A 144,179-nucleotide genomic window follows, 5' to 3' on the forward strand; every position below is an offset into this window, starting at 1 on the left:
TTATTCTCAATAGCAGAAGGTGTGAAATAATCCACTAAACTATTGTTAGATATTGAATTCTCAGAACATTGGTATAAAGTAGCAAATACTGTGGGAAAATTTGATAATTGCCCTAAAGAAAATTAATATACATATTCACATGTAATATATATGTTGTTATATATACGTTTTTATGATGTCTATTATGTTTGTTGTTCAGATTCAAGTTTTTGTAGAAAATCAGTTACCTCATCTGGACTCTCCATGGAGTAAACCTTTTATTTTTCTTTAATTGGCATCTTAGTAGTTAAAACAATCAAAGCTTAAATAACATCAGTTACAATCATCTGTTAATTTTAATTTGCTCATTAGTGAACAATGCCCAACAAATTCGCTTTATCTTTTGGGAAATTCTTGATAGCATTGACAGAGTTTTTATACTGAAACATGAGTTTAAGATTGCAAGAAATAAATGCCATTCCCTCCAAACTGCTATTCGTAGAGAAAACTGATGTGAGAAGGACCTTTGCCAGTGAAACCCTTGTTCCTGCAGGTTAAGTGTCTTCATGAAGATATGTCTTGAGCTATCTATGCCTATGCACATTTCCATAATAATGTGCAAAAAATATTTTATTTTACTGTAATTTTAAACATTTGGTCATTTCTATAACAACAGTTTCTCATAGTCTATATGAGAATATAAAAACATATATGTAAATTTATATGAAAATATCTAGGAGCAGTTCTTCCCAGAGAGATCCTTCCTCTGGCGAAGGACGGCTATGCAATCGGAGGCCCACATTGGATGACCGGATTGAGCCCCCCGAGGTCCGGAGGGGGAGCGGAAGGAGGAGGAACATGAAAAACGAAATCAGTACTGCGAGGGATGCTATCACCCACTGATACAAGGGAACGGATCTGATGAGAGTTTACCAGGGCCAGCCGGACTGGGACTGAACGAGGACGTGATCTAGACAGATTCTCGGAATTTGGCCGGATTCTCTGACTGTGGCTGGCCCGGGGTCTTTCTGAAAAGCCATTGACTATGACACTGGGACCTGTTTCCTCTGCATATGCTGGATTTTGGGGATCCAGTCTGTTTGGATGCTAGCCTTCCTGGACCTGGAGGGAGGGGGAGGGAGCTGGAGCTTCCCACAGGGCAGGAAACCCTGACTGCCCTGGGGGACGGAGGGGAAGGAGGGGGGGAGTGGGGGGAGTGGGAGGGTGTTGGGAGGGGGGGGCGGAATTGGAAACTTTTATAATTTAATAAAATTTACTATAAAAAAAAAAAAAAAAAAAAAAAAAAAAAAAAAAAGAAAATATCTATTAGGGTACTTATTTGACAAATGAGACATAAAGCCTTTTTCAAAATCTAATTGAAATATTTTGTATACATTTGCTAAATTTCTATGCTCTCACAACTATGTGCTAATGGTCTGAAGATTTGAGATCAGTTATGTAAATTTGTAAGCGTTCATATGGTTAACCTCTATGCTATGATTCTCATTAATAACAACAAAGAAGCATATTGGGGGAATACACCTTAGAAACCCATCACACTTTATAAGCCCTCAAAACAAGGCTCCTGAACTCATTTGTGCAAAATACTAGTTCTGATGGAAATAAGGCTGGAAGAGTCTGAAACTTTGGATACAAATTCAGATAGTGTTATAAAATTGAACTGTTGAATATTTTATTATATAAAACATCCTTTCTGAAAGGATGTGTCTTCCAGAATCAAGAACACTTTCCACAACTGAGGGTTATAGAAGTATGTGAATTCTTTTTTTCCCATTTTGCTTTTGAGACAGAGTTTCTCTGTGTATCTTTGGAAACTGTACTAGAACTCACTCTGTAGATTAGTCTGGCCTTTAACTCATAGAGATTCACCTGCTTCTGCATCCCGAGTGCTGGGATTAAAGACATACACCAACCACTGCCTGGCATATGTGACTTGTTAGGATGTTTGCACCTGCTTCTTCAGCTGGTTCTAGGTTTATGTAGTATTCCATAATATGAAGTAAGGAAGTTTGCCATATCCACTGTGTTGACTTTATCAGATATTTTTCAAATTTTATCTAAAATTTTCACTTGTATAATTTGATTATGTTTTTTCCCTTTTCTTAACTCATCCTAAATTCTCTCCATCTCCCTACCTTTTGAGTTTATGGTCTTTATTCCTATCTCTTAAAAAATAGGCACAGAGGAAAGTCTGCAAGGACCCACTCTACACAAAGAACTATAGGCTACCAAGGAAAGCTGGAAGTAGGAGAGGTGGTCCTCCCCATGACAGCACAGCAAGCAGTTTTCCAGTCCCAAATGGTGAGACCTGAAAAGTACATACAAGTAACACCCAGATTGAACTGTGCTGAAGGAACTCCTTCAGCCGGTAGCCTTTAAGAAACCAGCCAACTTGGACATGGTGTCTTATATTTTAAATGCCAACATAATGCATGTGCTTGCTCTCTCTTTCTCTCTCCTTGTTTTGGGATTTGGTTTCTGTTTTCCGTTCATGCAGAGGACTGTGATCTGTGAGTTTACCCCTAAATAAGTAACCCCTTATTATATGTAATTCTGAGCTAGTGTGAGATTATTTTGTTACTTTCATCTTCAGAATAAGTTGTATTTAGGAAAGTATGTGTATATTTGTATACACATATGCTTGGGCTAAAAATTTTTGAAAAGAGAGGCCCTGAATTTGAAAAATTGTAGAGAGGGCTATATGAGCAAGTTTGGAGGGAGCAAATGGAAGGGAGAAATCTTGAGAGCAAATTATAATATCAAAATATTAATAAAAGTCTTAATAAAGAAACATACAGAGGAGAAGATGCCAAGAACTCTGAAGTAAAGTTTAAAGTAAAGAATAAAGAATGAAAACAGCCACTAGAGGCATCTGACTTACAGTGTTGAGTGTCAGCCAGTGATGCTGATGTTAGACTCCTGACATCCAGAGAGGTAAAATAATACATTTAGGTTGTTTTAAATTGCATTTTGCTGTACCAGCCACAGGGATCCAAAACTAATACTTTTATTTCTCAGTGAATGTATTCATACAATCAATTTTAATGATGTAAGTAGTTCCAGGCTTTTGGAAGAGCCCTGGAGAGGACTATGCCATGAGCTGAGTTCTGAGGGTTCCACATTTAGAGGATCTAATGAATAAAAATTATATTTTCTGAAATAATGGATGAAGAAAAACAGAATTGAACCCCACAGGCTATTTTAGAGTAATAAACTACATAGGGTTTTTGAATGACTGAGACCTTTTAAGAATATCAGAGATATAAACATTATTTTAACTCTCTTTCCATATAAGAATATTTCTACAGAAATACAAACACAAAAATCAATAAAAACAAATAGAAGCGCAGTAAGACAAGTCAGTACTATCTGAAAGAAATGCAATACTGATATTTTTTACACAAATATTACACAGACATCAGTTTCTCTGCTAATGTGTTTTGATGATTAATAAAACTTCATACAATTATTTTTTTCTTATTCCCAATAAATATTTAGGAGAACACACCTCATGAAAAGTTTTGTTATTTAAGTGGAACAAAAATATCACACATCTTTCAGTGAAATATTTCAGGGCTTTGAATTTAAATAATCTGAAATTATATTTTGTGTACATACTTTCCTCCATAACCTCTATATTAAATTTGACATTATTTTTATTTTTACTATTTTATTTTTTTTTTTTTCATTTTTTCAAGGTAGGGTTTTTCTGCATCTATGAAACCTGTCTTGGAATTAGCTCTTATAGACCAGGCTGGCCATGAACTGACAGGCCTTTGTCTGTTTTGTTTCCTGCCTTTGTTTCGTCTGCCTTTGTTTCCCAAGTGCTGCCATTAAAGATGTGTGCCACCACCACTTGGCTTATTTCCATTTCTAAAAGCAAAGAAAATGTTCTGAGAAAATTAGTAGTTTCGAATCACATATTTGGGCATAAGGATATTAGTTAATTGTATAAAGACTTGGCAACTATGATAAATCTAAAAGTTTAACTTTGTAGACAAGCCATCTAATAGATCAAGATCTCTCAAAAGAATCTGACTAGTCATATTAATAAAATTCTTAGTCACTGAAGCTGTCCCTTTCTAGTTCCCAACTCCTATTTTAAATCAGAAGTAAGGGATGTCAAGGTATAAATCAAGATAAGTCTATAATATGCATATTTTATCATGGTAGAAATGTACTATGGTGTTGATTAGAATTTCCTCCTTTGTATTTTTCTACATCATCTATCCTAACTTCCTTTATTTGTTACATTTGTAGGTACCAATTGAGCCTGAAATTTTTCTCTCTTCTCCATTATATCTATAGTCATTAATGATCAATTTGTTTCATTGTCACTCATTTGTTTTTCTATACAAAAATTATAACTTAACTTTTAAGTTGAATTCAGATATTTAAAATCCTAACCATTATATCTATACTTTATTATGTTTGGAGTTCCATCTCATCTGTTCTTTGGTAATCTCTCTCATATATTTCATTGTCTTGTTTAATCTGTGATTGTTTTTATGAATATGTATCAGATAACACAATAGCAAGTGAAAGAAAATAACATTTTTATCATTATCTTGTTAATTGACAATGTCTTTGGATGACAGAATAATGCACATAATAACAAAGATAACTTTCAGTTTTACATAAAATATTTGAAAGTTATATATGAAATTAAAGTAGAAATGGCATATTTTAGGACGAATATTAAATTAGAAGAAGGGTGAAGAAAAATGGTAGAGCCTTTTGAGAAATGAGTACATTCAGTGGGCATTTTACACTACAGTGAAAATGTCATTAGGTAAAACACTATATTGTATGTCTCATTAAAATACAAAACATTTCATAAGGAATTGAAGAAGAGACTTTTCACATTCAATTAGTCTTTAAAATGTTTCAGTATAAAGTGTACTACACAATTTTCCCTGTAAATTATGTATACAACTAATCTGTCACGTGTATGTACATCGTTTACAGTAATTGAGACTAATACGCATAAAGTCAAATCAAAAATCGGTTTCAAAGACCTACTCTTTTAATTTTCAGATAACTGCATGATAAAACTTTATCAAAGTTAGAAATCAAAGTTAGAAAATACTTTGTGTTTTCAGTATGCTCTTAAGTGCAGATATATTACACTTTTCTATTTTGTGGTCACAGAACAAAAGCAGCACATGCAGCACATGCAGCACAGGTCCATGAGACTGGAATGTGATGGATGCCATTCTCAGCAGTTTTATTCAAATTTTATGTCCCTTCCTTCTTTGCAGTGAGAGTCCTGAGTGGGTGTGATGGAAGAAAATAGTACGCAGTTGACTGAGTTTGTTCTCAGAGGACTAACAGATCGTCCAGAGCTGCAAGTTCCCCTGTTCCTGGTGTTCTTCTCCATCTATGTCATCACCATGGTGGGCAACCTTGGCTTAATCTTTCTCATCTGGAAGGACTCCCATCTTCACACTCCCATGTACCTTTTCCTTAGAAATTTAGCTTTTACTGATGCTTTTATTTCATCCTCTGTGACTCCAAAGATGCTTATGAAATTTTTAAATAGGAATGACATGATATCTCTAGGTGAATGCTTTGCTCAATTTTATTTTTTTTGTTACAGTGTAACTAGTGAAATTTTCCTCCTGGTAGCAATGGCCTATGACCGCTATGTGGCCATATGTAACCCTTTGCTCTATCTCGTGGTGATGTCCAAAAGACTCTGCACTGTGTTAATAAGCATGTCTTATGTAATTGGTTTTGTAAACGCTGGACTTAATGTAGGGTTATTATTTAGATTGTCTTTCTGTAAGTCCAACATAATTGACCATTTCTACTGTGAAATCCTTCCACTGTATACACTCTCTTGCACTGATCCATCACTTAATACACTGATCATTTTTATTTGTGCTTCTTCCATACAAATCAGCACCTCTGTGACCATTGTAGTCTCTTATGCCCGTGTCTTATTTGCTGTCCTGAACATGAAGTCTAAGAAGGGCAGAAAGAAAGCCTTCTTCACCTGCAGTGCGCACCTGCTCTCTGTCTCTTTGTTCTATGGCACTCTCCTCTTTATGTATGTGAGCCATGGGTCTGGACCAGGTAACACCCAGGATAAAATGTATTCACTCTTCTACACAGTTGTGATTCCTCTGCTAAACCCCTTTATTTACAGCTTAAGAAACAAGGAAGTTTTGGGTGCTCTTAAAAAAGTCATAAAATTATAATCATTTTCAGAAAATTATTCCATAGTCAGTTCTACTACCTTTTCAGTGTTTTGTAATGTATCATAATATTTGATCCTGTGTTATGCACATAATTGAAATTTTATGTATTGTTAATTAAAAAATAAAAATCTAGACTGTGAATGGCTGTCTTAGTAATATGATTATATTACAGTTAACAAGAACTTTAAAGCTAATCTCTCTTATTTGTTGTTTTGAAATTAATACTCACTGAGAAAAGTTGCTTCATGAATTTCTTCATTAGAGTAACAAACTTTAATTTTGAAGATCTATATTAATAATATTTGAATTTATTTTTATCAAAAAGCAAACTTAGATTGTGAAATGATATGTTTGAAACCCATTTTCCCTTTTAAACAATTCTAGAAGAAAGTACATTTAAATCCTAAATAATCCATTATTATACTATCATGTATAGGTAAATAATAATTTTTTAAAATGTTTCAAGGAATATCTCTCAAACACATAATGGTGGTAATTTCTTGAGATTTAAGAGTAATCTGAAAGAGATAAATATTTATGTCGTATTCATTGAAAGTTCTCAAAGCTAAAGTATTGAAAATGAAAATGAGCGTTTTTTAATGTAGCATAAGCAGAAAATTTTAAAATATACAAAACTTCTATCTTTTTGCCATTGCCTGTCTTTCATTTTTACTTATTTCTTTGACTCTGAATCAGATATCTGTGTGCATCTTCTAGCAAAGATTTCCAATGTATCTCAGTAGGAGTAAGGGGAAGAGATGCACTGTACTTCACGTCTTGAGCCACATGAAGTCAACAGCATCATTCAGATATATTCTTGCTATGACTGTTTATAATTTCTCTGGCTTTTGAAATAATATGAAAAAGAGGGAAACACATTGACCAGTATCAGCTACAAACATTATAATGTAGAATACATGAAAACATGACTATACTGTTTACAGGTTTTAAAAGGAAAAGAAACAATTCTGTTACAGAGAACGTGAATAGGCCCCAGAGGCTCTCATGTTGGGCACTTAGTTCTGATCTGGTGTTACTGTTTGGAAGAACTATTTAACTTTTAGTGGTGCAGCCCTACTGGAGGAGGTGGATCAGCACAAGCAGGACTGAATCTCTATAACCCCATCCACTTCTTTTTGTTCTTCCTGAGTGTGTATACAATTTGCCCACTGTTTAACATCAGTCACACGAACTGTATTCTCCAGGAACCACAAAGCTAATTCATGCTTTACATTTTACATATTGCAGCTCAGGCAGAAGATTGGCAGCAGGCAGTGTTGGTACTGTGATTGTACCTGACTTTGTGGTTCTTAGGTCTCTGGAATTCCTTGACAGCAGGAACATGGCATAGTTTGAGACATTGAGCAAGAGAAACCTTCACTTGATACAAGCAGAAGTTAATAAGCCACTCTAACAGGCATTTGGGATGTCAGGAGTTAGAGAAAATATACTGCCCCTTTAACCCTGCCTCATGATGTTACAGAGGTGAGTAAGGATCACCTAACGGTCTCTAAACATATACTGTGGTAAAGAATCCCATGGTGCCTCTAAACTCTGAATGAGACTGAATTGAAAATATTAGCCTAATATGTTTCATACTAGAAATTTTAAGTGAGGACAGCATTGTGGTTGTGTTTTGGTTATTTATTACTGTGTGTGTGTGTGTGTGTGTGTGTTTGAGAGAGAGAGAGAGAGAGAGAGAGAGAGAGAGAGAGAGAGAGAGAGAGATAAGTAAAATAGATACAAATATGTGACTATGGTAAGGAATGTGTGTGAGTAAGACTGAAGTTTTCTACATAGACTGTGTAGAACCTGTAAATGATAAAGGAATTACTTCCATTAAACTGAAATCTGGTCCTCTTTTACTGGAATAATAAGAAAGAATCTTTGAGGAGAGTAAAAGTCCATCCATGAAAGATTATAACTTGGGGAAATATAAATGTATTTGAAACCAGAGAACCTAAGAATGAAGAAGTACTGTAAAAATCCTATAAAGCAACTGTATAGCAGAGTGTTTCCTAAAATCTAAGAAGCTAAAGCAGTTGTGATGCCAGGGTCAAAGTCTACATCTAAAGCTTGCAGCAGAACTTGCCAACACTGGCCATGGTACTACCTTTGAAGGAATTAAAGTTCCAAGATTGAGGGAGACTCATGGCAAGTATCTCTGTTCAGACAATATGGCAAGCATTTCTGTCCAGACAATGTGTGGAAGGTTCAGAATCCATGTAAGGAAGTTCTGAGTGCACTCTGTGTGAAGTTATGAAGGTAAAGCAATGGAGACCTGAGAGAGTTGGAAGTACAGAACCATGGGACTTCTGCTGAGGACAGCTGCACACATGAAGACGAGTTGGCACAGCACAGTGGTTTTATGTGCCACAGGCAGCAGAGTTGCAGAGATGAGGCCCCCGAGCCCTTTTCATCTGAGTTGATTTCTTTTCAAGTTTTATGGGCTGGACATGGAGCTGCAGGATGTGGTGTTTGTGCTACCGGATATTGGCTTTGCTTTGGCCAACATTTCCTTACTATGTGCTTATACTCTTTTGTAATGGGAATGATTACTTTCTATCACTGTATGATATAAGTATATATTTTTATTTTATTTTACTTGGGTTACAGTTAAGAACTTACCTTGCATATGTTATTAGTGGAGAATCTGTCTTGAGATTTTGGACTTTTTGCTAGTACTGTGACTTATTAAAACACTGGGGCCACTAAAGTTATACTGAATCCCCTTCTCATCATGAATTGGCCATGAGTGGACCAGCAGTGGAATGCTTTGGTTTGGTGGGAAATGTTCAATATGGGGTCATGGATTTGAATCATTCTTCCCAGCTGGTGCTGCTATTGGAATGATCATGAAACTTTTAGGATATGCAGACTTTGCTCGAAGAAATTGGTCACTGATAATATGCCTTTGAGGTTCTCTAACCTGGCCCAACTCTCTGTTATTGCTGTTTCCCGACTGGGTGCAATGTGCCAGCTGCTTCAAACTCTGGTTTGACCTTCCTGCCATGAAGGAATGTAACACCATGAAATCATGACCCGCAAACTATCTTTTTATCTCTGAAGTTGATAGTGTATTCTATTATAATAACTAGAATGAAGCTAAGGTAATGCTCATAAAAAAAGAGAGTTTTTAAAAAGAAAAGACTCAGATGAATCTTGGAAATGAAAATTTGTGAACACCATAGAAGATGACATAGTGGTGATCAGGCTTAAAAGTTGTATTATAGTTAGGAAGAAAATGTCTGTAGCTTAATGTTGTAGTCTGATCGACTCCGTTGTGAAATGTTATAATTATCATTGAAAATGGAAGTGATCTCTTCTAAATGGACTACCCCTGATGTATTTTTTCTTTCCTTTACTCCATCTAAATGACTTTTTGTTCTCGATGTCAACTTAAAGAAGTAATGAAGTATGTGTAAATGTTGCAAGGTGGTTATAGTGGCATGAACCTTTAATCTCAAGACAGTAGAGACAGAGGCAGGCAGATCTTTGTGAGTTGGAGGCCAGCCTGGTCTATACAGTGAGTTCTAGGAAAAACAAGGTTTTTACACAAGCAGTCTCTATCTTGAACTACCTGTTTCCCCAAACACAAAAGTTGCTCTTTGTACAAAGTTAAATTAAACTTCCTGTAAAAATCAAACATCTCAATTCAGTTTTGCTCTCTCCAAACTCTACTTTCTTGCAATAGAGATGGGCATGTTCATTTATTAGCAAGTAAAACAGCGACCAATACAATTCATGTCACCATTACATGTGTCTTTATCTTCTTTCACCAGTGACAAGAGTAAGAGTTTCTCTTTCTTTTTTCTTTTTAAAAAATTTATTAGATCTTTTTTTAAAAAAATACCAATCCAAATTCTCACTATGTTCTCTCCTCCCATTCCCCTTATAGACTCTCCCACTCCATTCCCATCTAATTCTTAGAGAGGCACATTGCTTTGTGGAAGGTCCAAGGCCCTCCCTATTATATCTAGGCTGTGCAAGGTATACATCCAAAGAGAATGGGATCCCAAAAAACCAGTACATGCATTAGAGATAAATTCCTGTGCAACTGCCAGTAGCCCCTCAGTCTGTCCCAGCTATGCAACTGTGGACCACATTCAGAGGGACTAGTTTGGAACTATGTTTGTTCCTTCAAAGTCCAGCTGGAGTTGGTGAGCTCTCTTTAGCTCAGATAAACTGTTTCAGTGGATGAACCCATCATGGTCTTGACCTCTTTGCTCATATTCTCCTTCCTTTCACTCTGCAACTGGACTTTGGGATCTCAAAGTGGGTCTCTGACTCTGTTTTTATCTGTTATTGAACAAAGGTTCTATAGTGATATTTAAGGTAATCATCAATCTGACTATAGGGCAAGTCAAGATTGGGCCCCTTGTCTTCTATTTCTTAGGGTCTTAAATGGGGTCATTTTTGTGGATTCCTGGAAAATTCTCTAGATCCAGGTTTGTTGCAAAAGTGTAAGACAACATTTTTAATAATATAAACATATTTGGATGCTATGCTTTTCAATTTTAAAACTTTAAGATTAGAGATAGTCATAAAACATTTTTTTGAGACTACAATTTAATTACAATATTTTTCTATTTCTTTTCCTCCCTCTAAATACTCCCATATAGCTCTCTTTACTCTCTTTTAAATTCATGATCTCTTTTTCAAATTTACTATTGCATTCATATATTCATATATATATTCATATACATACAGACATACAAAACATATTAAAATTGTTATAGCAAATGAACCTGTTCATCCCATATAATGCTGTATGTACATTTTCAGGGCTGATCATTTGACACTAGACAATCAATTGGTGTGCTCTTCCCTGGGGAAGATCATACTCCTGTTCTCTCTCCTAAATAGACTATAGTTCTTCTTGTAGGGTTGCGTTCTCATGGGATTTTCTGCATCTTGTTTAGCAAGCTCATTGGTGTAGTTCTTTCTTATGCTGCATTTGACTGACAATGTTCGTTAGACTTTATAAATATTGCTTCTGGTATTACTAGAAGACATAACCTCACAGCAAACTCCCAGATATTGCACTTTTACAAACTACATGTCCATTCTCCTACAGTATTCCCTGAGTGTGGACGTTTTGACAAAAGTTTTTTTTTTTATGAGAAAGTAATTTTATTAAATTATAAAAGTTTCTATTTCCACCCCTCCTCCCAACACCCACTCCCTCTCCTCCTCCCTCTCCATCCCTGAGAGCAGTCAGGGTTTCCTGCCCTGTGGAAAGTTCAAGTTCCTCCCCCCTCCCTCCAGATCCAGGAAGGTGAGTATCCAAACAGACTAGATCCCAAAAATCCAATGTATGCAGAGGAAACAAGTCCCAGTGTCATTGTCAATGGCTTTTCAGAAAGACTCCATGCCAGCCACATTCAGAGAATCTGGTTGGATGGCGTCCTCGTTCAGTCCCAGTCCAAGTGGTCTTGGTGAACTCTCATTAGATCAGTCCCTTTGTATCAGTGGGTGATCGCATCCCTCGCAGTCCTGATTTCCTTTCTCATTTTCTTCCTCCTTCTGCTCCTCATTTGGACCTTGGGGGGCTCAGTCCGGTGCTCCAATGTGGGTCTCCTTCTGTATCGACATCCATCATCGGATGAAGTTTCCCTCTGGTCTTGCCTTCTTTGCCCACGTTCTCTTTCCTTCTGCAACTCCTTTGGACCTAGGGAGTTAAGTCCAGTGTTCCAATGTGGGTCTCTGTCTCTATCTACATCCATCACCAGATGAAGGATCTATGAGGATAAGCAAAATATTCATCAGTATGGTTATGGACCAAGGCCGGTTCGGGAACCCTCTGCTCTGTCCAGAGAACAATCTGGGGATCTCTCCTTGGACCTGGGATCCCATATATAATCAAGTCTCCTGTAAACCCTAAAATGACTCCCTTAGTTAAAATATATTCTTCCCTGATCCCATATTCATCCTTCTTCCCTCCCCCCCATCCCAGTCCACCGATCTATCCCCATTCCTCCCCTACTCCCTTGTCTCTAACCCTCTCCCCTTCCAACGACCCTCCCACACCCCACCATGCACCCGAGGTTACCTGGGACTCTTGTCTATTTCCAATCTCCAGGAGGATAAATACATGATTTTCTTCAGGTTCACCTTCTTATTTAGCTTCTCTAGGATCACGAATAATAGGCTCAAAGACCTTTAATTATGGTTAGAATCCACTTATGAGTGAATACATACCGTGTTCCTCTTTTGGGGTCTGGCTTACCTCACTTAGTAAAGCGTTTTCTATTTCCATCCATTTGCATGCAAAATTCAAGATGTCATTGTTTTTTACTGCTGAGTAAAACTCTAATGTGTATATGTTCCACACCTTTCTTAACCATTCTTCTATTGAGAGGCACCAAGGTTGTTTCCAGGTTCTGGCTATTACAAATAGTGCTGCTATGAACATAGTTGAACAAATGCTTTTGTAGTATGTTAGGGAATCTCTTGGGTATATTCCCAAGAGTGGAATTGCTGGGTCCTGAGGGAGGTTGACTCCCAGTTTCCTGAGAAACCGCCACACTGATTTCCACAGTGGCTGCACAAGTTTGCATTCCCACCAACAATGGATGAGTGTTTCCCTCATTCCACATCCTCTCCAGCATAGGCTATCATTGGTGTTTTTGAGTTTGGCTATTCTGACAGGTGTAAAATGATATCTCAAAGTTGTTTTTATTTGCATTTCCCTGATCGCTAAGGAGGTTGAGCATGACCTTAAGTGCCTTTTGGCCATTTGGAGTTCATCTGTTGTGAATTCTCTGTTCAGATCAGTACCCCATTTTTTAATTGGGTTAATTAGAGTTTTAGTGTCTAGTTTCTTGAGTTCTTTGTATATTTTGGAGATCAGACCTTTGTCTGATGAGGGGTTTGTGAAGATCTTCTCCCAGTCAGAAGGTAGCCTTTTTGTCTTACTGACAGTGTCCTTTTCTTTGCAGAAGCTTCTCAGTTTCAGTAGGTCCCATTTATTCATTGTTTCTCTTATTGTCTGCACACCTGGGGTTCTGCTTAGGAAGTGGTATCCTGTGCCTATATCTTGTAGACTACTTGCCACTTTCTCTTCTATCAGGTTAAAAGTGGTTGGATTAATGTTGATGTCTTTAATCCATTTGGACCTGAGTTTTGCGCATGGTGATAGATATGGATCTATTTTCATTCTTCTACAGGTTGACATCCAGTTATGCCAGCACCATTTGTTAAAGATGCTATCCTTCTTCCATTGTATACCTTTAGCTCCCGTGTCAAAAATCAGGTGTTAATAAGTTTGTGGGTTAATACCCAGGTCTTCTATTCGATTCCATAGGTCGATCCTCTGTTGTTATGCCAATACCAAGGTGTTTTCAACACTGTTGCTCTGTAATAGAGTTTGAAGTCAGGGATGGTAATGCCTCCAGAAGTTCCTTTATTGTATAAGATTGTTTTGGCTATCCTGGGTTTTTTGCTTTTCCATATAAACTTGAATATTGCTCTCCCAAGGTCTGTGAAGAAGTTTGATGGGATTTTGATGGGGATTGCATTGAATCTATAGATTGCTTTTGGTAGAATTGCCATTTTTACTATGTTGATTCTCCCAATCCAAGAGCAAGGGAATTGTTTGCACTTTCTGGTATCCTCCTCAATTTCTTTCTTCAAGGACTTAAAGTTCTTGTCAAATAGGTCTTTCACTTCCTTGGTTAGAGTTACCCCAAGATATTTTATGCTATTTGTGGCAATCATGAAAGGTGATTTTTCTCTGATTTCCCTCTCTGCTTCTTTGTCTTTTGTGTATAGGAGGGCAACAGTTTTTTTGGAGTTGATCTTGTATCCTGCCACATTACTAAATGTGTTTATCAACTGTAGGAGTTCTTTGGTAGAGTTTTTGGGGTCACTTATGTACACTATCATATCGTCAGCAAATAAGGAAAGTTTCACTTCATCCTTTCCAATTCGAATCCCCTTGATCTCCTTATGTTGTCTTATTGCTATTGCTAGAACTTCAAGCACTATTTGAAGAGGTATGGAGAGAGTGGACAGCCTTGTCGTGTTCCTGATTTTAGTGGAATGGCTTTGAGTTTCTCTGCGTTTAATTTGATGTTAGCTGTCAGCTTGCTATATATTGCTTTTATTATATTTCAGTATGATCCTCGTAAACCCAATCTCTCCAACACCTTTATCATAAAGGAGTGTTGAATTTTGTCAAATGCTTTTTCAGCATCCAATGAAATAATCATATGGCTTTTTTCTTTCAGTTTATTTATATGATGGATTACGTTGAGAGATTTGTGTATGTTGAACCAGCCCTTCACCTCTGGGATGAAGCCCACTTGATCATAATGGATAATTTTTCTATTGTATTCTTGGATTCGGTTTGCCAGTATTTTATTGAGTATTTTTGCGTCAATGTTCATCAGTGAGATTGGTCTGTAATTCTCTTTCTTGGTTGTGTCTTTGTGTGGTTTTGGTATCAGGGTAACTGTAGCTTAATAAAAAGAGTTTGGCAATGATTCTTCTGTTTCTATATTGTGAAATACATTAAGGAGTATAGGTATTAGCTCTTCCTGAAAGTTCTGGTAGAATTCTGAACTGAAACCATCTGGTCCTGGACTTTTTTTGGTAGGGAGATTTATGATAACAGCTTCTAATTCTTCACGAATGACAGGTCTACTTAGATTGTTCACCTGGTCTTGGTTCAACTTTGGTATATTGTACTTATCTAAAAAAATGTCCATTTCTTTAAATTTTCCAACTTTGTGACATATAAACTTTCGTAGTAAGATCTAATGATTCTCTGAATTTCCTCTGTGTCTGTGATTATGTCCCCCTTTTCATTTCTGATCTTATTAATTTGCGTGTTCTCTCTCTGCCATTTGATTAATTTGGATAGTGGTTGGTCAATCTTGTTGATTTTCTCCACGAATCAGCTTTTTGATTCATTATTTCTATGGATTGTTTTCTGTGTTTCTATTTCGTTGATTTCAGCCCTCAGTTTGATTATTTCCAATCTTCTAGACCTCCTGGGTGATTCAGCTTCTTTTTTTCTAGAGCTTTCAAGTGTGCTGTTAAGTCTCCAATGTGTGCTTTCTCCGTTTTCTTTAATTGGGTACTTAGTGCTATCAACTTTCCTCTTAGCACTGCTTTCATAGTGTCCCATAGGTTTGAGTATGTTGTGTCTTTATATTCATTAAATTCAAGGAAGACTTTAATTTCTTTCTTTATTTCTTCCTTGACCCAGGAGTGATTCAGTAGTTGACTGTTCAACTTCCATGAATTTGTTGGCTTCCTGTGGGTAGCACTGTTGTTGAATTCTAACTTTAATCCATGGTGGTCTGACAAGACACAGGTGGTTACTAATATTTTTTTTGTATCTGTGGAAGTTTGCTTTGTTACCCAGTATGTGGTCAATTTTCGAGAAGTTTCCATGAGTTGCAGAGAAGAAGGTATATTCTTTCCTATTTGGGTGGAATGTTCTATAGATGTCTGTTAAGTCCATTTGATTCAATACCTCCAATAAATCTCTTAATTCTCTGTTTGGTTTCTGTCTGATTGACCTGTCCATTGGTGAGAGAGGAGTGTTGAAGTCTCCTACTATTAGTGTGTGTGGTTTGATGACTGCCTTGAGTTCTAGAAGTGTTTCTTTTACATAAGTAGGAGGCTTTATATTAGGGGCATAGATATTCAGGATTAAGACCTCCTCCTGATGAATTCTTCCTATTATGAGTATAAAATGTCCGTCTCCATCTCTTCTGATTGATTTTAGTTTGAAGTCAATTTTGTTAGCTATTAGAATGACCACACCCACTTGTTTCTTGGGTCCGTTTGCTTGGAAAACCTTTCCCCAGCCCTTTACTCTGAGTAGATGTCTGTCTTTCTGGTTGAGGTGTGTTTCTTGTAAACAGCAGAATGTTGGATCCTGTTTTCGTATCCAGTCTCTTAGTCTGTGCCTTTTTATAGGTGAATTGAGTCCATTAATATTCAGTGATATTAATGACCAGTGGTTGTTGACTCCGGTTATTATTATTTTTTGTTTGTTTGTTTAATAGAGTTTGTATGTGTCCCTTCTTTGAGTTAAGCTCATGAAGGGTCGCTAGATGTCTGAGTTATTGTAGGCAGTGTTGGCAATGTTGGATTCCTTGGGTTGCGATTTTCCTTCTATTACTTTCTGTAAGGCTGGGTTTGTGGCTACGAATTGTTTAAATTTGTTCTTATCCTGGAGTATTTTGTTTTCTCCATTGATAGTGAATGATACCTTGTCTGGGTATAGTAGTCTGGGTTTGCATCCATGGTCTCTTAGTTTCTGCAGTATCTCTATCCAGACCCTCCAGCTTTCATGGTTTCCGTAGAGAAGTCCGGTGTAAGTCTGATAGGTTTACCTTTATAAGTTACTTGACCTTTTTCCTTTGCAGCTCTTAATATTCTTTCTTTAATCTGTATGTTTTGTGTTTTGATTGTAATATGGCGAGGGGATATTTTTTTTTGATCAAGTCTATTCGGTGTTCTGTATGCTTCTTGAACCTTCATAGGAATATCATTCTTTACGTTGGGAAAGTTTTCTTCTATAATTTTGTTAAATATATTTTCTGGGCCTTTGATCTGCAGCTCTTCTCCTTCTTCAATCCCTATTATTCTTAGATTTGGTTTTTTTTATTGTGTCCCAGATTTCTTGAATGTTTTGTGATGAGAATTTGTTGGATTTGCTGTTTTCTTTGATCAGAGCATTTATTTTCTCTATGGTATCTTCAGACTCTGGGATTCATTCTTCCATCTCTTGTATTCTATTGGTTATGCTTGATTCTGTAGTCTCTGTTTGTTTACCTAGATTTTCCATATCCAGCCGGCCCTCGTTTTGTGTTTTCTTCATTGCCTCCATTTCAGTTTTCAATTCTTGAACTGTTTCCTTTACCTGTTTGATTGTTTTTTCTTGGGTTCCCAGTGTATCATTCACAGATTTACTCATTTCTTCGAACATTTTGTTATACATCTCATCCATTTCTTTACTCATTTCTTCAATTTTTTTGTTGTACTTCTCATCCAATTCTTTAAGGGAATTATTCATATCCTGTTTAAGGGACTCTATTGCTTTCATAATGGTACTTTTTTCCACTTCTTCTGAATTAAGAGGTTCAAGTCCTTCTATTGTAGGTCGTTTGGATCTGGTGATTTCATGTTGTTTTTTAGATTGTTGGAGGAGTTCTTGCCTTGGTGTCTGCCCCATCTCTTCCTTCAACTGCTGTATATTGTATCTTCTGTTATCAGGTTAGGTTCTCTTGTTGGGCAGGGACTTCACTGACAGAAGGTCTACCTTTCCTCAGGCAGTCTATTGAAACACAGGCCCTCCCTCCTGCCGGGTTGCACTCACAGCCCAGGCCCAGCGCGCAAGGGTGCTGCCCTGGGGAGATCTTGTGGCCTCAGGGTGCAGGGGCGAAGAGAGGAAGATGTACCTGGATGAAGGCTGGGATGGGATTTGGGAGAGCTCCGCAGGGTGGAACCACCACTGCAGGGTGACCAGAAAGTCGAGGGGGGGGGGCGGGAAAAGTCTGAATTCCTCCTAGCCGAAGCCCTCGGGCCAGGAGCAAACTCACCCCTCCTCCAATGGATGTCTACTAGAAGTTCACTGTCTCTTGCCTGCCAGGAATGTGTCTGAGCTGATTCAGGGCCTGCCTGTCCTCAGGCAGGCTCTCAAAGCACAGGAACTGCCTCTGCCCGACTGAGCCCACAGCTCAATTTCAGCATGTAAGGGAGCAGCTCTGGGGAGATATTGTGGCCCCAGGGGGAAGGGGGAAAGAGAGGACGTTGTACCTGGATGAAGGCTGGGATGGGATTCGGGAGAGCTCCGCCTTGACAACAGTTTTATATCCCATAAAAGTAAGTCCATATTTTTTTTAAAAAAATTAATTAATTAATTAGTTAATTCCAGTATGATCAGTTTCTCTTTCCTCCATCCTCTTCTCCCAGTCCCTCCCCACAACCCCCCCATTCTTTCTTTTCTTAATTCACTTTTTTTTTTCCTTCAGAAAATGCAGGCCTCTCATGATATCATCTAACCATGGTATATCAAATTGCGGTAATACAAGGTACCTCCTTTCCTGTTGAGGCTGAATAAGGTAACGTAGCAGGAAAGAAGGGTTCTAGAAGCAGGTATTGAGTCAGAAACAGCTCCTGCTCTCACTGTTAGGAGTCCCACATGAACATCAAGTTATACAACTGAAACTTATATGCAGAGGACCTAGGTCAGTCCCATGCAGGTCCTTGGTTGGTGGTTCAGTCTCTGTGAGCCCCTATGAGCCCAGACTAGGTGATTCTATGATTTTTATTTTTAATTTTATTTTTTATAAACTATTTTTTTACTTTACATACCAATCCCAGTTTTCTCTACCTCCCCTTTTTCTGCTACCCCTCACCTTCCTACCAACACACCCCTATCCAGTCCTCAGAGAGGAGTGTCACATTAACTTGATACAGGGCAAGGCCCACGCCTCCCTCTGTAGCTAGACTGAGTAAGGTATCCCTCCATAGGCAAAGGACTCAAAAAAGTCAGTTCATGCACTGTGGGTAAATACTGGCCCCACTGTCAGTGGCTCCACAAACTGACCAAGCAGCACAAATGTCACTGACATTCAGAGAGTCTATAATGGTCTTATGCAGGTTTTGTAGATGTCAGTCCAGGGTCAGTGAGCTCTCACCAGCTCAGGTCACTGTTTCTGTGGGTTTTCCCATCATGGTCTGACCACTTTGCTCAGATTATCATTCCCAGCTCTCTTCAACTGGACTCCAGGAGCTTGGCCCCATGCTTAGTTGTGGATCTCTGTATCTGCTTCCATCTGTTCATTGTTAGTGGATGAAGGATCTATGTTGCCAATTAAGGTAGCCACCAATTTGATTAAAGGGGAAGAGCAGTTAAGGCACCCTCTCCAGTACTGCTTAGATTCCCAGCCAGGGTCATCTTTGTGGATTCCTGGGAATTTTCCTAGGTTTGTTTTTGTGGGTTTTTTTTTGCTAACCTCATAATGGCTCTGATGTCCAGATATTTTGCTCTCCCTCTTTGTTCTTCTCCCAACTTGACTAACCAATTCCCTCATGTTCTCCTACCCTCCCATTCTCTCTCCTCCTCTTCTCTTCCATTGTCAACCTTCAAGTTCCCAATTTACAGGATAGAAATCCTGTCTATTTTTTCTTTCTAGAGGAGAATCCATGTCTATCTCTCTTAGCATCCTCATTGTTTCCTGACTTCTCTGGGGTTGAGGACAGCAGATTGGTTATCCTTTGCTTTAGGTCTAATATTTACATATGACTGAGTACATACTATGCTTGACTTTCTGTGTCTGGGTTACTTCTCTCAGGATGTTCTTTTTCTAGTACCATTAATTTACCTGCAAATTTCAGAATGTTAATTTTTCTTACCAGTGAGTACTACTCCTTTGTGTAAATGTACCACAGTTTTTTTTTATCCATTCTTTGGTTGAGGGGCATCTAGGTTGTTTCCAGGTTCTGGTTGATGTGAATAATGTTGTTATAAACATACCTGAGCAAATGTCATTGTTGCATGGTTTGAGCATCCTTGGGCATATGCCCAAGAGTGGTATTACTGGGTCTTGAGATAGGTTGATTTCCAATTATTTGAGAAACTGTAATAGTCATTTCCAAAGCAACTGTAAAAGTTTACACTTCACTAGAAATGGAGGAGTGTTTCCCTTACTCCTCCATAGACTGTCATTAGTGTTTTGATCATAGTTATTCTGGCGATTGTAAGATAGTATCTCAGAGTTGTTTTAATTTGCATTCCCCTGATGGCTAAAGATGTTGACCAATTTCTTAAGTCTTTCAACCTTTTGAGATTCTTTTGTTGTGAATTCTCTGTTTAGATCTGTAATCCATTTTTAAATTAGATTATTTAGTATTTTGATGTTTTGTTTCTTGTGTTCATATATATATTGGAGATCAACCTTCTGTCAGATGTGAAGTTAGTGAAGATACTTTTTTCCATTCAGTAGGTTGCCATTTTGTCTTGTTGACCATGTCCTTTGCCTTAGAGAAGTTTCTTAGTTCCAAGGGGTCTTATTTATTAATTGTTGCTGTCAGTGTCTGTGATACTGCTGTGATATTCAGAAAATGGTCTCCTGTGCCAATGTGTTCAAGGCTACTTTCAACTTTTTCTTCTATGAGGTTCAGTGTGGCTGGATTTCTGTTGAGGTCTTCTATTCATTTGTTTTTTGAAACAACAAACACACACACACACACACACACGCACACACACACACACACATATATATATATATATATATATGTTTCTGATTCGGTGTGTGCAAGCATTTATAGTGGTATTAACAATAATAATAAAAGAAAAAGAGTCCATGAATCTGAGAGAAAATAAGGGTTTAAACATAGAAGTAGTTGGAGCAAAAGGATATTGAAACACTGAAGGGAAGAAAGAGAAGGAAGAAATGATATAATTATATTTTAATTGAAATTTTAAAAAATTTAAAAGACAGAAAACTGTCCTGGTTCATATTTGTTGCATGAAGAAAGTCTCCAATGCAGAAGCATATAGAATGACAGTAAGATTTAGCTAGATTCCATCTACTGCTTAAGACCTCTTGTTTACATTATGAAATACTCTGTCAACTCAAAACTCTAATCTAATAGAGACTCTACTTTTGTATATTATAATAGAAAATAATTTTAGAATTTATCATTTCAGTTTTTATTATATTCAGTATACAATCATATAATCAAGAGGTTAACATATTACTCTTTAGTCTAAAACTATAAAAAAATTGTAGATACTACCAAAAGTCCAATCTACAGTCAGCAGATATCAAGCAAACAACTCAGTTCTTATAGTTCAGTTTCTCTTCCTTTCTGATCTTTCTTTACTCATAAATACATGGTTATCCTTGCTAAAAACACCTCCCACAAGTTTGCAAATCTTCTCCTCAAGGTCTATTTTTTGTATCTTAACCTATGGCATCTAAATTATAATATTTCATAAGTTGATTACTTATAGCTTTACTTAATTATCATAAAAGATAAATTAGATATAAAATCTTAGACTCACAAAGACAGATGATAGAGTATTTTCTTTAACTTTGCCTAATACAAATAGACTAAATGTTGTAATTCTTTAAAAATTTTTATTATTTTTATTTTTTATTTTATTTTTATTACTTAAAAAATAATACCAACCAAATTCCCACTTTCTCCCCTTCTCCCACTTCCCTCCCACTCCCCTGACCCCTTCCCCAACTCCTCCAGTCCCTCTAAGAGAGGGCAAGGCACCCTGCCCTGTGGGAAGTCCAAGGCCCTCCCCACTACCTAGGCCAAGCAAGGTATGCATCCAAAGAGAATAGAATCCCCAAAACCAGTACATACAGCAGAGACAAATCCCAGTGCCACTGTCATTGGCCGCTCAGTATGTCCCAATTGTGAACCACATTCAGAGGGACCAATTTGATACCATGCTCATTCATTCCTAGTCCCGCTGGAGTTGGTGAGCTCCCTTAGCTCAGGCATATTATCTCAGTGGGTGAACCTCTCTTGGTCTTGACTTCCTTGCTCATATTCTCCCTCCTTCTGCTCTTCAACTGGACCTTGGGAGATCAGTCCAGTGCTCTGATGTGGGTCTCTGTCACTGTCCCCATTCATCACTAGACGAAGGTTCTATGGTGATATTCAAGATAGTCATCAGTCTGACTACAGGACAAAGCAGGCTATTTTCTATTTTCTCTTCTATCAGGTCCAGTGTGGTCATATTTCTATTGAGGTCTTTAATCCATTTGGACTTGAGTTTTGTGCATGGTGATAGATATGGATCTATTTTCATTCTTCTACAGGTTGATATCCAGTTATGCAAGCATTATTTGTTAAATATGCTTTCTTTCTTCCATTGTATAATTTTAGCTTCTTTGTAAAGAATCAGGTGTTTATAGGTACATGGATTAATATCCAAGTCTTCAATTCAATTCCATTGGTCAACATCTCTGTTTTTAAGCCAAAACCAAGCTATTTTCATCACTGTAGCTCTGTAATAGAGTTTGAAGTTAGGGATTGTAATGCCTCCAGAAGTTCCTTTATTGTACGCAATTATTTTTGTTATACTAGGTTTTTTTTTGTTTTTCCATACAAAGTTGATTATTGTTCTCTCAAAGTCTGTGAATAATTTTGTTATGATTTTGATGGGGATTGCATTGACTCTATAGATTGCCTTTGGTAGGATTGTTATTTTGACTATGTTGATTCTACCTATCCAAGAGCATGGGAGGTCTTTTCATTTTTTAGTATTCTCTTCAAATTCTTTCTTCAAAGACTTAAAGTTCTTGTCAAATAGGTCTTTCACTTCCTTGGTTAGTGTTATTCCAAGATATTTTATGCTATTTGTGGCTATTGTGAAAGGTGATGTTTCTCTGATTTTCCTCTCAGCTTCTTTATCCTTTGTGTATAAGAGGGCAACTGATTTGTTTGAGTTGATCTTGCATCCTGCCACATCACTGAAGGTGTTTATCAACTGTAGGAGTTCTCTGGTAGAGTTTTTTGGGTCATTTATGTACACTACCATATCATCTGCAAATAATGAAAGTTTGACTCCTTCCTTTCCAATTCAAATTCCCTTGATCTCCTTATGCTGTCTTATTGCCATTGCTAGAACTTCAAGCACTATGTTGAAGAGATATGGTGAGAGTGGACAGCCTTGTCTTGGTCCTGATTTTAGTGGAATGACTTTGAGTTTCTCTCCATTTAATTTTATATTAGCTGTTTGTTTGCTATCTATTGTTTTTTATTATATTTAGATATGATTCTTGTATACCTAATCTCTCCAAGACCTTTATCAATAAGGGGTGCTGAATTTTTCAAATGATTTTTTGGCATCTAATGGAATGATCATATGGTATTTTTCCTTCAGTTTACTTATATAATGGATTACATTGATAGATTTTCATATGTTCAACCAGTCCTGTGTCTTTTGGATGAAGCCTACTTGATCATCACAGATAATTTTTTGATGTGTTCTTGGATTCAGCTTTCCCATGTTTTATTACAAATTTTTGCATCGATGTTCATGAGTGAGATTGATCTGTAACTCTTTTCTTGTGGTCTGTAATTCTCTTTCTTGGTTGATTCTTTGTGTAGTTTTGGTATCAGGGTAACTGTCGCTTCATAAAAAGAGTTTGGCTGTTGTCTCCCGCACTTTTCTGTGAATACCCACACCCGATTCAGGCGCGCACTTTCCCGAACCGAGTCCACGAGAATGGATTAATATCCTAAGGGTTGAAGCACAAGACAGCAAGAGACCTGCTCATTCACCAAAGAGTAAATGGCTACTCTATTAAACTCAAGTAGGGTATATATACTAGTGGGCAAGGGGGAGAAAGGGCAAAGTCCCCTCCCATCAGGAGCAGTGGAAGAGGATGACAGGTGCCTGGCACCCAAGGCCAGAATCAGTTGCAGGGTGGCAGGCGTGGCAGGCTTATAGGTCCCAAGGCTGGAATCTTGTTTACAGGTGGAATTACCATAACAAAAGAGGGCCAAGTTCTTTCTAAGCTAAACCCTCAGGCCAGTGCAATAACAGAAAAGCCAGGGAGCCAGGGGTCAAAGGGCCCTGCAAATCGCAAAGAACAAAAGGGGGAAAGACCTGTGTACCTACATTTGGCAACAAGCCTTCTTGTGGCTTCTTGTGGAACACATTGAGAAGTATAGATATTAGCTCTTCCTGGAAGTTCTGGTAGATTTCTACACTAAAACCATCTGGCCCTGGGCACTTTTTGGTTGGAAGGTTTTTAATGACAGCTTCTATTTCCTCTCGACTTATGTGTCTATTTAAATTGCTCTCCTGGTCTTGATTTAATTTTGGTATATGGTGTTTCTAAAAAATTGACCATTTCTTTTGTATTTTCAAATTTTGTTGAGTACAGGTTTCTGTAGTAAGATCTAATGATTCTGTGAATTTTCTCAGTGTCTGTTGTTATGACCCACTTTTCATTGCTGATTTTCTTAATGTGGGTGTTCTCTCTCTGCCTTTTGGTTAGTTTTGATAAGGGTTTGTCAATCTTGTTGATTTTCTCCAAGAACCAACTCTTTGTTTCATCGATTCTCTGTATTGTTTTCTGTGTTTCTATATTGTTGATTTCAGCCCTCAGTTTGATTATTTCCAGTCTTCTCTTCATGGGTGAGTCTGCTTCTTGTTTTCTTTAATTGGGCACTTAGTGCTATGAACTTTTCTCTTAGCACTGCTTTCATAGTATCTCATAGGTTTGGGTATACTGTGTCTTCATTTTCATTGAATTCAAGAAAGACTTTAATTTATTTCTTTATTTTTTCCTTGACCCAGGGATAGTTCAGGAGTTGACTGTTATGTTTCCTTGAGTTTTTAGTCATTTTGGGGATAGTATTGTAGTTAAATACTTTACTCCACAGTGATCTGATAAGACACAGGTAGTTACTCCTTTTTTTTTTTTTTGTATCTGTGGAGGTTTGCTTTGTTACTGAATATGAGATCAATTTTTGAGAAGGTTCCATGAGGAACTGAGAAGAAAGGATATTCTTTCCTGTTTGGGTATAATGTTCTATAGTTATCTGTTAAGTCCATTTGATTTATTACATCTGTTAGTTGTCTTATTTCTCTGTTAAGTTTCTTTACAGTTTACCTGTCTATTGGCAAGCGAGGAGTGTTGAAATCTCCTTCTATTAGTGTGTGGTTTGATGTGTCATTTGAGTTTTAATAATCTTTTACATATGTGGGTGCTTTTATATTAGGGCCATAGATATTCTGGATTGAGACTTCATCTAAATGAATTGTTCGTGTTATGAGTATAAAGTGTCCATCTTTATCTCTTCTGATTGATTTTAGTTTGGAATCAATTTTGTTAGTTATTAGGATAGGTACACCCTCTTGTTTCTTAGGTCCATTTGATTGGAAAACCTTTTCCCAACCCTTTATGGTGTGGGAGAATTGTCTGTATTCTGTCAATCATGTTTTAAATAAACGCTGATTGGTGAGGCAGGAGGTGTAGGTGGGAAAACCAGACAGGAAGTGGAAATGATGCAAAGAGAGCAGGAAAGTTATGGGAAGGAGGAAGCTGATTCCTCCCACTCTTGTCCAGATCACCAAAGCAGCAGGATGTGATCTGCCCCACTGGAAAAGGTACTGAGCCACATGGATAACATAGATCAGAATAATGGGTTAATATAAGCTAAAAGAGCTAATAAGTAGCCTGACCTAATGGGCCAATCAGCTTTATAACTTATGGAGAGTTCTGTGTGATTTTCTTTTGGGGCTAAACAGCTGTGGGAACTGGGCAGAACAGAAACCCCAACTAGTAGGCCCCCACAGGTTACACCTTTACCCTGAGGTAGTGTCTGTCTCTGAGGTTGAGGTGTGTTTCTTGCAAACAGTAGAATGCTGGATACTATTTTCATATCCATTCTCTTAATCTGTGCCTTTTTATAGGTGAATTGAATCCATTGATATTAAGTGATATTAATGACCAGTGGTTGTTAGCTCCGGTTATTTTTTTGGTGGTAGTGTTTGTGTGTTTCCCTTCTTTGAGTTGTGTTGGTGGAGGGTTATCAGACATTTGTGTTATTGTGGGTGTTGTTAGCTTCCATAGGTTGAGGATTTCCTTCTAGTACTTTCTGTAAGGCTGAGTTTGTGGATACATATTGTTTAAATCTGTTTTTGTCATGGATATCCTATTTTCTCCATTGATGGTGAATGCAAGCTTTGCTGGATATAGTAGTCTGGGCTTGCATCCATGGACTCTTAATGTCTGTAGCAAATTTATTCAAGATCTTCTGACTTTCATTGTTTCCATTGAGAAGTCAGGAGTAATTCTGATAGGTTTACCTTTATATATTACTTGACCTTTTTCCTTTCCATCTCTAAATATTCCTTCTTAATTCTGTATGTTTTGCGTTTTATTATATGGAGAGAGAATTTTTTTGATCTAATCTATTTAGTGTTCTGTAAGCTTCTTGTATCTTCATAGGGATATCCATCTTTAGGTTGGAAGGGTTTTCTTGTTGTTATTTTGTTGAGTATATTTTCTTTGCCTTTGACTTGGAGTTTTTTTCCTTTTTGTACCCCTATTATTCTTAGGTTTGGTCTTTTCATGGTGTCCCAGATTTCCTGTTCGTTTTGTGTTAAGAATTTGTTGGATTTAATGTTTTCTTTGATCAATGAATCTATATCCTCTATGTATCTTTAGCACCTGAGTTTCTTCTATCTCTTGTATTCTGTTGGTTATGCTTGTCTCTATAGTTCCTGTTCATTTACCCAGATTTTCCATATCCAACTTTCCCTCGGTTTGTGTTTTCCTCATTTACTCCACTTTAGTCTTCAAGTCTTGAACTGTTTCTTTTACCTGTTTGATTGCTTCTTTTTGGTTTTCTTGGTGTCTTTGAGGCTTTTATTAATTTCTTCTAACTTTTCATTTCTCTTTTTTTCCAGTTTTTTAAGGGAGTTTTCCACTTCCTGTTTAAAGGTCTCCATCATTTTTATAAGGTTACTTAAATAGTCATTTTCTTCTACTTCTTCTCCGTTAGGATGTTCACTGAAATCTGCTGTTACCATGTTGCTTTTCAGGATGCTGGAGGAATTCTTGAATTGGTGCCTACCCATCTCTTCCTTCAAATGAGGCCAGTAGAGTCTTGGCATCTTGGTTCAATCTTTGCTGTGGCTGACTGAGTACTTGGGAGTTTTTCTTGGTCTGCCCTGTCTTAGGTCCCCTAAGCACTAGATCAGGCTATGTTGCAGGATTCCAAGGACCTCACAGGTGAAAAGGCAGGCTAGGGGCAGGGTAGGTTGGGGCACTACCAACTGGCTGGCAAGAAAAGCTAGAGAGTTGTAGAGGGGCCCCTAGGTTTTGGTCCACTGGTTAGGTCCTGGGAAGTTGGGCATCTGGCTGTCCAGGCTTGTGGGTGCTGAGTCACGTCTCAGATCCCTTTAGCACTGAAGCAGGCTGTGTTGCAGTGTTCCAAGGACCTCACAAGCTAAAAGGTGGCTTCGGGGCAGGGTGGGAGGGAGTAAGAAAGCCCAGCAGCAGGAACACATCATGCTGGATGGCCAGAAAAGCTTAGGGGATTGGGAGGCCTGAATTCTGTGCCCCTGTGAAGGTTCCAGAGAGTGTCACTTATGGCTGTCTGGCTGTATGGCCACTGACTAACCTCTTTGGTCCCCTCATCACTGGAGCAGGCTCTGTAGCTGGGTTCCAAGGACCTCGCTGATGAAAAGACCATTGACTTCTATTTATTTGGACTTTAGTTTTGTTCATGGCAACAACACAAATAGATATGGATCCATTTGCATTCTTCTACATGTTGACATAGATTTATGTCAGTAACATTTGCTGAAAAAAACGTTCTTTTTTAATATTTAATTTTAGCTTCTTTGTCAAATATTAAGTGTTCATAGGTATGTATATTTATGTTAGAGTGTTCAATTTGATTCCATTGGTCTTCCTATCTGTTTTTGTGTCAATATCAAGCTGTTTTCATTACTATAGCTCTATAGTAGATCTTGATATCAAGGATGGAGATGACTCGAGAAGTCCTTTATTGTAAAGAATTGTTTTGTCATTTTATTATGTTGATCCTACCTATCGAAGAACATGGGAAATCTTTTCATTTTCTGATATCTTCTTCGATTTTATTCTTCAAAGACTGAAATTTCTTGTCATACAGATCTTTCACTTGTTTGGTTAGAGTTACCCCAAGATATTTAATGTTTTTGTGGCATTGTGAAGGATTATATGTCTCTCATTTCTTTCTCATACTGTATATCATCTGTATGTAGGAGGGCTACTGATATTTTTAGTTAATCTTGTATCCTTCTACATCACTAATGGTGCTTGCTTATCAGCTGTAGTAGATCCGTGGAAGAAGTTTTCGAGTCACTTATGAAAATTGCAATCTTACCAAAACTAATATACAGATTCAAAGCAATCATCATCAAAATCTTAGCACAATTCTTCACAGACTTTGAAAGAATAATATTCAACTTCATATGGAAAAACAAAAAACCCAGAGTATTCCAAACAAGACCTGCCTGGGCTTACTTTTTATCAGTTTTGCAGGAAGTATAGGCAAGACCACAAGAATGGGAGAATTCACTCTTCAGCTGTCACCCAGACACAGAGGATACAAATTTAAAATGCTTCATTGATTAAAGGTTCCAAGCCACATGGCTAACACAGACAAGAATTATGGGTTAATGTAAGATCTAGGAGTTAATTAATAAGAAGCCTGAGCTAATAGGCCAGCCAGTTTATAATTAATGTAGACCTCTGTGTGTTTCTTTTGGACTGAAAGGCTGTGGGACCAGGCAGAACAGAAACCTAATTGGTACCACCATGGCCAACTAAATCCAGTTAAAACCTGAGAGAGTTTGGGAAGGAATTTTAGACACACACACACACACACACACAGAGAAAACAGAGTTTTTCACAGCTTCTTGGTAGTTGCATTTTTTGCTTTTAGGGGAGCAGAGATATGGCTCCTTTAAGAGGTTTTCTGACTCTGCTTTAGTAGAAAGAACTGTGTGGTTTCTTTAAGAAAAGGCTTCCTAATTCATGCTGGTTAGACGAACAGTTCTGGTTATTTTTTGGGTCTAAAGCTGGTCACACACTTCAGGTCTGGATGCTTATGTGCCCACTCAGGGTAAGGAGGAAAGTACCTGAGACCATGCTCAACATTGCCTATGTGGGCAGGTGGGAGATTGGGTCTGTTAGGCGTGCACAGACAGGAGAGTGTGGTGGATTCCTGTAGCCATAAACAGAGATATTTCCATGGTGCAGGGCAATTGTCTATTCTACTAATTATATTTTAAATAAACTCTGATTGGCTAGTAGCCATGCAGGAAGTATAGGTGGAACAACAAGAGAGGAAGTAGTGTCGGGTCAATGAGAACAGAATTCTGGGAAGGAGGAAGCTCATTTCTCCCCAGTCCTGTCCATACACCAAAGAAGCAAGATGTGATCTGCCCTGCCGAAAAAGGTACTGATACATGTGTCTCACATATACAAGAATAGAGGGCTAAAATAAGTTATAAGAGTTAACAAGAAGCCTGAACTAATGGGCCAATCGATTTATTTTTTATTTTATTTATTTTTATTTTTTTTTCCATTCAAAAATTTGGACTTCATTCCCTCCTCTCATTCCCTTCCCACTCCCACACTCCTCCTTCTCCCTCCTGCTCCTTAAGAGAGGGCAGAGAACCCAACCCTGTGCGAAGTCCAAGGCCCTCCCTCCTACATAAAGGTATTAGAAGTTTTGCATCCAAATAGACTAGGGTCCCAAAAAGTCAGTACATGCAGTAGTAACAAGTCCCAATGTCTTTATCAATGGCTTCTCAGTCAGTCCCCCTTGTCAACCACAGAGGGTCTGGTTTCATCATATGCTCGTTCAAACCACGTGCAGCTGGATTTGATGAGCTCCCATTGGAACAGGCACACTTTGTCAGTGGGTAGACCAACCCCTTGTGGTCGAGACTTCCTTGCTCATCTTCTCCCTTTTTCTGTTCTTCAACTGGACCTTGGGAGCTCAGTCTCTTGCTCTGATGAGGGTCTCTGTCTCTATTTCCAACTGTCACCGGATGAAGATTCTATGGTGATATTTGAGATAATCCTCAGTGTGATAGTGGAGTAAGGCCAGTTCAGGCACCCTCTCCTCTGCTGCCCAAGGACTTAGCTGGGTGCATCAATGTGGACACCTGGGATCCTGTCTAGAACCAAGTCTCTTGCCAACCCTAAAATGTTACCCTTAATGTAGATATCTTTTTCCCTGCTCCTATATTCATCCTTCCTCCATCTCCACCCTCCCACTCCCCTAAACTCTCCCCAGGCTTTTCTTGCTCCATTCTCTCTCCCCTCTCCCCTTCTACCATCTCCACCCCCACTCCTAACCCTACCCCTATGCTCACAACTTTTGTCTGGCAATCTTGTTTGCTTTCAATTTCCAGGAGGATGTATATATGTTTTTCTTTGGGTTCACCTTGTTATTTGGCTTCTCTAGGCTTACAAACTATAGTCTTAATGACCTTTGCTTATGGCTAAAGTCTACTAATGAGTGAGTACATTCTTACCGACCATATTCATCTTTTTGGGTCTGGGTTATCTCATTCAGGATAGTGTTTTCTATTTCCATCCATTTGCAAGCAAAATTCAAGATTTCATTATTTTTTACCACTGAGTAGTACTCTAAAGAGTATATATTCCACACTTTCTTCATCCATTCTTCCATTGAGGGGCATCTAGGTTGTTTCCAGGTTCTGCTATTACAAATAATGCTGCTATGAACATAGTTGAACAAAATGCTTTTGTAGTATCTTTTGGGTATAGTCCCAAGAGTGGAATTGCTTTATCCTGAGGTAGATTGATTCCCAATTTCCTCAGAAAATGCCACACTGATTTCCAAAGTGTTTGCACAAGTTTGTATTTCCACCAGCAATGGAAGAGTGTTCCCCTTACTCCACATCCTCTCCAGCAAAGGCTATCAAGAGCGTTTTTGATTTTAGCCATTCTGACAGTGTAAGATGGTATCTCAAGGTTGTTTTGATTGTATTTTCCTGATTGCTAAGGAGGCTGAACATCACCTTAAGTGTCTTTTGGACATTTGATCTTCATCTGATGAGAATTCTATTTTCAGTTCAGTACCCCATTTTTTAATTGGGTTAATTAAAATTTTAATATCCAGTTTCTTGAGTTCTTTATATATTTTGGAGATTAGATGTTTGTCTGATCCAGGGTTGGTCGGATAGGATTTACTACTTATTATTGTGCTAAATTATGCTAAATTTACACATGGTCAAACTACTTTCAAAATAGGTGTATTATTAGCCTTAGTGCAGCATTCAGCCGTGTTCAGAGAAACTTCTTATTGTGGAGGACAACTATTAATATAGAGACTCAAAATATAACTTTTGAGTGTGAGAGGATGTAGGTGATGGAATAATTGGTGGTTGGAGAGAGAGGAATGGAAATGCCGCAAATATTGTATCTCTAAAGAAAATTTTCAAAAAACATAGTTTTTTAAAGAATAAATGACAAAAGTGCTGAAAATAAGCAACTCTAGAGTTCTCTGTCCTTAATGGGACAACTATAACACCTGTTCCAAGGCCTAAGGAACATGATGGAAGAGTCGGCAGAAGAAATGTAAAAACCAGAGAAAGGAGAGAAGTCCTGTAAATTCTAGCTACAGTAGCACCTTCTAGTACCCTGAGGGCTAGGGCTACTCAGCAGGGAGAGAGATTTTAGCTTTTCTCCAGTCCGTTGCCTCACGGCTTGAGAACAAGAGTGCATTGTTCCTTGTACAAGCATTCGACACAACTGAATGTTCATAATTGCAATGACTAGACCATGTTGAATACAGAAGAACAAAGACATGAGAGTAGGGAAGGGCTTTACTTGGAAGTGAGAAGAGAATCAACAGATGAGTGTGGTAATCACATCTAGTACATTCTTATATAAAGTAAAAAAATAATAAATAAAAAGTACTCAAATCCTTATACATGGGGATTTTAATTCAATGATATAGAAACACATGAATTAGAAAAAGAAGAATTTATTAAACTGATGAAAAAAATAATTTGCAGATAATTCATGCTCTTTAAGTATGAATTCCAAAACAGTATATGCTATATCTTTTCTTAGAGATCTTACTATTTTATAATAATAATAATAGTGAACACAGACATTTTAGTCACATTTTACTGTGTTACTTAATAGTATGTAAACATCCCTATTCTATAAAAAGTACATGGTCAAATATTATGATGAACTTAAAAAGAGAGAATATGGTGAAAGGAAACACCTTGAAGTTTCATAAAATTGTCATCATTTTGTGAGTTTTCTCAAAGCACCTAAAACTTCTTTGTTTCTTAGGCTGTAAATAAAGGGGTTCAGCAGAGGAATGATGATGGTATAGAATAATGAATACAATTTACCCTGATAATTTTCTGTGTCAGATCCAGAGAGAACGTATATGACAAAGAGGGTGCCATAGAACAAAGAGACAGACACCAGATGGGCACTGCAGGTGGAGAAGGCTTTGCTTCTGCCCTTCTCAGACTTTGTTTTCAGGATGGCAAAAAGCACACGGATATAAGAAACTATGATGCTCATAAAAGTACTCAACTGTATAAAAACAGCAAAAATGAACAGGAGCAATGCATTAATGAATGGATCAGTGCAAGAAATTGTATAGAGTGGTGTGAGATCACAGAAGAAATGATCTATTATATTGGAACGGCAAAACGTTAACCTAAATAACATTCCTACATAAAGTAACGCAAGTAGAAGTCCAATTAGATATGACATACTTATGAACTGAACACAGAGTCTTTTGGACATTACAACTACATAGTGCAGAGGGTTGCATATGGCTACATAGCGGTCATAGGCCATTGCTACCAGGAGATAACATTCAGCAATTGCACTTGAACAAAAAAAATAAAATTGGGAAAAACACTCACCCAGGGATATCATGTCATTCTTATTTATAAATTTCATAAGCATTTTTGGAGTCACAGAGGATGAAGTACAGGAATCAGTAAAGGCTAAATTTCCAAGAAAAATGTACATTGGAGTGTGAAGATGGGGATCTTTCCAGATGAGAAAGATTAAGCCAAGGTTGCCCACCATGGTGATGATGTAGATAAAGAAGAAAACCAGGAACAGGGGCACTTGCAGCTCTGGACGATCTGTTATTCCCCTGAGAACAAACTTAGTCAGCAGGGTCCAGTTTCCTTCCATCACACCGGCTCAGGCTGCTCACTGCAAGGAGGGAGATTTTTTTTTTTAAATGTGACTAAGAGTCAGTAAGAATAGGGTTGTATTAAAACCGTTTTTGTGTGCTTCAGGTGCTCTGCATTGAATAGATAAGAAGGTATCTTATTTCTGCTTTTTAAATAGGCCTGAAGCAAAAATATTTTATGAACAATTTTAAGGTATCAACTTTCCACATCCAGTTATCTGGAAGGTAACTAGAGAAAACAGACACTAATTTACCTGGCTTAATGCACACCTGAATCAATTATAAATTATGTGTGTGTGAGGGGAGGGGAGAGAGAGACAGGAGAGGGGAGAGATTTTATACAGAATTTAGAATAAATATACATAATTATTTTTATACAAAATGTCATTTTTGATTTTTTGTTTATTTTTGTTTATTGGGATAAGTTTTACTTGTGTAGTTCAGGCTCTCCTAGTCTTAGTATTTAGACTAAAGTGAAATCAAGCTCATATCTACCTCTATCTGTCTCTGTCTCGGATTAAAGGTATATCTCATTATTCCAGTTATATAAAAAACTGTTTTGAAGAGACTCTAGCTCAAATTAAAAAGTTTTTTGCATGTTTCCACAAAATTTTATATGTTCTTTTTAATAAATAATTAACATACAAAGTAATATTTTACATAGGTCGTATTTATTTGATTGTATTACAGACTTTGAAAATACTTGAAGAGTATCTGACATTCTTCTCTCTTTTGTAATTTTTCTTTTCTAGATGACATTCTTTCGACTTTCATTTTATATATACTCATATTATCCTTAAAAAGTTTTATGTGGTAAAGCTACTTAACATAGCTTTGATATTATTCATGTGCATAATTCCTTAATCTTAACATATTAATAGTCAAGTGAAAAGATAACAAATAAAAACCTTACTTATGCATTTCCTTTTTATGCTCCTTTCACTATCATAGCTTTCTAGTAGACCTTTTTATATCTTCTCAAGAGAATTATGTTAAAAAAAGCACAGTAAGTTCCTTTCACTTCCTGAGTGAGATTTTCAACATTAAGGCAACATTAAATATTAAAAAAGAAACAACAGTAGAAAGGCTAAAGTTTCCAACATCTGGATTCAAGTCAAGGATTGAAATTTGTGAAGGATATGAAGAAAAACAGTGAGATGGAAAGAAATAGAGGGGGCAGGAAAAAGACTTAGTGGATAAGAGCACTAACTACTTTTCCAAAGGATCTTAGTTCAGTTCCCAGCAAAGACATCCAGTAGGTAAAATACCCCAAACCATGAAACAATAAACAAAATATATGTTTTAAAAACAAAGTCCTGCCTTCTTTAAGTTGCTACTTACCACACACGGACTAGAAAAGTCACTAAGTTTGTGGGCCGTGCTGCACACGCGATGGAGAGCCCATGCTCAGACTACTGCAAGAAGGTGCTTTCATGGGATGCAATATGTGAGTCTTCACAGATGATTGTTGTGAACACCCACACCTCTGATGTCTCCTCTTGTGAGTTGGAAAGTCCACTCTAACAGTTCATTACAAGTAACTTAAAAAATGAAGAAAAGAAAATCATATTACCAAAATTCTGAAACAAATTGATTATTAATGGCTATATACATAATGAACAAAGAAGAAAAAAAAGATCAAAATGAATCCATGAGTGAAATAAGCCAGGAAGTGAAGAGTGATCCAGTAGAAACTGAGGAGGAGAGAAATGAAGACAGTATCACTACATTGCATTTCTGGAATGTCAAAATATGCAGAATTCTGCACATAATGTGATTGTGTACATTAGCATTTCATTGGTAAACTAAAGCAGGAAGAATTCAATTGTAAACAACAGGCATGAATGTCTAAACAACAGACAGTCATGGGCTATTAAAAGACCACACAAATAGTTTTGTACCAATACATACTCTTTATTTTTTACTTTACCATTTCATTATGAAATTAACTAAAGGTGTTATGTTAATGTCTGTGGTCTCCTAAAAGCAATTTAGAATTATCATTAATTACAACATTATTACGAACCAAAAGAAAAATGGACAGCTATTGGAATATAAGGTCAAATAAAATGCATGTTGACTAAGAATAATATTAAGGTTGTAAAATATGGAGAACATGATTATTACATAGAAAGTTATCAAGGGGTGTTATTTCACTTGAATAGAGGCAATATTCTTGAAAGGATTTCTTCTCCATCCTTACTGGAAATAGAGAAAAGAAATTCTGTTTGTAGTTTTATTAGGCTTGTAAATACATTGTAAATAATGGAAGCTGGTATGCTTGATATAAATTCAAACATCTGATCTACAAAAACCATAAAGCTATAATTGTCACTTGTCAAAAATTTACTACTGTAGCTGGTATTTCCAATGTGGTGGACTCTTCTTTTCTTCATGTTTCCAAGAAAGAAATGTGAACCAAGAACCAGACAGATACTGCCTAAATATCACACACTTCTGAGTGATTTAACTTGAATGCTAGGATATTTTAAAATAAAATTCATTTAAAAATAAACTGAAATTTTGAAAACTGGTTTTATTACATTGTCTTAATTAAGGATTCAGAACATAAATTTTCAGAACCCATGAGTCTCAATTCCACCCCTGAGTTACTATTACTCATATACAAATTTATGAAGTTTGTTTAAGGGTTCACCATAGTGTAGTAGGTTTTCTGTGATGCAAAAGTTCTCAGTAGTAAAAAAAATTAAACTTCCCAATGTTCTTAATAAGAATCATAGTGTAAGTTTACCTGCAAGGACTTCACAAAACCTCATGATGAAGGTCAAATCTCTGGTCCACAGATAAGCACCTTTGTGTCCTAGGCATTTAGCTCTTTCAATAGGAACTGCTTTGTATTATTTTTATTAGATAAGTCCAATAGAAAGTTATTGCCACATATGTTGTCAAATATATTTGAGAAAGCCTTTGTATTTGACATGGACATCATTAAACTTTTTTTAAAAAGGAAAATAAAAATTCTCTTACCCTTGGATATAATATCAAAATCTCATGAAGAATATTTGAAGTGAAGAAACAAGGGTATCAAGAATTGTTTTCTGTGTCAATTTTCCTTAAGAAACACAGTTTGGAGGGAATAATATTTATTCCTTCCCATCTTCAATCCTCTTTGTGAGATGAACAACAAAACTCCCCAAATGCTGGCAAAAACTCCCAGTAGGATTAATACAATCTGCTGGGCATTATTAACTAATCAACAGATCAAAACTAATAACGCTATTGTAACTGTCCTCAAAATCTTTCTAAATCTAAAGATATAGGTTAATTATAAGTTAAATAAAATGCTTACTCCATCAATATTCTTTCAGTAATATAATAGATTTGCTCTCCAAATTTACTTCTAAGCAACAACCATGCTGTCCTGCATTGGAAAGTATTTCTTTTTAAAATATTTCTCCCTTTATTTTACATAACAACCACAGTTTTCTATCCATCTTCTGTTCTCATTCCTACCATCACCTCCTGTATTCCCACCATCCAATCCTCCTCTGTTCAGAAAGGAGCAGGCCTCACATGGGATTCAAGAAAGCATAACATATCAAGTTGAGGCAGGATCAAGCTCAGGTTTTTTATTTGGGCACTGAGTGGTATGAACTTTCCTCTTAGCATTGCTGTCATACTGTCACATAAGTTTGGATGTGTTGTGCATTCATTTTTTTGAATCCTAGAAAGTCTTTAATTTCTTTATTCCTTTACTCAAGGGTGATTCAATTGAGTACTGTTTAATTGCCATGAGTTTGTGAACTTTCTACAATTAATGTTGTTGTTGAGTTCTAACTTTAAGTCATGGTAATTCAATAAGATACAATTGGTTATTCCCTTTTTTTGTACTTGTTAAGGTTTGCTTTGCTACTGAGTATGTGGTCAATTTTGGATAAGTTTTCATGAAGTGCTGAGAAGAACATATATATATATATATATATATATATATATATATATAGAGAGAGAGAGAGAGAGAGAGAGAGAGAGAGAGAGAGTTTGTTTGGGTAGAATGTTCTATAGTTGTTTTTTAAGTCCATTTGAGTCATGACATCTGTTAATTCTCTTATTTTTCTGTTAAGATTCTGTCTTGTCAGTACTGTTCAGTGGTGAGAGTGGGGTGAAAATGTGGGTGCCCTTGGAGAATTAAGACTTAATTTTGATGAATTTATAATGTGACAATAATGAAATGTCTTTTTTCATCTCTTTTGATGAATTTTAGTTTGGAGACAATTTTAGGATAGCTATTTCTACTTGTTTCTTAGGTCCATTTGATTGGAAAATCTTTCCCCAACCCTTTACTCTGACATAATGTTTTTCTTTGAAGTTGAGGTGTCTTTCATGAATGTGTATGTTTGGGTAGAATGTTCTATAGTTTTTTTTTAAAGTCCATTTGAGTCATGACATCTATTAATTCTCTTATTTCTCTGTTAAAACTATCTTGTCAGTACTCTCCAATGCTGAGAGTGGGGTGAGAAAACTTGTACTCTTAGTGAATAGGGTTTGAGGTGTGATTTAAACTTTAATATTTGTTTTGCAAATGTAAGTGCCCTTGGAGAATTAAGACTTCATTTTGATGAATTTATCATGTGACAAAAATGAAATGTCTTTCTTCATCTCTTTTGATGAATTTTCGTTTGGAGTCATTTTTTTTTTTTTTTTAGATATTAGATTACCTACTTGCTTCTTATGTCCATTTGATTGGAAAATCTTTCCCTAACCCTTTACTCTGAAATAATGTCTTTCTTTGAAGTTGAGGTGTCTTTTTGAATGCAGCAGAAGGATGGATTGTGTTTTTCTATCCATTCAGTTAGCTTGTATCTTTTTTATAGGTGAATTAAGACCATTGATATTAAGAGATATTAATTACTGGTGATGATTAGTACCTGTTAATTTTGGCTTTAATGTTGATGGTGCTATCGTGTGTGTGTTTTCCTTCTTTGAGTAGTACTGGTGTGAAATTATCTATTTCCTGTGTAGCTAGTTTCCTTGGGGTGGAAACGAGCTTTCCTTCTAGTGCTTTTGGTAGGGCTAGATTTGTGAATAGGTATTGTTTAAATTTGGTTTTGTCATGGAATATCTTGCTTTCTCTATCCAAGGTAGTTGAAAGCTTTGCAGGGTATCCCAGTCTTTATTGGCATCTATGGTCTCTTACTGTCTGCAGAATGTCCTCCTGGACCTTTTGACTTTCAGGGTTTCCATTGAGAAGTCCAGTGTAATTTTGAATGGTCTACTTTACATGTTACTAGATTTTTTTCTCTTTATAGCTTTAATGTTTTTTCTTTACTCTGTATGCTTAATGTCTTGATTATTATGTAGCAAGGGAATGTTGTTTGTCCAGTCTATTTGGTAATCTTTAATCGTCTTTGTTTTTAACAGGCATTGTCCTTCTTTAGGTTGGGAAAGTTATTGTCCATGATTTTGTTGAATATATTTCCTGTGCCTTTGATCTGTAGTTCTCTTCTTTTTTCTCTATTATTCTTAGGTTTGCTCTTTTCATGGTATCCCAGATTGCCTGGATATTTTGTGTCAAAGATTTATTTATTTAACAATTTCTTTGAGTGCTGAATTTATTTTCTATATTATGTTTTCCACACCTGAGTTTCTCTTTTCCATCACATTCATTGTGTTGTTTGTGCTTGCATCTGTAGGTCCTAATTGCTTACCCAGATTTTCCATAAGAATTCCTTACATTTGCCTTTCTTTCAGTTTTCATGATTTGAACTGTTTTATTCACCTGTTTGATTATTTTTCTTGGCTTTCTTTGCTATCTTTAAGGGATTTCTTCCTTTTTTGTTTATCTTTTTCTCTACTTCTATAAGGACAATTTTCAGTTCCTCTTTAAGGGCATCTATCATCTCCTTAAAGTTATTTTTAAGGTTGTTTTCTTCTGATTCATCTGCATTATGATGTTTCAGGTCTTGCTGATTTAGAATCACTAGTTTCTGGAGGGGTCATATTGCTTTTTATGTTGCTGAATGTGCTCTTACACTTTTGTCTGCTCACCTCTCCCTCCAGTTTCTTTAAAGACTTTACCCATTTTTTAGAGCATTACTTTTTTATGACTCTCTATACTTTTTTTCTTTTCCCTTCCAAGTCTATGTACATTCATTCAACACTATGACCCATTTATGGGTTCTTTTTTAACTGGAGTTTTCTTTATTGCATATCTGTAATTATTTTTTGACCAGGAGCACTTTCCTGATTCTACTGCATGTACTGGCTTTGTGGGAGCCTAGTCTGTTTGGATGCTCACCTTCCTAGACCTGGATGAAGAGGGGAAGGACCTCCCCTCCCACCGGACAGAGAACCGTGCCTTCTCTTTGGACTGGAGGGAAATGAGAGTAGTGGAGGAGGTGGAAATTTTTTTTTTAAATTTATAAACAGATTGGCCCATTAGCTCAGGCTTCTTGTTAACTCTTATAACTTATAATAACCCATTGTTATTATCTATGTTAGCCATATGCTCAGTACCTTTTCCAGCAAGGCAGGTCACATCCTGCTTCTTCATTGGTCTGGGTAGGAACCTGGGAAGAATGGGCTTCCTTTTTCTCAGCATTTTCCTTTTCTGATTGCACAGCCTCTACATCCTGTCTGATTGACCCGCCTATACTTCCTGCTTGGCCAATCAGCGTTTATTTAAAATATGATTGACAGAATACAGACAATTCTCCTGCACCACTTCCCCCCTTTATTTATTTGTTTATAAAAATCTCCACTTCCTCCCCTCCTCCCAATACCCTTTCACTCCCCCCATTCCCTCTCTCCCTCCCTTTCCAGTCCTAAGAGCAGTCAGGGTTTCCTGCTCTGTGGGAATTCCAAGTTCCTCCTAAGAGACCCTCACCCCTTATTTTTAAAGGGACAAGAATTTCCTAGCAAAATGTTTTAAAATTAGAAACACAGATTAGCAGCACTTTCCTTTCCCTCCTCCCACCAGGGAGATTCCAAGCACAAGGTCACTTAGCCAGCCAGCCACCTGGTGATAACAAGTAAAACAAAAAGAAAAAGGAGAAAGCTGACTTATCAGGATAGGAGGGAGCAGAAGGCCTTGCACCATGCCAAAAGCCACTTCAAAAAGTCTCTTTGTAGATTGCACCTTTTAAAAAACTAACCCTGCAAAGAAATTTTTCACTTCTCTCTCTACCTTGTTGTTTCGGGGTAATGTAGAGGAAGTTCCTGGCCAGCCAGAAATTGCCTGTACTTGCTTTACTTGCAATAAAAGAGTTAATCTTGCATTTTGCAGTAGGGTCCACTCTTCTTTTTGGTGGTCTTCCTCTGGAGGAGGGGCTTGCCTGCTTTTGGCACAACATTTGGTGCCTTGGTCAGAAAACCCCCACAGGGACTCCACCAGGACATAAGCCTGGAGGTTCAGCTCATTAACATCTGCTGGTAAGAGAGCACTCTTTGTCTCCTGTCTCTTTGTCTCTGTCATTTTGTCTTGTCTCTCTGACTGTGATTGTTTTAGTTTTGTACCTGGTGACCGTTTCGGGATTTTGGTATTGACAGGCGTTCTCTGAAGTGGATGCACTTGTACAGAGACCCTGGAAAAGCACGGGACGCCTCGTCTTCCATTTCTAGACAGGGATGGGAATTCTCCAACTCCTGGGTCATTTCCAGACAGGGGTCAGGTCGTTTCCAGACAGGGATGGGAATTGTCTTACGCCTGGGTCTTTTCCAGACAGGGGCCTTTCTGGCTCCGGGTAATTTTCAGACAGGGGGTTCTGCTCCCAGGTTAGTATATGTGGACCTGGGTCATCTGCAGCCACCTCAGAGGCAGCTTTGGTTTCAGGCACCAAGAAACGATCAAGAGGAGCTGCTCCTGGACATTCAGCAGTCTGTTAGGACTATATTTGGATACATCTATCCACACAGGGAAGAGGAGGAAATGTCACCTAGTACTCCATCCCGGGAATGGGAACGTGTGGAAATTTGTTTGTGTCTTGTTGTGTTAATTGTTGGTTTATTTTTTATCTTTCTTAGCTTTTTTCTTAAATTCTCCTCTTCAGAAATGGGGAATGCCCATTTGACACCTTTAAGCTGAACTCTTACACTTTGGAAAGATATACAGGACACCGCCAACAATCACAATGCAACTGTTAAAAAAAATGAGTCACTGTTTATACAGATGAATGGTCCAGTGGGACCTTCCATGCAGCAACCATCCACCAAGTGGAGGAGATAGTTCTCCGCCCCCATAATGGTTATCCTGACCAAGCCCCTTATATTGTCACCTGGCGAGGGTTAATAGATAAAATAGGAGGCCCCCTCCCTTGGATTGTACCGTTCTTAGTTCCACAGCAGACCCAAGTCTTGGCTGCTAAGACTAGGGCTCCTTCAGCAGGCACAAAGGAGAACAGAACAAAGCCAGTCACTGTATTCCAAGGAGAGACAGAGGAGACAGAGATTTTCCCACCACCTTATTTTCCTTCAGTTGAACATTCCACAGCACTTTGTAGAGGAGGTGTGAACCCCCCAGAAATCAGGAGCGGAAGGAGAAGGGCCACCAGCATTATCTACCTGTAGCAGGAGGGCAGTTACCCCACACCCAGATTCCATGGTGGCCCTTCCCCTCAGACCTGCTCGCCCTCCTGACGATTCAGGGAACCAACCCTTCCATTATTGGCCTTTTGCTACCGGTGACTTATATAATTGTAGGGCTCAGAATGCACCATTCTCCAAGGACCCACAGGACTTGATTAACCTGTTGGAAACTGCTCTTTTTACCCATGCCCCTACGTGGGACAATTGCCACCAGCTGTTGGGAGTTCTCTTCACGACTGAGGAAAGAAACAGGATACTAGAGAACACCAGGAAGCTGGTCCCAGGACCTACCAGTGCCCCCCTAATGGACCCTGTGCTAGCCATGACGGCTTTTCCAGCAACTCGCCCTTACTGTGATTTCAACATGGCAGAAGGTAGGGAGAGTCTCCATATCTACCGCTAGGCTCTATTGGGGGTTTAAAAGCAGCGGTACGCAAGCCCACTAATATGAAAAAAAATTATGATGAAAAGCAGGAAAAGAATGAGAGCCCGGCTACATACCTGGAGAGGTTGATGGAGGCCTTTAAACAATACTCCCCCTTCAACCCAGAGTCCGAGGAATCGCAGCCAGCCGTTGTCTTAGCCTATGTCAATCAAGCAGCACCAGATATTAAGAAAAAATTACAGTCATTAAAAAGACTAGGGAAAAAAAGCATAAGAGATTTAGTAACAGTGGCAGAAAAGATTTACAATAAGAGATAGAGGATAAAAAAGAAAAAAAAACGTCAAAAAAGGGAAAAAAAAGAGACAAAAGGCAAACGAGGACCCTAACCAAGATATTGGATAGACAAGTTCAGATGGAAAAAGCTTTCCTTGGCGCTGAAGCAGGAGAACAGGGAAAAGGCCAACAATTGGAGCCTAAAGTAGGAAAGAATCAATGCAGGTACTACAAGGAAGAAGGACATTGGGCCAAAGACTGCCCCCAAATAAGAAACAAGTGAAAAGCATCCACAGGATCAGGAAGGAAGCCAACCCCCATCGTTGCTGCCTTGGAAGAAGACAATGACTAGGGGCGATGGGGCTCGACTCCCCTCCCCAAGCCTAGGGTAACCCTAAGAGTGGAGGGGAAACCTATCCAATTCATGGTGGATACAGGGTCAGAAAGTTCAGTACTGTTGACACCTGAGGGCTCCCTATCTAGAAGACAGACTTCAGTGCAATGTGCAACGGGCACCAAACCCCATAAATGGACTACTCGAAAAACAGTGGACTTGGGAGTGGGACAGGTAACCCACTCATTCTTAGTCATTCCTGAGTGTCCATACCCATTGCTGGGGCATGACTTGCTCACCAAAATGAACACGCAGATCCATTTTACTGCTGCAGGTGTACACATCAAGCACCCAGATGGAGAGGCCATTGGAGTGTTCTTAACAATGCCTTTGGAGGAGGAGTACTGTCTTCACAAACAAATATCCACCCCTAACCCAGATATGGATACCTGGCTCCGAGAATTTCCAACAGTCTGGGTAGAGACAGGGGGAATGGGGTTGACCAAACACCGGCCTCCAATATATGAAAAATTAAAGGCTAATGCAGATCCTGTAAAAGTTCACCGGTACCCCATGACTCTGAAAGCCAGGAGGGGAATTGCTCCCCACATAAGACAGCTTCTACGAGAGGGGATCTTGTGGCCCATTCAGGCTGCATGGAACACCCCTCTCCTGCCAGTTAAGAAACCACATACCAATGATTATCGACCCGTTCAGGACCTCAGAGAAGTCAACAAAAGGGTAATAGATATCCACCCCACTGTACCCAACCCGTATACTTTGCTGAGTATGCTCCTACCAGATAAGGAATGGTACACAGTACTTGACTTAAAAGATGCTTTCTTTAGTCTCCCACTTGCCCCGAGCAGCCAGAGGTATTTTGCCTTTGAATGGAACGATCCAGACATTGAGGTAAGTGGAGAGTTGACCTGGACAAGACTGCCACAAGGATTCAAGAACTCTCCTACCATATTTGATGAAGCTCTCCATGAGGGTTTGAGTGAGTACCAATCTTGACATCCTCATGTTTACCTTTTACAATATGTAGATGACATATTAATAGCCATCAGGTCAGCAGAAGAATTTCTAAACGGAACCAGAGATCTTCTGATAGTTCTGGAAACAATAGGTCATCGGGTTTCAGCAAAGAAGGCCCAGATCTGCAGGAGGAAGGTAACTTACCTTGGGTATATACTAAAAAAAGGTAAGAGATGACTGTCTAAAGCCAAAAAAGAGACTGTGTTAAAAATACCTGTGCCTAAGACAGTGAGACAAGTCAGAGAGTTCCTAGACTCTGCAGGATTTTGCAGACTTTGGATTCTAGGGTACACTTAAATTGCCTGCCCTCTGTATGAGGCCACAAAGAAAAAAAATTTAACTTGAAACTCAGAGAGACAGATAGCTTTTGATACCATCAAGCAGAGGCTGTTGGAGGCCCCTGCCCTGGGTCTCCTTAATATCAATAAACCCTTCCTCTTTTATTTGGATGAAAACAAAGGAATAGCAAAGGAAGTATTGACTCAGAACATCGGATCGTGGAAAAGGCCGGTTGCCTACTTCTGTAAGAAACTGAACACTGTGGTCTCTGGATGGCCTCCATGCTTACGCATCATTGCGGCTGTGGCACTATTAGTTAAAGATGCTGATAAGCTGACTTTGGGACAAAATCTTGAGGTATGTACCCCACATGCTTTGGAATCTATCTTAAAGCAACCTCCTGACAGGTGGCTAAGCAATGCCAGAGTGACTCATTAGCAAGCTCTTCTCTTAAACCCCATCACAATAACTTTTCAAATACCAACTACACTGAACCCAGCTACTATGCTGCCTGACCCTGACCTAGAGGCTCCCCTCCATGACTGTGCTGAAATTCTAGCTCAGGCATATTGCATTCAATCTGACCTCAGTGATACACCACTGACAGATGCAGAAGAAACTTGGTTCACGGATGGGAGCAGTTTCATGCGAGATGGACACAGGTATACAGGGGCTGCAGTGACAACAGCCCACGCAGTAGTCTGGGCAGAGACTCTGCCCACTGGTACCTAAGCCCAGACAACTGAACTGATAGCATTAACAAGGGCCTTACAGCTAGGAAAAGACAAAAAAATCAACGTTTATACGGATAGCAGATATGCATTTGCCACCTTGCACATCCATGGAGCAATTTACAAGAAAAGGGGGCTGCTCACTGCAGAGGGAAAGACTATCAAAAACAAACAAGAAATATTAAAATTGTTAAGAGCACTCTGGCTTCCAAAGAAGCTAGCAGTAATGCATTGTCCCGTACACCAAAAGAGAACAGATGTTATCTCTAGGGGAAACAATCTAGCAGACCAAAAAGCAAGAGAGGCAGCTTTGGCCACAACTACAGTGACTCTACCCATACTAACTGATCCAGGTCCCCGTAGCTTGCCTCGCCAGCCGAACTATAACTCAGACAAAGAGACCCGGGCTGCCCAAATAGAGGGAGTCTATAAAAAAGATGGATGATGAAGACTTCCAACAGGAAAGGTGCTCCTTCCAAGACTATTAGGGAAGCACCTACTCCAAAGAATTCACCGAACCACCCACCTGGGAATCCGGAAGCTTAGAGAATTAATCTCTGGATCTCCACTAAAGATTCGACAAGCAAACCGTCTTACTGATAAGACTGTAAATGACTACAAAGCATGCAAGTTAGTAAACTCCTATAAAACACAAGGAATAAGAGGTGTACAAATGAGAGGAACTCACCAAGGTATGTACTGAAAGTGGAATTTACAGAAGTCAAGCCAGGTAAATATGGATATAAATATTTGTTGGTCTTTATGAAAGACCCCCAGAGGGTGTCTTTAACACTTGGAGACCCTCGCCCAAGAACCAAGTCCGAGCCACTGGATGCAAGAGCAAGAGGCAATTTTTATTGTTCACACAGGGCCTGTGGGTGCTGCAGTCACATGGAGGATTGAGCACCCCGGGCTGGGTTTTGGGGCAGATTATATGGGGTTGGGATAGGCAGAAGCAGGCGTACAGAAGCAGATGCATAGTTACAGGGGTCTCATTGGTCAATTTTAATGAGGCTATGAGGTCATGCCTGAGACTGGGTGTTTTCTCTCCACTGGGTGCCTGGCAGCTTGGGGACTTTCCGTTCCTCCCCCTTAATCTTTCTCATGTGGGTGACATAACTCCTGGTGTCTAACCGCAGGCATCCTGTTTATACAGACTTGACAATATCATCTGTGACCTTATTATGAGCCCCAAGACATTATTATGAGCCCCTAGTTCTTGGTTCAAGCCTTGCTTATAAAATGGCATTACAGCAGCTAAGCCAGGCGGGGGTCTTTCATTTATAGACACCTTTTTAGGATGGACTGAAGCTTATCCTACCAAACACGAGACTTCCTATGTAGTGGCTGAGAAACTACTTGAAGGGATCCTTCCCAGGTTTGACTTTCCACACATGATAGGGTCAGACAATGGCCCTGCCTTTGTCTCTCAGGTTAGCCAGGGAATAGCTACTGCACTGGGGACTGAATGGAAATTACATTGGACTTACTGCCCTCAGAGTTCAGGACACGTTGAGAAAATAAATCGGACCCTAAAAGAGACCCTTACAAAATTATCTTTGGAGACTGGCGAAGATTGGGTGACTCTCCTTCCCTATGCCCTGTTCAGGGTGAGGAACTCCCCATACCAAATGGGACTAACTCCCTTTGAGATAATATAGGGTCTACCCCCACTCCTCACTCCTAGCTTACAGGACGAGTTGGTTCCACCTCCAGAAGAAGTGGACCTTTTAGGGAGCCTGAGGACATTATCCCAAATGCAGGCAGATATCTGGCCTCAGTTGAGGGCCTTATATTCATCCCACTCTCTTCCCGAGCCCCACAGTTTTCAGCCACGGTGGAAAGGGTCCTACGTTGTCATCCTGACCACCCTGACTGCTCTCAAGGTGGACGGCATCTCCACCTGGATTCACCACTCCCACACCAGATCTGTGGCATCTGCAGCAGAGAATCCTCTGGACGGGACATGGGAGATCTCCAAACACCCCACCGATCCCCTGAAGCTAAAACTGCAACAGAAACCTGAAGATGAAGTTCCCCCTTCTGACATGGTACCTGCCCAGGAAATACTGAAAACCCCCATGCACCTTGGAACTTGACCTGGACCCTGACTAACCTTGAGACTGGGCAAGCCTTAAGGCTGGCCACTGAAGTTCATCCCCTAGATACATGGTACCCTCAGCTAACTTTTGACCTATGTGCATTAGCAAAGGGCTCTTGGGAGAACACTGAATGAACTCTCCGGGACTCTTATCCTGCATGTAGACATACTGACTGGTATATTTGTCTGGGTGGGTGAGCGACCTCAACAATGATTGGGCCCGGAAGTATTTTATTGTGTTGCCTGGGGATGTGAAACCAGTGCCTCCCAGTGGGGGACTATCAAAATAGACTTAGTCTCTTTCACTCTTACCACACCAGAAGAGTTTAAAATCACAATCACCTTTACTGAGGAGGGGAAAAGAGCTAACTGGTTAACAGGCAAGACTTGGGGGTTATGATTGTATGTTCCAGAAGGGGAAGACATAGGGATCCTGTTTTCCCTGTGAGTTCTTACAACACCTCCCATGACCATAGCATTAGGCCCCAATAAGGTAATTAATTCCAGCTCAGATAAGAAGATGACTTCCCCTCCTCCCAAGCTAACCACTAGCAAAACCACCCCGGTAATTACTTTTAGCTCCTCTGTTTTACCAGCACAAAAGACACCCTGGGATGCTGGCCCTACACCTAGTAGATCTTCTGAACTTACAAACCCCCTGTTTACAGTCTTACAACAGTCATTCTTACTTCTAAATAGTTCCAAGCCAGAACTAACTGCCTCCTGCCGGCGTTGCTACAGTGCAAAAATGCCCTGTTATGAAGAAATAGCTGTGGTGACCCTAATCAACTATTCTAATTGGCAGAAACAAAAGGGAGTCTCAGGTTCTTGCCGATGGCAGTCAAATACCTCCTTGACCCTTGAACAAGTCTCAGTCCAGGGACTATGTATAGGGACAGTGCCTGATCACTCTTTACCACTATGCAATCACACTATGCCACTCACAAACCAATCAGGATATTTAGTCCCAGCAAATGATACCTGGTGGGCATGTTCCTCTGGCCTAACACCCTGTGCCCATGTGACTGTGCTGACTCAGATCAAGGGAGTTTGTGTCCTTGTATGTTTGGTTCCCAGGATAACCTACCATGCTGCTGAAAATTTGTTAAGCCTTAATAAAGCTACCCAATATGCTCTTAGACAAAAGAGAGAGCAGGTCACAGCCTTCCCATCCTGACGGGGACTAGCTTAGCAGGATTGGGAATGGGAGTGGCCTCCTTAGTCACCCAACAGCGTTATTATGCAGATCTCTGCAACTCTATAGATGAGGATATTCAGAGAATAAAAACCTCCATCTCCCACCTGCAAGAGTCTCTGTCTTCACTAGCAGAGGTGGTACTACAAAACAGAAGGGGCCTAGATTTACTATTCCTAAAAGAAAAAGGGCTATGCGCAGCTTTAGGAGAAGAATGCTGCTTCTATACAGGACACTCAGGAATAGTAAAAGATCCCATGTCAAAAGTCCATAAAAGCTCAGCAAAAAGAAAATGGGAACATATAGCCAACCAAAGTTGGTTTGAGACCTGGTATTCCAGATCCTCTTGGTTCACCCACCACCCTCATCCTATCCTTGGTAGGATCCCTGCTACTCTTCCTCCTGATACTCACTTTTGGACCCTATATTATTAATAAAGTACTCAAATATGTAAAACAAAGGTTGAAAACTATACAACTTATGGGACAACAAGTGTATACTCCACTCAGGCCTTTTACAACTGGGATATATGATGACATCAATAGGGCTGATGAAGAACTATAGGCACGGGATTGTGCCCCCTTAGAACCAAAGAGGAGAGGGGAATGAGAGACCCTCACCCCTTATTTTTAAAGGGACAAGAATTTCCTAGCAAAATGTTTTAAAATTAGAAACACAGATTAGCAGCACTTTCCTTTCCCCCTCCCACCAGGGAGATTCCAAGCACAAGGTCACTTAGCCAGCCAGCCACCTGGTGATAACAAGTAAAACAAAAAGAAAAAGGAGAAAGCTGACTTATCAGGATAGGAGGGAGCAGAGGGCCTTGCACCATGCCAAAAGCCACTTCAAAAAGTCTCTTTGTAGATTGCACCTTTTAAAAAACTAACCCTGCAAAGAAATTTTTCACTTCTCTCTCTACCTTGTTGTTTCGGGGTAATGTAGAGGAAGTTTCTGGCCAGCTAGAAATTGCCTGTACTTGCTTGTACTTGCAATAAAAGAGAGTTAACTTTACATTTTACAGTCCGGTCCACTCTACTTTCTGGTGGTCTCCCTCTGGGGAGGGACTTGCATGCTCTGGGCACAACACTCCCTGCTCCCTCCAGATCTATGAAGGTGAGCATCCAAACAGACTAGGCTCCTACAAGGCCAGTCCATGCAGTATAATCAAAACTCAGTGCCATTATCCTTGACTTCTCAGTCAGTCCTCATTGTCAGCAACATTCAGAGAGTCCAGTTTGATCACATGCTCCATCAGTCCCAGTCCAACTGGCCGTGGTAAGCTCTCATTAGATCAGTCCCATTGTCTCAGTGGGTAGACGCACCCCTCTTGGACCTGACTTCCTCGCTTATGTTTTCCCTCCTTCTGCTCCTCATTTGGACCTTGGGAGCTAAGTCCAGTGCTCCAATGTGGGTCTCTGTCTCTATCTCCATCCATCGCCAGATGAAGGTTCTATGGTGATAAGCAAGATATTGATCAGTGTGGCTAGGGAACAAGGCCAGTTCAGGCACCCTCACCTCTGCTGCCCAAGGAACAATCTGGGGACCTCTCCTTGGACCTGGGAACCCCTCTAGAGTCAAGTCTCTTGTAAACCCTAAAATGGCTCCCTTAATTAAGATATTTACTTCCGTGCTCCCATATCCACCCTTCCTCCATCCCACCCATCCCATTCTCCCAAGCTCTACCGAATCTTCCTCTTCTCCCTTCTCTCTACCCATCTCCCCTTACATCCACCCCCACCCCCATGCATCTAACTTTTCCTGGCAATCTTGTCTACTTCCAATATCCAGGATGATAACTATATGATTTTCTTTGGTTTTACCTTCTTATTTAGCTTCTCTAGGATCTCGAATTATAGGCTCAATGTCCTTTGTTTATGGCTAGAATCTGCTTATGAATGAGGACATACCATATTCCTCTTTTTGGGTCTGGGTTATCTCACTCAGTAAAGTGTTTTCTATTTTCATCCATTTGAATTGAAAAATTAAAGATGTCATTGTTTTTTACCGCTGAGTAGAACTCTAATGTGTATATGTGCCAAATCTTCTTTAACCATTCTTCTATTGAGGGGCACCTAGGTTGTTTCCTGGTTCTGGCTATTACAAATAGTGTTGCCATGAACATATTCGAACAGATGCTTTTGTAGTATTGTTGGGCAAATCTTGGGTATATTCCAAAGAGTGGAATTGCTGGATCCTGAGGGAGGTTGACTCCCAGTTTCCTGAGAAACCTCCACACTGATTTCCAAAGTAAGTGAACAAGTTTGCATTTCCACCAACAATGAATGAGTGTTTCCTTTTCTTCACAACCTCTCCAGCATAGGCTATCATTGGTGTATTTGAGTTTAGTTATTCTGACAGGTGTAAGATGGTATCTCAAAGTTGTTTTGATTTGCATTTTCCTGATTGCTAAGGAAGTTGAGCGTGACCTTAAGTGTCTTTTGGCCATTTGAATTTCTGTTGAGAATTATCTGTTCAGTTCAGTACCCCATTTTCTAATTGGGTTAATTAGAATTTTAATATCTAGTTTCTTGAGTTCTTTATATATTTTGGAGATCAGACCTTTGTCTGATGCGGGGTTGGTGAAGATTTTTCTCCGATTCAGTAGGTTGCCTTTTTGTGTTGATGACAGTGTCCTTTGCATTACAGAAGCTTCTCACCAAGACCCAAAAAGAGGAATATGAACCTTCGTCTGGCAATGGATGGAGATAGAGACAGAGACCCACATTGGAGGACTGGACTGAGCTCCCAAGGTCCAAATGAGGAGCAGAAGAGGGAAAACATGAGCAAGGAATTAAGGACCGAGAGGGGTACGTCCACCCACTGAGACAATGGGACTGATCTAATGGAAGCTCACCAAGGCCAGCTGAACTGGGACTGATGGAGCATGTGATCAAACTGGACTCTCTGAATGTGGGTGATAATGAGGACGGACTGAGAAGCCAAGAATGATGCCCTGAGTTTTGATTCTGCTGCATGTACTGCCTTGTGGGAGCCTAGTCTGTTTGGATGCTCACCTTTGTAGACCTGGAGGGAGCAGGGAGGACCTTGGACTTCCCACGGGGCAGGGAATCCTGACTGCTCTTAGGACTGGAGAGAGAGGCAGAGAGGGAGTGGGGGGAGTGGAAAGGTATTGGGAGAAGGGGAGGAGGTGGAAATTTTTAATAAATAAATAAAAAATTGATAAAAGAAGAGGAGTGGGCAGAAGTAATGTAAAAGCCAGAGGAAGAAGAGGGGTTCTGTGAAAACTACATTTTGTATTATTCTCTGGTCTCTAAGGGCTAGGGCTACTCATGAGAGAGAGAGAGACAGAGAGAGAGAGAGAGAGAGAGAGAGAGAGAGAGAGAGAGAGAGAGAGAGAGCTACTAGCTTGACTCCAGCCTTTTCCCCCCTGTTTTGGATCAGGAGTGCAATGTTCTTTTGGGCAGCATCCTCCACAGCTGTATGTTCATAATTGCAAAGACCGTGTTAAATACAGCAGGTGTGCAAAAACACGCGATTGGGGAAGGGCTTCCTTTGACAGTTAGAAGATAATCAGCAGGTGTGTGGGAAGAGGGTCAGAGGGGATAGTGGGTGTTAGTTATGATCATTTGCAGTGTTATGTATAAAAGAAAAAATCAATAAATGAAAAAAAGAAGTTGAATGCATACACATGGAGTTTTGTTTCAATAATATAAAGCACATATCTTAGAAAAAGGATGTATTAATCTTATGAAAAAAATAATTTGCAGATAATTCATGTTCTCCTTTGAGTTTGATTCAAAAACAATTATTTATTCTCTATTATCCCTTAAAGACATCACTATTTTAACAGCAGCAACAACAATAATAAGAACAGGCATTTTTGTCTGTTTTATCACTCTACCTAACAATACGTAAAAAAAAAATTCACATTATCTGCAACATACAGTGCCAAATATTATGATGAACTTAAAAGAGAGAATCTAGTGATAGAAAACAATTTAAGGTTTTCAGAAAATAGTGATTATTTTGTGAGTTTTCTCAGTGCACCTAAAACTTCTTTGTTTCTTAGGCTGTAAATAAAGGGGTTCAGTAGAGGAATGATAATGGTGTAGAATAACGAATACAGTTTACCTTGATAATTTTCTGTGTCACATACAGATATCACATATATTACAAAGATGGTGACATACAACAAAGAAACAGACACCAGATGGGCACTGCAGGTGGAGAAGGCTTTGCTTTTGCCCTTCTTAGACTTTGTTTTCCGGATGGCAAAAAGCACATGGATATAAGAAACTATTATGCTCATAAAAGTACTCACTTCTACAGAAACAGCAGAAATGAAAAAGACCACGGTATTGATGAATGGGTCAGTGAAAGAAATTGTATAGAGTGGTATGAGATCACAGAAGAAATGATCTATTATATTGGAACTGCAAAAAGTTAACCTAAATAACAATGCTACATGAACTGAGGTAACTAGAAGTCCAATTAGATATGACACACTTATGAACTGAACACAGAGTCTTTTGGACATTACAACTGCATAGTGCAGAGGGTTACATATGGCTACATAGCGGTCATAGGCCATCGCTACCAGGAGGTAACATTCTGCGGTCGCACTTGAACAAAAATATAAAATTGGGAAAAACACTCACCCAATGATATAATGTCATTCTTATTTAAAAATTTCATAAGCATTTTTGGAGTAACAGAGTTTGAAGAACAGGCATCAGCAAAGGCTAAACTTCCAAGGAAAATGTACATGGGAGTGTGAAGATGGGGATCCTTTAAGACGAGAAAGATTAAGCCATGGTGACGACATAGATGGAAAAGAACACCAGGAACAGGGGTCTTGTAGCACTGGACGATCTGTTATTCCTCTGAGAAAAAAATTCAGCTGGCTGGGTCCAGTTTCCTTCCATCACACCTTCTCAGACTGCTCACTGCAATGAGAGAGGAGAGTTTTTTCAGTGTAAGTAAGACCCAGTAGAATAGGATCGTATTGAGACTACTTTTGTGTGCTTCAGGCACTCCGCAGTCAGTGGATAGGAATGTGTCTTGATTCTGCTTTTTAATCATGCCAGAAACAAAATATTTTCTGAACAATTTTAATGTACAAACTTTCAGACCTACTTATCAGAAAGACAAATAATGAGCCCATGCACACTAATTTACCTTCTCATGCATATCTTAATCAGTTATAAAGTGTGTGACTTTGTGTGTGTGTGAGATAGAGGTGGTATAGAGACATTAGAATGAAAAATATATAATCCTTTTTATACCAAAATGTCATATGTGATTGTTTGTTTGTTTTTTGAGAAAGGGGTTATCTATGTAGCCCAGGCTGTCCTGGTGCTAATATGCAGGCTAGGCTAGCCTCAAACTCAGCTCTACTTGCCTCTGTCTCCAGAGTGTTGGGATTAAAGGCACATGCTATTATTTAAGGCTTATAATATAATGTCTTAAAGAGACATTAGCTTAATTTAAAAAGTCTTTTACAGTTTCCTACAAAGCATTATATTTTCTTATTAATAAATAATTATTATACAAAGTTATAGTTTATAAAATGTCATTTTCACTATTTTGTATTATGTGTTTTGAAAATACAAGTAAGAACATCTCACATTTTCTCCCTCTCCTAATTTTTCCTCTTCCTGATGATATCCTTTCTACTTTCATTTTATATGTACATATTCATCTTTAAAATATTATATGGTAAAGGTATGTAAACATGTGTTTGGTATTACTTATGTGCATAATCCTTTTATATTTACATACTAAAAGTCAAGTAATATCATAGTAATTTGAAATCTTATTTCTGGTTTTTCTGCCTCTCATACCATCATAGCTTTCTAGTAGAGCTTTTTATTTCCTTGCATCAAAATTATGGTAAAAAACACTGTGTTTCTTTCAATTTCATGTGTGAGATTTTGAAAGTGAAGGCAGATTATATAACATTACAAAAGAAGCAACAGTGGTAAGAAAGACTAAGTTTTTCAACAGCTGTATAAAATTTAAGTTCTGAAAGAAATATAGTGAGATAGAAAGAAATGGAGGGGCTGGAAAATTGGCTTAGTGCTTTTGAGCACTAGCCACTATTCCAAAGGATCCTGGCTCAGTTCCCAGCAGCATCATAGTAACTCACACCCACATGTAAGTCTGGATCGAGAGGATCTGTCATTCTCCTCAGGCATTTGAGTTCAAGAGGCACATCATGGGGTTCACAGATACCCAGTGGGCAAAACACTCAAAGGCACAAAGCAGTAAATTAAAGTTATTTTTAAGTAGAGTATCCTTCCTTCCATAAGTCGCTTCTCACCATACATTTGAATACAGAGACTAGAAAAGTCACTAAGTATGTGGGCCGTGCTGCACACAGGATGGAGAGCCCATGGTCAGACTATTGCAGGAAGATGTTCCCAGGCAGTGCAATATGTGACAGATGATCACTGTGAATACCTAAACCTCTGATATCTGCTCTTGGGGGATAGGGTGTCCACCTTCACCGTTTGTTACAGTGTAGTTAAGAAAAAAATGAAAAAAGAAAATCATATGACAAATTTCAGAAACAAGTTGATTAATAAATAGTGACTATATGCAGAACAGACAAAGAAGAAAAAAACCGATAGTCAAAATGAATTTTTTGAGTGCATTAAGCCATGGGTTGAAAACTGATCCAGTATAAACCAAGGAGAAGGGAAATTAAGACACCACCATCACATGGCATTTCTGCACATAATGTGTTTGTGCATATACAACACTGCATTGGTCAACTTAAATAGGAACAGGTCAAATGTCAACAGCAGGCACGAATCCTTAAACAATAGACAGTCATGGGTTGCTAAAAGATCAGACAAATAGGTGTGTTCCAGTACATATTTTTAAAATTTTTACCTTACCATTTCATTATGGATTTAACTATAGATCCCAAGCTCATATTACTCTCAGGGTGGTCTCCTGAAAGTAATTTTTTCCAAGAATCATCACTACAAAGCAAAAGAAAATGGAATAATATTGGCATATAGAGTTAAATAAAAATAAAGGTGACTATGAATAACTTTAAAAAATATGAGTAACTTGATTATTACATAGAAAGTTATCTAGGGACTTTGTTTCACTTAAATAGAAGATAGTATTCTGGTAAGTGTTATCTTCTCTGTTCTTACTGGGAATAGATAAAAGAAATTCTACTTGTAGTATACTTGTTTATAAGGACGTGAAGACATTAATGGAAGCTGGTATGTTTGAAATAAATTAAAATATCTGATCTCCCAAAATTGTAAGGTTATAATTGTTATCTGCTAAAAGTAATGTAACTAATGTTGCAATGTGGTGGAATCTTCCTGCTTCCAGGAGTGCTATGTAAGCCAAGAACCAGGTGAGGAAGCCAGCAGACACTGCCTAGATGTTACCATCCTCTGAGTGATTTAACATAATTTCTAGGATATTTTTAAAACAAAATTCATTATAAAGCTAACTGAAATTTTGACAGGTTTGGTTTTTTTTTTACATTTTCTTTTTCTTTTTTTTATGACAGAGTTTCTATCTAGCTTTGGATTCTGTCTTGTATCTTCACTCTACAGCCAGCCTGGCCTCAAACTCTGAGAGGTCCACCTGCATTTGTCTCACAAGTGCTGGGATTAAAGACATGTGCCATCACTTTCTGGCTATCTTAATTAAGGAAACAGAACACCAATTTTCATAACATATGACTCTCAACTTCACCTTTGACTTATTGTAATTCATTTAAAAGTTTATGAAGTTTGGTTTATGGACTCAACATAGCATACTAGGTTTCTATGATGCAATACCCCTCGAAAGTTTATGAAGCTAAACTTCTTAGTGTTATTAATAAGAAGCACAGTGTAAAGTTTACCTACACGAATTTCACAATACCTCACGATGGCGATCAAATCTTTGGTCCACAAACAAGTACCTGTGAGTCTATAGGGATTTAGCTCCTTCAGTCCAAACTGCTTTGTGTTCTATTTATTAGATAAATACCCTCAAATGATATTTTCATATATATTGTTAAATATACTGAGAAAATCTTCATATTTGTTATGGACCTCATTTAACTTCTTAAAATTGAAAATAAAAAAATTATCTCTCACCCAAGGATGTAAGAAAGAAATCCTCATGTAGAATAATTTAAGTGGGGGAAGAAGGGTATCAAGAATTCTCTTTCTGCATCAGTTTTTCTTAAGAAACACAGTTGTGAGGGAATCATACTTATTTCTTTTTACCTTCAATCCTGTTTTTGAGATGAACACTGAAATTCCCCAAATGCTGGCTAAAACTCCCTGTAGGATATATGCGATCTTCTGGGCATTGTTCACTAATTAGCAGATCAAAACTAGCAGCATTATTGTATATATCCTTACATATGCTCTATTTCTTTCAAAAACTAAAGATATAGGTTAATTAATTATAAGTCAAATGAAAAGTTTGGCTCATTCATATTTTCTAAATAATATAACATAATAGCAATCTAAGTTTACTTTTAAGCTAAAATGATGCTGTATTCAAAAATATTTATCTTAAATATTTTTCTTTTTATTTTACATACAGTTTACCAACCCTACTCTCTTCCTCTTCCTACCCTTACCTCCTTACCCACTCCTCCTTTGTTCAGAAATGGAAGGTCATGCTCAACAAAGCATGACATATGAAGCTGAGTTAGTATCAAGTTCTGCACCCTGCACAGACTGGTCAATACATTTCACTATGGAGAACAGATTTCTAAAAGTCAGCTCATATGCCAGTGACAGGTCCTAATTCCACTGCTAGGGTCCCCCACAAAATACCAAGCTACACAACTGTCATCCATATGCAGAGGGCCTAGAGTGATCCTATAAATTAACCCTAGTTTTCGATCCAGACTCATGAACTTCTTTTACCTTAGCGCAGTTGTCTTTGTGCATTTCCCCATTCTGTTCTTGAACCCCTTTGCCATAAATCACTTGTTACTTCTTTCAACCTCAATCCTGAAGATTAGTCCAGTGCTTAACTGTGGATTTCTGCATTTGCTTCCATCAATTACATCTGGGGTTCTTCTGTTTAGAATTCTCTGATTAGATCTGAACCTAATTTTTTATTTTTTTTTATTTTTTACTATATTTCAACTTTTTTCTTGTTTTTATTGATTATAAATTTTGTCTGCTCCCCTCTCTTCATTTCCTCACCCCTTCTACTCTTTCCAATGACCCTCACAATCTCAATTTACTCAAGAGATGTCATCTTTTTTGGCTTCCTATGTAGTTCCAGTATGTCTCACTTAAGGTACTCTTTGTTGTCTAGGTACTCTGGGGTTGTGAACTATATGGTTTTTCAATGTTTTATGAATAAAAGCTACTTAGAAATGCATACATATTACATGTTAATGGGAGCCTTAGAGGGTTTCCTCTTTAGACTCCTTTATATGGTTCAATTAGGGATCCACGAATGACTAAAGGGGGGCAAAAGATCTGAGGTTAAAAAAGTCTACTCACAACAGGTTCCATCTATCCATAATTCTTTATTGTTCTCTCTTCAATCCATCACTTCTCATTGTTCCTTCTTGTTCTCCCCTGTTCTACACTGTTCTTAGTTTTACAGTGTTCTTTCTTGTCTTCCTTGTTATAAATGTTCCTAGTAATATATACCCTTAAAATCAACATTTTTCCAGCCTTAGCAGGTCTCTGGTCCAGAATTCTTTTGCCCCATAAAAATTCAGATAAGAGTTTTCACACACACAGATCCATGGGAGTGGTTACTACAGGTGTGGTATACTCCTTAATGGAAAAAAAAAACAGTTAAGAAAGGAATCAAATCATCAGAAAATTCTAGAGGGGAAAGTTAGTGTGATATGCTGCATTTCAAGTGGTAGATAAAAGGGAAAAGGCTTTATTTTCAGTAGAATTATGAATAGGGTATGGATTGTTTAAATCAGTACTTAGCGTGTTTTCTCCCAGCAAGTGTAGAATCAGGTAACCAAGCAACTTATGTAAACAGTCAGGGAGAAACTGATGACTCTTGATCAGATAGCACATAAACCAGATCCTGCTGTATCTATGAGTCTAGGTCTCCTCTAAGTGAAGAAGGGACACAGGCCTTGCCTTTTGGTTTAGTCTTTACCAGATCCCTTGGTTCTCATAAGTTGCTCATGAAAGATGGTTGAATAATTACTGTATAATGTTGTGGCTTGGAGCAATATTTGTCTTTCTGGTTCTGGGTTTCCTCACCCAATATATATATATTTTCTAGATCCATCCATTTGCCTGCAAATTTTAAGATGTTATTATTATTATTATCATCATTATTATTATTATTATTATTATTATTATTATTATTTTACCATGGAGCAGTTCTCCATTGTGAAAATGCACTACATTTTCTATATCCATTCTAGGTTATTAGCAAGTTCTAGCTATTATGATATGAATAATGCTGCTATGAACATAGTTACATACATGTCCTTGGGGTGTTATTGAGCATCCTTTGGGTATATGTACAAAAGTGGTATTGTTGGGACTTGATGTAGATTGCTTCCTAATTTTCTAAGAAATAGCCATACTGATTTCCAAAGCAGCTGTATAAGTTTGCACTCCCACCAGCAATGGAGGAGTGTTCCCTTTACCCCACATCCTCTCCAGCATAAGCTATCATCAGTGTTTTTGATCTTACTGACCATAAACTTTGCTTTACAGAAACTTCTCAGCTTCAGGAGTTCCATTTATTAATTGTTGATCTCAGTGTCTGTGCTATTGTGGTTATATTTAGGAAGTGGTCTCCTGAACCAATACATTTAAATGTACTTCCCAGTTTGTCTTCTATGAAGTTCAGTGTGGTTTATTTCATGTTTTTTTGTTTTATATATCAACCACAGTTCCCCCTCCCTCCTCTCCTCCTACTTTACCTACCTCCTGCCTACCCTATACCCATCTTCTCCTCAGAGAGACTAAAGCCAAACTTTTCTTATTTGCAGATGATATGATAATTTACATAAATGGTCCCCAGTACTCTACCAGGTAACTCCTACAGCTGATAAATACCTTCAGGAATGTGGCAGGATGCAAGATCAACTAAAAAAATCAGGAGATATCCTATATTCAAATAATAAAGAAGCTGAGAAAGAAATCAGAGCAACATCACCTTTTACAATAGTCTAAATAACATAAAATATCTTGTGGTAACACTAACCAAAGTAGTGAAAGACCCATTTAACAATAACTTTAAGTCTTAGAAGAAATAAATTGAAGAAACCAACAGAGAATGGGAAGATATCTATGCCATCCACGTAGATAGGTAATATCAACATAATAAAAATGAAAATTCTACCAAAAGCAATCTATAGATTCAATACAATATCTATTAAAATCCCAACACAATTATTCACAGGCCTTGAAAGAACAAAAATCAGCTTCATATGGAAAAAAAAACCCACAGAATAATCAAAGCATTTCTGTACAGTAAAACAACTTCTGGAGGCATCACCGGCCCTGACATCAAGCACTATTACAGAGCTGTAATGAAAACAGCTTGGTATTGACATAAAAACAGAGAGGTTGACAAATGGAATTGATTAAAAGACCCGAATATTAATCCATACACCTATGAACATGTGATTTTTGACAAAAAAGCTAAAGTTATATAAGGTAACAAAAAATCATCTTCAACAAATCGTGTTGGCATAAATGGATGTCAAGATATAGAAGAATGCACATAGAGCCATATCTATGCCAATGTACAAAGCTCAAGTCCAAATGGACTAAAGACCTCAATATAAATCTGACCATACTCAACCTGATAAAAGAGAAAGTAGGAAGTAGCCTTTAATGCATGGGCACAGACCACTTCCTAAATATAACCCCAGTTCACAGACACTGAGAGCAATAATAAATAAATGGGACCTCTTGAAACTGAGAAGCCAAAGGGCACTTAAGGAAATATCCTTAGATATCAGGGAAATGAAAATAAAAAAAACCCTCTGAGATTCTATCTTATACCTGTCAGAATGGTTAAGATCAAAATATCAATGATAGCTTATGCTGGAGAGGATGTAGAGTAAGGGGAACACTCATCCATTGCTGGTAGGAATGCAAACTCGTACAACTACTTTTATTGTATAATCTTGTACAATTAGTATTGCAGTTTCTCATAAAATTCAGAATTGACTTATCTCAGAATTCAGCAATACTAGGCTTGGCCATATACCCAAAAGGTGGTCAATCATACTACAAAGACATTTATTCAACTATGATCATACCAGAATTATTAGTAACAGCCAGAACCTGGAAACAACCTAGATGCCCCTCAACTGAAGGATTGATAAAGAAAATGTGGTATATTTACACATTAGCATACTATTCAGTGGTAAAAATCAATGACATCTTGATTTTTATATGCAAATAGATGGAACTAGAAAGGACTATGCTGAGTAAAGTAACCCAGACCACAAAAGATGAATATGCTATATACTCACTCATAAGTGGATACTAGCTATAAACAAAAGATATTGAGCCTATAGTTTGTTCCTATAGAAGCTAAGTAATAAGGTGAACCACAAGAAAAACATATATAGATCCACCTGGAAGGTCAAAATAGACAAGATAACTTGACAAAATTGGGAGTACGTCCATAGGGACAAAAGGGAGGATTGTAGGGGAAGAACGGAGTAGAAGGGGAAGGGGGAGGAGAAGTTGAGGGAATGGGATAGTCGATATGGAGAAACCACAAAGATTAGAGCAAGAAAAGAAATATCTTAATTGAGTGAGCCATTACGGGGTTAACAAGAAACCTGGCTCTAGAGAAATTCTCAGGAATTTACAAGGATGACTCCTGTTAATACCCTAAGAAATAGAGGAGAGGGTGCCCAAACTGGTCTTGCTCTATAGTCAGACTGATGAATATCTTAATCATCACCTAAGAACCTTCACACAACAACAGATGGGAAAGGAGGCAGACATCTGCATTGGAGAACTGGGCTGAGCCCCGAAAGTTCAGAAGAAGAGTGAGAGGAGTGAGAATATCAGCAAAGGGGTTAAGACCATAATGAGAACACCCAATGAGTCAGTTTATCTGAGCTAATAGAATCTTACCAAGTACAGCTGCACAGGGAAGGAATCAGTATAGGACCAAACTAGACCCCCTGAGATGTGGGTGACCGTTGTTTGGCTAGGGAAGACTGCAGGGTCACTGACAGTGGCACCAGGATTTATCCATACTGCTTTTACTGGATATTTTGGAAACCCATTATCTTTGGATGGATATCTTGTTAAGCCTAAATATAGTAGGGAGAACCTTGGACCTTCCCCCAAACAATGTACTTTACACTCTCTGAGGAGGTGAAGGGGGTAGTTTTGGGGAAAGTGAGTGGATGGTGGGAGTAGCAAGTGGGATTGTTATGTAAAATGAAAAAAGATTTTTGTTTTCTTTAAAAAAGTAAAATAAAAAAATGTAAAGTATAATCTAAAATAAGTAATAATAGTCATCTGTAGCAGTCAAACTTACAGTCATTTTAGGTATATATTCAAAACCATGCACATATACTTAGATAGATAAATGGTCTGAAAACACTTGAAATACTTACAGAATATGTCATTTAATATCCTTAACAACTTAAGACTTTTTATGACAGGGAAACACATCTTATCTTGCAGCATCAATTTACTTCAAAGCAAGATGATGAGCATTGAAGAACTTCTGTATGGGGTTTGCTTTCTTTACAGCAAAAACTATCCATTTGGACAAAAATATGATCTTGCCTCAATTGCTGCCAATATATTGCCCATCCTTGATCAGTAGTATGCAAGAAAAGTGAGTGATGAACTTTGCCAAAATAAGATAAGACAATCCTTCAGAATTCTCTGCTAAACAGGAAAGTCTGTCAGATATGCTAGGCCTGTAAGACAGAGCAGAATGTCTCAACATTGCACAGCAACTTTGGGTGACCATCTAGGTACTCTGATGTTCCTTTTCATTAGGTAACATTTCATCATTCTGAGGTCTTTAATTCAGTTATAGAATAAATTGTTAAACTTATAGTTTTTCTTAGTTATGTAAGAAATCAAATTAGGTATATAGCTTTGAACTCACAAAGATAGGATATATTATCAAATATTTATTCTGATTTTGCCAAGTACAAATGGATTGGATATTGAGACTGTTATTCTTACGTGATAACTGTTTTTTTGGAATATAATTTTACTTTGTTAAAATTAAAACCTTCCTTTTTTAATTAGAAGAAAAGGTATAGATGCTATGGAACAATCTTTGTACAGTATAAATTTGTATTGTTTTTAAATTTAATAAAAGCAGATTGACTGGTAGCCAGGCAGGATAATCAAACTAAAAATGCTGGAATGGGAAAGCCAGCATCAGAGAACTGGCCAACCAAATGCAGAATGAATTGGACATGGAAAATGGGATAGAAGTAAAACCTTGAGCGTAACATATGTTAATAGAAATGACTTGAGCTGTAAGAACTAGTAACTAACAAGCATGAACTCTCAGCCATTCATTTGCAATTAATATTAAGTTTCTGAATGTTTATTTGGGACTGGAAGTTCTTGACAGGAAAACCCTGGCAACAGAAAGGACACAGGATATATTTGGTATTTAGGGTCTGGAAGTTGGGGCAATTCAGCTGGGAGGCGAGGCCAGTCACTTTCCTGATCTTTCTACTGGTGTGGGCTGTACCTGTCATGTGTTTATTTTTTATGGGCTGACCATTTGGCAATAGGAAGTGAATTGTTTTGTCTTTCCGTGGGGAAGAACACATCTCCTGCTCTTAGCTCTCCTCAGTTGTTTATACTTTAAAAAATATGGCTGTGGTCTCAGGTTTTTCTGTGTCTTGCTTGGCATGCTAATTGGTGTCCTTCTTACTCAGCACACATTTGACTGACAATTTTGGTGAAAATACATGGATATTGCATCTGATATTACTAGAATACACAATCTCACAGCAAACTTCCTGATTTTGTTCTTAGAATATATCTGCCTTTTATCCTATAATATTTCCTTAGACTGAGGTGCAGAAATGTTTTCAAAAATTTTTATAATGAGGAACAATAAGCCCATGGATTTTCAAGTTAAGAGATTGGAAAACATGTCATTTATTTTATTATGAAAGTATATTTACATTTAAATGATTTTTTCTCAGTATATACTTATACTATATACTCAAATGAAGAGACATAAATGAGTAGAAAGAGTGAGATGTATGCATTAAAATTCTAATCCATGTGACTGAAGCAATTTCATCTCTGTATATTTTTATATATTTTCTTTGCCTTAAGCATTTTTCTGAAATTTTATTACAGTAAGCCACATTATATTTGCTGATTTTATATGTGAGAAAAGCATTCATACTGAAAATACTATATGATTCATAAAATTTATTTTCAGTGCAAGAAGGTATGAAAGAATTAATTTCACCATTGATTGAATCTAAATTAGGAAATGCTGGTTTAAAATGAAAATGATATGAGAACACATAAAAATTGTCATAAAGGTGAGTAAAATCCATACTAATGCTATTTGATAATAAAATTTTCCTAAACATTATAATATGGTTATTAATTGAAGAAAAATAAAGATGGTAAGCCAACTGCATCTAAAATATCTAAAGGATATCAGTAGAGCAAACACATTTATTCATAACTGACCTTTAATATTTGGGTTTTAGAGAGCAAGCAAACCTGTGTATGACCAGTTACAATAGGTTTGTTAGGAATAATTGGCTGAGTGATAAACAATGCCCAGCAGATTGACTTAATCCTACAGGGAATTATTGGTAGCACTGAGGGAGTTTTAGTATTGAAGATGGTAAGAAATAAATATCCCATACAATCTGCTTTTGTTAAAGGAAATTTACCCGAGAAGGACAGTTGCCTCTGACACTCTTGCGCCTGAAGATGCAGTATTTTCTGGAGATATAAGCTTCTTGGCATCTATGCCTGCAGCTATTTTCATGGGAATTTGGTGAGAGAAATCATTTTATTGTCATATTTAAGAGTTCAAACATTTAATCACCAAAACTTTCTCATAATGTGTCAATACTTCTGTGAAAAGCATCATGTAGAAAAATATTATATGGGAATGATATTTTAATAAATGTGACACACAAGAGTCCTGAAAAGCTAAATTAAACATTTTGTTATTTTGTTCATTTCTCTTAATCTCTGCTGACTCACAGCTATGGTTTCTACTCAATCGTGTTACTTTATAAGAATCCATGTGGTAGATTTTTGTGCTTTAATTCTTATTAAGTAAAATTATCTTTGCCATAGTCAAGGTGAATTTATAGTTAACGGAATCACAAGACTTTGTGGCAATTTATGGCATCTATGCTTTCTTCCTCACCTGGTCATTTGATTACTTGGGAATCCTGGGAATAGGATAAAAGAAAGAGTCCTCTACAGCAACAGTATCTGTTTCATGCTAAATGCTTGGAAAATATAAAGCAAAGATTATCTTATACTTTTTGAGATTTGACAGTGGAACATGAAATTTGACAATGGACACTTAATAAACTTCACAAACAAACCTCCTTCTGCGTCATTTTATTTCAGCATCTAATAAAACATCATCCAAAATTTCTCCTTAATATTCCCAGTAAATATGGAGGTGAATGAATTCCACAGAACAGTTTTTTTGTTTAGTTGGACCAACTGGCAAAAAGTTCCCTGAGAAACTTTCTATACAGTATTTCAGTTCTACATAGTTTTATTACCTCAAGATGATTCCCTGCCTATACCTTTAAGAAGATCTCCTTTCCACTCCTTTAAAATTAAAACAGATGATTTGAGAAAAAATAAAAACAGTTTTTTCAAAGCACATATTTGGGGATGGAGCTGCTAGCTAATTCTATATGACTACTAAGATTCAAAGAAGTAAAAGTCCATGCTGGTAGGAAACCCACAAGTCCGAACTTGTCTTAATACTCCGTGCCTATCTATTCATTGGCTGTTTAGAACCTAAAATCTGATATTTCTAGTGATAAGCTCCAATTTCAGATCAACGATACAGTGATGCAAACATACCAACCACCCTTTGCCTACAATGGGAATATTATCTTTACTGAAACATAGCAATATGGTCCCAACTTGAATGCTCACCCTGCTGCAGTCTAAGATCTGACACCACTGTCCTGAGTGATTAGACTCATGGGTACATGTGACTTTGTGAAATTTTCTACCTTTCATGTTATTTCTGTGGTCATTGTAACTCAGAGAGATTCATCTTTTACCTAATTGATTCTTTTGTATATAAAACATAGTTTTAACATTTATACTGAATGCAGATATTGGAGATACTTGCCATCCATTCTATGGTGATGTGTTCTGTGATGTTTAGCAGCATTTTAGTATATTAGTTTCACAATCTCTCTCAAAGAAATCACAGGGTCAGTAAACATTGCAACATTGTTAAATCTCTAAAATTATGGAGAACTGAAATATTAAAAGACATTCTTAATTAATGGGACAAATTTCAATACAGATATGTTTACATTTCATTTATGAGATTTATCATCAATATGTAAACAAGTTATTTACATTTGGGTGTATGGATGTTTAATTTAAAGTGAAAGTGATTTTTAACATTGTGGATTAAGATATGAGTAACAGTTTTTTTGTGGCAATCTAAAAATAACAATATTTTAATTCTGCTGTCTTTAATTCCATGAGGATATGAATAAAATCTTCTTTACATATATTTTGCCAGAAAAAGTCCACGAAAATTTTATTTAATATTTCTGATTGTTCTTAAAAATATACTCCCAGAAAGCATATATGAAAAGCATAAAAGGACAGAAATATTTTGAATTTCTGATTTACTACTTGACCTGCTTATGTCTTAGAATAATAGCCACACAAATATAGCTAATACCAAAAGCACAGCTCATTTTTATCCTATATAAGTATATTTAAATGATATATATGAATAGAGATACAATTTAAGAATGTGAAGGGAAATATCAAGAAAGAAAACTGGGGAGCGTCACCATGTGCAAAATCCATTGTAACCATAAGGATGTCATTATGTAAAGCAAGACTTCATATAATAAGACTTTCAATTTGATCTTGTTTTTAAAGCATTTTATATTTTGTTTGTGAACCTAGCCTTTAAGGACTGAGTCATTGCTTCAGCCCTTAAAATATTTTAGCATAAAGTATATTTTGAATTTTCATCATTCTAATTATTGTATAAAATTTATTTATTACAAATGAATTTAAATTAAAGATAATCTTGATTTACATTAAATTATAAATAATTTATTATGATTTAGGGCATTGTACATAACACCAGGGAAATCAATTTCTATGGTTTTTCTGATAATTTCATGCTTGCAATGTATACATCAATATCTTTCAGGAAATTATTCTGATTTCAGGAAGGATTCAAAAGCAGAAACAGTACACTATTTTCTTGTTTATTAAGGAGATTTTGCAATGTACAATGTGGACTAAAATATCATCCTATTCTTATTAAATCTTGGTCATTTTTTGTGTTATCTCCTTGCAGAGTCCTGAGTGAGTGTGATGGAAGAAAACAGGACCCTGCTGACCGAGTTTGTCCTCAGAGGACTAACAGATCGTCCAGAGCTGCAAGTCCCCCTGTTCCTGGTGTTCTTCTTCATCTATGTTACCACCATGGTGGGTAATCTTGGCTTAATCTTTCTCATCTGGAAGGATCCCCATCTTCACACTCCTATGTACATTTTCCTTGGACATTTAGCCTTTGCTGATGGTTGTATTTCAACCACAGTGACTCCAAAAATGCTTATGACATTTTTGTATAAAAATGTCATGATATCCATGGGTGAGTGTTTTGCCCAGTATTACTTTTTTTGTATCAGTGCAACAACTGAAATTTTTCTCCTGGTAGCAATGGCCTATGATTGTTATGTAGCCATATGTAACCCTCTGCACTATGCAGTTGTGATGTCCAAAAGACTCTGCACTGTGTTAGTAAGTATGTCATACATAATTAGTTTTGTAAACTGTGGCCTTAATGTAGGGTTATTATTTAGATTGTCTTTCTGTAAGTCCAACATAATTGACCATTTCTACTGTGAAATCCTGCCACTGTATACACTCTCTTGCACTGATCCATCACTTAATACACTGATCATTTTTATTTGTGCTTCTTCCATACAAATCAGCACCTTAGTGACCATTTTAGTCTCTTATGCCCGTGTCTTATTTGCTGTCCTGAACATGAAGTCTAAGAAGGGCAGAAAGAAAGCCTTCTTTACCTGCAGTGCGCACCTGCTCTCTGTCTCTTTGTTCTATGGCACTCTCCTCTTCATGTTTGTGAGCCATGGGTCTGGACCAAGTAAAACCCAGGATAAATTGTATTCACTGTTCTACACAGTTGTGATTCCTCTGCTAAACCCTTTTATTTATAGCTTAAGAACTAAGGAAGTTTTAGGTGCTCTGAAAAAAGTTGTAAAATGATAATCAAAAATTTAAAAGTTGGCTGTACTACTTATTCCTCTCTTTTGCAATGTACCATAATATTTGATCTTTGGTTTACATATAATTAAAATATTACACATTATGACATAAAATATAAAATATAGACTGTTAGTGACTGTCTTAGTAATATGATTGCAAAATAAGTAAGAAGGACTTTAAAAATTAATCCCCGTTATTTGTGATTTTGAAAGTCATACTCACTGTAAAACTTATTACATTAATTTCTTTTTTAGATTGACAAACCTTGTCAATAAAAGTTGTCAATAAAAATTGACAAATTTTATATTAAATATTTTAAAGTCATTTTTTAAACTGATAGCACACATAGGCATCGCAAATGATTTCTTTAAAATATACTTTATACTTTTAAATAATTCTTGAGGAATGTACATTCAAATCATTTAGCTATCTTATTATATATTATCAGTTCATAAGTAAATTATATTTATCCAACATGTGACAAGAATAATACCCAAACACTTAACTCGGGTATATCTTGAGGTTTAAGAGTAATCTAAAAGAGATAAATAATCATATATCACGTTCACTTAAAGATCTCAAAGTATTAAAAATGAAAATGAATATTTATTTCTTGAAGCACATAAGACAATTTTAAATTCTTCCAATTTTTTTGTCTGTCTTTTTGATTGCTTTGTTTATCTTTTGATTTCATGTATTTCTTTGGCTCTGCATCAGACATCTGTTTGCATCAACTGAACACCAACTCCAAATGAATGTCATTAGAAGCTATTCTTGCCAGGACTTTTTATAATTCCTCTGGATGTCAAAATAATATAAGAAAGAAGAAAAAAAGTTGAAACAGTTTTAAACACCACAATACAGAATATTTGAAAACATGACTATAGCATTTACACAGACTTTTGAAGGGAAAAAGAGAAATACTGTTATATAGTGAATGTGAAAAGGCCTCAGAGGCTTTCACATTTTACTCTGAGTTCTGATGTCACTGTTTGGGAAGGCTATGAAATTTTTAGGAAACACAGTTCTGCTGGATGAGGTGGGTTGGCACAAACAGGCCTAGATTTTCTATAGCTCCACCGCATTTCTTATTTTTGCTCTGCTTTCCGAGTGTGCATACAATGTGGCCATTGTTTTAGTCTTGGCCACAGCGACTGTTTTCTCCAGGAACTTCAAATCTTAATCCATGCTTTACCTTTTACATAAAGCAGTTCAGACAGTAAGTTGCCACAAAGCAGTGTTGTGGGTGTGATTGTTTTTAATTTGTGATTCTGAGGCCTTTAGAATTCATCTATAGCAAGATCATGAAGTAGTTTGAAATATTGGACAAGAGAAGCCCTTTCCTGCTACAAGCAGAGTTTAATATGGGAGTTTGGAATATCAAGAGAAATGAAAAATATGGATTTGAAGCCTGTATCCTGCTGTTACAGAGGTGTTGAGAGTAAGAATGACCTACAGGTATTATGTGGCTGGACTGAGACTGAAGGAAAAGATACTGCATAATATATTCCATAGGAGAAATTTTAAGTGAGAACAGTGTTCATGTTGTGTTATCATTGCTTTCCACTGTTCTCATTCAGATCTACAGAGGGCAGAGGAAAAGAGAGTAATAATCAGTGAAAGGAGTTATAAACATTTGACTATGATTAGGCCATAAGATTAATCTTTCCAAGAAGGGGAATGTATGTAGCATCTATATCTGACAAACTAATTAGTTCCATTGAAGTGAAACCTGATCTTCTGCACTGGGACACTAAGAAAGGTGTCTTGAGGGAAGAAAAAGCCCACCCGCCAACAAATTCAATGAGTGAACGTGCAAATATGTATGAATCCAGAGAGTCTAATCTCAATGAAGAAATAGTTTCTTGATTCTGGTAAGCACCTGCCTAGGAGAATGCTTCCTCAGAAACTAAGAAGCTGATATAATTGTGGTGCAAGGGTACAGAATGCATCTAATGTTGGCTACAGGACCTGCCAACATCATCCTTGTGGTATTATCTTTGATGGAATGAAAGTTTCAAGATTGAGGGAGTTTATAGCAAGCATCACTGTCCATACAACATGTGTCAGGGTCAGCATTCATGCAAGGGGGTTGTGAGAGCATTTTGTGGGAAGTTATGAAGGCAAATCAGTGAAGACACTGGTGAGTAGGAGGTGCCAGAACCATGGAATATCAGCTGAAAGCAACTGCACACACGGAATCGAGTTGGCACATCATCTCAGCAACAAAGGGCTTGAAGGTCTCATCTCTGCAACTCTACTGCCTGTGTCACATAAACCAATGTGATGTGCCAACTCGATTCCGTGTATGCAGGGTCAACATCCATGCAAGGGGGTTCTGAGAGCATTTTATGGGAAGTTATGAAGGCAAAATACTCACACAGAAAACATATTATATAAATCAGTGCTTGGCTCATGAGCTCTAGCTTCTAATTGGCTAAATCTTACATTTTAATTTAACCTATTTCTAGCAATCTGTGCATCACCATGAGGTCGTGGCTTACCAGCAAAGATTTGGCATGTCTGACTCTAGTGACAGCTCTATGGTGTTCCTCTGACTCTGCCTTTTTTCTCCCAGCATTCAGTTCTATCTTCCATTCTTACCCAAGTTCTGCCTAAAATACTGCTATAGGTCCAAAACAGTTTGTTTTTCATTAACAAATAAAGCAACACACAGACAGAAGGACCTTCTACATCATGACTTGTGACACGCTTCATGACCAGCAGGAATGGACGATCACAAAATCAAGAATCCTTCTCAATCACAATTTATTAGAGCTACTTGATTGAAAGGGGGAATGGGGAAAAGGGATGAGAGAGAGAGAGCGAAAAATCCAAAGACAACCGCTTTTCTAGGGTTAGAGGCTCGAATGCTGATTGGTTGATGTCATTCTGCTAGTGCCCAAGGCCACAGGACAGGTCAGGAAACCAAGTCTCTGAAATGCAAACAAGGCTCCGAGCAAACTGGCCTGGACGGCAGCATCAAAGGATTTGTATACCTCCAGGCTGTAGGCACTAACTCGCCAAGGCAACATCCTGGTGGCTTCATACAATGACTAAGATAATGGATGTGAAAACAGGATACAGCCTTTTGCTCTATACAAGAAACACACTTCAACCACACAGACAGACATTACCTCTGAGTAAAGTTTTTTAATCAACTGAACCTAAGAAACAAGGGTATAGCTATCCTAATATATAACAAAATAGATTTCAAACTAAAATCAGTTAGAAGAGATGGAGAAGTACACTTTATACTCATAACTGGAGCAATCCATCAAGATGAAGACTCAAGCCTGAACAACTATGCCCCTAATACAAGAGCACCCACATATGTAAAAGAAACATTATGAAAGTTTAATTCACATATCAAACCTCAAACACTAGGAGTTGGAGACTTGAACACTCCATCTTGTCAATGGACAGGTCAACTGGACAGAGACTTAACAGAGAAATAAGAGAACAGAGGTCATGTCTCACATGAACTTGACAGGCATCTATAGAACATTCCTCCCAAACACAAAAGAATATACCTTCTTTCCTGAGAAACCGCCACACTGATTTCCAAAGTGGCTGCACAAGTTTGCATTCCCACCAACAATGGATGAGTGTTCCCCTCATTCCACATCCTCTCCAGCATAGGCTATCATTGGTGTTTTTAACTTTAGCTATTCTGACAGGTGTAAGATGGTATCTCAAAGTGGTTTTGATTTGCATTTCCCTGATTGCTAAGGAGGTTGAGCATGACCTTAAGTGTCTTCTGGCCATTCGAAGTTCATCTGTTGTGAATTCTCTGTTCAGATGAGTACCCCATTTTTTAATTGGGTTAATTAGAGTTTTAGTGTCTAGTTTCTTGAGTTCTTTGTATATTCTAGAGATCAGACCTTTGTCTGATGAGGGGTTGGTGAAGATCTTCTCCCAGTCAGAAGGCAGCCTTTTTGTCTTACTGACAGTGTCATTTGCTTTACAGAAGCTTCTCAGTTTCAGCAGGTCCCATTTATTCATTGTTTCTCTTATTGTCTGTGCTACTGGGGTCCTACTTAGGAAGTGGCCTCCTGTGCCTATATCTTGTAGACTACTTCCCACTTTCTCTTCTATCAGGTTCAAAGTGGACAGATTGATGTTGATGTCTTTAATCCATTTGGACTTGAGTTTTGTGCATGGTGATAGATATGGATCTATTTTCATTCTTCTGCAGGTTGACATCCAGTTATGGCAGCACCATTTGTTAAAGATGCTTTCCTTCTTCCATTGTATACCTTTAGCTCCCTTGTCAAAAATTAGGTGTTCATAGGTTTGAGGGTTAGTATCTGGGTCTTCTATTCGATTCCATAGGTCGACTTCTCTGTTCTTATGCCAATACCAAGCTGTTTTCAATACTGTAGCTCTGTAATAGAGTTTGAAGTCAGGGATAGTAATGCCTCCAGAAGTTCCTTTATTGTATAAGATTGTTTTGGCTATCCTGGGTTTTTTGTTTTTCCATATAAACTTGATTATTGTTCTCTCAAGGTCTGCGAAGAAGTTTGATGGGATTTTGATGGGGATTGCATTGAATCTGTAGATTGCTTTTGGTAGAATTGCCATTTTTACTATGTTGATTCTCCCAATCCAAGAGCAGGGGAGGTCTTTCCATTTTCTGGTATCCTCCTCAATTTCTCTTTTCAAAGGCTTAAAGTTCTTGTCAAATAGGTCTTTCACATCCTTGGTTAGAGTAACCCCAAGATATTTTATGGTGTTTGTGGCTATCGTGAAAGGTGATGTTTCTCTGATTTCCCTCTCGTTTCTTTATCCTTTGTGTATAGGAGTGCACTGATTTTTTGGACTGGGAGTCAACCTCCCTCAGGACCCAGCAATTCCTCTCTTGGGAATATACCCTAGAGATGCCCAAACATACTACAGAAGCGTTTGTTCAACTATGTTCATAGCAGCACTATTTGTAATAGCCAGAACCTGGAAACAGCCTAGGTGCCCCTCAATAGAAGAATGTTAAAAAAGGTGTGGAACATATACACATTAGAGTTTTACTCAGCGGTAAAAAATAATGACATCTTGAATTTTGCATGCAAATGGATGGACATAGAAAACGCTTTACTGAGTGAGGTAAGCCAGTCCCAAAAAGAGGAACACGGTATGTATTCACTCATAAGTGGATTCTAACCATAATTAAAGGTCTTTGAGCCTATTATTCGTGATCCTAGAGAAGCTAAATAAGAAGACGAACCTGATGAAGATTATTTAGCTATCCGCCAGGAGGTAGGAAATAGTCAAGAGTCCCAGGTGACCTTGGGTGCATGGGGGGGGGTGGGAGGGTTGTTGGAAGGGGAGAGGGTTAGAGAGAAGGGAGTAGGGGAGGAATGGAGAAAGCTCGGTTGACCGGGATGGGGGGAAGGGAGGAAGGATGAATGTGGGATCAGGGAAGAATATATTTCAACTAAGGGAGTCATATTAGAGTTTACAAGAAACTTGATTATATATGGGATCCCAGGTCCAAGGAGAGATCCCCAGATTGTTCTCTGGACAGAGGAGGGGGTGCCTGAACCAGCCTTGGCCCGTGACCATACTGATGAATATTTTGCTTATCACCATAGATCCTTCATCTGGCGTTGGATGATGATACAGATGGAGGCCCGCGTTGGAGCACCGAACTGAGCCCCCCAAGATCCAAATGAAGAGCAGAAGGAGGAAGAAAATGACGAAGGACTGCGAGGGATACTATCACCCACTGATACAAGGGGTCGGATCTAATGAGAGTTTACCAAGGCCAGATGGACCGTGACTGAACGAGCATGTGATCCAACCAGATTCTCTGAATGTGGCCGGATTTTCTGAATGTGGCTGGCCTGCAGTCTTTCTGAGAAGCCATTGACAATGACACTGGGACTGGTTTCCTCTGCATATACTGGATTTTTGGGATCCAGTCTGTTTGGATGCTCACCTTCCTGGACCTGGAGGGAGGGGGGAGGAACTTGGACTTCCCACAGGGCAGGAGACCCTGACTGCCCTTGGGGACAAAGAGGGAGGAGGAGAGGGAGGGGGGGGAGTGGGAGGGTGTTGGGAAATGGGGTGGAAATGGAAACTTTTATAATTTAATAAAATTACTTTCAAAAAAAAAGAATATACCTTCTTCTCAGAACACTATGGGACCTTCTCTAAAATTGACCAAATGCTTGGTAACAGACCAAATCCATACAGATACAAAAATTTGGAATAACCTTCTGTATCTTACTGGATCACCGTGGATTAAAGTAAGAGTTGAACAAGAACATTACTCTCAGAAAGCCTAAAATCTCATGGAAATTGAACAGTGAACTATTGATCTACCCCTGGGTCAAAGATGAAATAAAAAAGAAATTAAAGACTCTCTAGAATTCATTGAAAATGAAGACAAACATACTCAAACCTATGGGACGCAATGAAAGCAGTGCTAGGAAGAAAGTTCACAGCACTAAGTGATTGTACAAAGAAAGTGGAGAAACTCACACTAGTGACTTAACAGCACACCTGAAAACTCTAGAACAACAAGAAGCAGATGCACCCAGAAGAATAGAAGATAGGAATGATCAATCTGAGGGCTGAAATCAACGAAATAGAAACAAAGAAACAATACAAAGAATCTATGAGAAAAAGAACTGGTTCTTAGAGAAAATCAACAAGATAGGCAAACCGTTATCCAAACTAATCAAAAGGCAGAGAGAAAACATACAAGTTAACAAAATCAGACATGAAAAGGGAGAGATAACTACAGACACTGAGGAAATCCAGAAAATCATTAGGTCATGCTACAAAAACCTATACTACACAAAATTGGAAAACATAAAAAAAGGACAATATTTTAGATAGATGTCATATACCAAAATCAAGACAAGGTGAATAATTAAATAAACCTATGAACTGCAAGGAAATAGAAGCTGTTATTAAAAGTTTCCCAACTAAAATAAAGCCCATGGCTGGATAGTTTAGTGCAAAACTTCCAAGAAGGGATAATACCTATGCTCCTCAAGGTGTTTCACATAATAGAAACAGAAGGTACTTGGCCAAACTCTTTTTATGAGGTTATAGATACCCTGATAGTAAAACCACACATAGACTGAACAAAAAAAGAAAATTACAGATCAATCTCACTCATGAACATAGATGCAAAAATGCTCAATAGAATACTGCCAAACTGAATCCAAGAACATATCAAAAAATCGTCCACCTTGATCAAGTCGTCTTCATCCCAGAGATGCATGGCTCATTCGATATATAAAAATCTATCAATATAATCCATCATATAAATAAACTGAAAGAACAAACACATGATCATATCATAAGATGCTGAAAAAGCACTCAAGAAAATCAAATACTCCTTCATGATAAAGGTCTTGAAGAGATCAGAGATACACGGAACATATCTAAACATAATAAAAGCAATATAGCACAAACCAACAGCAAATATCAAATTAAAGGTAGAGAAACTCAAAGTGATTCAACTAAATCAGAAATAAGACAAGTCTATCAACTCTTTATATATCTATTCAACACAGTTTTTAAACTTCTGACTATAGCAATAAGACAACAAAGGGAGAAAAAGTTGATTCAAATTGGAAAGAAAGAAGTCAAACTTTCATTATATGCAGATGTTATGATAGTATACATAAGTGTCCAAAAAACTCTATCTGGGAACTCCTACAGCTGATAAATACCTTCAGTAATGTGGCAGTATGCAAGATCATCTAAAAAAATCAGTAGCCTTCCTGTATACAAATGATAAAGAAGCTGAGAAAGAAATCAGAGAAATATCACCTTTTGCAATAGTCGAAGTAACATAAAACATCTTGTGCTAATACTAAGCAAAGAAGTAAAAGACCTATTTGACAAGAACTTAAGTCTTAGGAGAAAGATACTGAAGAAGACACCAGAGAATGGAAAGATATCCAATGCTCTTGGATAGGATGGATCAACATAATAAAAATGAAGATCCTACCAAAAGCAATCTATGGATTCAATGCAATTCCTATTAAAATCAAAACAAAATTCTTCACAAACCTTGAAAAAACAATAATCAACTTCATATGGAAAAACAAAAAACACAGAATACCCAGAGCAATTCTATATAATAAAGGAATTTCTGGAGGCATCACCAGCCCTGACATCAAGCTACAGTAATGAAAACAACTTGGTATTGACATAAAACAGAGAGGTTGAAGTAGCCTTTAATGCATGGGCACAGGAGACTACTTCCTAATATAACCCCAATTCACAGACACTGAGAGAAACAATAAATAAATGGGACCTCCTAAAACTGAGAAGCTTCTGTAAAGTGAAGTACACAATCAATAAGACAAAAAAGAAGCCTGCTTAATAGGAAAATATCTTCACCAACCCCATATCAGACAAAAGACTGATCTCCAAAATATATAAAGGACTCAAAAAATTAGACATCAAAATTCTAAATAACTCAATTAGAAAATGGAGTGCAGAACTAAATAAAGAATTCTATACAGAAGAATCTCAGTTGGCCAAAAGGCACTTAAGGAAATGTTCAACGTCATTAGCCATCAGAGAAATGGAAATCAAAACAACTCTGAGAGGTCATCTTGTATCTGTCAGAATGGAGTAGATCAAAAATACCAATGATAGCTTATGCTGCAGAGGATATAGAGTAAGGGGAACACTCATAAATTGTTGGTAGGAATGCAAACTCATAAACCACTTTTATTCTTCAAACGTGTACAATCAGTATGGCAGAGTCTCTTAAAATTCAGAATCAGGGGCGCTGTGGCCTGGGACAGGCGGTGAGTGCAAAGGGAAGGTAGTCCCTTTGTTCTGATAGCCGGCCTGCAGCAAGCTAAGACTGCAGGCAGGGAGACTTCTGACCAGCGAGGGGCTCTGATACTGTACCAGAAGATACAATGTAGGGATAAGTGTGCTGTTCCTGATCGCCACACAAGTTCGGTTAGGGAACACACAATATTCCCGCCATCCTTATCTCCCTGGCTACTCCAAAGGGGCAGCTTCCCCCAGCTAAACCCTCTCTCCTGCTACGCCATCCCAGCTTTCTGCCTGGATCCCCGACCCTCCCCTATCCCTTTTTCGGGGCTTAAATTCCTCCATCTCAGCCAGGGTGGGTACCGCGGGCTGGACAGGCGGTGAGTGCAAAGGGAAGGAAGTCCCTGTGTTCTAATAGCCTGCCTGCAGCAAGCTAAGGATGCAGGAAAGTGATTCCTGGATAGCAAGGGGCACTAATCTAGTAGAAGAAGACCCAGCAGAGGGAAGAGCCATTGGAGAGCATCTGAAGGAAGAGATGGGCAGGCATCAAGGCAAGAATTCCTCCAATAATCTGAAAAACAACATGAAAACGCCAGATCCCAGCGATCTTACGACAGAAGGACTTGAGCACCCTATTCTGGAAGAAGTGGAAAACAGTGTCATTATGAAAGCAATATAGTCTCTTAAACAGGGTATGAATAACTCTCTTAAACAAATAGAAGAGAAATATACCAAAAAGATGGAAGAAATGAGTAAAGAAATGGAAGACAAATATAACAAAATGTTTGAAGAAATGAGTAAATTCGTAATGATACCCTGGGAAACCAAGAAAAAAACAATCAAACAGGTAATGGAATCAGTTCAAGAATTGAAAACTGAAATGGAGGCAGTGAAGAAAACACAAACCGAGGGCCGGCTGGATATGGAAAATCTAGGTAAACAAACAGAGACTGCAGGAACAAGCATAACCAATAGAATACAAGAGATAGAAGAACGAGTCTCAGAGTATGAAGACACCATAGAGAAAATAAATGCCCTGACCAAAGAAAACAGCAAATCCAACAAATTCTCAACACAAAACATTCAGGAAATAAGGGACATAATAAAAAAACCAAATCTAAGAATAATAGGAGTAGAAGAAGGAGAAGAATTGCAGATCAAAGGTCCAGAAAATATATTCAACAAAATTATAGAAGAAAAGTTTCCCATCCTAAAGAGTGATATTCCTATGAAGGGGCAAGAAGCATACAGAACACCGAATAGACTGGATCAGAAAAAAACATCCCCTCGCCATATAATAATCAAAACACAAAGCATTCAGATTAAAGAAAGGATATTAAGAGCTGCAAAGGAAAAAGGTCAAGTAACCTATAAAGGTAAACCTATCAGACTTACACCAGACTTCTCTATGGAAACCATGAAAGCCAGAAGGTCCTGGATAGAGGTACTGCAGAAACTAAGGGACCGTGGATGCAACCCCAGACTACTATACCCAGCCAAGCTTTCATTCACTATCAACGGAGAAAACAAAATATTCCAGGATAAAAACAAATTTAAACAATACGAAACTACTAATCCAGCCTTACAGAGAATATTAGAAGGAAAATTACATCCCAAGGAATCCAACATTGCCAACACTGCCTACAATAACTCAGACATCTAGCGACCCTACACTAGCACAAACCAAAGAAGGAAAACACATACACTCTACTACCCCCCCAAAAAATGACCGGAGTCAACAACCACTGGTCATTAATATCTCTTAATATCAATGGACTCAATTCACCTATTAAGAGGCACAGACTTAGAGATTGGATACGAAAACAGGATCAAACATTCTGCTGTTTACAAGAAACGCACCTCAACCACAAAAACAGACACCTACTCAGAGTAAAGGGGTGGGAAAAGGTTTTCCAAGCAAATGGACCTATGAAACAAGCGGGTGTGGCCATTCTAATATCTAACAAAATCGACTTCAAACTAAAATCAATCAGAAGAGATGGAGATGGACATTTCATACTCATAACAGGAACAACTCATAAGGAAGAAGTCTCAATCCTGAATATCTATGCCCCTAATATAAAGGCACCCACATATGTAAAAGAAACTCTTCTAGAACTCAAGGCAGTTATCAAACCACACACACTAATAGTAGGAGACTTCAACAATCCTCTCTCACCAATGGACAGGTCAAACAACAGAAACCAAAAAGAGAATTAAGAGATTTATTGGAGGTATTGAATCAAATGGACTTAACAGACATCTATAGAACACTCCACCCAAATAGGAAAGAATATACCTTCTTCTCTGCAGTTCATGGAACCTTCTCGAAGATTGACCACATACTCGGTAACAAAGCAAACTTCCACAGATACAAAAAAATATTAGTTACCACCTGTGTCTTGTCAGATCACCATGGATTACAATTAGAATTCAACAACAATGCTACCCCAGGAAGTCAACAAATTCATGGAAGTTGAACAGTCAACTACTAAATCACCCCTGGGTCAAGGTAGAAATTAAGAAAGAAATTAGAGTCTTCCTTGAATTTAATGAAAACAAGGACACAACATACTCAAACCTATGGGACACTATGAAAGCAGTGCTAAGAGGAAAGTTCATAGCAATAGGTGCCCAAATAAAGAAAACAGAGAAAGCACACACGGGAGACTTAACAGCACACTTGAAAGCTTTCGAAAAAAAAGAAGCTGATTCACCCAGGAAGAGTAGAAGACTGGAAATAATTAAACTGAGGGCTGAAATCAACAAAATAGAAACACAGAAAACAATCCAAAGAATCAATGAATCAAAAAGCTGGTTCTTGGAGAAAATCAACAAGATTGACAAACTCCTATTCAAACTAATCAAACGGCAGAGAGAGAACATGCAAATTAATAGGATCAGAAATGAAAAGGGGACATAACCACAGACACAGAGGAAATTCAGAGAATCATTAGATCTTACTACGAAAGTTTATATGCCACAAAGTTCGAAAATGTAAAAGAAATGGACATTTTTTTTAGATAAGTACCACATACCAAAGTTGAACCAAGACCAGGTGAACAATCTAAATAGACCTGTTAGTCGTGAAGAATTAGAAGCTGTTATCAGAAATCTCCCTACCAAAAAAAGCCCAGGATCAGATGGCTTCAATGCAGAATTCTACCAGAACGTCCAGGAAGAGCTAATACCTATACTCCTTAAGGTATTCCACAATATAGAAACAGAAGAGTCATTGCCAAACTCCTTTTATGAAGCTACAGTTACCCTAATACCAAAACCACACAAAGACACAACCAAGAAAGAGAAATACAGGCCGATCTCACTCATGAACATCGACGTGAAAATTCTCAATAAAATCCTGGCAAACCGAATCCAGGAACACATTAGAAAAATTATCCATTATGATCAAGTAGGTTTCATCCCAGTGATGCAGGGCTGGTTCAACATACGCAAATCTATCAATGTAATCCATCATATAAATAAACTGAAAGAAAAAAAACCATACGATCATTTCATTGGATGCTGAAAAAGCATTTGACAAAATTCAACACCCATTTATGATAAAGGTGTTGGAGAGACTGGGGATACAAGGATCATACCTAAATATAATAAAAGCAATATACAGCAAGCCGACAGCTAACATCAAATTGAATGGAGAGAAACTCAAAGCCTTTCCACTAAAATCAGGAACACAACAAGGCTGTCCACTCTCCCCATACCTCTTCAATATAGTGCTTGAAGTTCTAGCAATAGCAATAAGACAACATAAGGAGATCAAGGGGATTCGAATTGGAAAGGATGAATTTAAACTTTCGTTATTTGCTGACGATATGATAGTGTACATAAGTGACCCCAAAAACTCTACCAAAGAACTCCTACAGGTGATAAACACCTTTAGTAACGTGGCAGGATACAAGATCAACTCCAAAAAATCAGTGGCCCTCCTATACACAAAGGATAAAGAAGCAGAGAGGGAAATCAGAGAAACATCACCTTTCACGATAGCCAAAAACAGCATAAAATATCTTGGGGTTACTCTAACCAAGGAAGTGAAAGACCTATTTGACAAGAACTTTAAGTCTTTGAAGAAAGAAACTGGGGAGGATACCAGAAAATGGAAAGACCTCCCCTGCTCTTGGATTGGGAGAATCAACATAGTAAAAATGGCAATTCTACCAAAAGCAATCTACAGATTCAATGCAATCCCCATCAAAATCCCATCAAACTTCTTCACAGACCTTGAGAGAACAATAATCAAGTTTATATGGCAAAACAAAAAACCCAGGATAGCCAAAACAATCTTATACAATAAAGGAACTTCAGGAGGCATTACCATCCCTGACTTCAAACTCTATTACAGAGCTACAGTATTGAAAACAGCTTGGTATTGGCATAAGAACAGAGAAATCGACCTTTGGAATCGAATAGAAGACCCGGATATTAACCCACAAACCTATGAGCACCTAATTTTTGACAATGGAGCTAAAGGTATACAATGGAAGAAGGAAAGCATCTTTAACAAATGGTGCTGGCATAACTCGATGTCAACCTGTAGAAGGATGAAAGTAGATCCATATCTACTACCATGCACAAAACTCAGGTCCAAATGGATTAAAGACATCAACATTAATCCATCCACTTTGAACCTGATAGAAGAGAAAGTGGGAAGTAGTCTACAAGATATAGGCACAGGAGGCCTCTTCCTAAGTAGGACCCCAGTAGCACAGACAATAAGAGAAACAATGAATAAATGGGATCTACTGAAACTGAGAAGCTTCTCTAAAGCAAAGGACACTGTCAGTAAGACAAAAAGGCTGCCTTCTGACTGGGAGAAGATCTTCACCAACCCCTCATCAGACAAAGGTCTGATCTCCAGAATATACAAAGAACTCAAGAAACTAGACACTAAAACTCTAATTAACCCAATTAAAAAATGGGGTACTGATCTGAATAGAGAATTCACAACAGATGAACTTCGAATGGCCAGAAGACACTTAAGGTCATGCTCAACCTCCTTAGCAATCAGGGAAATGCAAATCAAAGCAATTTTGAGATATCATCTTTCACCTGTCAGAATAGCTAAAGTCAAAAACACCAACGATAGCCTATGCTGGAGAGGATGTGGAGAGAGGGGAACTCTCATCCATTGTTGGTGGGAATGCAAACTTGTGCAGCCACTGTGGAAATCAGTGTGGCGGTTTCTCAGGAAACTGGGAGTCAACCTCCCTCAGGACCCAGCAATTCCACTCTTGGGAATATACCCTAGAGATTAACTATCATACTACAAAAGCATTTGTTCTACTATGTTCATAGCAGCACTATTTGTAATAGCCAGAACCTGGAAACAGCCTAGGTGCCCCTCAATAGAAGAATGGTTAATAAAGGTGTGGAACATATACACATTAGGGTTTTATTCAGCAGTAAAAAAACAATGACATCTTGAATTTTGCATGCAAATGGATGGAAATAGAAAACGCTTTACTGAGTGAGGTAAGCCAGACCCAAAAAGAGGAACACGGTATGTATTCACTCATAAGTGGATTTTAACCATAATTAAAGGTCTTTGAGCCTATTATTCGTGATCCTAGAGAAGCTAAATAAGAAGATGAACCTGATGAAGATTATTTAGCTATCCGCCAGGAGGTAGGAAATAGTCAAGAGTCCCAGGTAACCTCGGGTGCATGGTGGGGTGGGTGGGAGGGTTGTTGGAAGGGGAGAGGGTTAGAGAGAAGGGAGTAGGGGAGGAATGGGTAAAGCTCGGTTCCCCCTGACAGGGGGATTGAGGAAGGTTGAATATGGGATCAGGGAAGAATATATTTCAACTAAGGGAGTCATTTTAGGGTTTACAGGAGACTTGATTATATATGGGATCCCAGGTCCAAGGTGAGATCCCCAGATTGTTCTCTGGACAGAGGAGAGGGTTCCTGAACCGGCCTTGGCCCATAACCATACTGATGAACATTTTGCTTATCACCATAGATCCTTCATCTGTCGATGGATGACGATACAGACGGAGACCCACATTGGAGCACCGGACTGAGCCACCCAAGGTCCAAATGAGGAGCAGAAGGACGAAGAAAATGAAAAAGGAAATAAGGACTGCAAGTGATGCTATCACCCACCGATACAAGGGGACGGATCTAATGAGAGTTTACCAAGGCCAGTTGGTCTGCTACTGAATGAGGAAGTGATCCAACCAGATTCTCTGAATGTGGCCGGATTCTCTGAATGTGGCTGGCCCGAAGTCTTTCTGAAAAGCCATTGACAGTGTCACTGGGATTTGTTTCCTCTGCATATACTGGATTTTGGGGATCCAGTCTGTTTGGATACTCACCTACCTGGACCTGGAGGGAGGGGGGAGGATCTTGAACTTCCCACAGGGCAGGAAACCCTGACTGCCCTTAGGGACGAAGAGGGAGGAGGAGAGGGAGTGGGGGGAGTGGGAGGGTGTTGGAAAGAGGGGCGTAAATGGAAACTTTTATAATATAATAAAATTACTTTAAAAAAAAAAGAAAAAGAAAAAAATTCAGAATCAACCTACCTCAGAATCTAGAAATACAAGGCTTGGGCATGTACTCAAAAAATGGTCAATCATACTACAAAGACATTTATTCAACTATATTCATAGCATAATCATTAGTAATAGTCAGAACCTGGAAACAACCTAGATCCCCCTCAACTGAAGGATTGAAAAAGAAAATGTGGTACATTTATACATTACAGTACCACTCAGCAGAAAAAAAAAACCCAACCCCATAAAAAAAAGTAACAAAAAAAAAAAAACCAAACAATAACGTCTTGAAATTTGCATGCAAATAGATGGAACTAGAAAAAGCCATATTGAGTGAGGTAACCCAGGCCAAGAAAGATGAACATTTTATGTACTCACTCACAAGTACATACTGGCTGCAAAGCCAAGAATAACGAATCTATAGTCTACAACCCTAGAGAAGCTAAGTCACTAGGCGAACCCTAAGAAAGAGATGCATTAATTCCCCTGGGAAGGAAAAATAGACAAGATCTCCTGACCAAATCGTGAGCATGTTGGTAGGGAGATAATGGAGGACAGAAGGGAAAAGAAGTGGAGAAAATGAGAAGAAAATTTGGGGGAATAGGGTAGTCAAAATAGAGGAAGGATAGAGCTGAAAGCAAGGAAAGAGATATCTTGAGTGAGGGAACCATTATGGGCCTAGCAAGAAACCTGGTTTTGGATAAATTCCCATCAATCTACATGAATGAACTCCAGTTAAGCACTACTGGCAAAAGTGTCTGAAGTGGCCTTGCCTTGTAGTCAGACTGATGAATATCTTATTGTCACCACAGAACCTTCACACAACAACTGATGGAAAAAGAGACAGACATCTGCTGTGGAGAACTGGGCTGAGATCCCAAAGTTCAGATGAAGAATGGGAGGAGTGAGAATATCAGCAAAGAGGTCAAGTTTATGATGAGGACACCCAATGAATCAGTTCATTTGAGCTAGTGGAATCTCACCCACTACAGCTGTACAGGGAAGGAATCAGCATGGAACCAAACTTAACCCCCTGAAACGTGGGTGACAATTGTATGGCCAGGGAAGACTGCAGGGCCATTGGCAGTGGCACCAAAATTTATCCTTACTGCTTTTATTGGATTTTTTGGGAACCCATTCTCTTTGGAGGGATACCTTGTTCAGCCTAGATATAGTAAGGAGAACCTTGGACCTTCCCCAAAACAATGTATTTTATATTCTCTGAGGAGGGAATAGGAGGTGTTGTGATGGGGAAGTTGAATGGATTGGTGGAAGTAGTAGCTTGGATTGTTATGTTAAATGAAAAAGATGCTTGTTTTCTTTTTTAGAAAATAAAAGAAAAATGTAAGTTATAATCCAAAATAAATAATAATAGTCATCTATAATAGTCAAACATATAGTCATGTGAGGTATATATTCAAAACCATGCTCAGATAGATATTTAGATAGATAAATGGTCTTCAAACACTTGAAATAATTACAGAATATTGCATTTAATATATTTAATAACCTAAGATTTTTGTTATGACAAGGAGACACATCTGATCCTAGCAGCAACAATTTACTTCAAAGGTAGATGATGGGCGTTGAAGAACCTCTGTGTGGAGTTTGTTTTCTTTATAGCAAAAGCTATTGATTTGGACAAAAGTATCATCTTGTCTCAATTGCTGCCAATATGTTGCCTAACCTGGATCAGTACTATGCAAGATAGGTGAGTGATGAACTTTTCCAAAACAAGATAAGACAATCTTTCAGAATTCTCTGCTAAACAGGAAAGTGTCAGATATTCTCAGCCTGTAAGACAGAGTTGACTATCTCAACATTGCATAGGAACTTTGGGTGACCGTCCAGTCACACTGATGTTCCTTTCATTAGGTTACATTTCATTTTCTTGGAGTCTTTAATTCAGTTATAGAATAAATTGTTAAATGTATAGCTTTTCTTAGTCATGTAAGAAAGCAAATTAGGTATATAACTTTGAACTCACAAAGATAGGAAAGGTTATCAAATATTTACTCTGATTTTGCCAAGTACAAATGGATTGGATATTAAGACTGTTATTCTTATTTGATAACTGTTTTTTGTATATAATTTTACTATGTTAAAATTAAAACCTTTCTTTTTTAATTAGAAGAAAACGGGTAAATGCTGTGGAACAATCTCTGTACACTATAAATATGTATTGTTCCTATTGTTAATAAAAAGCTGATTGACTGGTAGCCAGGCAGGATAATCAAATTAAGAATGCTGGAATGCAAAAGTCAGTGTCAGAGAACTGGCCATCAAGTTGCAGAATGAATTTTTCACACAAAATGGGATAGAAGTAAAAGCCATGAGCGTAACATATATTAATAGAAATGGCTTGAGCTGTAAGAACTAGTAAGTAACAAGCATCAGCTCTCAGTCATGCTTTAGCAATTAATACTACGTTCTGAATATTTATTTGGGACTGGGAGTCTTCACAGGACAACAGAAAGGGCACAGGATGTGCTTGGTGCTTAGGGTCCGGAGGTTGGATAATTCGGCTGGGAGGCCAGTCATTTACCTGATCTTCCCACTCGTGTGGGTTGTACCTGTCTTGTGTTTATGTTTTAAGGGCTGACCACTTGGCGATAGGTAACCAATTGTTTTGTCCTTCCATGGGGAAAAATACATCCTGCTCTCAGTTCTCCTCAGTTGCCTATACTTTTTTGTATAGGGCTGTGGTCTCAGATTTTTCTGTGCTTTGCTTGGCATGCTAATTGGTGTCCTTCTTACTCAGCACACATTTGACTGACAATTTTGGTGAAAATATATGGATGTTGCTTCTGATATTACCAGGATACATAATCTCATAGTAAACTTCCTGATCTTGTTCTTAGAAAATATGTGCCCTTTATTCTGTAATATTTCCTGAGAAAATAGGTGCGGAAATGTTTTCAAAACCTTTTAAATGAGGAACAATAAGCCCATGTATTTTAAAGTTAAGAGATTGGAAAACATGTCATTTACTTTATTGTGAAAGTATATGTGCTTTTAAATGATTTTAACAGTATATACTTATACTATATCCTCAAATGGAAAGACATGAATGGGTAGAAAGAGTGAGATGTATGCATTAGAGCGCTAATCCGTGTGCCTAAAGCAGTTTGTTATCTGTATGTTTTTATATATTTTCCTTGTCTTAAGCATTTTTGTGACATTATTTATAGTAACCCACATTAAATTTGCTGATTTTATATGTGAGAAAAGCATTCATACTGGAAATACAATATGGTTCAAAAAATTATTTTCAGCAGAATAATGTATGAAAGAATTAATTTCTCCATTGATTGAATCTAAATTAGTTAATGGTGGTTTAAAATGAAAATGGTATGAGAACACATGAAAACTGTCATAAAAGTGAGTAAAATCCATACTAATATTATGTGCTAATAAAATTTTCCTAAACATTATAATATGATTATTAATTGAAGATAAATAAAGATGCTAAGCCAATTGCATCTAAAATATCTAACAATGTCAGTAGAGCAAACATTTTTGTTCATAACTGATCTTTAATATTTGGGTTTTAGAGAGCAAGCAAACCTGTGTATGACCAGTTACAATAGGTTTGTTAGGAATAATTGGCTGAGTAATAAACAATGCCCAGGAGATTGACTTAATCCTACAGGGAATTATTGGTAGCACTGAGGGAGTTTTAGTACTGAAGATGATAAGAAATAAATATCCCATACAATCTATTTTGTTAAAGGAACTTTATCCGAGAAGGACAGTTGCCACTGACACTCTTGCTCCTGAAGCTACAATATTTTCTGGAGATATGAGCTTCTTGTCATCTGTGCCTGCAGCTACTCTCATGGGAATTTGGTGAGAAAAATTATTTTATTGTCATCTTTAAGAGTCCAAACATTTAATCACCAAAACTTTCTCATAATGTGTCAATACTTAGGTGAAAAGCATCATGTAGAAAAATATTATTTGGGAATTATTTTTTAATAAGTGTGATACACAACAGTCCTGAAAAGCTAAATTAAATATTTTGTCATTTGTTCATTTCTATTAATCCCTGCTGACTCACAGCTACGGTTTGTACTCAATTGTATTATTATATATGAGTCCGTGTGGTAGATTTTTATACTTTCATTCTTATTAAGTAAAATTATCCTTTTTGACTTTTGCTTTTCAAATTGCCATAATCAAGATGAATTATACTTAACGGAATCACAAGACTGTTTAGCAATTTATGGCGTCTATACCTTCATCACCTGGTCATTCGATTCCTTGGGAATATTGGGAATATGAAGAAAGAAAGAGTACTTTGTATATCAGGTAATTGCAACAGCATCTGTTTCATGCTAAATGCTTAGAAAATATATAGCAAAGATGATCTTATGCTTTTTGAGATTTGACAGTGGAACAAGAGATCTGAAAATGGAATATTTAATAAGTTTCACAAATATACCTGCTTCTATGTCATTGTATTTCAGTATCCAATAAAGCCCAATTAAAATTTCTCCTTAATAATCCCAGTAAATATGGAGGTGAATAAATTCCACAGAATAGTGTTTTTTTAAAATTTAGTTGGACCAACTGGCAAATAGTTCCCTGTGAAACTTTCTGTACAGAGTTTCAGTTCTACATAGTTTTATTACCTTATGATGATTTCCTCCCTATACCTTTAAAAAAATCTCCTTTTGGCTATTACAAATAGTGCTGCTATGAACATAGTTGAACAAACGCTTTTGTAGTATGTTCAGGAATCTCTAGGGTATATTCCCAAGAGAGGAATTGCTGGGTCCTGAGGGAGGTTGACTCCCAGTTTCCTGAGAAACCGCCACACTGATTTCCACAGTGGCTGCACAAGTTTGCATTCCCACCAACAATGGATGAGTGTTCCCCTCATTCCACATCCTCTCCAGCATAGGCTATCATTGGTGTTTTTGACTTTAGCTATTCTGACAGGTGTAAGATGGTATCTCAGAGTGGTTTTGATTTGCATTTCCCTGATTGCTAAGGAGGTTGAGCATGACCTTAAGTGTCTTCTGGCCATTCGAAGTTCATCTGTTGTGAATTCTCTATTCAGATCAGTACCCCATTTTTTAATTGGGTTAATTAGAGTTTTAGTGTCTAGTTTCTTGAGTTCTTTGTATATTCTGGAGATCAGACCTTTGTCTGATGAGGGGTTGGTGAAGATCTTCTCCCAGTCAGAAGGCAGCCTTTTTGTCTTACTGACAGTGTCCTTTGCTTTACAGAAGCTTCTCAGTTTCAGCAGGTCCCATTTATTCATTGTTTCTCTTATTGTCTGTGCTACTGGGGTCCTACTTAGGAAGTGGCCTCCTGTGCCTATATCTTGTAGACTACTTCCCAAACAGCCTAGGTGCCCCTCAATAGAAGAATGGTTAAAAAAAGGTGTGGAACTTATACACATTAGAGTTTTACTCAGCGGTAAAAAATAATGACATCTTGAATTTTGCATGCAAATGGATGGACATAGAAAACGCTTTATTGAGTGAGGTAAGCCAGACCCAAAAGAGGAACACGGTATGTATTCACTCATAAGTGGATTCTAACCATAATTAAAGGTCTTTGAGCCTATTATTCGTGATCCTAGAGAAGCTAAATAAGAAGACGAACCTGATGAAGATTATCTAGCTATCCGCCAGGAGGGAGGAAATAGTCAAGAGTCCCAGGTAACCTTGGGTGCATGGCGGGGTGGTGGGAGGGTTGTTGGAAGGGGAGAGGGTTAGAGAGAAGGGAGTAGGGGAGGAATGGAGAAAGCTCGGTTGACCGGGATGGGGGAAGGGAGGAAGGATGAATATGGGATCAGGGAAGAATATATTTCAACTAAGGGAGTCATTTGAGTCATTTTAGGGTTTACAGGAAACTTGATTATCTATGGGATCCCAGGTCCAAGGAGAGATCCCCAGATTGTTCTCTGGACAGAGGAGAGGGTGCCTGAACCGCCCTTGGCCCATAACCATACTGATGAATATTTTGCTTATCACCATATTCATCTGGCGTTGGATGGCGATACAGACAGAGACCCACATTGGAGCACCGGACTGAGCCCCCAAAGATCCAAATGAGGAGAAGAAGGACGAAGAAAATGACGAAGGACTGCGAGGGATGCTATCACCCACTGAAACAAGGGGTCGGATCTAATGAGAGTTTACCAAGGCCAGTTGGACTGCTACTGAACGAGCACGTGATCCAACCAGATTCTCTGAATGGGGCCGGATTCTCTGAATGTGGCTGGCCTGGAGTCTTTCTGAGAAGCCATTGACAATGACACTGGGACTGGTTTCCTCTGCATATACTGGATTTTTGGGATCCAGTCTGTTTGGATACTCACCTTCCTGGACCTGGAGGGAGGGGGGAGGAACTTGAACTTCCCACAGGGCAGGAAACCCTGACTGCCCTTAGGGACAAAGAGGGAGGAGGAGAGGGAGGGGGGAGTGGGAGGGTGTTGGGAAGAGGGGCATAAATGGAAACTTTTATAATTTAATAAAATTACTTTCAAAAAAAAGATCTCCTTTTTACTCCTTTAAAATTAAAACAGATGATTTGAGAAAAAAAAACCAGTTTCTTCAAAGCACAGATTTGGGGATGGAGCTGCTAGCTAATTCTATATGACTATTAAGATTCAAAGAAGTAAAAGTCCATGCTGGTAGGAAACCAACTTGTCTGGACTTGTATTATTACTCCATGGCTATTCTATTCATTGGATGTTTAGACCCTAAAATCTGATATTTCTAGTGATAATCTCCAATTTCACATCAAGAATGCAGTGATGCAAACATACCAACCACCTTGTGCCCAGACTGTGAATATTATCTTTACTGAAACATAGCAATATGGTACCAACTTGAATGCTCACCCTGCTCTATCCTAGGATCTGACACCACTGTCCTGACTGATTAGACTCATGGGTACATGTGACTTTGTGAACTTTTCTGCCTTGCGTGTTATTTCTGTGGTCATTGTAAATCAGGTAATTTCATCTTTTACCTAATTGATTCTTCTTTATATAAAACATAGTTTTTATTATTTATGCTGAATGTAGATATTGGAGATATTTGCCATCCATTTTTGGCGATGTGTTCTGTGATGTTAAGCAGCAGTTTTAGTTTCACAGTCTCTCTCAATGAAATTAAAGTGTCAGGAAACACTGCAACATTGTTAAAAATTTCTTTAAAATTATAGAGATCTGAAATATTAAAATACTTTCTTAATTAATGGGACAAATTTCAATACAGACATGTTTATATTTCATTTATGAGTTCTATCATCAATATGCAAACAAGTTATTTGGACTTGGGTGTATATATGTTTAATTTAAAATAAAGTGATTTTAACATTGTGGATTAAGATATGAGTAACAGTTTTTTGGCAATCTAAAAATAACAATATTTTAATTTTGATGTCTTTTATCCCATGAGGAAATAAATAAAAGCTCCTTTACATGTATTTTGCCAGAAAAAACCCATGAAAATTTGTATTTAGTGTCTGTGTTTCTTCTTATAAATATAAAGTCAGATAGCATATATGAAAAGCATTATAGGGCTGAAATTTTTTAAATTACCAACTTATTACTTGATCATTTATGTCTTAGAATAATAGCTACACAAATATAGCTACTACCAAAAGCACAACTCATTCTCATCCTATACTTGAATGATATATATGAGAAGAGAGTATAATGATACCATTTGAAAGGGGAAAGGAAGCATCAGAAGAGAAAGAGAAAACTGGAGAGTGTCACCATGTACAGAATCCATTGTAGCAATGAGAATGTCATTATGTAAAGCAAGACTTTATACAATGAGACTTTCAATTTGAGCTTGTTTTTAAAGAATTTTATATTTTGGTTGTGAATCTAGCCTTTAACGACTGAGCCATTGCTTCAGCCCTTAAAATATTTTAGCATAAAGTATATTTTGAATTTTTATCATTCTAATTATTGTATAAAATTTATATATTACAAATGTATTTAAATTAAAGATAACCTAAATATACATTAAATGATACATACTTTACAATGATTTAGGGCATTGTGCATAATGCCAAGGAAATTCATGTCTATGGCCTTTTCTGATAATTGCATGCTTGCAGATCAATACTGTTCAGGAAATTATTTAAATTTCAGGAAGGCTTGAAAAGCAGACACAGTACACCATTTTCTTGTTTATTAAAGAGGCTTTACCATGTACAATGTGGACTATATATCATCCTATTCTTATTGAGTCTTTGTCATATTTTCTTTGTTTCATCTCTCATTGCAGTGAGCAGCCTGATTGGGTGTGATGGAAAGAAACAGGGCCCTGCTGACCGAGTTTATTCTCAGAGGACTAACATATCGTCCAGAGCTGCAAGTCTCCCTGTTTCTGGTGTTTTTCTTTATCTCTTTCACCACCATGGTGGGCAATCTTGACTTAATCTTTCTCATCTGGAAGGATCTCCATCTTCACACTCCTATGTACATTTTCCTTGGACATTTAGCATTTGTTGATGGCTGTATTTCAACCACAGTGACTCCAAAAATGCTTATGACATTTTTGTATAAAAATGTCATGATATCCATGGGTGAGTGTTTTGCCCAGTATTACTCTTTTTGTATCAGTGCAAGTACCGAATTTTTTCTCCTGGTAGCAATGGCCTATGACCGTTATGTAGCCATATGCAACCCTCTGCACTATGCTGTTGAGATGTCCAAAAGACTCTGCACTGTGTTAATCAGTATGTCATACATAATTGGTTTTGTAACCTGTGACCTTAATGTAGGGTTATTATTTAGATTGTCTTTCTGTAAGTCCAACATAATTGACCATTTCTACTGTGAAATCCTGCCACTGTATACACTCTCTTGCACTGATCCATCACTTAATACATTGATCGTTTTTATTTGTTCTTCTTCCATACTAATTAGCACCTCTGTGACCATTTTAGTCTCTTATGTCCGTGTCTTATTTGCTGTCCTGAACATGAAGTCTAAGAAGGGCAGAAAGAAAGCCTTCTTCACCTGCAGTGCCCACCTGCTCTCTGTCTCTTTGTTCTATGGCTCGCTCCTCTTTATGTATGTGAGTCATGGGTCTGGACCAAGTAAAACCCAGGATAAATTGTATTCACTGTTCTACACAGTTGTGATTCCTCTGCTAAACCCCTTTATTTATAGCTTAAGAAACAAGGAAGTTTTAGGTGCTCTGAAAAAAGTTGTAAAATGATAATCAAAAATTTAAAAGTTGGCTGTACTACTTTTTCCTCTCCTTTGCAATGTACCATAATATTTGATCTTTGTTTTACATATAATTAAAATATTACACATTATGACATAAAATATAAAATATAGACTGTTAGTGGCTGTCTTAGTAATATGATTGTAAAAGAAGTAAGAAGGACTTTAAAAATTAATCCCCGTTATTTGTGATTTTGAAAGTCATACTCACTGTCAAAGCTACTACATTAATTTCTTCATTAGATTGACAAACCTTGTCAATAAAAGTTGTCAATAAAAACTGATAAATTTTATATTAAATATTTTAAAGTCATTTTTTAAACTGATAGCACACATAGGCTTTGCAAATGATTTGCTTAAAACATATTTTCCACTTTTAAATGATTCTTGAAGAATGTACATTCAAATCATTTAGTTATCTGTAATTATATATTACCAGTACATAAGGAAATATTATTTATGTAATTTGTGATAAGGAATAATACCCCAAAACTAAACTTGGGTATTTCTTGAGTTTAAGAGTAATCTAAAATAGATAAATATTCATATTACATTCACTTAATGTTCTCAAAGTATTAAAAATGAAAATTAGCATTTTTTTTAATGGAGCACATAAGACAATTTTAAATTCTTCCAATTTGTCTGTCTTTTTGATTGCTTTGTTTATCTTTTGATTTCACGTGTTTCTTTGACTCTACATCAGACATCTGTTTGCATCAACTGAATAAAATCTCCAAATGACTATCATTAGGAGCAATTCTTGCCAGGACTTTTTATAATTCTTCTGGGTGCTGAAATAATATAAGAAAAAGGAAAACAAATTGAACAGTGTCAGTTTTAAGCACCACAACACAGAATATATAAAATCATTACCATAGCATTACACAGACACTTTTGAAGGATAAAACAGAAACACTGTTATATAACGAATGTGAAAAGGCCCCAGAGGCTCTCACATTGGGCATTTAGTTTTCATCTGGTGTCACTGTTTGGGAAGGTTATATAACTTTTGAAGATGCCCACCCATCAATGAATCCAATTAGTGAAAATGCAAATAGGTATGAAACGAGAGAGCCTAATCTCAAAGAAGAAATAGTGTGTTTTTTTTTGATCCTGGTAAGCACCTGCCTAGCAAGATGCTTCCTCAGAATCTAAGAAGCTGATATAATTGTGGTGCAAGGGTGCAAAATGCATCTAATGCTGGCTGCTGGACTTACCAACACTGCCCTTGTGGTACTATCTTTGATGGAATGAAAGTTGCAAGATTGAGGGAGTTGAAAGCAAGCATCTCTGTCCAGACAACATGTATCAGGGTCAGAATCCATGCAAGGAGGTTCTGAGAGCACTTTGTGGGAAGTTATGAAGGCAAAGCAGCAGAGATACTGCTGAGTAGGAGGTGCAAGAACCATGGGAGATCTGCTGAGGACAGCTGCACACATCGGTTCAAGCTGGCACAGCACGGTGATGGTAATGACACAGGCAGTGAAGTTCCAGAGATGAGGCCTTTAAGCCCTTTGTTGCTGAGATGATTCCTTTTCATGTCATCGGCTGGACACGGAGCTGAGGCATTTGATGTTAGTCCTCCTGAATACTGTTCTTACTTTGGTTCAGGGTGTCCTGTATGTTTATTTTGTTTTAGTTGGAATGGAAATGATTGCTCTGTGTCACTGAGTGATAGAAGTAGAAAACTTAGCAAATTTTATTTACTGGGGCAGTATCACGATTTAGAGGAGACCTTGTATCTGCCATTATTTAGGGAATCTACTTTTAAACTTTTGACTTTTGTCTGACTGGGACTGATTAAGACAATGAGGCTTTAAAAGTTGTACTGAGATTTTATGCAAGAAATGGGCACCATTAGTAACTGCAACCATGGCTGGGATTCTTTCATTTGAATGGGAAATATTCACCCTGGGGTCCTTGGTTTGAATGTTTGGTCCAGTTGTTGTTATTTGGAAAGGTCATGGAACTTTTAGGATGTGCAGACTATACTAGAAGAAGTTGTTCACTGGCAAACAGGCTTTAGAGGCTTTCTAGCCTGGTCCTACTCTGTTGTTGCTCTGTTTCCATATTCCAGGAGCAATGTGCCAGCTGTTTCAAATTACTATCGCATTGACATTCCTGCCGTAAAGGACTGTATCATTATGGGACTATGAACCCAAATCTGTGCTTTCTCTTCGAATTGTATGCTTTAGGGTACTCTGTTATACAAAAGGAATGTAACTTAGGTACTTTCATGGAAGAGAGTGACTCTTGAAAATTAATGACTCAGATGTAACCTTGTAAATGGTAATTTGTAAACACTGGAGATACCATAGTATTAGCTGATCAGATCTCAAAGTGGTATTGAGTAAGGATGGAAACATGTGAAACTTAATGTTACTGTCTGAGGCATTCAGCTAAGAAATGTTATGATTATCATTAAAACATGAGAATAATCTCCTAACGACAGAGTAGCCTGACTGGTATTTTCCCTCCATTTACTCCATAAATGACTGTTCTTTTTCTTCATGTCAACTTAAGGGTGGAGTGAAAGTTGTTTTGTATAGAGTTAAATTAAATTTCCAATGAATAGCACATATCTCATATTTTACTCCCCAAAAGAGGAGTTTTGCAAAAGAAACAGGCAGTATTATTTATGAATATGTACAACAAACATTAATGTAGGAGGATGCTGCTTGTTCGTCCTGGGTGGCCAGAACCAAAATAACCACACAAAATTATATTAATTAAAACACTGCTTGGCCCATTCACTCTAGCTTCTTATTGGCTAACTCTTACATCTTAATTTAACTCATTTATATTAATCTGTATATCATCACAAGGTTGTGGCCTACCAGCAAAGTTTCATCATGTCTATCTCTGGCGGCAGCTCCACGGTGTCTCTCTGACTCTACCCTTCTTTCTTCCAGCATTTTTTTTAGTTTTCCTTACCTAGTGCTTTTCTCCCCTGCCAAAGGCTCAAAGCAGTTCTTTAATCATTTAACTATAAAAACAATACATAGACAGAAAGACCTCCCACACCATTTCCCCTTTTCTGTTTAAACAAAAAGGAAGGCTTTAACTTTAACATAGTAAAATTACATGTAACAAAATGGGTATCAAATAAGAATTACAATTACAATATTTATATCTACTTTATCTTTTATCCTAGATAAGGAAAACTGTAACTATAATTTTAGATTCTTCAAGTTCATCAAAGACTCCAGAAGGATATAATATTACCTAAGTAAACAGGAAGTGCATTGTAAGCAGCTTCCAAAACTCTAGAATTGATAGAGACATCTCCTTACCTAGACAATCACCCAAAGTTCTTCTGTACCATTGGGGCATCCATCTTTAGCCTACAGGCCCATTGTATCTTGCAAACTTTTCCATGAAGCATACAATTTTAAAGATAATTCTGTCTATATTGGCAGTTTGACAGTCACTTTCTTCTCTGACCTGCAGAATGTCTAGTAGAGTCTTTTATGCAGCAGGAACCACAGAGGACTGTTTCACCTTTAGGCAAGTTCAGCAGTAATTTCTCTGTGGATCCTGCCTATCCAGTTCATCTAACATAGTCCATAACGACCCTCTTCAATGCCCATCTTCCTCTTGAAGTAGATTGGTGCTGCCAGGAGCAGCTGTGTCTCACTGTCTTGAAAAGTTCTAAATGTTTTAAACATTTTAATGTCATATTCTGAAGGTCTCTGAAAGATCTGAAAAATACCTATGCAACTGAAGTATATCTCTATATATCTAGAAAATCTAATATGACTACAAGCTTGACAATTATAGGTTTTTTCCTAATTTTCTGAGAAATCATCACACTGACATCCAAAGGGGCTGTACCAGTTTGTATTCCCACCAGCAATGCAGGAGTGTTTCCTTTACAACACAACCTCTCCAACATAAGCTGTCATCAGTGTTTTGATCTTGGCCATTCTTACAGGTGTAAGATAGAATCTCAGAGATGTTTTTATTTGCATTTCTCTGATGACTAAAGATGTTGAACTTTTCTTTAAGTCTTTTTAAGCCATTTTAGATTCCTCTGCTTAGAGTTCTCTATTTAGGTCTGTACTCCAATTTTTATATGATTATTTGTTCTTTTGATGACCAATTTCTTGAATTCTTTGTATATTTTGAGATCAGACCTTTGTCTGATATGACTTAGTGAAGATATTCTGTAGGCTGTTGTTTTGTCTTGTTGACTGTGCCCTGTGGGTTACAAAAGCTTTTCAGTTTCAGGAGGCTTCATTTATTAATTGTTTCTCTCAGTTTCTGTGCTACTGGGGTTATATTTAGGAAGTGGTCTCCTGTGCCAATGCACTCAATTGTACTTCCTACTTTCTCTTCTGTGAGGTTCAGTGTGGCTGGCTTATGTTGTGGTCTTTGATCCATTTGAACTGGAGTTTTGTGCATGGTAATAGATAAGGATCTAGTTTCATTCTTCTTTCTTCATGTTGATATCCAATTATACCAGCATCTTTTGTTAAACAAGTTCATTTTTTAAGAGCTATTTGGAAGCAAGCCTAAGCTAAGGCCTTGCCTTTATAACTATAAGAAGTCTCCATGTCATTATTCAGGAACAGTCAGTCCAAAGAATGACCAGGTACATATAATGTTTATTTTATGTACTTTTTCAAGCTGATCATTGCAGTAGACAACCAGTCTGTGTGCCTTTACCTGAGGAAGACCACATGTCCTGCTCTCAGCTCTCCCCAATATGCTATATTTCTTTAAATAGGACTGAAGTCTCATGGGCTTCTGTGGATCTTGTTTTGCATTTTCTTTGGTGTTATTCTTACTCAACCCAAATTTTCCAGCAATGTTGGTGAGAGTTTTTGGATGCTTCTTCTGATATTCCTAGGTGACTTACCTCACAGCAAATGTTCTGATACTCCAGCTCCTACAAAATATCTGCCTTTCTCCTACAATGTTCCCTGAGGTTTAGGTATGGGAATGCGTTCGTAAAGCTTCTATTATGAGGAAAAATATGCCCATATTGTGTAGGATAGTGGTCTATATTCTGTCAATTATATTTTAAATAAGTGTTGATTGGTCAGTAGCCAGGCAGGACGTATAGGTGGAACAACCAGACAGGAAGTAGAAACAGGTCAATGAGAACAGGAGAATTCTGTGAGGAGGAAGCCCAATTCTTCTGCAGTCCTGCCCAGACACAGAAGAAGGAAGATGTGACTGCCTCACTGAAAAAAGGTACAGAGGATGTGGCTAACATCGATAAAAACAATGGATTAATATAAGTTATAAGAGTTAATAAGAAGCCAGAGTTAATGGGCCAATCAGTTTATGATTAATATAGACCACTGTGTGATTTCTTTGGGATTTAATGATTGCAGGAACTGGGCAGGACAGAAACCCCGACAACACCTGTAAATTTTCAAGTTAGGATATTAGAAAATATGTCACTTATTTTTAAAGAAAATCTAAAAATATTCACATCATTTTAATTTTGACAGTCTATATGAATACCATATATACAAGTGGAAACAAATGGATGGGTAGGAGAGAGATGAATGCATGAAAATGTTAACAGCATTCACCAGTAATCAGTGTGTTTGAAGAAATTTATTTCTCTTTATGTGTTTTTTGGTTGAAATTTCAAATGTGTGTTTTATTATATTATTTTTAATTATAATCATCATCATAATCACCATTATTATTTCATCAAGGTCTAATTTAGATATTACAAATACCCTTTGTTAATGTTCAGGTCAACAGTTTTAATAAACTTACAGAATTGTATGACCATTTCCACAGTTCTGTTTTTTTATTCAAACATTTTATTTTATTTTTTGCTTTATAATATATAATGTTTTTGCTTTATAATACCATTCAAAATTTCCACATTCTCTCCTCCTCCAATTTCCCTCCCCCTACTCATCCAGTCCTAAGAGAGGGCAGGGTACCCTGCCCTGTGTGAAGTCGAAGTTCTTCCCCCCCTTCACATCCCTCTCCCCTCCAGAGCCCTCCACCTCCAAGGTCCTGGGTTGGGATAGAAGGTAGGGGAGAAGGGAAGAGATAAGGGAAAAAGGGAGGATTAGGGAGAGCTTGGGAGAGTGGGATGGTTGAGATGGAGGAAGGGTGGATATGGGAGTAGGGAAGAAGATATCTTAATTAAGGGAGACATTTTAGGTTTGGCAAGAGACTTGGCTCTAGATGGGTTCCCAGGTGTCCGAGGAGATGTCCCCAGCTGGGTCCTTGGGCAGTAGAGGAGAGGGTACCTGAACTGGCCTTGTCCCATAGCCACACTGATGAATATCTTGAATATCACCATAGAACTTTCTTTCGGCGATGGATAGAGACAGAGACAGAGACCCACATTGGAGAACTGGACTGAGCTCCCAAGGTCTAGTTGAAGAGCAGAAGGAGGGAGAAGATGAGCAAGCAAGTCAGGACCGTGAGGGGTTCGTCCACCCACTGAGACAGTGTGACTGATCTAATGGACAGCACCAAGGACAGCTGGGTTGGGACTGAACGAGCATGTGATCAAACTGGACTCTCTGAATGTGACTGACAATGATGGCTGACTGAGAAGTCAATGATAATGGCACTGGGATTTGATTCTACTGCATGTACTGGCTTTTTGGGATCCTAGTCTATTTGGATTCCCTTTATGTCTTATGTATTTTCATTGCTTTAAACGTCTTTCTGATAATTGATTTCAGGAAGCCACTTTAAATTTGTTGATTTTATATTTGAGTTATGCATTCATAGTGAAAAATGTCATGTTTAAATAAAATTTATTCTTATTTGAAGAAGGATGTGAAGCAATGTATTTCATATTTATTGAATCTTAAATAGTAAATTTGGTTTTAATATGCAAATTCTAGGAGAACACTTGAAAATTGCCATAATGGTAAGTAATATCTATATTAAAATATAGTGTATATACTTAGGAAACAAAAATTTTTTGTAAGCATAATATTATTATTAATTGAATAGTTAGTAAGATAGTAAATAGCTTCTAAAATATCTAAAGAATGTGAGTGGAACTAATAAATTTATTTATAACTGACCTTTAACATTTGGGTTTTAGAAAGCTAGCAAGTCTATGTAAGACCAACTACAATAGGTTTGTTAGTCATAATTACCTGAGTAATGAACAATGCCCAACAGATTGATTTTATTCTATAGGGAGTTTTTCATAGCATTCAGGGAGTTTTACTATTTGATTTAAAAATAGTATTGAAGATAATAAGAAATAAATAAATATCCTTTAGAGTTTGTTTTTTTTTTTTTAAAGAAAATTAACTTGAGAAGAACAATTGTTACTGACACTCTTGCTGCTGAGGCCTGAGTATCTTCATGGAGAAAAATGCTTCATTGCATCTATGCTTGTAGCTATTTTCATAAGAATTTGGTGAGAAAAATAATTTTATTTTCATCTCTAATAGTCCAACCCCTTTACTGGAAAAAAAGTTTATTATAATGTGTGAATATTTGCATAAAAATTATCATGTGGATCTATCTTTTAAGGAAATTTTCTAATAAATGTGAAATACAATAGTCCAGAAAGCTAAAGGAAATACCTTTTTTGAATTTTCTCAATCCCTACTGACACACAGTTGTGATTTTATATATCCAAGATTTGTGCTCAGTCATGTGACTTTATAAGATTCCATGTGGCCAGCTGTTCTGATTTGATTCTTTATATGTAAAATTACCCTTTCTGATTTTACTTTTGTAATTGCCATAGTCAAGATAAATTCTGTTTCCTGGAGTCACAGGATTATGTGGCTTCTTATGGCCTCTATGTCTTCTTCCTTACCGGGTCATTGGATTCTTTGGAATCTGGAGAACATGAAGAAAGGAAGGATCCCCCATAGCAACTGCATTTTTTATGTTAAATTCTTGGAAAAAATAAAACAAAGATTATCTTATGCTTTTTGATATTTGACAGTGGAATATTTAATAAATTTTACAACATACCTGCTTTTATAGTATTGTGTTTCAGCATCCAATAAAGTCAATGTAAATTTTCTCTTTCAAAATTTCCAGAAAATAGAAAGGTGAACAAATTTCACAGAATAGATTATATGTCTATTTGGAACACAATGTCCCTTGTGCAAATTTCTGAATAATATTTCAGTGTCTACATATTTTCATTGCCAGAATAATATTTCTTGCCTATTTCTTTAAGAAGATCTCCTTTACCACTTCTTTGAAAATAATGTAGATGAATGGAGAAAAATAGTCTATTCAAATTACATATTTTGGACTGGAGGTGTTAGATAATTCCATTTGACTACTATGATTCAAAATATTAAAGTTCAGGTTGGTAGGAAATCCATTGTTTTGGACTTGTCTTAATGCTTCATGGCTATTCTTTTCAATGGATGTTTAGACCCTGAAGCCTGATATTTCTAGTGATCAGCTCCAATTTTAGATCAACAATACAGTGATGCAAACACACAAACAACTTTATTCCCAGAACTTCCCAGAACTGTGCGTATTAGCACTTCAGAAACATTGTAAAGCGGTCCCAACTTGAATTCTAGGATCTAGCATCACTGTCCTAACTGATTAGTCTCATGGGTACACGTGACTTTGAGAAAATTTCTGCCTTGCATGTTATTTCTGTGGTCATTATAAGGTAGGTAGTTCCATGTTCTACTTACTTGATTCTTTATATTGATGTAACATTTATTACTTATGCCAATGCAGATATTGAAGGGACTGGCCATGACTCTACATTGATGTGTTCTGCAATGTTACACAGCACCTTTGGTCTCACAATCTCTCTCGAGGAAATATCAGTGTCAGGAAACACAGTCACATTGTTAAAACTGCTTTAAATTTATTTACAAATGAAATATTAAAGCATTCAATATTCACTGGACAACTTAAAAATTCTTTTTCATTTTTGCAAAAATTATATTTCTTAGATCTATCATTAGTAAAAAAAAGTTGTGCATACATGTGTGTCTATGTGTTTTATCTTAAAATAAAGTACTTGTTACATCATGGATTAACAGAGTTACAGGCCTATTGTCACAAACAAAAATCATAATTTTCTTCATATGTCTGTAAACCCATAAAGAAATGATGTTTATTTGCATATATTTTATTGAAAAAAATGAGAAACTGTACTGAATATTTATGGTTGTCTTTAATAAATGTATAATAAGGTAGCATATATGAAAAGAATAGAAGAAACTGAATATTTTAAGTTACCTTATTATTACATGACATGTTCATATCTTGAAATATGGCTACTTAAGATATGACACAAATGTAACTCTAACAAGTACAAGAATAACTAATACTGTTTTACTCCCATACAAGAACATTTGAAAGGTTTTTGTGAAAAGAAAGTAGAATGATGCCGTCTGAGAAGACAAAAAGAAACATCAGAGGATGAAGAACAACCTGGAGAGCGGCAGCCTGTTCCTAACCTAGCATAGTTGAGAATAAAAATATTATGTAAAATAATATTTCATACAATGTGACTTTTCAACTTGATCTTGTTGCTAAAATATTTTAGTACAAAATATATTTTTCATTTTCATCAATCTAAATTTTGTATTAATTTTTTATATTGTAAATGTATTTAAATTAAGCAAAGTATAAATATATATTAAATTAAAATTAATTTATAGCTACTTAAGGCAATATGCTTAATGCCAGGTAAATTAATGTCTGTGGCCTTCTTAGTTACCTTTCAGATAATTTCATGTTACAAATATATACAGAAAAATTGCTTAGAAAATGCTTCCTATGTCAGGAAAGATACAAAAGCACAAAGAATACTCTTTCTTCTTATATACAAAGCAGCATTTGGCATTTACTAATGTGGAATATCATATGATACTATTCTTATTTCATTTGGTCGTGTTTTCGTTGTCTCATTTCTTTGCAGTGAGAGTCCTGAGTGGATGTGATGGAAGGAAACAGTTCCCTGCTGACTGAGTTTGTCCTCAGAGGAATAACAGATCGTCCAGAGCTGCAAGTCCCCCTGTTCCTAGTGTTCTTCTCCATCTATGCCATCACCATGGTGGGCAACCTTGGCTTAATCTTTCTCATCTGGAAAGATCCCCATCTTCACACTCCTATGTACTTTTTCCTTGGAAATTTAGCCTTTACTGATTCCTGCACTTCATCCTCTGTGACTCCAAAAATGCTTATGAAATTTTCAAATAAGAATGACAATATATCCCTCGGTGAGTGCTCTGCCCAATATTACTTTTTTTGTTTCAGTGCAACCACAGAAGTTTTTCTATTGGTTGCGATGGCCTATGACCGCTATGTAGCCATATGCAATCCTCTGCACTATGCAGTTGTGATGTCCAAAAGACTCTGCACTGTGTTAATCAGTATGTCATATATAATTGGCTTTCTAAATCCTGCAATTCTTGTAGGACTATTATCCAGATTAACATTCTGTAGGTCTAATATTATTGATCATTTCTACTGTGAAATCTTGCCACTCTATACACTCTCTTGCACTGATCCATCACTTAATGCATTGGTGACTTTTATTATTGCTTCTTCCATACAAATCAGCACCTCTGTGACCATTGTAATCTCTTATGCCCGTGTCCTATTTGCTGTCCTGAACATGAAGTCTAAAAAGGGCAGAAAGAAAGCCTTCTTCACCTGCAGTGCCCACCTGCTCTCTGTCTCTTTGTTCTATGGCACTCTCCTCTTCATGTATGTGAGTCCTGGGTCTGGACCAGGTAAAACCCAGGATAAAATGTATTCACTGTTCTACACAGTTTTGATTCCTCTGCTAAACCCTTTTATTTATAGTTTAAGAAACAAAGAAGTTTTAGGTGCTCTGAAAAGAATTCTAAAATGATAATCATTTGATTATCACTTTAAATTTTTGTTAACATGTCCTCTCTTTCAGGAATGCATTATCAAATTTGATCCTGTGTTTTGCACATTATCAAAATTTCACATATTTTTCCTCAAAGGAATAAAAGCTAGATTGTGAAAGTCTGTCTTAGCCACATCATTATAGAATAGTTAATGAGGACATTAATAGCTAATCCCAGCCATTTGTTATTTTAAAATTCAAGCTCTCTGTGAAAGTTTCTTCACTAAGTAATTAATTCTTTAATTAATAAATTTTTGGTTTAAGATAAATATTACAACTCTTGGAGTTTATTTTTATCAAAATGCAATTCAGGAGCATAATATACTGGTTTAACACACAATGTTTCCCCCTAATCATTTCCTGAGCAAAGTTCATTTAAATAATCTTTAGTTCCATTATGTGTATATAGGTAAATAATCCTTATGTATCATATTACATGGAAGAATAACATCCAAGCACTTGAATGGAGATATCTGGCATTTAAGAGAAACCTGATAGAGAAAAATATTTATTTTATATCTATTCAAATTCTCAAAGTTAAAGTATTAAATATCACAATAAACATTTTGGTTTTCATAAAACCTAAGAAGGTAACTTTATATTTTTATAAATTGTCTTTTTGCTGCCTGTGCCTATCTCTTTTTTTCCACATATTTCACATATGACATGTGGCTCAGAGTCAGACATCTGGGTACATCTTCTGGCCACGATTCCCAAAGGCATTTGATTAGGAGTAAGATGAACAGATGTACTGTGCTTCATGTCCTGGGTCAAATGAAGTCAATGGCATCAACCAGGAATATGCTTGTTGTGAACAATATTTCTTTGGATGATGATACAATATGAGAAGTAAACTAGATGAACAGTTACAGACACAAAAACCACCATGTGGGATATATGAAATCGTGACTATTACTATTTACACAGACTTCTGAAGGGAAAAAGAGAAACACTGTTATATAGTGAATGAGAAAAGACCCCAGAGGATCTCACATTGGGCACTTGGTTCCCATCTGGTGTCATTGTTTAGAAAGGCTATGGAATTCTCAGGAAATACAGTTCTGCTGGAGGAGGTGGGTCAGCACAAAGAGGCCTAGATTTTCTATAGCCCCACCTCACTTCTTATTTTTGCTTTGCTTCCCGAGTGTACATACAATGTGGTCGCTGTTTTAGTCCTGACCACAGGTACTGTTGTCTCCAGGAACTGCAAATCTTAATCCATGCTTTACCTTTTACATAAAGCAGTTCAGACAGAAGATTGCCACAAAGCAGTGCTGTTGCTGTGATTGTTTTCATCTGTGTTTCTTAGGCCTTTGGAATTTCTTTATAATAAGAACATGAATTAGTTTGAAATATTGGACAAGAGAAGCACTTTTCTGCTACAAGCAGAGTCTCATATGCATTCAAATAAGAGTTTAGAATGTTAGGAGAAAAGAAAAATATGGATTTGAAGCCTGTCTCCCACTGTTACAGAGATGTTGTGAATAAGGATGACCTAGAGGTATTCTGTGGCAGGTGCCTTGAGGGGAGAAAAAGCTCACCCATCAATGAATCCAAAGAATGAAAATGCAAATAGGTATGAAACCATAGTGCCCAATTTCAAAGAAGAAATAGTTTTTGGATCCTGGCAAGCAACAGCCTGGCAGAATGCTTTCTTAGAATCTAAGAAGCTAATATAATAGTGGTGCAAGGGTACAGAATGCATCTAATGTTGGCTGCAGGACTTGCCAGCACTGCCCTTGTGGTTCTTTCTTTGATGGAATGAAAGTTGCAAGATTGAGGGAGTTCATAACAAGCATCACTCCAGACAACATGTGTCATGTTCAGAATCCTTCCAAAGGGGTTCTGAGAGCACTTTGTGGGAAGTTATGAAGGCAAAGGAGTGGAGACCCTGTGGAATAGGAGGTTCAAGAACCATGGGAGATCTGTTGAAGATAGCTGCACACATGGAATCGAGTTGGCACAGCAGAGTGGTTGCATGTGCCACAGGCAGTGGAGTTGCAGAGATGAGGACTGCAAGCCTGTTGTTGCTTAGATGATTCCTTTTCATGTCATGGGCTGGACATGGAACTGTAGTATTTGATGTTATCTCTCCTGGATACTGTACTTGTTTTGTCCAATGTATCTTCTATGCTCTTTCTTCTTGTTGTAATGGAATTGATTGCTCTGTGTCACTGCATGATAGAGGTAGAAAACATTCAAAAATTTTATTTTTCAGGCAGTATCACAATTTAAGGTTGACCTTTTGTCTGTTATTATTTAGGGATTCTATTTTGAGACTTTTGACTTTTGGCTGGTACTGGGACTGATTAAGACAATGAGGCTTTAAAAGTTATACTGAATTTTCTATGCATGAAATGGGCACCATAAGCAAATGGAATTGTGGCTGGAATTTTTTTGTTTGAACGGAAAACAGTCACCCTGGGGTCCTCGATTTGAATCTTCGTCCAGGTTTTTTGCTATTTGGAAAGGTCATGGAACTTTTAGGATGTGTAGATTTTGCTGATAAAAGTTGTTCGCTTGCAAGAGGCTTTAGAGGCTTTCTAGCCTGGTCCTACTCTCTGTTGTTGCTCTGTTTCCTTACTCCAGGAGCAATGTGCCAGCTGCTTCAAATTCTTGTTGCATTGACCTGCCTGCCATGAAGGACTGTATTATTATGGGACTATGAACCCAAAACTGTTCTTTCTTTCTGAATTTTATGGTTTAGGGTCCTGTGTTATACAACAGGAATGCATCTTAGGTATTTTCATGGAAAAAAGGAGACTCTAGAAAAAGAATGTCTCAAATGCAACCTTATGAATGGTATTTGTAAACACTGGGGATTCCATAGTGTTAGTTGATCAAATCCCAAAGTGGTATTGAGTAAGGACATGTGTTATTTCAGGATTTGTAATATCAATGATAACATAACCCATAGAATCACTAAAACACTATAAGAAAACATCCTTAACAATAAGAATACATTTGGCTGCAATGTTTCAATTTTAGAACTTTAATATTAGAGATAGTCATAGAACTTTTCTGAAACTATAACTTATTACAATATTTTTCTCCCTTCTTTCTTCCTCCCAATCACTCCTATATAGTCCTTTTTACTCTCCTTCAAATTCATGATCTTTTCCAAAATTACTACTGCATACATATATGTATATATGTACTAATATTCATATATAGTGTATTACATTTGCTATAGCATAGAGAACTCTTCAGTTATATAACTGTTGGATTAATATTTTTGCACACTATGTGTAGATGTGTCTTTTTTTCTTCCCCATGCACTTAAGACTCTTTCTGATTGATTTAATAGAGAGCTGTCAATAGTTAGGCAGGAGAGGACATTATAGACTCCTGGGGAGAGATAGTAACTCTGGGAAAGAAATGGAGTTGGAAGATATTTACTAAATAGATTTGGAGGAAGTCAGAAGTATGGTACAGAAAAATGGTAATGAGCACATTGCAGAATGTATATTAATATAAATGGGTTAAGTTTTTAAGAGCTAGTGGCAAGCAAGCCAAAGCTAAGGTTTAGCTTTTATAATCAATTAGAATTGTCCATGTCATTATTCAGGAATAGGTAGTCCAAAGAATAATCAGGTACATATAATGTTTATTTTATGTTCTTATTTAAGGCTGATCATTTGCACTAGACAACCAGTTTGTGTGCCATTATCTGAGGAAGACATCTCTTGCTTTCTGCTCTCCACAATAGACTATATTTTTTTATATAGGGCTGAGGTCTCATGGGCTTTTATGGATCTTGTTTGGCCTTTTTATTAGTGTGATTCCTGTTCAACTCGTATTTGTCAGCAAAGTTGATGAGAACTTTCGAATGTTTCTTCTGATATTCTTGTCATATGTGTGATATGAGATACATCTCACAGCAAACTTTCTGATCCTACAGCTCTTACAAAATATCTGCCTATCCAACAATGCTTCCAAACTTTAGGTGTGGGAATACGTTTACAACACTTTTATAATGAGGAAAACTAAGCCCACAAGAGCAGGCCTGAGGCAGTAAACTCCAGGAGAACAGGAGGAACAGGAGCAGATTCAGACCAAGGACATTTGTGGAAGCAGGATTGGGCCAGTGACCTCTGGCAGAACAGGCCTGAGGCAGTGAACTCCACAAAAGCATGACTAAGCCAGTGACCTAGGCCAGAGCAGGCCTGAGATGGCAAGCTCTATAAAAGCAGGATCAGATTCAGATCAGGGACATTTGCAGTGGCAAGACAGGACCAGTGACCTGGGCTGGAACAGACCTGAGATAGTGAACTCCATAGGAGCAGTACAGTGGAGCAACTGCTGAGCAAGTGGGCCAGAGCCAGAGTCATGGCTGGGACTCCAGACATGAATCTGGGACCTTTGAAGGAGTATACTTGAGCAAGGACCCCTGTGGGTCTGGGTGTGATTCTGGGAGCTCTGAGAGAGTAGGCCTGAGCCAGGTTCTCTGCAGGTCCAAGTATGAGACCTTCAAGGAAGATCATAGCCAGAGACCTATGCAGGACCACCCACAAGACAGGGACCTCCTCAGGAACAGATCCAGACCAGGGACATTTATAGTCACAGGTCTTAGCCAGAAACTAACAGAGCAGACCAGAGACAGCAAACTCCATGGGAGTGGAGCAAGCCCTAGGAGCACTGAGTGACCTCCAGGAACATGGAGTGATCCATAGGATAACTAGAACCATGGCACTCATGTACCATGAGGAACAACCATCTAAGCCTTTGATTCACTGGCACCAGGAAGATGAATCACCAGAGTCACAGACAGTCTCAACAAAGCCAATTAGATGAAAAAAAAAGTAGACAAGTTAAGAACATATACAACACAACAAAGAGTATCACGACACCACTAAAATCTAGGAACCTTACAACAGCAAGACTTGAACAACCAAATATAGATGAAGCAGAAGAAAATGACCTAAAAATAACTTCAGGTGAATGTTTGAGACTCTTAAAGAGGAAATGAGAAATTCCCTCAAAGAAATGGAGAAAAAGACAAAGAAAAAATTGGAAGACATCAGCAAATCCCAAAGAAAACCAATCAAAAGCAATCAAATATATGAAAAAAAACTATCCAAGATTTGAAAAATGAAATAGAGACAATAAAACACAAGACAAGGGAATTATAGAAGTAGAAACCATGAGAAAACAATCACAAATCACAAATGCAAACATAAACAGCAGTATACAAGAGAAAGAAGAAAGAATCTCAAACACTGAAGATACAATAGAGGAAATAGGCTCATCAAAGAAAGAAAACATTAAATCTAACAAAAGCTTAACATAAAATATTCATGAAATATGGGACACCACGAAAAGATCAAACTTAAGAATAATAGGTATAGAAGAAGGAGAAGAAGTTCAACTCAAAAGCACAGAAAATATAATTAGCAAAATCATATAAGCAATCTTTTGCAACCTAAAGAAGGATATGCCTACGAAGATACAAGAAGCATACAGAACACCAAATAGACTGGATCAAAAAATGTCCCCTTGCCACATAATAATCAAAACACTAAACATACAGAGTAAAGAAAAAAATTAAGGGCTTCAAAGAAAAAAGGTCAAGTAACATATAAAGGCGCACCTATCAGAATTACACCTGATTTCTCATTGGAGACAATGAAAGCCAGAAGGTTGCAGTCAAGTGTTATGCAGACATTAAGTGACCTCAGATGCCAGCCCAGACTACTACACCTAGAAAAACTTTCAATCACCATAGGAAAAAAAAGATATTTTATAACCAATACCAGCCACAAACCCAGTCATGCACAAAGTACTAGAAGGAAAACTCCAACCCAAGGAAGTTGGCTATATCAACAAAAAAACAGACAATTGATGATCTTACAGAAGCAAACCCAATAAAAGCAAAACCACACAAATTAACATCACTAACAATGAAAACTAAATTACCAGGAGATAGCAATCACTGGTCATTAATATTCCTTAATATAAATTGACTCAATTAAACTATAAAAAGACACAGGATAGCTGATTGATATGATAACAGAATCTGTTCTTCTGCTGTATACAAGAAACACACTTCAACCTCAAAGACAGACATCACCTCAGAGCAAAAGGTTGAGAAAAAATTTTCCAGTCAAATGGACCTAAGAAACAAGCTGGTATATCTTTACTAATTTCTAACAAAGTAGATTTCAAACTACAATCAATCAAAAGAGACAAAGAAGGACATTTCATATTAGTCACAGGAAAAATCCATCCAAAGGAAATCTCAAAACTGAACATCTATGTCCCAAATACAAGGTCACCCTTATATGTAAAAGAAACACTTCTAAAGCTTAAATCATACATTAAACCCAACACAAAAATAGTGGGAGACTTCAACACTCCACACTCACCACTGGAAAGGTCAGTCAGACAGAAAATGAACAGAGAAATAAGGGAACTAATAGAGGTTATGACTCAAATGGACTTACCAGACATCAATAGAATATTTCATCCAAACACAAAAGAATATACCTTCTTCTCAGCACCTCACAGGACCTTCTCAAAAATTTACCATGTACTTGGTAACAAAACAAATCTCAACAGATGAAAAAAATTTGGATTAACTCATATAAAACTAGAATTCAGCAGCAATACTAATTCCAGAAAGCCCCCAAACATACGGAAATTCAGCAATGCTCTCCTGGATCATCAATGGGTTAAGGAAGAAATAAAGGAAGAAATTAAAGACTTCTTAAAATTCAATGAAAATGACCATACAACATACACAAATTTATGGGACACAATGAAATCGGTGTGAAGAGGAAAGTTCATAGCACTAAATACGTACATAAAAAAGCAGGAAAAATCTCACACTAGTGAATTAACAGAACATTTGAAAATTTTACAACAAAAAGAAGCAAACTCACTCAAGAGAAACTATGACAAGAAATAATTACCAAGAGCAATCTATAGATTCAATGCAATCCCCATTAAAATCCCATCAAACTTCTTCACAGACCTTGAGAGAATAATAATTAATTTTAAATGGAAAAACAAAAAACCCAGGATAGCCAAAACAATCTTATATAATAAAGGGTCTTCTGGAGGTATAACCATTTCTGACTTCAAACTCTATTACACAGCTACATTATTGAAAACAGCTTGGTACTGGCATAAGAATAGAGAAGTCAAACTATGGAATAGAATAGAAGACCCAGATATTAACCCACAAACTATGAACACTTGATTTTCGACAAGGGGGCTAAAGGTATGCAATGGAAGAAGGAAAGCATCTTTAGCAAATGGTGCTGGCATAACTGGATGTAAACCTGTAGAAGAATGAAAGTAGATCCATATCTATCACCATGCACAAAAATCAAGTCCAAATGGATTAAAGACCACAACATTAATCTGACCACTTTGAACCAGATAGAAGAGAAAGTGGGAAGTAGTCTACAAGACATAGGTACAGGAGACCACTTCCTAGGTAGAACCCCAGTAGCACAGACAATAAGAGAATCAATGAATAAATGGGACCTTCTGAAACTGAGAAGCTTCTGTAAAGCAAAGGACACTGTCAGTAAGACAAAAAGGCTACCTTCTGACTGGGAGAAGATCTTCACCAACCCCTCATCAGATAAAGGCCTGATCTCCAAAATATACAAAGAACTCAAGAAACTAGACACTAAAACTCTAATTAACCCAATTAAAAAATGGGGTGCTGATCTGAACAGAGAATTCTCAACAGAAGAACTGCGAATGGCCAATAGACACTTAAGGTTATGCTCAACCTCCTTAGCGATCAGGGAAATGCAAATCAAAACAACTATGAGATACCGTTTTACATCGGTCAGATTAGCTAAAATCAAAAACACCAATGATAGCCTATGCTGGAGAGGATGTGGAGAGAGGGGAACTCTCATCCCTTGTTGGTGGGAATGCAAACTTGTACAGTCACTGTGGAAATCAGTGTGGCGGTTTCTCAGGAAACTGGGAGTCAACCTCCCTCAAGACCCAGCAATTCCACTCTTGGGAATATACCCAAGAGATGCCCTATCATACCACAAAAGCTTTTGTTCAACTATGTTCATAGCAGCACTATTTGTAATAGCCAGAACCTGGAAACAGCCTAGGTGCCCCTCAGTAGAAGAATGGTTAAAGAAGGTGTGGAATATATATATATATATATATATATATATATATACATTAGAGTTTTACTCAGCGGTAAAAAACAATGACATCTTGAATTTTGCATGCAAATGGATGTAAATAGAAAACACTTTACTGAGTGAGGTAAGCCAGACCCAAAAAGAGGAATATGGTATATATTCACTCATAAGTGGATTCTAGCCATAATTAAAGGTTTTTGAGCCTATTATTCGTGATCCTAGAGAAGCTAAATAAGAAGGTGGACCTGAAGAAAATCATGTAGTTATCCTCCTGGAGATTGGAAATAGACAAGAGTCCCAGGTAACCTTGGGTGATTGGGGGGGGGGGTTGTTGGAAGGGGAGAGGGTTAGAGAGAAGGGAGGAGGGGAGGAATGGGAAAAGCTCTGGGGACTAGGATGGGGGGAGGGAGGAAGGATGGATATGGGATCAGGGAAGAATATATCTCAACTAAGGGAATCATTTTAGGGTTTACAGGGAACTTGATTATACATGGGATCCCCGGTCCAAGAAGAGATCCCCAGATTGTTCTCTGGACAGAGGAGAGGGTGCCTGAACCGGCCTTGGCCCATAACCATACTGATGTATATTTTGCTTATCACCATAGAACCTTCATCTGGCGATGGATGGAGATAGAGACAGAGACCCACATTGGAACACTGGACTTAACTCCCTAGGTCCAAATGAGAAGCAGAAGGAAAGAGAAAGTGAGCAAAGAAGGCAAGACCAGAGGGAACCTTCACCCATTGATGGATGGAGATTGAGACAGAGATCCACATTGGAGCACCAGACTGAGCTCCCCAAGGTCCAAATGAGGAGCAGACGGAGGAAGAAAATGAAAACAGAAATCAGGACCGCGAGGGGTGCGACCACCCACTGATACAAGGGGACTGATCCAATGAGAGTTCACCAAGGCCAGTTGGACTGGGACTGAACGAGCATGTGATCCAACCAGATTCTCTGAATGTGGCCGGATTCTCTGAATGTGGCTGACCCGGAGTCTTTTTGAAGAGCCATTGACAATGATACTGGGACTTGTTTCCTCTGCATATACTGGATTTTTGGGATCCAGTCTGTTTGGATACTCACCTTCCTGGACCTGGTGGGAGGGGGGAGGAACTTGAACTTTCCACAGGGCAGGAAACCCTGACTGCTCTTAGGGATGGAGAGGGAGGAGGAGAGGGAGTGGGGGGAGTGGGAGGGTGTTGGGAGGAGGGGCGGAAATGGAAACTTTTATAATTTAATAAACTTTGAAAAAAAAAGAAAAAAAATCTGTCAACATAATCCACCATGTGAACAAACTGAAAAACTAAAGCCACATGATTATCTTGGTAGACGCTGAAAAAGCTTCTGACAAAATACAGCATTCCTTCACAATAAATGTCTTGGAGAAAGCAGACATAAAAGAAACATAACTAACCAGAATAAAGGCAATATACAGAAAGCCAACAGCCAACATCAAACTGAATGGAGGGAAACTCACAGTGATCCCACTGAAAGCAGGTACAAGACAAGGTTACCAACTGTCTCCATATCTCTTAAATATATTTCTTGAGGTCCAAGGTAGAATAAAAAGACAACAAAAAAAGACCACGGGTATACAATCAAAAAAGAAGACATCAAATTCTCCTTATTTGCTGATGATATAATATTTTACATAAATGATCCCAAAAATTCTACCAAGGAACTTCTATAACTCATAAACACTTTCAATAAAGTAGCAGGATACAAGATTAGCTAAAACAAAATAAAACAAGAACAACAACAAAAACAAACTCCAGTAACAGATGATACATGCACTGAGAAAAATTTCAGAGAAACATCACCATTCACAATAGCCACAAGTAGCATAAAATATCTCAGCATAGCTCTAATCAAATAAGTAGAAGACTTGTGTGACAAGAACTTTAACTTTTTGAGAAGAGAAATTGAAGAAGACCAGAAAGTGGAAGGATCTCCAATGCCCTTGGTTTGGAGGAGTGAATTAACATAGTAAAAATGACAATCTTACCAAGAGCAATCTTCAGATTCAATGCAATCCTTATCAAAATACCAGCAAAATTCCTCATATTTCTTGAAAGAACTCAACTTCATTTGGAAAAGCAAAACAACCAGGACAGCCAAAACAATCCTGTACAATAAAAAGTAATTTCTGGAGATATCACAATCCCTGACTTTCAAATTCTACTACAGAGGTACAGTACTGAAAACAGCCTGGCATTGGCATAAAACCAGAGAGGAACACCAATGAAGCTGAATTGAAGACCCGGATATTAATCCACATACCTACAAATGCCTATTTTTTGACAAAGAAGCAAAACACATAAATTGAAAAAAAGAAAGCATATTAATCAAATGGTGCTTGCATAACTGGATATCAACATGTAGAAGAATAAAAATAGATCCCTATCTATCACCATGCACAAAACTCAACTCCAAATGGATCAAAGACCTCAACATAAAGCCAACCACACTGAACCTCATAGAAGAGAAAATGGGAAGTACACTTGAACACATTGGCACAGGAGACCACTTCCTAAAGATAACACCAGAAGCACAGACACTGAGAGAAACAATTAATAAATGGGACCTCCTGAAACTGAAAAGCTTCTGTAAAGCAAAGGATGTGGTCAACAAGACAAAGCAACAACCTACAGAATGGAAAAAGATCTTCACCAATCCCACTCAGACAGAGGTCTGATCTCCAAAATATACAAAGAACTCAAAAAATTGTTCATCTAAAGAACAAATTACCCAATAAAAATGGAGTACAGACCTAAACAAAAAACTCTCAATAGAGGAACCTAAAATGGTTAAAAGATGCTTAAGAAAATGCTCAACAGCCTAAGCCATCAGATAAATGCATTTCAAAATAATTCTCAGATTACATTTTATACCTGTAAGAATGGCCAAAATCAAAAGCACTGATGACAACATTTGTTAGAGAGGATTTGGGTAAAGGGAACCCTCATGAATTGCTGGTGGAAATGCAAGCTGGTACAGCCCCTTTGGATATCAGTGTGGCAATTTCCCAGAAAATTATGAAACAACCTTCCTCAAGACCCAGCAATAACACTTTTGGGTATATATCCAAAGGATGCTCAATCATGCCCCAAGGATATGTGCTCAACTGTGTTCATAGCAGCATTGTTTGTCATTGCCAGTATTTGGAAGCAACATAAATGCCCCTCAACTAAAGAATGAATACGGAAAATGTGGCACATTTACACAATGGAGTACTACACAGCAGAAGAAAATAACGACATCTTGAAATTTGCAGGCAAAAGGATGGAGCTAGAAAACATCATTTTGAGTGTGGTAACCCGGGCCCAGAAAGACAATTATCATATGTACTCACTCACAAGTGGTTTTTAAACATAAAGGAAAGAAAACCATCCTACAAATCACAATCCCAGAGAACCTAGACAATAATAAGGACTCTTAGAGAAATATACATGGATCTAATCTTCATGGGAAGTAGAATGAGACAAGATCTCCTGTGTAGATTGGGAGCATGGGGACCTTGGGAGAGAGTTGAAGGGGAGGGAAGAGGCAGTGAGGAGAGCAGAGAAAATTGTAGAGCTCAATAAAAAAATTAATAAAATTTAACCCATAAATTTTCATATATCACTTATTTTTAAAGAAAGTATATGCATATTAGGTGTGGAACACTTGTCTATATTCTGTCAATTATATTTTATATAAATGTTGAGTGACCAGTAGCCAGGCAGGAAGTATAGGCAGGACAACCAGACAGGAACTAGAGGTGGGTCAATGACAACAGGAGAATTCTGGGAAGAAGAAAGCTCTTTCTGAAGTCCTGGCCAGCAAATAGAAGGAGCAAGATGTGACTGTCTTGCTTAAAAAGGTGCTAAGCCATGTGGCTAACATAGACAAGAAAAATGGACTAATATAAGTTATAAGACTTAATAAGAAGCCTGAGCTAATGAGAAAATCAGTTTATAACTAATGTAGACTTCTGTGTGATTTCTTTGGGACTTAGCAACTATGGGAACTGGGCATGACAGAAACCCCGACAACATATATTCACTGTATTTTGATTTTGACATATACCATATATTCAAATTGAAACATAAGTGTGGGTATAATTAGGAAAATGAATGCATAAATATGCTATCAGCATTCACCATTCATTAAAGTGTTTGAAGCAATTTGTTCTCTTTACGTTTTATATATTTTCATTGCTTTAAGCATTTTTCTGATATTTGATTTCAGTAAGCCACATTAAATATGTGACTAACGCATTCATACTGAAAATGTCATGTTTAAACAAAATTTATTCTTAGTGCTGTAAGGGTGTGAAACATTCTATTCCACAGTTATTGATTCTGAAATAGTAAATGTTTTATCATGTAAATTCTAGGAGAATACTTGAAAATTGCCATAATGGTTAGTAGTATCTATATTAATATATAATGTATATACATATAAAAACTTTTCTTAAGTATAATATTATTATTGATTAAAAATTTATAAAGATGGTAAGTCAATTGCATCTGGAATATCTAATGAATGTCAGTGGAGCTAATTAATTAATTTATAACTGACCTTTAACATTTGAATTTCAGACAGCTAGCAAGCCTATGTAAGACAACTATAATAGGTTTGCTAGTCATAATTATCTGAGTAATAGACAATGCACAGCAGATTGATTTTATTCTATAGGGAGTCCATAGCATTCAGGGAGTTTTACTATTAAGTTTAAAAAGAGTATTGAAGATGATAAGAAATAAATATCCTTTAGAGTTTTCTTTTGTTAGAGAAAATTAACTTGGGAAGAACAATTGTTACTGACACTCTTGTTACTGGAGCCTGGGTATCTTCATGGAGAAAAATGCTTCATAGCATCTATGCCTGTAGCTATTTCCATAAGAATTTGGTGAGAAAAATAATTTTATTTTCATCTTTAATGGTCCAGCCCCTTAATTGAAAAACATTTACTATAATGTGTGAATATTTGCATAAAAATTATCATGTGGAAATGTTTTTTAAGAAAATTTTCTAACAAATGTGACATACAACAGTTCTGAAAGGGTAAATAAAATATTTTGTTACATTGTTAACTTTTTATAAAACACTGCTGACATACTGCTATGGTTTTATCTACCAAAGATTTGTGCGATCCCCAATGTGACTTTGTAAGATTCTGTGTGGTTAACTATTCTGATTTCATTCTTAATAAGTAAGAATTTCTACTTTCTACTTTGGAAATTGCCATAATCAATATGAATTCTGTTTCCTGTAGTTACAGGACAATGTGGCTCCTTATGGCCTCTATGTCTTCTTCCTCACCTGGTCATTGGATTCCTTGGGAATCCTCGGAACATGAAGGAAGGAAGGATCGTCCTCTGTAACAGTATCTCTTTAATGTTAAATTTTTGGAAAACGTAAAACACAGGTCATCTTTCATTATTTGAGATTTCCCAGTGGAATATTCAATACATTTCATAAACATATATGCTTCCACATTATTGTGTTAGAGCATTCAATATAATTTCATGCAAATTTTCTCCTTCATATTTTGAGTAAATATGGAGGTGAACAAATTCCACAGAATAATTTTTGTGTTTAGTTGGGACAACAAACAAAATGTCCCCTGTGCAAATTTCTGTACAATATTTTAGTTCTACATATTTTTAGTGCCTACAGATTATTGCTTGCCTATTTTTTTGAAAAATGATCTTTTTCTACTTTTTTGAAAAATAACACAGATGATTGGAGAAAATAGTCTATTCAAAATGCATATTCTGGTATGTGGCTGTTAGCTAATTCTATTTGACTACTAAGATTCAAAAAATTAAAGATTATATTGGTAGGAAAGCCACTGGGCTGGACTTGTCTCAGTATTTCATTTTATTCATTGTCGGTTTATATTCTGGAGCCTGATATTTCTAATGATATGCTCCAGTTTCAGATAAACAATACAATGTTGTAAACACACAAACCACCTTATGCCAAGAATTGTACATATTATCTTTACAAAATATAGCAACGTGGTCCCATCTCGAATGCTCCTCCTGCTATATTCTAGGACCTGACAGCATTGTCCTGACTGATTACACTCGTGGGTACTTGTGGTTTTGTGAATTTTTCTGCCTTGCGTGTTATTTCTGTGGTCATTATAAATTAGGTAATTTCATGCTTTCTCTACTTGATTGTTTATATAACTGTAATATTTCTTACTTAGCCTGAATTCAGATATTGGAGACACTGGCCATTCACTCTACAGTGATATGTTCTGTAGTGTTAAATGGTGCCTTTGGTTTCAAAAATCTCTCTTAAGGAAATTAAAGACTCAGGAAACACAGTGACATTGTTAAAATTGCTTTAAGTCCATTTAGAAATGAAATATTAAAAACATTCATAAATCATTGAGCAATTTTTATATAGACAATATAGACAAAAACTATATTTCTTAGCTATTATTAATATATAAAAGATGTGTATAGATGTATGTGTTTTATCTTAAAATAAAGTACTTGTAACCTTATGGAATAACAGAGTTACAGGTTCATTGTCACAAATAAAAATCATAGTATTTTAATTCTGATGTTTTTAATCCTATAAAAATGAATGTTTATTCACATGTATTTTGTTAAAAAACAAATGAAAAAGGATAGTGAGTATTTGTGGTTGTTTTTAATATATGAAAATCAGTATATGTGAAAAGGATAGAAGAAGCAGAATATTTTCAGTTAAAATCTTATTACCTGTCATGTTCATGTCTTCGGATATAACTATTTAGAATATAATACAAATATATCTGTATCAAGTAAAAAAATAATTAATACCATTTTACTTTCATATAAGAAGTTTTGAAGATATATGTGAAAAGAAAGTAGGATGATGCCATTTGAGAAGGCAAAGGGAACATCAGAGGATGGAAAGCAACCTGGAGAGTGTCAGCATGTTCAAATCCCATTATAAACGAGAATAAAGTAATACTTCTTACAGTGTGACTTTTCAACATGAGCTTGTTTCTAAAATATTTTAGTATTAATTGCATTTCGCATTTTTCTCAGTGTAAATTTTGTAATAAAGCCATATAAGTGTATTTAAATCAAACAAAGTCTAAAATTAATTGATTTAGAGTTACTTAAGTCAGTATTTTTAAGGCCAGGTAAATTGATGTCTGTGGTCTTCTCAGTTACTTTTCAGATAATTTCTTTTTGGATAATATATGTTATATATATATATATGTATATATATATACATATATATATATATAAATTTAGAAAATGCTTCCTGTTTCAGGTAAGCTAAAAAGGCAGAAACAGTGCCCTTTGTTCTTATTTACCATGGAGTGTTTGTTATGTACTAAAGTGGACTATAATATGGTCCTATTCTTATTAAATCTTGGTCATGTTTTCTTTGTTTCATCTCTCAATGCAGTGAGCAGCCTGAGCAGATGTGATGGAAGGAAACAGGACCCTGCTGACCGAGTTTGTTCTCAGAGGAATAACAGATCGCCCAGAGCTGCAAGTCCCCCTGTTCCTAGTGTTCTTCTTTATCTACATCATCACCATGGTGGGCAACCTTGGCCTAATCTTTCTCATCTGGAAAGATCCCCATCTTCACACTCCCATGTACCTTTTCCTTGGAAACTTAGCCTTTACTGATTCCTGTACTTCATCCTCTGTAACTCCAAAGATGCTTATGAAGTTTTTAAATAAGAATGACATGATATCCCTTGGTTTGTGCTCTGCCCAATATTACTTTTTTTGTTTCAGTGCAACCACAGAAATTTTCCTATTGGTTGCGATGGCCTATGACCGCTATGTAGCCATATGCAATCCTCTGCACTATACAGTTGTGATGTCCAAAAGACTCTGCACTGTGTTAATCAGTACGTCATATATAATTGGCTTTCTAAATCCTGCAGTTCTTATAGGACTATTATCCAGATTAACATTCTGTAGGTCTAATATTATTGATCATTTCTACTGTGAAATCTTGCCACTCTATACACTCTCTTGCACTGATCCATCACTTAATGCTTTGGTGACTTTTATTATTGCTTCTTCCATACAAATCAGCACCTCTGTGACCATTGTAGTCTCTTATGCCCGTGTCCTATTTGCTGTCCTGAACATGAAGTCTAAAAAGGGCAGAAAGAAAGCCTTCTTCACCTGCAGTGCCCACTTGCTCTCCGTCTCTTTGTTCTATGGCACTCTCCTCTTCATGTATGTGAGTCATGGGTCTGGACCAGGTAAAACCCAGGATAAAATGTATTCACTGTTCTACACAGTTTTGATTCCTCTGCTAAACCCCTTTATTTACAGTTTAAGAAACAAGGAAGTTTTAGGTGCTCTGAAAAGAGTTATAAAATGATAATCATTTGCTTATTGTTTTAAATATTTTGTATCACTTGTCCTCTTTTTAGCAATGAATCATAAAATTTGATCCTGTGTTTTGCACATAATAGAAAATTTATGTATTTCTCCTTAAAGGAATAAAGGGTGAAACTGTGAATGTCTTTCTTAGTCACATTATTATAAAATAGTTAATGAGGAATTTAATATCTAATCTCTTTCTTTTTTTGAAATTCAAACTCTCTGTGAAAGTTCCTTTATTAAATTAATTATTTACTACATTAATAAATTTTGGTTTAATATATTTATTACAACTCTTTGAGTTTATTTTTATCGAAAAGCAATTCAGGTGCATTAATGATTGGTTTAATATATTATTCCCCTCCTAATCATTACTTGAGCAAAGTTCTTTTAAATAATCTGTGGTTGTATTACCAGTACAAAAGTAAATAGTATGTATTTTTCATATGACAAGGAAGAATAACACCCAAGCACTTAAATGTAGTATTTCTTGTTATTTACAAGTTATTTGATAGACAAAAATATTTATTTAACATTCATAAAATTTTTTAAAGTTAAAGTATTAAAAATCACAATAAACATATTTTTTCATAGAACGTAATAAGATAGTTTTAAATTCTTACAAAGTGTCTGTCTTTTTGCTGCCTATGTCTTTCTTTTATTTTCACATATTTCTGTGGCTCAGAGTCAGAGATCTGGGTGCTTTTTCTAGTAAAGATCTCCAAATGCATCTCATTAGGAGTAAGATGAGCATGTGAACTGTCACTCATGGCTTTTGCCACATGAAGTCAAGGGTGTCATTCAGGAATATTCTTGTCATGACACTTTATAAGTTTATATTGAAACAATATAAGAAAGAGGGAAATAGGATGCACTGTGCAAGATGCAAAAACCACCATGTAGAATACATGAAAACATGACTATACTATTTAAAGAGACTTTTGAAGGGTAAAGGAACAACGATGCCCTTGAATGTGTAAAGGCCCCAGAGGCTCTAATATTGGACACTTAGTTCCCATCTGGTCTTTCTGTTTGGCAAGACTATGGAATTTTTAGAAGGTGCAGCCCTGCCTAAGGAGATACATCAGCACAAGTGGGTCCCCTTCTTATTTTTGTTGGCCTTCCTGTGGGTGTAAACAATGTGGCCACTGTTTTAGTCTCAGTCATGGGAACTGTAGTCTCCGGGAACTACAAACCTTAATCCATGCTTACCTTTTACATAAAGTGGTTCAGACAGAAGACTGGCACAAGTCAGTGTGGTTGCTGTGAGTGTCTTCACTTTGTGGTTTTTAGGCCTTTGCAAGTCCTTTGGAGCAGGAGCATGGGTGAGTTAGAAACTTTGGGTAAGACAAGCCCACGGTTGGTATAAGAATAACTCTGATTGGAGTTTGGGATGTCAGGAGATAGAAAAATGATACTGGAGTTTTAAGTCTGCCTCATGATGTTAAAGAGTTGAGTAAGGGTAACATAGAGGTCTCTCTGGGTATACTGTGGAAAAGTATCTCATGGTGCCTCTAAAAAGTAGATTTAGACTGAATTGAAAAGTACTGGTCTAATATATTTCATAGTAAAATTTTATGTTAGGATAAGATTATTGTGCTGCAGTTATATATCATTATTTTTATTCAGATAAATAAAATCGAGAGAGAGAGAGAGAGAGAGAGAGAGAGAGAGAGAGAGAGAGAGAGAGAGAGAGATCTTGGGTAAGAAAATGTGACTATGGTAAGGAGTGTGCAATTAGGAATTAACTTTTCAACAGGAAGGCATATGTATGCAGCATCTGTATTTGATGAAGATATTAGTTTCATCAAAGCATGAAAGTGAAACCTGATCCTCTACACTGGGACACTAAGCAGAGTGCCTTGAGGGAAGAAAAAGCCCACCAATCAAGACTCCAACTTATTTAAATATGTTTGAAATCAGAGACCCCATGCTTATAGTGAAGAAATTGGTTTTTGATCCTAGAAAGCAGCTGCCTAGCGGACTGTTCCCTCAGAATCTAAGAAGCTAATACAATTGTAGCACAAGGGTAAAGAAGACATCTAATGCTGGCTGCAGGACTTGCCTACATCATCCCTGTGGTACCACCTTTGATGGAATGAAAATTCCAAGATTGAGTGGAAGTCATGGCAACCATCTCTATCCAGACTTGTGACAGGTTCAGAAATCATTCCAGGAGGTTCTGAGAGTATTCTGAAGATGCAAAGGCAAAACAAAGGATACCATAGAGAGTTGGAAGTGAAGAACCATGGGACCTCTGCTGAGAACAGCTGCACACATGGAATTGAGTTGGCACAGCACAGTGGCTATATGCCACAGACAGCAGAGTTGCATAGATGAGCCCACCCCCAAGCCTTTATTGTTGAGGTGATTCCTTTTCAAATCTTATGGGCTGGACATGGAGGTGCAGGATTGGTGTTGGTCCTGCTGGATACTGGTCTTGCTTTGGTCAGTGCTTCCTTTATGCTTCTTTTCTTCTTTTTGGAATGGGAATGATTACTCTGGGTCACTGCATTGCAGAAATAGATGATTTTTCCTAGTCACAATTAAGAAGTTAATGTAAGAATACATTCAACAACCTAAAGAGAAATATGATAATACCTGAACCTACTGGTTATACAAAAGGTAGATCTGAACTTCCTAACCCAGAAAAGCAAAATAAAACAACCTTAAATATAACTTTCTGAAGATGATATAGAACTTCAAAGAGGAAATGAAAAATTCCCTTAAGGAAATAGAGGAGAAGAGACATACAAAAATTGTAAAAATCATTAAATCTATTAAAGAAAGCCAAACAACAACAACAACAAATATCAAATGGGTAAAGCAAGGAGTTAAAACAGTTCAAGACTTGAAAATTAAAAAAGCGTCAATAAAGATAACACAAAATGAGGAAATTCTGGAAATGTGAAATCTGGGTAAACAAACAGGAACTACAGATGAAAACAAAACTAACAGATTACAAGAGATAAAGAGAGAGTCTTAGGAGCTGAAGATTTGGTAGAGAAAATAGATTCATCAGTCAAAGAAAAATTTTAAATATGTCAAATCCATAACACAAAATATCCAAGAAATCTGGGGCACCATAAAAAGGCCAAACCTAAGAATAATAGGTATAAAAGAAGGAGAAGAACTCAAAACCAAAAGCACAGATAATATATTTACCAAAATAATAGAAAAAAAAACTCTCCCAACCATAAGAAGGATATCTATCCCTGTGAAGATATAAGAAGCTTACAGAACAGCAATTAGACTGGACTAGAAAAAGTACCATTCCCATATAAGAATCAAAACACCAAACATACAGAATAAAGAAAGAATATTAAGAGCTGCAAAGAAAACAGACCAAGTAACATGTAGAAGGAAAACTCCAACCCAGAGAAGTTAGTTGTACCCAAGAATACAAAGACAACAGATAACTTGACACCTCACACCAGAAAACCCCAAAGAAAGGTAAACACAAACACTAGCACCAAAAAATAACAGGAATTATCAATAACTGGTCATTAATGCCTCTTAAATTCAATGGATTCAATTCACTGATGAAAAAACACAGGTTAACAGAATGGATACAAAAGCAGGATCCATTCTTCTGGTGCACACAGAAAATACACCTCAACCTCAAAGACAGATATTATCTCAAAGTAAAGGGTTGAGAAAAGATTTTCCTATCAAGTGGACCTATGAAACAAGCGGCGAATACCTAATAGCAATCCTAATACCTAATAGATTTCAAACTAAATCAATCAAAAGAGATAGAGAAGAACACTTCATTTTCATCACAAGAAAAAAAATCAAGATTAAATCTCAGCTCTGAATATCTATGCCCCAAATACAAGAGCACCCAAATATATAAAAGAAATATTAGTAAAGCTTAAAGTTAACATTAAATACCATAATAGTGAGAGACTTCAACACCCTACTATCAGCAATGGCTAGATCTGCCAGAAGGAACCTTAACAGAGAAATAAGAGAACTCACAGATGTCATGACTCAAGTGGACTTAACAGATATCTACAGAACATTCCCCCAAACTCACACACACACACACACACACACACACACACACACACACACAAAACAAAAAACAACTTCTTCTCAGCAACTCATGGAACCTTCTCTAAAATTGACCTCAACAGGTACAAAAAAATTGGAGTAACCCCCTGCATCTTATTCAGATCACCATGGCTTAATTTTAGAATACAAGCGCAATACTAACTGCAGAAAGTCTACTAATTTATGGAAATTGGACAATGCTCAACTAAATCACCCCTGGGTCAAGGAAGAAATAAAGAAACAAATTAAAGTCTTCCTAGAATTCAACAAAAACAAATGCACTACATACCAAACGTATGGAACAGTATAATGACAGTGCTTAGAGAAAAGTTCATAGCACTAAGAGTCTACATAAAGACAATGGAAAGAAATCTCGAGTTAGCGACTTAACAGCACACTTTTAATGTCTAAAACAAAAAGAAGCAGACTCCACAGAAAGAATACATGACAGGAAATAATCAAATTGAAGGATGAAATCCATAAAACAGGAGCAAAGAAAAAAAATACAAAAAAATCAATGAAACAAAGAGCTGGTTCTTTGAGAAAATCAACAAGATAGGCCAACCCTTATACAAATTCCAAACTAACAAAAGGCAGAGAGAGAATACTTAAATTAGTAAAATCAGAAATAGAAAGGGAGACATAACAAAAGACACTGAGGAAATCCAAAGAATCATTAGGTTGTACTTCAAAAACCTCTACTGTAATAATTTAAACATGTTAAAGAAATGTACAATTTCTGGATAGGTACCAAAGGCCAAAATTGAATTATTTATTCAGATAAATAATTTCAATATATCTATAGCCACTCAGGAAATATAAGAAGTCTTTAAAAGTTTCCCAACAAAAACCAAAAACAAGACAAAATCAGTAACAACAACAACAACAACAGCAACAACAACAACAAACTCTCAAGGCCAGATGGCTTCAGTGCAGAGTTCTACAAGAACTTCATAGAAAAGCTAATACTTATACTCCTCAAATTGTTACAAACAATAGAAGCAGAATGAAGGTTGACAAACTCTTTTTGAGGCTACAGTTACCCTGATACTCAAACCACATAAATGCTCATCTAAGAGAGAATTGCAGACCAATCTCCCTCATGAACACTGATGCAAACATACTCAATGAATGGCTGGCAAATCAAATCCAAGATCACATCAGGAAAGTCATCAAACATGATCAAGTAGTTTTTATCCCAGATATGCAGGGAGGGCTCACCATACAAAATTCTACCAATGTAGTACTCCATAAAAATAAGCTGAAAGAAAAAGTCATTTTATCAGCTCATTAGATGCTGAAAAATCATTCAACAAAATCCAACACTGCTTCATAATAAAGATCTTGGAGATATGAATACAAGTGACATATCTAAACATGATAAATGCAATAGACAGCAAACTTACAGTCAACATCAAATTAAATGTAGAGAAACTCAAAGTGATTACACTAAAATCAGGAACAAGACAGAATCTTCTGAGAAAATTGGGAGTGTGTATGGGGAAGAAGAAAGGGCAGGTGGGGAAGATTAGGGGGGAAGGCGATGGAAAAGGAGAATATGAGGAAGTAGGATGGTCGAGGTGGGGAAAGGACAAAACCAGAGAACAAGAAAGTGATATCTTGATTGTGGGAGTCATTACTGGGCTAATGTGCAACCTGGCATCATAGAAATTCCCAGTAATCCACAAGGATGACCCCAGCGAAGACCCTAAGAAATAGTGGAGAACGTGTCTAACTTGGTCTTCCCCTGTAGTCATATTGATGACTATATTAATTTTCATCAAGGAACCTTCGTACAGCAACTGACGGAAGCAGATGCAGAGATCCACATCTAAGCACTGTACTGAGCTTCCAGAGACCAGTCCAAGAGAGGGAGGAGTGATAATATGAACAAAGGGGTCAAGACCATGAAGGAGATACCCATAGAAACAATTTACAAGAACTCAGTGCAAGCTCACTGAGTCTTGACTGACAGCAATGGATCCTGCATAGGGCCAAACTAGGTCCCCTGAATGTGGGTGACAAATGTGTGGCTGAGGCAGTCTTTGCAGCCACTGGGAGTGGTACCAGGATTTATCCCCAGTGCTTGAATTGGCTTTTTGGAGCCCATTCTTTTTGAAGGTACACCTTGTTCGGCCTAAATACAGAGAGAAGGGACTTGGTTCTATCTTAAAGTAATGTGTCAGACTTTGTTGACTTCCCCATGGGAAGCCTTACTTTCTCTGAGGAGTGAATTGGGGTGTGGTGGGAGGAAGGTGGAAGAAGCAGAAGGAGGGGATGGAGGGGGACTGGGATAGGTATGTAAAATGAATAAGATTGCTTTTAAAAAAATAAATAAATTTTAAAAAGAATGTAAAAGAAGTAGACCTTGAGTCTACTATTAGTTTAGACTCTCCCATGAGACTTTGGACTTTTGACCAGTTCTAGGACTAGTTTAAACATTAGGGGTAAGATAGGTCTGTGCAGGTGGTGTCCCAAATGACAGACTCCCTTCTGGTGTCTAGGAGACAGGCCTGTCCTTATGCTGACCAACTCAACTGCCATCTAGTCCCAGATACTGTGCTCTAGGTCAATCCTCCAAGGCAGCTACAGTGCTGGTCATATCCCAGCATGACACCACTGTGGCTGTAGACTAAGCTGTCTGCCTGCTGGAAGTCAGAGAGCTCTGCACTCTGCAGCTTACAAACATAAAAGTCAAGCCTGGCAAGACACAGGGCAGCCAACATAGAGGTAGGGAGGTGTGCAGCAGTCTGAGGCTCCCGTGGAAACTGCCCCTAGATTTTTTGCCTAGTCACAAAATCACCATGATTCTGGGCAACAGAAGGTGATTTGAGATAAGTTTCAGCAATGGTTCAGTGTTCATGGAGTGTCAGAAACCATAAACCTCGAACCAGACTAGTGACTCTTCGCGAGGGATATTTATATGTAAAGATGTCTGGACAAAAACAAAAACTGTGTGACACACTGCAGTTTCCAATGCCAGGATGACAAATGAGTGTGAGAGCAAGAGGTAGGAATGTTCGAGGAATGGGGCTCTGGGTGAGCCCTGGAGAAAGGAGGAACTGGAGACTTGATTGATGGCAGTGATGGGTGTGAGGGAGGGCTGCAGTTGACTGGGAATGTGTCCTTCCTGAGTGTGGCTAACAGGGGTGTGTGCAGCCAATGGAGCTAGTGTTCTGACTCATCCCCCAACATACTGTAGAACTGTGAGACCACCCTGGTTCTAAGAGGTAAAAGGATGCCGAAATGAAGAATAGTTTATATCTGGATTGGACCTCCTTAAAGGATTTCTATGGGCTAAGCTGGACCTGGAGACCACTTTGGTAGCTGTGAACTGCTGCTCCAGGCTGTTTCAAATCCAGAGGTTAATATGGTTATCTATGGTTGTATAGCAACCAGGAGCCACGTGGATGTCCTTGGCCTGAGTTACTACCCAAGGCCATACAGATATCTTTGATCTGGGCTTCCACCTGAGGCTAACCTGATGTCTGTGGACATGGTCTTCCAGGGGCCATGCTGATATCAGTGGTCTGTGAAGCCACCTGAGGTCATATTGATGTCCATGTCCCATGCTGCCACTGAGGGCCTTGCTGTGCCCGGGTCCGTATTCCTACTGCAGCCAGTCCTACTGCTGATGTCTGTGGCCTGTGTTACCACTTAAGGCCATGTTGATGTCCATGGTCTGGGCTGCAACCTGAATCCGTGTTCCTATCCATGGGTAGAGCTTCCACTACGGGCTGTGATAGTGTCTCTGATCTGTGCAGTGGCAACAGACGATGTTGATGTTTGTGGTCTAATTTGCCTTTGAAGACCATGCTGAGGTCAGTGACACTTGCTGATATGAAAGAATATCTGGATGTCCAGGGTCCATTTTGTCAATTGAACCATATATAAGTTCATATATGATCCAGGCTGCTTCCTATTGACTATAAAGGTCAAGGAAGCTACTTTTGCAGTGATGTTGATGACTGCAGACTAACAGTTGAGAATGAGGGCTATTGAAGGCTTTGTGACAATTTTTACCCCCAGTCTCCAAAAAAGTAATAGCCTAGACAGAAAGCCATCAAAGAGAACTCTTAAAGATTGTAAAAAGAATGCTTATGAAGTATATACCTTTACAACTGATGACTTCTGTCGGGGATGTGGTGAGGGAGGACTCTGTTTTCTTTAAGGGACTGGGCACCAAGAATAAACAGTGCTCCATATTGGACTTTTTTTAAAAAAAATATTTTTTTTTCCTTTGGAGGAAGGGTCTCAAGTGTGGGAAGGGCAGACATGGAAGTGATGGAAAGTGAGGGTGCTCAGGGTTCATGATGTGAACTTTCCTAATAATTAATAAAAATACTGTGAAGTAAAACAAAAACAATGGGAGCATTAAACTTATACTGAATGTTTTTGCCATCAAGTGGACCATGAATATATGGGGTCCTAGGATAGAAAGTTTTAATTTGATGGAAAATATTCACTGTGGGAATCTTGGGTTTGAATCCTTGCTCCCAGCTGTTGCTATTTGAAAAGGTCATGGAACTTTTAGGATGTGCAGGTTTTGCTGAGAGAAGTTGATTGCTGGCAGTAGGCTTTTTAGTCTTTCTAGCATGGCCCTATTCTCTGTTACTGCTGTTTTTTGATTGAGGGTGCAATGATCTATTGTTTCAATCTCATGCTACTTTGATCTTCTGCTCATGAAGGACTGCATTACCATGGAACTATGAACTCCAAACAATGCTTTCTTGTCAGATAATCATTTTATACACTGTAAAGATGTGTCTTTGTTTCACCACAGTAGCCTAAGGCATCCTTTAATTGTTTTAATAAAGAACTGAACAGTCAATAGGTAAGCAGGAAAGGGTAGGCAGGACTTCTGGGGAGAGAGGGAACTTGAAGAAAGATTCTGAGGTGGAGATTCACCAGCAAGATGCAGAGGAAGTCAGACATCTGGTAGAACATAGAATAATATAACTGATTAATTTAAGTTATAAGAGCTAGTTGGGAACTAGCCTAAGCTAAGGTCAAACTTTTATTTTGTATGTGAGATATGCATTCATACTGGAAACATCATATAGTTCAATAAAACTTATTCTCAATGGGAAAATGATGAAAAGCAATCTATTTTACTATTGATTGAATCTGAATTAGTAGGGGAGCAGGGAACAGAACTTGAGGGAACAGGAAACCTGGCTTTAGAGAAATTCCCAGTAATTTACAAGGGCCCAGATAAGACCCTAAGAAATAGAGGAGAGGGTGCCCTGTAGTCAGACTGATGAATATCTTAAATATCACCATAGAACCTTCATCCAGCAACTGATGGAAACAGAGGCAGAGACCCACATTGGAGCACTGGACTGAGCTCCCAAAATCGAGATGAAGAGTGAGAGGCACGAGAACATGAGCAAAGAGGTCAAGGCCATGTTGCATACACTACCAGGTACTCTAGCTGAGCTCATGGGAGCTCACCAACTCCAACCAGACTGGGAAGGAAACAGCATAAGTTCAAACTAGTCCCTCTGAATGTGAGTGACAGTTGTATGGTTGGGGCAGACTGTGGAGCCACTGGCGGTGGTACCAGGATTTCACCCTGCTGCTTGTACTTGCTTTTTTAGAACTCATTCTCTTTGGATGAATACCTTATTAAGCCTATATATAGTAGGGACGTCTTGGGCCTTCCCCAAAGCAATGTTCCTTACCCACTTTGAGTAGTGGATGGGGGTAGAGTGTGAGTGGTTAGGTGGAGGAAAGGGTAAGAGGGGAGGGAGTGGGAACTGGGGTTGGCATGTAAAATAAAAAAGATTGTTTCTTTTCTTTTTTAAAAGGTAAATTCTTCCAAGGCCCTCCCCACTACATCCAGGTCTTGGAAGTTTTGCATCCAGAATGGGCTCAAGATTACTGGCTGTGAAAAAGCCTTACAGAATATTTGATACAGAACTTGACCATAACTCTAAATCTTCTTTAGGATCCTATAAGATTATCAGCACCCCAATCATCAGCAAGTAGCCTAGAAAACTCTGCCCACAATCCCCAAATTATGAATGTTTGTCTTTGTTTAGAGTACTGATTACGAGTTGTTATGGAAAATGGTCAGGAAAAAAGCTAAACAAAAATGATTAAATTCAAAGTTTTTTTTCTTATTTGTTCTTATTTTTTTCCATTCAAAAATTTACACTTCCTCCACTCCTCTCATTCCCCTCCTCCCTCCCCCTCCCTCCTTAAAATAGGGTAGGGAACTCTGCCCTGTGGAAAGTCCTAGGCCCTCCCACTTACATCCAGGTCTAGGAAGCTTTGCATCCAAATAGACTAGGGTCCCAAAAAGCCAGTACATGCAGTAGAAGCAAGTCCCAGTGCCATTAGCAATGGCTTTTCAGTCAGCCCTCATTGTCAGCCACATTCAGAGAGTCCAGTTTGATCACATGCTCCATCAGTCCCAGTCCAGCAGACCTTGGTGAGCTCCCATTAGATCAATCCCACCGTCTCCATGGGTGGGTGCACCATTCGCGGTCCTAACTTCCTTGCTCATGTTCTCCCTCCTTCTGCTCTTCATCTGGACCTTGGAAGCTCAGTCTAGTGCTCCAATGTGGGTCTATGTCTCTATCTCCGGCCATCGCCAGATGACGGTTCTTTATCAATGACTTCTCAATCAGCTCCCCATTTCAGTCACATTCAGAGAGTCTGGTTTGATCACATGTTCATTCAGTCCCTGTCCAGCTGGATTTGGTGAGTTCCCATTAGAACAGGCACACTGTCTCAGTGGGTGGGCCAACCCCTCGCGGTCCTGACTTCCTTTCTCATTTTCTCCCTCCTTCTACTCTTCAACTGGATCTTGGGAGCTCAGTCTGTTGCTCTGATGAGGGACTTTGTCTCTCTCTCCTTCCATCGCTGGACGAAGACTCTATGGTGATATTCAAGATAATCATCAGTGTGTTAGTGGGGCAGGGCCAATTCAGGTACCCTCTACTCTGCAGCCCAAGGACCTAGCTGGGTACATCCCCTTGGACACCTGGGAACCCCTCTAGAGCCAAGTTTTTTGCCAACCCTAGAAGGGATCCCTTAATATAGATATCTTCTTTCCTGCTCCTATATCCCCTTCCTCCATCTCCACCATCCCAACCCCCCCAAGCTCTCCCCAGTTTTTCCTTTCCCCTTCTCTCTCCCCCTCTCCCCTTCACCCCATTCCCACTCCCACCCTTACCCCCACCCCCATGATCCCAACTTTTCCCCGCGAATTTGTTTGCTATCAATTTTGAGGAGGATTTATATATGTTTTTTCTTTGGGTTCACCTTGTTATTTGGCTTCTCTAGGCTTGCGAACTATAGGCCTAATATCCTTTGTTTATTAGAGTCCACTAATGAGTGAGTACATACCATATTCATCTTTTTGCGTCAGGGTTATCTCACGCAGGATAGTGTTTTCTATTTCCATCCATTTGCATGCAAAATTCAAGATGTCATTATTTTTACCGCTGAGTATATATTCCACACTTTCTTTATCCATTCTTCCCTTGAGGGGCATCTAGGTTGTTCCCCGGTTCTGGCTATTACAAATAATGTTGCTGTGAACATAGTTGAACAGATGCTTTGTAGTATGATTGGGTATTTCTTGGATGTATTCCCAAGAGTGGTATTGCTGGATTCTGAAGTAGATTGATTCCCAATTTCCTGAGAAACCGCCACACTGATTTCCAAAGTGGTTGCTCAAGTATGCATTCCCACCAGCAATGGATTCCCGTTACTCCACATTCTCTCCAGCATAGGCTATCATTGGTGTTTTTGACTTTAGACATTCTGACAGTGTAAGATAGTATCTCAAAGTTGTTTTGATTTGCATTTCCCTGATCACTAAGGAGGTTGAACATGACCTTAAGTGTCTTTTTGCCATTTGAACTTCGTCTGATAAGAATTCTCTTTTCAGTTCAGTACCCTCTTTTTTAAATTGGGTTAATTAGAATTTTAATGTCCAGTTTCTTGAGTTCAGGAAGGGGGAGGAGGAGAGGAAGTGGGGGAGCGGGAGGGGAATGGGAGGAGGAGAGGAAGTGGGGGAGCGGGAGGGGAATGGGAGGAGGAGAGGAAGTGGGGGAGTGGGATTGGAATGGGAGGAGGAGAGGAAGTGTAAATTTTTGAATGGAAAAGAAATTAAAAAAAGAAAAATACTCTGAGGGAAAATTTACTTCATGAGGTTTACAAAAATTGTGAAGATTCAGAGAGGATGATAAATGACGAACCATGGACATGCTAAACACCGTGCTGTGTGTAAGACCCATGCAAACCCTGAAACAAGCTATATCCAGTAAGGCAACATGAAGGCTGGGAGTGTTAAAAGATATAAAAAGAACATCTGATGATAAAATTATTATTAAATGGAAAGACAAAAAATAAAAAGTAAAGTAAATCCTTGTTTAAAATAAAAACACTATGGGAGCATTTGATAATTTTCAAAAAGGTTAATTAATATTCATACTAAAATTTATGTATTTATAAAATACTTTTCAATGTATTACAATATAATACAGATGGTGAGTCAATTTTATCCAAAATACCTAAAGAATGTCAGTGGAGTAAATACTTTTATTTATAGCTGGCCTTTAATATTTGGGATTAGAAAGCTAGCAAGCCTATGTATGTCCAGCTATAATAGGTTTGTTAAAAATAATTAACTGAGTAATAAATAATGCCCAGCAGATTGACTTAATCCTACAAGGAATTTTTGGTAGCACTGAGGGAGTTTTAGTTTTGAATTTAAAATAGTATTGAAGATGATAAGAAATAAATATCCCCTACAAACTGCTTTTGCTAAAGGAAATTGACCCAAGAAGGACAGTTGTCACTGACAGTTTTGCTGCTGAAGCTACAGTATTTTCAGGGAGATATAAGCTTCTTGGCATCTATGTTTGCAACTGTTTTATAGGACTCAGGTGAGTAAAATATTATTGTCATTTTAATAGTTCAACCACTTCATTAGAAAACATTTATCATAATGTATGGATAGAAATAATAATGTGGACACATCTTTTAAGGAAATTTTCTAATAAAAGTGACAAACAATCGACCTGAGAATCTAAATGAGATATTTTGCACCTGGTTCACTTTCTGTAAGTCCCTGCTGACACCCAGCTATGTGCTTATACACCAAAAATTTGTGCTCAGTCGTGTGACTTTGTAAGAGTTCATGTGGTCAGCTATTATGTTTTTATTCTTAATAAGTAAAATTATCTTTTCCGATTTTTGCTTTGGAGGTTGCCATAATCAAGATGAATTCTGGTTCATGGAACCAGAAGTCATGCGGCTTCTTAAGGCACACAAGCCTGTTTCCTCACCTGTCGAAGGATTCCTTGGGAATCCTGGGAATATGAAGAAAAGAATATTCCCCTACAGCGGCAGCATCTGTTTCTTGTTAAATTTTTAGAAAATATAAAATAAGGGTTATCTTATGCTTTTTTGAGATATGACAGTGAAACATTTAATAATTTGACAAACATTACATTTCCTCTGCTATTGTGTTTCAGCATCCAACAAACCCCTAAGAAATTTGTTCTCTTTCCGATGCCCAGTAAAGGTAGAGGTAAACTATTTCCACAGAACAGTTTTTTCTTTCTTGTTGAAATAATGAAATTAAAACTACCTGTAAACCTCTGTACAATACTTCCATTCTTCTACATGTTTTGTTGCCTTAAGACGATTCCTTGCTCATTCTTTTAAAAAGAACTCTACACCCTTTAAAAACATAAAACAAATTCTTTGAGAACAATAATTTTTTTAAAAAACACTGATGATGACATGGAACTGTGGGCTAACTGTAAAAAATATTGATGGCTAAGCTCCAAAAACAAATGCAAAGTGTATGCTGACAAGAAACCCACTTGGATGGCTTCGTCTTAATACTATGGCTTTCCTTATTCATTGGTGTTTAACCACCAAAATCTGATATTTATAAGTGATCAGCTTCAATTTTAGAATAATAATATAGTGTTGCAAATACACAAACCACCTTATGCCCAGAACTGTGCATATTATCCCACAGAAACATAGTAATGTGAATCCAACTTGAATGCTCACCCTGATGTATTCTATGTTCTGACCCCACTGCCCTGACTAATTACACTCCTGGGTACATGCATTTCAGTGAAATTTTCCGCCTTGTGTGTTATTTTTGTGGTAATTATAAATTACGTTGCTTAATGTTTTACCTACTTAATCCTTTTTATATTAAGTTTTGAATATCTTGGAATAGAATGCAGATATTGGAGACATTGGTCGTTTATTCTATTGTGATGTGTTTTATAATGTTAAACAGCGTTTTTAACTTCACAATAACCCTCAAAGAAATTAAAGGCTCAAGAAACACCATGACATTGTTTAAATCTCTTGAAAAATCATAGACAACTGAAATAGTAAAAGACATTCTTAATTCTTAAAGATAAATTTCCAAACAGGCATGTTTAAATTTTATTTCTTAGCTCTTTCATCAATAAGTAAAAAAGTATGTATTCATGTGTGTATGTGTTTTATCTTAAAATAAAAGTGCTTGTAACCTCATGGACTTTTATATGATAAATAGGTTCTTGGTTACACACTAAAAGTGATAACATTTTAATTTTGTGAGGAAGTGAATTAACGCTTCTTTACATGTACTCTGCTGAAAACAAAACATAAAGAATTGTGTTCAGAATCTATTGTTGCTTTATAGATGTATAATCAAGCAGCAAATATGAACAGGATAGAAGGAGCAAAAATATTTTAAATTACTGTAATATTACCTGACCTGTTTATGTCATAGAAGTATGAACACACAAATATCAGTACCAACAAAAGCAAAGTCCCTTTGCCCCTCATGTAAATACATTTGAAAGATACATATGAAAAAAAAGTAGAATGAAGTCATTTGAAAAAGCAAAGAAACATCAGAAGAGGGAGAGAAACGTGAAAAAAATAGCAGTTCAAAATCCACTGTAAATGTGAATGAAAATGTCATTATTGAAATATTGAAAAAAGAAGACATTTCAACTAGAGCATGTTTTTAAAATATTTTAGTACAAAGTATGTTTTGTTTGTTTAATCATTCTAAATTTTGTATAGAAGCTTCATATTATAAATGTAATTAAATTAAACATAATCTAGATATATATTAAGTTAAACATAATTTTTAGGTTATGAGGTCAATGTACATAAGGCCAAGTGAATCAATGTTTATGGCTTTTTCAGTTACTTTTCATATAATGGCATGATATAATCTGGGACTGGAGAGATTACTCAGCTGTTAAGAACACTGGTTCCTATTTCATAGGACGTGTTTCAATTCCAAACATGCACATGACAGCTCACAATGGTCTGTAACTCTGGTTCCAGGTTACTGAACATTCTCACACAAACATTCATGCAGGCAAAACACCAATGCACTTAAATTTAAAAAAGTATTCATCAAAATTGTTTAAAAATATTTCCTATTTCAGGAGAGTTACAAAAGCAAACATAGTCCACTTTGTTAATATTTACTTAGGAGCATCTGACATGTGGGAATGTGGACTATAATATGACCTTATTCTCTTTGACAGCTGGCCATATTTTCTTTGTCTCATCTCTCTTTACAATGAGCATCCTGAGCCGGTATGATGGAAGGAAATAGGACCCTACTGACTGAGTTTGTCTTTAGAGGAATAACAGATCGTCCAGAGCTGCAAGTCCCTCTATTCCTGGTTTTCTTCTCCATCTATGTCATCACCATGGTGGGAAACCTTGGCTTAATCTTTCTCATCTGGAAGGACCCACATCTTCATACTCCCATGTACTTTTTCCTTGGAAACTTAGCCTTTGCAGATGCCTGTACTTCATCCTCTGTGACTCCAAAGATGCTTATGAAATTTTCAAATAGGAATGACATGATATCAATGGGTGAGTGTTTTGCCCAATTTTACTTCTTTTGTTTCAGTGCAACCACAGAAATTTTCCTATTGGTTGCAATGGCCTATGACCGCTATGTGGCCATATGCAATCCTCTGCACTATACAGTTGTGATGTCCAAAAGACTCTGCACTGTGTTAATAAGTATATCATATATAATTGGTTTCCTTAATCCTATAGTTCATGTGGGATTGTTATTCAGATTAACATTCTGTAGGTCTAATATTATTGATCATTTCTACTGTGAAATCATGCCAATCTATACAATTTCTTGTACAGATCCATCTCTTAATGCATTGGTGGCTTTTATTTTTGCTTCTTCCATACAAATCAGCACCTCTGTGACCATTGTAGTCTCTTATGCCCGTGTCCTATTTGCTGTCCTGAACATGAAGTCTAAGAAGGGCAGAAAGAAAGCCTTCTTCACCTGCAGTGCCCACCTGCTCTCTGTCTCTTTGTTCTATGGAACTCTCCTTTTTATGTATGTTAGTCCTGGGTCTGGATCAGGTAAACACCAGGATAAAATGTATTCACTGTTCTACACAGTTGTGATTCCTCTGCTAAACCCATTTATATACAGTTTACGAAACAAGGAAGTTTTAAGTGCTCTCAAAAGAGTCATGAAATGATCACTATCTTCTGAAATTTTCATTGTTTTAAGTATGTTTTTCTTCTCTTCTGCAGTATTTCATACTATTTGATAGTGTGTTTTGAGTATGATAGAAATATTACGTATATCTAGGCTATACATATATGTCTAATTATGCAATTATGATTAAAATATTAAGTGAATATTTGAAGAGATATTCCTGGTCATTTGTTGTTTTATGTGTGTACTCCTTATTGTTCTAATCCATAGAAATCTTGTGTCTGGTTTCTGCCTGCTTTTGGAAATTTTTTCCTAATATTGGGTTGTCTTTCCCAGAATAAATATGTAGTCCTCTACCTTGTATTACTATATCTTGTTTTGTCGTGTTTAATTGTTTGCTTATTTTCTCTTTTCTGTAAGAAAACTGAGGAAGAATGAACTTTAGACAGAGGGGATGTGGGAGAACTTGGGAGGGTTAGCGGAGGGGAAACTGTAGTTGGAATGTGTTGCATGAAAAATTTTTAATAATAGTAATAATAGTTATAATAAAAGAAATAAAAACATAGATTCTCTTGTTTTTCATTTACATACATTCTTAAATTCTTGATTTTAAAGTATTTAAAATATTCATAAATCCCTTATTTATAAAAAAGACACACACAGAAAGAGAGAGAGAGAGAGAGAGAGAGAGAGAGAGAGAGAGAGAGAGAGAGAGAGAGATATTGAGACAAAGACATCTGCCATGACTGTCTTACTGTCCCCAGGAGCCAGAGGGAGTTTCTGAATGGAGCTTGAGTTCTAGGAAGCTAGGGATGGTTGAGTGAGGGTCTTAGAATAATTCTCTGACCTTCTGGAAAAGCAACACATACTTTGATAGCTGAGTCATTGTCCCACTCCTACCTCAATTTTAATCCACACTCACTACATATTTTTTAGTAGACTGATAAACTTTTCCCCACAGTTTTCATATATTTTCGAACTCTGCTGACTTTTTAGATGAATATATGTGTAATTCCTTTGATTACACACCTATTTTCTTCATTCTTGAGGAAGTTTCATAAAAAATCTTTTGTTTAAAATATGTGTAATTATGCCAAATTTAAAATATGAAGCATTTAAAATAAGTATTACTTGAGAATTATGAGTAGTCTTAACAGGCTAAAGAATTCTGTCACTCCCAGTGAAAATACACAAATTTATTACCTTAAAAACAAAACAAAAAATAATAAAAAGCTTGATTATTAACTCAGCAGTACAATACTTGTTGCCAAGTTTGGCAAACTGAGTTAGAACCCCAGGACCCACTTGGTGGAAAGAGACAACTAACTCCAGCAGGTTTATCTCTGACCTACTCACCATGGTATTTAACTACCATCAATCAAAATAATAAATGAAAAAAAAACCTAAAAATTTAATGGAGAATAAAAAAATGTAAACTTTACAAAACTTCTAAAATTTATTTTTAAACTAATATTGTTGCATGCCTTTATCCCTGACTTGCAGATGCCAACTGATTATAGCTATTTTCTATAACTGAAATCTTCAACAGGTAATGTGGGAGTCCTCTCTGTGTGCTGTGATTACCATCAATGAATAAAGAAACTGCCTTGGCTTGTTGATAGGGCAGAACTTAGATAGGAAGGGAGGACTGAACTGAATGCTGGGAGAAAGAATGGCGGAGTCAGGGAGATGCCGAATCTTTGCTGCTTAAAATCTTAATCATTTTAAGTCAAATGCGGCGATATACAGATTAATAGAAATGGGTTAATTTGATATAAGAGTTAGCCAATAAGAAGATAGAGCTAATGGGCCAAGTAGTGATTTAATTAATACAATTTCTGTGTGGTTATTTCAGTTCTGGGCAGCTGGAACAAACAAGAGGCCTACTGCTACAAACAGGACATTAAATCAACTTTTTCTCCTCTAAAGTAAGGATGAGTGTGCAAGGCCATCATGAAAGTATGTGGCCTTTTTGTCCTTCTGACTATGTTGGATATAGATTTCTGAATATTTAAAATAAAAGAAAATTTTCACATATACATGACATGTTATACCTTATCTTTTAATTAAAAGTGAAAAATCTAGTAAGTCCTATAACCTTCAGTCTGCAAAGGACAGATTGACTTCAAGCTTATTGGTCCTATTCCTTCTGTATCTGTCTTTCTATTCTGATGTACAGGCTCCAATCCAAGCAGGTTGTTTTTTTTGTGAATGAAGACTCTGAAAAGATTATGTCTTTTTACCAATTAAACATAGTGCAAAACTCTAGATTTTTATCATTTGTAACTAATATGAATTCATCTGATGCATTTGCCAAAGGCTAATATATGTCTGACTTTGCTGCCTGTATATATCTGTAGTTTCATGAAAGTCTGTACTAATCCTCAGTCACTCTCTCAGTATGAAACTATGCAGTATTTTTTTCAGCCATATTGATTTAGAGCAAGAGAGGGGATAAAATAGCTGCAGACAATTCATGCTTCAAGTGGAAAAACACTACAATGAATATTTATTATTCTCTTTTAATTTTTTCTTCCCATGCTCAACCAAGACAGTTACAGTCAATAGATACTTTCTTTTTATAAAATAGTCTTGAAGAGTATACATTCTGAGTTTATTTTAATTTTTGTGTACCTTTGCAGGAGGTAAGAGTAGTTGTGGGCTTTCTCTCTTGTGCAGAACATATGACTTTTGTCTTTCTGGGTCCAGATCACCTCAGTCAGTATAGTATTTTCTAATTTCATTCACTTACCTGCAACTTCATGATTTCATTTTTCTTCCTGCATAGCATGTTTTTATTATCCATTCATCTGTTTATGGAATTTATGTCATTTACATCTCATAGCTATTGTAAAGAGAGTTGCAATGAGTACAGTTGAATACATTTCTGTGATGTAGGAAGTTGAGTACTTTGGGCATATAGCAAGGAGTGGTATACCTGGGTCATATAATAAATGATAAATTTACTGATTTATTTCTTTAAATACACCATTTATATTTCGTGTCTGTTATTGCTACAGTCAATATATGCTGTCTCTGTTGCATATATTTTTTTTCTTCAAGAAGGCCTCTTATTTGCATCATGATCTATGGAGTAGAAAACTGCATTGAGTGGTGGCTATAGCACAGACAATTGAGGAGACAGAATAGGATTGCAATGCTGTCATATCCTGTGTCAAATAGGGGAAAACAGATCACACATGTCTATAGGTGCATACTTCATATATAAAAGTTGTGAGCTTGGCATGTAGAGATTTTAATCTCCACCCCACTTTCACTTTATCAGTAAGTAGGGCATCGTGGAACAGGCAGCATAGCAACTGTAGTTCTTATGAGCTAAGGTCGGAATTAACACACAACACACTTCAGTTTCTGTAGACAAGCTTTTATTCCACTTTCTCACACAGTATATATAGTCTTCAGCAGGGGAGGCCGAGCCAACAAGAAAAAGAAGCTCATCACTGTAGGAGTAAACATCTTTAGGAACACTGCTGAAAACATCTGGTTGTTTAGTTCTTGTTTTTGCTTATTTTTGGAACAACCAACCACAAGAGTGTAAAACAGATCAAGTGGGGTGTGAAGGCCTGTCCTCTAGGGACCCAACATTAAGCTCCTCCACCCCGAAAAAAACTATTAGAAGCCAGGTGGTGGAGTCACACACCTTTAATCCCAGGACTCTGGAGGCAGAGGCAGGTGGATCTTTATGAGATCGAGGCCAGCCTGTTCTACACGAGGTAGTTCCAAGACAGGCTCCAAAGCAACACAGAGAAACCCTGTCTCAAAAAACAGAAAACAATAACAACAAAAAAGACTTAAGGCACTTCTGTTTGCTTCCAAACAAGTGATATTTGGTCTGCTCCAAATTTTTATGCACTATTACCCACTTTCAATTATCTATTACAAGCTTCCTGAGGTTGAGAACTTAAAAGAGGAATAACTTATTTGTTCAGCATTTAACAAATATCTCTAAAACCTATGTCAGAAGCTCCTTTTATTACTAATTGACAATGAAAATAGAACCTCACAAACAGTCAAAGTACAGAGGATAGGATATTCTGGAGCAATCAGTGGTAAGCTGCTCAACAATATTGTACCCCTTCCTGTGGAGGATGGGTATCATTGTAGAAGATAGGGAATGAGATTGTAAAAGTCAGAGGCAATAAATAACTACAAGTAAACAGTGTCTTCTATCTTCCTTCTAGATACAGAAAAACAACTATATGAGTTAATTCATGCATATGACAACATGCATAAGACATGTGCAAGTTCAGGTCAGACAAAATTCCATGTGGTGGGTATGTATATGGGAATGAATTCCCATCCCAACCTGAGGAGATAATGGTGATTGATAGCTGTCAAAAAGGGAAAGCTAGTTTTTTGCAAGTATATATAGAGAGTAAGTGAAACATATTCTGTAATATGGCTGCAAAGCTAATAGTATATTGGCAACTCTAGTTGGAATTATGCATTAAACTGTCTGTCCTTATGAATATCTTTTGGTGGGGAGGTTAGGAGATTTTTAATCACTGCTTCTATTTCCTTTGGGGTTGGTTATAGGTCTCTTTAGACTGTTTATCAGATATTGATTTAACTTTGGTAAATGGTATCAATCAAGAAATTTTTCCATTTCATTTAGATTTTTCAATTTTGTGAAGTACAAATTTTTGAAGTATGAACTAAGGATTCTCTAAATTTCCTTGGAGTCTGTTGTTATGTACCTCTTTTGTTTCTGGTTTTCTTGATTTGGCTTCTTGTAAATCTTCTTGGATTATGGTCCCTAATTTGGAGTCCAGTAGAGGGGGAAACAACACAATTCTTTACAGACTTTGAAACAATAATTCTCAACTTCATATGAAAAAAGAAAAACACTTCAGATCCCTCTGCAGTGAGGATCAGCCTTCAGTAGCTCAGGGATTGAGTCAGAAATCACAGAGTCAGGGAACTAATCATTCAACTTGACTTTAATATCTGAGGTAGTAAAACTTGATTCTCTGGAGACAATGAAAGGGTACAAAACTTAACTCTGCGGGTCTGGCAAAAAAAGGGAAAACACACTACACCACTTAGGGCCTCTTTATCATCTTTTCTCTCTTTTGTTTATTTCTTTTCCTAACTCTATTCAGATGTATCCCTTTTGTTTCTCTTGATGTTTTTCTTATAATTAACTTTATTTTGTTCCTTACAGTTTATGTATCCCAACAAAATCTTTCAAGCAGTATAAAATTTAAAATGTGGTTACATTTTATTTTTAAGTGAATGATTACAATGAACACAAGTAAAAAATTAACATGCTTTTCATATTCCTTAAATGTTTTACATACTATGGGTGAAAAACGAATTGTCTCAAACACCCCCATGCGTTCATACTCAAACAACTTGCTATAGATTAACAGGATGTAAGCAAACAAGGTATTTTTCTCAGCAAGGTCTTTTGCTAACAGACTGTATTTTATGGTTACAAAGAAAGGGCTAATGACTTTATTAATTATCCCAAATGGTAACCTTATAAGGAATCTTAGAAGAATCACAAATATAAACTTTTGCATATGAAAAAGAATCAACTATTTCTATTTTAAACCCTCATGGTGCGTACCCATTCATCATCAGTATCTTATCTCAGGAATCTAAGGACAGAAATGAGTACAGGGAATTAATAATCATTGTCTTTGATCATCAACTCATCCTAGCAAAAAAAGTATGTTAGCAAACAGTAGCAAGGCTACCATGGTCTCAGCTCCCTGACCTCAATAAGTACCTCACTCAGTTATTAAAAGTATTCATTTAAATTGTTTTCTGAAATTTTCATTAAACCTTAAAGCCATTAACGAAAATGTCTTAACCTAACCTTGTCAATATTTAAATCTTTTTTTAGCAATGATGCACACACATACACACACAAAACCATGACCACATCTCCACATCTCGCAACATTAAGATTAAAAGAACTTGAGCTAATTTAGCTTCTGAAACTCAATTATTTTTCTTAATCATTAACATAAGCCACAGTCTATACATCTTCTCAAGAGAAACTAGCTGACATTTTCTTGTTCTTATTTTATAGCCTTCACAGATGCTTTATCAGGGTTAGGCAACACCATATCTTGCTTTTACCTCTATTATTTTTCTCACTGAGCTAAACTTTACCATAATCCCTCACTATGTTTATTCATGGCCCTCACTCATCAATATCCTGTTTAAAGTAATAATATTATTGTATAAAATCATTGCTTCAGTTAAATGGTACAGTTTAGGAGGAAATCATCTTCTTAATAATCCATAGTAGGTAAAAATGCCAAGTAGAACAGGGTATTTCCACGACATAATCACACAATAATAAAGGCATTGGGAATCTCTCCATGCCCATTAACACCATGCCAGATGCCAGAGAAAAATGGCAGCAGCAAACATATAAAGACACAGTACTCACAAGAGGCATTCTGTAGCCTAATCCCTCAGGGCCTTTGCTATCTGAAATTCATCCTTCAGAGATTTGTTCTCTGGTGGATCAACCTTCCAAACTTCAATTGCCATCTTCTGCTACTCTGACATGGCCACTGGTAACAGGATAGTTAAAACAATCCTGAACAGCAGAAAGAATTGCTGGATATATCATCATTCCTTATTTCAAGTTATACAACAGAACTGCAGTACTATAAACCAGATGGTATTGGCATGAAAACAGAAAGATTGATTAGTGGGATTAAATTAAAGACTCAGACATAAATCCACACAAGTATGGACCTTATTTTCAATAAATAACGTAGAAATACACACTGTATAAAAGGAAACAACTCTGACAAATGATTTTTGTCAAACTGGATGGCTGCATGTGGAAGAATGCATATAGATTTATAGCTATCACCCTGCACAAAACTCAAGTCTAAAGTAGATCAAATACATCAACGTAAAACGAGATACACTGAACCTGATGGAAAAGAAAGTGTAGAATAATCTTTAAAAATTAGCATATGAGATGACTTTCTTTACTGAACATTAATAAAGCAGGCACTAATAATGATTAATAAATGGGACCTCATGAAACTGAATAGTTTCTGTAAGCAAAAGATACTCATTTGGATAAAACAGCAACCTCCAAAGTGGGAAAAAAATTTACCAACTACACATTCACTAGAAGACTAATATCCAACATATATAAAAACTCAACAATCTACATATCAAAATATCAAATAATTTAATAAAAATGGGATACATATTCAAACATAGAATTCTCAATAGAGTAATCTATAATGAATACATGGGAAGTGCAAATATAAATGACTTTGATATTCCAACTTACACCTTTCAAAATTGCTAAGATCAATAACACAAGTGAAAGCTCATTCTGGAGAGGAAGTGGAAAAGTCAGAACACTCCTTCGTTGCTTGTGGGAATGCAAACTTGTACAACCAATATGGAAATCAGTATGGTGGGAAAATCAATATGAAAGGTCCTCAGAAAAATTGGAATTGACCTACCTTATAACCCAGGTTTACCATTGTTAGGCATATACCAAAACCATGCTGCATTTTACCACAATAATTTATGTTCATTGCAGCTTTCTTAATAATCCAAAACTGAAAACAATATAGATGTCCTTGAGCAAAAGAATGGAGAAAGGAAAGTTGGTCGAGTTACACAATGGAGTATTACTGTTTAAAATGATATCATGAATATTTCAGGCAAATGAATAAAATGAGAAAAATTATTCTGGGTGATGTAAACCAGACCCCGAACGATAAATATGGTATATATCTACTTATAAAGAGGTATTGATCATTAAGTGAATGATAACCAAGATCTAAACCAAAAATGTTAGAAGAAGAGGAGGAGTCAATGGATCTCCCCGGGAACTGGAAATATAAAAGACTTTATGTGTGGATTGGAAGCAGGTGGGGTTAGGAGTGGGAGGTACCAGGTGTAGACGGAATCAGGTGAGAGGAGGGAGATGGAATGGAGGGAGAATTGTGGGAATAGATGTCTAGAATTGTGGGGCATTCTGTGGCTGATGTGGAAACCTAATGCAGTGGAAACTTTCTGAAATCTATGAAGGTGATGCTAATGAGGCTTGCTAGTAATGGAAGATATCGAATCTCAACTGACTATTTCTTGTATCCAGGCAAGACAGTGGCAGGTCTGGGTAGGATTCAATTAAGTTGTTGATCAAGAGGGTCCCATGGAAATTCCCAAGCAACCCAGGTTGATGCTAAGATCAAAGGGTTTCTCTCTGAAAATGGATAGTAAGATCACCATACCAAGAACAAGTCTATACAACTCATTGAACATGGAGAAAGGGAGCTTGTGCTTATACAGTGCTCTCCCCACTATGTTTTAGTCTCTTAGATATGGGAAAGTATTCTGCAGACTACCAAAAAAGAAATGCAAACACAGACACAGACACAAAATCTTTGACGTACAGTTTGTTTTTGCTGTAAAATACGCTAGCAACGATGGCACAGAACTTGTGAGAGTAGCAAAACAAAGTTTGATTTTACTTAAGGATCATTCTATGACATGAAGCCCATACATGGCTTGAGTGAGGAAGATAAGCAAAAGACAGTAAAACCAAATACGACTGGTATAAACAAAAACAAAAATCCAACAACACACACACAAAAGCAAAACAAACTATAGAATGATGCCTAATGGTATTTTGCTGTATTCACAA

General features: G+C 37.4%; 8 protein-coding genes and 1 pseudogene across 8 annotated transcripts; 7 read left to right on the forward strand and 2 right to left on the reverse strand.

The window, feature by feature from the left end:
• The first annotated feature begins 5,279 nt into the window (after positions 1-5,279).
• Positions 5,280-6,232, forward strand: LOC125392846 (olfactory receptor 5AC1-like). Its single transcript, XM_048422815.3, has one exon. The coding sequence runs from the start codon at positions 5,283-5,285 to the stop codon at positions 6,201-6,203; it is 921 nt and encodes a 306-aa protein (XP_048278772.3). The 5' UTR covers positions 5,280-5,282; the 3' UTR covers positions 6,204-6,232.
• Positions 6,233-32,002: 25,770 nt separating this feature from the next.
• LOC125392916 (olfactory receptor 5AC1-like) lies at positions 32,003-32,920 on the reverse strand. Its single transcript, XM_048422894.3, has one exon. It carries the CDS (start codon positions 32,918-32,920, stop codon positions 32,003-32,005), a length of 918 nt encoding a protein of 305 aa, XP_048278851.2.
• Positions 32,921-42,544: 9,624 nt separating this feature from the next.
• On the forward strand, positions 42,545-46,601 carry LOC148122927 (uncharacterized). The gene is given in 3 exon segments (XM_087897754.1): positions 42,545-43,658; positions 43,845-44,128; positions 46,164-46,601. Coding segments are annotated over 3 exon segments (1,836 nt in total).
• Positions 46,602-51,780: 5,179 nt separating this feature from the next.
• Positions 51,781-52,684, reverse strand: LOC148122928 (olfactory receptor 5AC1-like; annotated as a pseudogene).
• A 13,599-nt stretch (positions 52,685-66,283) lies between these two features.
• On the forward strand, positions 66,284-67,359 carry LOC148122929 (olfactory receptor 5AC1-like). Its single transcript, XM_087897094.1, has one exon. The coding sequence runs from the start codon at positions 66,287-66,289 to the stop codon at positions 67,202-67,204; it is 918 nt and encodes a 305-aa protein (XP_087753220.1). The 5' UTR covers positions 66,284-66,286; the 3' UTR covers positions 67,205-67,359.
• Positions 67,360-90,751: 23,392 nt separating this feature from the next.
• On the forward strand, positions 90,752-91,672 carry LOC125392863 (olfactory receptor 5AC1-like). The gene has a single exon (XM_048422845.3). The coding sequence runs from the start codon at positions 90,755-90,757 to the stop codon at positions 91,670-91,672; it is 918 nt and encodes a 305-aa protein (XP_048278802.3). The 5' UTR covers positions 90,752-90,754.
• Positions 91,673-101,566: 9,894 nt separating this feature from the next.
• On the forward strand, positions 101,567-102,487 carry LOC148122930 (olfactory receptor 5AC1-like). The gene has a single exon (XM_087897109.1). The coding sequence runs from the start codon at positions 101,570-101,572 to the stop codon at positions 102,485-102,487; it is 918 nt and encodes a 305-aa protein (XP_087753235.1). The 5' UTR covers positions 101,567-101,569.
• Positions 102,488-118,063: 15,576 nt separating this feature from the next.
• On the forward strand, positions 118,064-118,981 carry LOC148122931 (olfactory receptor 5AC1-like). The gene has a single exon (XM_087897110.1). It carries the CDS (start codon positions 118,064-118,066, stop codon positions 118,979-118,981), a length of 918 nt encoding a protein of 305 aa, XP_087753236.1.
• A 15,652-nt stretch (positions 118,982-134,633) lies between these two features.
• Positions 134,634-135,554, forward strand: LOC125392835 (olfactory receptor 5AC1-like). Its single transcript, XM_048422799.3, has one exon. The coding sequence runs from the start codon at positions 134,634-134,636 to the stop codon at positions 135,552-135,554; it is 921 nt and encodes a 306-aa protein (XP_048278756.3).
• Positions 135,555-144,179: the final 8,625 nt, after the last annotated feature.

The sequence above is a fragment of the Myodes glareolus genome, chromosome 2 (assembly GCF_982192425.1).
Source record: "Myodes glareolus chromosome 2, mMyoGla1.1, whole genome shotgun sequence".
Classification (NCBI taxonomy): Eukaryota; Metazoa; Chordata; class Mammalia; order Rodentia; family Cricetidae; genus Myodes; species Myodes glareolus.

Coding starts and splice junctions, on each gene's coding strand:
- LOC125392863 (XM_048422845.3), top strand. CDS start 90,755: ATGGAAAGAAACAGGGCCCTGCTGACCGAGTTTATTCTCAGAGGACTA.
- LOC148122931 (XM_087897110.1), top strand. CDS start 118,064: ATGGAAGGAAACAGGACCCTGCTGACCGAGTTTGTTCTCAGAGGAATA.
- LOC125392846 (XM_048422815.3), top strand. CDS start 5,283: ATGGAAGAAAATAGTACGCAGTTGACTGAGTTTGTTCTCAGAGGACTA.
- LOC125392916 (XM_048422894.3), bottom strand. CDS start 32,920: ATGGAAGGAAACTGGACCCTGCTGACTAAGTTTGTTCTCAGGGGAATA.
- LOC148122929 (XM_087897094.1), top strand. CDS start 66,287: ATGGAAGAAAACAGGACCCTGCTGACCGAGTTTGTCCTCAGAGGACTA.
- LOC148122930 (XM_087897109.1), top strand. CDS start 101,570: ATGGAAGGAAACAGTTCCCTGCTGACTGAGTTTGTCCTCAGAGGAATA.
- LOC125392835 (XM_048422799.3), top strand. CDS start 134,634: ATGATGGAAGGAAATAGGACCCTACTGACTGAGTTTGTCTTTAGAGGA.